The sequence below is a fragment of the Buteo buteo genome, chromosome 12 (genome assembly GCF_964188355.1).
Source record: "Buteo buteo chromosome 12, bButBut1.hap1.1, whole genome shotgun sequence".
NCBI classification, from domain to species: domain Eukaryota; kingdom Metazoa; phylum Chordata; class Aves; order Accipitriformes; family Accipitridae; genus Buteo; species Buteo buteo.
Window position 1 is genome coordinate 4121579 of NC_134182.1, and position 144179 is coordinate 4265757.

General features: G+C 42.0%; 1 protein-coding gene across 2 annotated transcripts; it reads left to right on the forward strand.

Annotated features, from left to right (window-relative positions):
* Window positions 1-28103: 28103 nt before the first annotated feature.
* FSHR (follicle stimulating hormone receptor) lies at window positions 28104-108678 on the forward strand. 2 transcript variants are annotated; one of them, XM_075042001.1, is made up of 10 exons: window positions 28104-28288; window positions 59703-59774; window positions 82669-82743; window positions 83136-83210; window positions 89348-89419; window positions 92208-92285; window positions 95739-95807; window positions 95923-95997; window positions 100868-101053; window positions 107186-108678. In XM_075042001.1, the coding sequence occupies exons 1-10, from the start codon at window positions 28104-28106 to the stop codon at window positions 108411-108413; spliced, it is 2115 nt and encodes a 704-aa protein (XP_074898102.1). In that variant the 3' UTR covers window positions 108414-108678. The 2 variants fall into 2 exon arrangements, with proteins under 2 accessions (XP_074898102.1, XP_074898103.1); XM_075042002.1 differs by lacking the exon at window positions 92208-92285 and having other exon boundaries at window positions 28137-28288.
* Window positions 108679-144179: the final 35501 nt, after the last annotated feature.

Below are 144179 nucleotides of genomic sequence, written 5' to 3' on the forward strand. Positions count from 1 at the left end.
AGGGAGAGAAAAATCAGACAGCGTGTGCTCACGCATGTTCCTCTATTGAGAATATAGAGCAGGTTGGTTGCACTTCTTTTTTTAAAATAAGCCCAAATTTCTGTTTAACACTGAATTCAAGGGTTGCTCAGAGCATTCACAGACCACAGAACAAGCACTGTGTATTTCACCCAGCTGTAAATCCTAGCGCTGGACTGAAAAGCAGCCCATGGGAACGTAGCCCTGGCTGGCAGTGCCTCTTTGGGCTGACAGTTCCTCTTCTCGGAGGGAAGGAACGAGCAACTTCCAGTGTTTCTCCTCTGGTTGTAAACTGTGGGGTTAGTTAGCATGCTGCAGCTGTGCAGATTTTCATTTCTGATAAAACTTAGCCTGAGAGGTATTTGTTGATGATTGTCAACAATCAAATGAATTATAGATGATGTTGGTAAACAAAATGCCGCCTTGATGAATGATGAGTTGGCTATACTATGACATGACTGCTAAGTCATTCAAAGTACTGATTAAACCCATTACAGTAAAATAATCACCATCCATTACCTTTAATGTCGTGAACTGACAACCTAGTTAAGGCAGCTGATGGTGTCAGCAAAATGATTTGTTGATCCTCATGTCCAATGACAATAAATCACTTCGATAAATCAATGAACAGTAGCAATAAAACAATATATTTTCATTTTTCTTGACATTCAATTACAGAGTGTGTATATGGACTTATTCTTAAACATTCAGTGATATGGCAGGATTCGGCATCCACCAGCAACTAATACATACAGTTGTTGAGATCTTGTTTTGTCCAATCATGTTTTTCCCTTAGTTTTATTTTCTGCTGCACCTGCTGTTGCGATACATCACTTGTCTTGCAGAGCCAGATTCCTTCTCAGTTATAAAAGGTAGAATTTTTATCTTCTTTTTGACTACGTCTGAAGAAGTTTCTTCTTCTAAATAAGTTTCTATAGGTGGTATATTTTTTCAAAACTTCAAGGGTAGTGGTAGCATTCCTGGTTGTTCTCCTTGCTAGCAATGCCTCTAGGCTAATAAAGTCTATAATTTGGCTTGCAGGTCAAAGAAAAAGTGACCTTAAGCATTTGTTGAATCAGAACTGAGTTCAGGCTCCTGGGCTGCTCACGAATAAGTGGTCGATGACACTGCTAAAACCCAACTCAGCTGGCAGCCATCATCAAAATCTTTTTTTTTTTTTTTAATTTTTTCTTCTTTTTGGCTAAAGAAAGAGTTTAGAGCACTGGATTCTTTCCTCTGCCGCACCCATCCACGCACACTCCACAAGACTCTTAAAATACCCTGAGGAATTCACGGGGCATAATTTTTTAACGTAGTTCAGGTAACATATTACCCAGGTGGGTATTAAGAAGACAGAGCTGGAAAACCAGATGGCTGTGGATCATCTGTACTGAGCCTTCTTACCATTCATGTGCCCCAAGTCTCTACTTGGTTGGACTTGATTTGTTTGTGTTGTAGGAAGTTTGCTGTTAGCAGGACCAGGTCTTTTCCACATATGTGCAAAGGGAAGAGGGACCTGTGGTGGTTTTTTCCCAGTATAGTCCCAGAGGTTAAAAGGAAGACCTCTGGCTGAGGAAGCAGGTAACACATATCACATCTACACAGACTAATGCTTAGCAGTACAGCTTAAGTTACTTCAACATACAGGGCCTTGCCTTTAACAGCTGTGTTAAGCAAAATAGGAAGTTCTAAAGATATATGTCAACTGTTACACTCCTAATCTTTCTTTCGCTGATAGAAGTTTGAAAATCATGGCCAGTGTGTGCTTTTCTGGACCACTAATCTGGAGAGCTCACCCAGCTGGGCACATGGGGTTGCAGGGGTTCCCAGTGTCAGCTCCTGTGCAGGACACCAGGCCTCCCCCGAAAATAAGATTCAGTTTTGGTTTGCTTCTGGACCCAGCTCAGTCCAAGGTAGTGATTTAACATGGGATCCGTTTCCTTGAGCACTTGCCTGCTGAAGACAGAAAGATCGTCACGGAGATGAAACTTTTTCGATGTGGCTGGTATCGCTTGGCATATGAAAGATTTTCTCATTTCTTTCTAAAAATGGATCTGTCACTAGAGAATGATTGGTCTCACTGGACATATGGGCAGTTAGAACTAGAAAAGCTGAATGTCACTAAGGGATGGTAGAAATGAAATGCGTGACTACAAATTATTTTTTATGTCATATTTAGATTAGAATATAGAAAATGCAAGCAGTCAATATGAGTTATGTAGCAGACACCAGAATGTGTTGAGAAATGCTCCTTTTTTTGATGAAAGTGAACTATGATAGAGACCCTGCACTGACTTTGCAGGAGGCATAAACTGTTGATACTTATTCCAAAAGCAATATCTGGAGCAAAAGCTTCTGAAATGATGACTTTCAGAGCATTGGGGGATATTTGCTGTGTAAGGGTTATTAAGAGATCGTTTGAGATAACCATCTTCAATTTGGTTCTGGAAAACCTCAGCAATTGCTCAGAAAACAGGCAGTAAAGCGAACTACTGTCCCGTATCGAATCATCTGCCTGTGAGATCTGTACAAGCAGTTAAAGTTTGTAAAAGGTAGAATTCACAGATCTTTTGCGAAAAAGTTGAGTATTCTCGGAGTTTGGATTAAAAGCAGGGGATTGTTTGTGTTATCATCAGTGAGAACAGGTTTCTTTCCTATAACACTGATTCATTTAGCTGATTATATCCCCCCCCCCCCAAACTCTGCACACGTCTGTACGTTCAACCTCACGGCCTTTTCCAGTAACTCCTGGGCACACCGGTGCCTTGCCTTGCAAAGCAGAGCGTGTGCCTTTTATCACCGGCCATGCTCTCACCTAGAAATTTGCATCTTTGGGCCCTGTTTTGGCTGGTTCATACTTCATCTGAGTTTATCAACTTCAAAAGGGGCGGAACGGGGCTGGGAGCATGGCCTGGAGACTGAGCCTCCTTCCCTGCCGGCGGTGGGGTACCTGAGCATCGTGCATCAGTTGATGCTCCCTCCTTGTGCCATGCTGCTCTTGCTCCTGCTTTTGAAACGAGAGAAGGGACCAGCCCTCTCGTCCGTTGCCTTAAACTTGGACCAAAACCTGCAGGAGAGCAGGCTCAGGCGTTCCCTCATCCCAGCCTTACCTAAAATGCAATGCCGACGGCCTCTGGCAAGGTAGTTCGTTTTCGAGTCAATTCTGCAAGTGTTGAGGTGAGCACAGCGCTTCAGAGTCCTCACCAGAGACTGACAGATGTCATTCGGTTTCCTCAGCTCCGGAGCAAAGCTAAGATGGAATTTAATTTTAATCTGAATCGGTCTGGCCATCTCTAAGTTTGGCTAGGCTACATGGTTCTTCAGTTGGTAGAGACACAGACTGTTTAATAGACAGTCTGCCTGTGGGGAACAAGAGAATCTATAGAGCATTTTTCAGGATATGCTGTTCCATACCTTGCTCAAACTGCACAGAATAATAAGAAAATGGGTGATGCACGGTAGATAAACTTTAAAAATAACATTCAGCTGATAATTCTTTATAGGCTCCTAACTCTGTCTGAGGGGTTGTGTAATGCTTTTTTTAAAAGTGAAGCAATCACTTTTTGTACTTTCAATAGCTAAATTATGGGATCGTACTATAATAGTACTTAGGTACTGTACCGTTGGAAAGCATTCATCACTATGTGCTGTGTGTGTCTGTGAACACCTACTTGAAAGGATTGCTTGAATGAGGCAAAGAGGCAAGTTGCTAGGAAATTTGCTTTCCTACTCTTCATTTTAAAACTTCTAGAGATCACACTTCAATATTCCTATTATCATCACCTTAAGATAAACAAGAATATGACACAATTTATTGATTTAAAATGTGTGGTTTTACATAGGTGTTAACATTTTAAATAGTTTTAAAGTTGTCTGTCAAAATTAGTTTCATTCAGTACATATGAGGAGACCCCATTACATGATAGTCTGTAGTCCTCCCTGACTCAGGAAAGGATGAATATATTAACCTTTTTAAAATGTCATCTATAAAATCCGTGCAGTGAAATAGTTAAGTACATAAACTCCATCCCAATCAATATTTATTTCTTGGTACAACTGGCTCTGCAGCATATCTTTGCCATCTCTATAAACATTTCTACAGCAACCTGTTTCCTTTCAAAGCTGCTGTAGAATTTTTGAAGGTGTCCTAATTTGTTAATAGCACAAATATTGGAAGTCAACCCCGAAGTCTGCTTCCCAAAGTCCTTCTAGCCTGGCTTATGGCTGCAGGAAATGAAAAATGAAAGACTGAGACCGCACAGTTCCTGTCATCCAGCTTGAAAGCTGTAACACACCCTGGCGATACCTGCAATGCATCATTCAATATTGCTGCATGTGGCTCAGAGAAAACCAGGCAGATTTGGCTCATTATGGCAAGTATAATTAGAAGGCATGCTCTAAAACGGGGGGGGGAGAAAAAAACAAAAGCACCATCAGCAGACGGACAGAGGATTTTTTTTTTTAAGTGGTGGGGCAGTGGACAGCATCTGAAATTTATTGCGGAGTGACTTGTGACACAGCAGGCAGTCAGCAGTGCCTCGGGGCTTGGGCCAGCAGGGATGCTGCCTACTGAAGCATCCTCTGCTCCTCAGAGAAAGCCCGTCTCCACGGACTAGGATGAAGATCTGTATAAGGGCAGTGAGGGGAGAAGAAGCTGGGAGAGGAAGAGTACAAGCACATCCAGTTTTTATGACTCACACAAGTACTTCTCCTTTGTCTTTGACACCTGCCCTAAAGGACATGCAGCACATTGCTAAATAACATCTTCTCACAAAGTCCAAAGCAATGCTTACACTGACTAGGTTATTTATTATTACACTTCGGTTGTTATTATTATTAACCTAATTATTACTAGGTTATTCTTACACTGACTAGCCCTTCTAGACCTGTTGTTTGTGAACAGAGAAGGACTTGCAGGTGATGTGATGGTTGGAGGCCGTCTTGGGCGTAACGATCACAAAATGATAAGAGTGTTCAATTCTCAGAGAAGTACAGAGATCGCTTAGCTGAACTGCTACCCGGGACTTCTGGAGGGCAGACTTTGGTCTGTGTAGGACCCTGGTTGACAGAGTCCCTTGGAAAGCAGTTCTGAAGGGCAAAGGAGTCCAGGAGGCCACGAGGCTCTGCTTACAACCTGCAGTTACAGAAAGCATTTCCCCAACGTTAAATTGCTGAAAGAACCAGACTGACAACTATTTTGTTGTCCCCAGGAAGGGAGCTGATTTCTCGTCTGATAAAAGGTTGTGATCGGTAGAAGGTTCTGTCAATATAAAGAAATGCATCAGTATATTATCTGTCTTTGCATTAACCAGAAAACAAAAATACTTGTTTTCTTTTTTTTCTGACATCTGATTTTTCAATGTGTTTTTTCCTAAATAATCAGCATGAATTACGGTATTTGTGTTATTATGTCATTTGTTGCATAGCCTTGTCCTGTGGAAACATTTACAAGTCTTATAAAACACAGGGGCTCTCATGCCAAATGTTTATTTATACAGGGAGCCACATTATCTGTCTCAATTCATCCAGGTTATGTTTTCTTTTTCCTCGTGGCCATTTTGTCACACCACTCCAACAGCATTGAGCAGCAGACAGTCAAAGCAAAAGGCTCACAGATCAACCACAATTCCTCTTCTAATTTATTTTTTTTCTAAGGCACCTGCCAACTATTTGCAAACAGAGTGAAGGACAAGCAGGCTTGATTAGGAAAACTAGTCATGTCCAGACTGTGACATGCTGTGGTTGTGGGTTGGGAAATGCAATGCAGATGTGGCCCAGATATCCAGCAGGTTGGTTTGATGACAAAAACCTTTAGCGCTTTTTTTTTTAATGATCATGAGTTGCATTAGCACAAAAGAAAGTTGATTGTAACCCCTTCGTTCCATCTGACCCTGTTCCTATTTCTGTAATAAGAGAAATTTTCAGATAGCCAATTAAATGCATTCATGGTAGGAAAGAAGCATAATGGTTGAGGAAAGTCACAGAGTTTGATTTTTTTGTTTTAATTGATAACATGGATTATTCTTTCCCTACTTTTCTCTAATTGTTAACGAGACATATTCAGCTCCAAGGAACAGCATGCGAGTAAATGGATTTGTCAATGACATCCTTAGTACTCACGACTCAGAAGAAGTCCATGCATTTCCATGCAGAACACCTCCACGGGTAATAGAATATAATTTGTTTTCACATATATTTGTTTCACATTGTTGTTTCATGCATATTTGAATTCTGCATTGTGCTAATGCTCAGTTATTGGGGGTTGCTATGTTCAGCTAGGAAGGATAGCTCTTGGGAACCGAATTTTAAAGATGTTTCTGTTGTAACTACTAGAAACAAGTTACTGCATGGTAATGAGAACCGCATGTTACACCATGAGGAGGAGTTCAAAGTTAGTGCGGAGTTAAAAGCAGATTTCTGCAAGACTCTCGGCTTCACGTTTCTCTGAAATCTCTCCTGTCACACAAAAGAGATGGCATGATACCCACCCAGCACCGCTTCGTTGTGATGATGTAATGATTCAGTACAGGAGTCTGCGATTTGGTAAACTTGTTAAAACAAATCTGTAGTGTGCAAACATAAAATGTGATGTAAAGCCGAAGTAAAAAGGATTTTAATTCAAACACATATATTCACAAAGAAAACTCGTGAGTATTCTGATTGAAGGTGCTTATCTGGCTACCTTGAAAGACACCTGCAAGTTTATGAACTATCCCAATAGTGAAACCAGAATGGGCTGAATACTGAATACTTCAGAAATTGCAAGATGCTGTAGCAAACTGGTGTCATTATTTATGCTTGTACTTACTAGTTTATGGTTACACATATTGTCTTTATCATTATTTTTAGGTTTTGCGTCCTCTTTAACCTAAGTAAATCAGTGAAGTACTTTCACCATCCTTCTATGCTTCCATACTAGGACCCATGTGCATTTATGATTTAATTAATGGTTCCCTTATTATTAATCATTCTGTGAAAGACCTGAAGTTTATTTGTTTCTAATGCATGTGGTCCCTGTGGTTATTAATCAACTAAGAAATAAATCTGAAAATAACTTTATAAAATTAAAAGAACAAAAAATTTCTGCAATTATAATGTAAAAGTGAGGCAGCCAAAAAGCCAATAAATTCTAGAAGACACTTCATTATGAATTGTCAATAAAGATAACAATAAAACTTCTAAATCTCTGGAATCCTACTAAGATTACATCCTCCTCCATTATAAAAGGGATTTAGTACCAGCGAAAGATACGGTGCAAAATGATGCCGCCCTCATGCAAGATGGATATGCAGTATCAGCAGTGAGCACTCCCACACTATTTAGGTGTCAAATGGTCTGTAGGCTTGTAAAACTAAAGGGGCTGTTTGCAGAGAAATCTGTTTGTAAAGGTGCCGCAATTGTAGTAAGTCAGCCTAGGAATGGCTCTGATGCCTTTCCTGGTGCCTCCAGGAAACTCTTCTGCAGCAAACAGCTGTAACATTCTCTTTACTGTGCTACACCTTTTTTCCCCACAGAATTCTTTGTAAATTTGGGGGGAGTTGTTCCCTGCCTAGTCCTTCTGCAGTGTCTTGTTGGTCCTCTGGATTCACATCCTTTTGTAGTAATTCCTATATCCAAGCTAAATTTCTCCCATGTTTTCCTGCCACTGGCGACATTCACTTAAATATTCAGCCAAGGGAGACTAGAGACCTAAAGTCTCCACTGCTGCCCAGAGTCCATAGCTGCCTCATATAGACCGGTCCCATTGTAGTTTACCTTTTGCCACTGTTTCAAGCACCTATTTGGACCAGACCTGAGCTCTGTGCACAGTGTCTCCCAGTCATTGACACCTCTGTAGCAAGCTGCTTGCTTTACACAATGCTTCTGTAAGCTAATGTAAACTCTAAACAAGATCGTATTTTATTTTGTGCAGTGCTCAGCCACAGCCTGCTCCTGCCAGCTGGCCTCAGAAGACTTATTTTCCATCACCTGCAGTTGGTCACACTTGCCCAGTCTAAGATTGCTGCTTATCATTGTTGTTTTAATGATACTGCATCTGGCACCACAATCTAGCTGGAATCAAAGCAGTCATTCATTTAATAGTATAGCCGCAAATACGGCAGCTGAATGATAGGTGACTGACTTTGGCTGTGCGTACGCTTTGAGAGTCCTTGCTTTCACTGAAATTGCGCTGCAGACATCATCCTCTGAACTAAAGCCCTCTACATCCTTGGTCTGCGTATGCACTGCGCGCTCCTTTCTTCCCAAAATAGCTGCGGCATTGGGGCTTACAGATGGCTCTATTTCATATCCTCCTTGCACCTCTCCCTCTCTCATTCTTCATGGTTGTCTTTAGCCTAAACCTATTTCTTTGTGTGGGGATTGTTTTTTGTGTTGTTTTTTTTCCCCCCCCCAAACTGTGGTTTTGCTGTTTTCTCTAATCACTTGGGTGGCCCAAGTAGGGTGGCAGTATTTGGAGGCATCTCTCTGGAGGGAAAGCGTTGCGCTCTCAGCAAACCCTCCTGTAGCTGGGATCCTAGGTTGCTAGGGAGTCATCTCCAAAACCACAGGTAAATGAGAAAGTTTTCATTTCTGCAGTTTAAAATTCTTGCTACTTATTTTCGTGTAAGTACGCGGTAGGTCTCTTCTGGCTTAATTTGTTTGGGATCACAATGCTTATTCAACACTTCTTTCGGACGTCTGGTGTTTCAGTTATTGTTTCTGGCAACGGTGTTAATCTTACTTTTCCTTTTTTCTTCCCAACGTGATGGCTAGACCTCCCCGCTCCACCTCCTGCCTTTCAGTTCTTTCTCTTTCAGCAGCCATCACTAGTTCTGTATACAGACTTTGTTTTTCCCGAATGTATGTTTGTGCCAGATTCTTTGTTAGAAATTCAGTATGGCCAATGGTCTGAGTCACTCTATGCTAATCACCTTCTCTGCCTTGCTGTGTATCTCACTAGACTGCCTCCGCCACATTTCGCATACCACATGTTGGCTCATAAAACAAGAGGGTTTCATGCTGGTAAATCTAAGTTGCTCTTTATTTAGCAGCTTACTTCAGAGGTGCTGCAAACGCAGCATAGACTCCACCTACGATATATAGGTTGGTGTCATGGTTCTTCCCTCACATTCTTTCTTCCTCCTTTTTGCATTTTGTGCGCTTCAGGTCTTAACAGGGAGAATATCTCTAGGGCAGAGATGGTAGTTTAAGCTCTATTTTCCATGAGTATTTAGTACTTTTGCAAACAGCATGCTTACTCTTTCTAGGAAAGGCTGTTCACTCCGCACCCGGACAACAGTCTGAGTCTATGCCAGACAGACAGTCATCCTGATGAATATCCCACCAGCGCGAGTGTGCTCCTAGAGTTGTATGACTGTCATGTATCATTTTTCTTTTCTGGGAAAATGTTCCCTTTCTTTTCCCACCCACTGAAGAAAAACACCCCACCTTTTTAACAGGAATAGGATTTTAAAATCAGTTCGGTGAGAGGGAGTCTGGATGCTGGACTGGGATGTAGGAAGCCTGAGTTCAGTCCCTAGAGCTGCTGCAGAACTTCAGTGACCTAGTCCAAGACAAGGACACCCACTTCTTACTTGGTCTCCTCCATAAGGTGATTCCTCGACATCATTGTCTGCCTTACCTATTGTACCTGGTTTGGATTAGGTGGTGGCATTCTTTGGCAGCTAGAGTAAAGTCTCAATACTGGCACCTCCAGCTTTGTATAAAATGTACCCAGACTGAAAAAAAGTCAGCCCAGACTGAGGAGGGAACATGTTTTTTTGGATGGGGTTGGAGCTTGCCCCATGGAGAAATTTTGCTGCACGCACAGGTTGCGTAAAAAATGATGACTGCTTGTTTGACCTTGTTTCTTTTATGCACATCAGTACTGCTCTCCTTAGCTTCAAAGGTGAATGCTGAAAGTCTAAACCAGTATTTTTAAAATGCATTTTTGATATACCAGAGAATGTAACAAAGCTTGTTAGATCCACAAGCCCAAAAATGTTCAAAGAACTTTGACTTATTGAACTTGTAAGTCACAAGTTTCAAGGAAGCAGTTAATACACAACTATAATATTTATGTTATGTATGCAACGCAATACTCGCTGATCTCAGGGCCTCAGTAAATGAGTGCCACACAAAAAAATTTTTTTTGCACTAATCCTGTAAATGAGAAGTATTTTTCTCCCCATTTTAAGGCATGAAAGTTAAGATGCACATGGTACAGGAGTTATGCAGAAGGTCTGTGACAGATTTATTATTCTGCATCTTACTCAGAAACCTAATCTAAACAGGAGGGAAAGAGAGAAACAAAAACACAGTATGATGGTGTGAGCACTGTTAAAAGAAACCAAATATTTAAGAATTTCAACCTTTTTTTTGTTAACTAAATGGTGAATTTGGTTATACCATGCGTGAGGGTTTTTTTCATTGCAGTTGTAGAGTTTATGTATATCTTAAAATGAGAACTTTAAAGAGAGTCAACAAAAATGGCAGAGTTCATGTTGGCTTTTTAACTATACTTTTGTGTGTGTATATATATATATATATAGTGTTCAGTTAAGTTGCCTGTGTTTAGTTATTTGCAACTTTTTTTTGATTGCCTGGAGAATTCTCATATCTTATTCAACATTTTACTCTGTTTTTTTTGTTTTGACTATTAAAAAAACTTTTGAAAAAACTGCTATCATAGAAATAGATGTAATATAGCAATCTACAAAAATATAAGTTGTTGTGACAAAGTAGCACAAACTGTCAGACCTGGAAACAGGTCTGACAAAAAACAGGGGGGTGGGTGTAGCCATATGTAGAGAGCTGCTTGGGATTCATCATCTTCAACAATTCAAATCATTATTCCTCATTGTGGATAATCAATGGGGGGAAAAATTAAATATGCAGTTTTATTTAACAGAAATGTTTTGAAGACGTATAGAATTCTTTGTGAATAATTCATGCTCTTTAAGATCAGAAGCGTTGAAACAAAAAAAAAGGTGGGGAATTCTACTGGGACATGCCAGTTTAGAAACAAAGCAGCACTCTTGCTACATGTAAATGCAGCTGAAACAGGATGGCTGTAACATCAGGGAAAAAAAATTCTTTGCTAAAAAGTCTGTAGCAATATAGATGATCTTTTCTTCAGAAAGTAAATTATTCATTTTGTCCTTGATTAATTCCAGTTAACACGTATTTGTGGCTCACAACTGTTTCTCTAAAACATGAAAGTGACTTGCGGAGGAAAAGAAAAGTTAGGCTTGGGGAAAAGACCATCAAGAAAACTCTGCCACATTGTAGCCTTCTCCATCTTATGCCCCTAACAGGCATCTCTGATTAAACAACCCTTTCAATGACTTTGGCACTAACAAGTTATTTAAATTTTCTTTGCCTCTCTCAGTACATTGCTCTACTTATTTTTCTACCAGATTAGACACAAAATTGAAATGAAAAGGGAAAAGAAATATTGGAATGTGCTTTCAATTTGGGGCATTTGAACAGCAGCGGGTGTACTGTGGACTGTAGGGTGAAGCCTGGGAGGGATGGGTGACAGTTCTGTCACCTCATGCAAACTTCTGTATGCTCCCTTCTGTAAGCCTGTACCAGCAGAGTAATGTAGGCATTAATTAATTTATTTTTTTTGCTATATCTGAAGATAGAGTCCTTAGTCTTGCAGTCCAAACCGAAGTCAGTGGGAATCTGCTGGTGCTTAAAAGTCAATTCTTCTTGTTTGAAGAACCATGACTTGGTGGCACCCGCAAATTGCCCCCCAGCTGCTTACTGCAGGGCATGCCGAGAAGCTTGTCAGTACTGGGGAAGCCCCATCAATGGGCAGCCTTTCGGCTTTCTTCCGTTTGTCACGTCCTAGCAATACTTTCTGTTCTCCTCATCAGAGGAAACGCATGAAGCAAAGCGTTCTCCGGAATTGATGTCCCTGTCTGTTTTTCACGGTGCTTTGGTGACTGCTGGATCATTTGTAGATCCCTTTCATCTAACATTTTTAACTTCTCTGAAAACTGGATGCAAACTACGTTCGGCATCTAGAAGCTGAAATACTTCTGTAAATGTTCCTATATACAGGCAGAGTCCTTCCTCCCGTGTGTGTGTTGGCTATTAGCGTATGTCCTCTTGTTCTCAGGGATGAACACCTTTGAACACCCAGGACAGGACACCTTTGGCTACATAGGTGACTCATAGACACAGGGTAGAATCATGATGTTACGCCCTAACATTTTTGCTACCTAGGTTATAAAATGACACATGGCTGAGAAGCCAAACGGAACAGAAATGTGTCATTCTTTTAAAATACTGCTTTACCACCTGTTTGTTACTTTTTTCCAAACATAGATAAATAAAACTATAGTTTGGTGGTGAAGTTGATTCAAATCAAACTGTCTGAACACTAAGCCATTTCTGGAACCACCGCAGCGTGCTCTGCACCACTTCTTTTCCATTTTACGTGCATACAGAGAAGGTCAAGCAGTGAATTAGCAGACAGCTTTGATGGTGCCAAAGACAACAACCTGCTTCAATACATTATCAAATAATAGACTATAAATTATGTAAGCACCGAAATGCCAAGCAGCAAACAGCATTTCCACTGCTAAATAGAATCACCGAATTCATTAGAAACTGCTAACCCTGATGATGTATTTATTTTGAGGAGTTGGAACATTAACTCTTTGCCACCTTCCTTCCTTTTCTTTCTGCCTCTCTATCAAACATGGCCATTTTTTGATCACATTCCTCTATTATGTGATTCTCCATCAAGCCCTGCCTCCAACATGCAGAATCTGTGTTTTGATTCCTGTTCAGACCAAGTCCATAAGCTGAACAGATGTCTAAGGTAGCTCTGGAGGGGCAACCACATAGGAGCAAAATGTTGACTATGCAAAGCTCAGGAGTAAAATGCTCCAGAATGGAGCTGGCAACATGGAGCTCTGATCCTTTTTGTGCTGCTTAACTCCAGATTTTCCCTAAGCAGATGACGGAGAGGTGACAAAGGCAGAGGCTGTGCATGCATCAGTGTATTCCCTCCTGACACAGAGATCCTGCAGCCTCTGGGAGGTGGGAACCCCAGCTGGCCAGGGCTTTGAGCATCTGTGGTAATAAGAAGGACTCAAAGGAGTTGGAAACAAAACAAATTGAAGAGGTAAAAGGAAGACTTTATTATAAATTAAACTATTTTTAAATAGAGAAACATCAAAGTAAATACGGTAGACAGAAATGGATAAAGTTTTATACATAGTTCTTCCATACCATATGCCCTTACAAATTGATCTGTATTTCAAGGCTTGGTTTCTGTTACTTTATAAATGGCAGCAAACTCTCCCCAGCCTCTTCTGTTTCCTGGGGGTCTTTCTGTCCTCTCCGGAGCTGGACTGGTTGCTTCCCATCTCCTGCTGCAGGTCTCCAGCCCTGGGCTGTGCTTCTTCTCTGCTGCTGCCGCCTTACCCTGCGTGGTCGCAGCCTTCGCTCCCGGAGCATACCCAGATCTTCCTCGGGGAAGACATCATCTCCCCTCCCTTCAAAAGCCTCTTCAAGTCCTGTCTCCTTACAAGATCGTAAAACATAACTGAAAACAACAAGACAGATGCTTACCAAGCAATGTACCAAGTGGTCTGGACCAGCTTTTTTGCCGATATCTCCCATCAGCAGTGATATTGCTTGTGGTATCTGGCATACTTTAATGTAAGTGAGCCAGGTTGTGGCAGTGGGCATTACAGTCCTAGGAAAAATAAGTGTAATCTTATGCAAAATGATTTAATGCAGTACCTTCAGGAGGATGTACAGCTACACTCAACTGGAACTTCTCATTCCCAATGGCAAGTTTTGAGCACCTTGGTTTCAGGAAATGAAACCACCTTGTTAGTAAAAGCTTAATGTATCCAAGTCAAGGGACTCTTCTAGAAGTTGAAACATCCTAAGAAAGGGTAGGATTTTATATGCAAACTTGTTTTCACAGGGTTTCCCAGAGACTGAGGCCAGATAGCATTCTGCTAATACATTTATTAGACACACAAGGGCAAGGAGTGCCACATATGCAAAATGCCGTCATCATTTATTGACAAAATGTCTCATAGACTCAATGGACTAAGTAAAAATTAGGCTAAAACAAAACCAAAAAAAAACCCAGGGTAAATATTAATGAACAAAAAATCCATAGTCTAGCACAGTAGTTGGTGCCTCTTTAGGCTTCGCAAATGGCATGGACATTAGGAACATAGCAGGACTCAGAGGCAATTGCAGAGCTCTATAGGGAAATGTAGTAGTTCATATACTGTCTCTATACAAACTGCTATCAGTGCATTATTTTGCAGAACGACTAAAATTCACTGAATGATTATCAAAGGATAAAAAGCATAAAGTTAAAGTACATCAGAAGTTCCAAATCGAGGCATTTGCCTCTGAACGTTTTACTTGCCAAGCTTTTTTCTTTCAGGGAACTCTGCAGTTCCGAAAAACATCTCTCTCCTTTTCATGACTACATATAGCTTTTAGGACAAACTAGTTCTGCCAAAAAAAAAAGCTTCTTTTTTTTTTTTTTTTTTTTTTGCCTTTTATCTCAATATTTCACTGAACAGAGAAATTTTATTAAAGTCTCCGAATTTACAAATTAATTCCTCTACCAGTCTGAAAAAAGAAACCATCAAACCATCAACAGTCCTATGGCACTGTGTTTCTGTGAGAGAACCTAGGGCAGGGGACACATATAATGATGTGCTTCATAGCTGAAGTTTGCTCTGATGATTTCTATGCTTGTGATAATTTGCTAGTAATATTGCTTAAGGCAGGGCTGTAGTTCTTCCACGTCTTGGTTCAGGTGGTCTTGCTTCCTTCTTCTGCAAGCAAACTTGAAGCGAATGATCAGAGAAACGTCTTTTTTCCCTTGTTTACTCCATGCGCTAAGAGACCAGATGTGGTCTTTCAGTTACAGGTGCTCAGAAGTACATCAGCTCAACAAAGGAGAAAGAAAAAGATATTACTTTGATGCATTTCTTCAAAATAGGGGAAGCCAGCCCTTGCCAGTGGAAGCCCCTAAACAAGGAATATTCTCAAGTGTCCAAGTTTAAGCATGAGTTGTCATTTTGGTATGCATGAAACAATTCAAATGCATAAAATTAGACATGTACTTGGCAAGCAATGATTTCATCTCTTAGTAATGAACCACTGTCCTTACGTGAATCTGGAGGCAGTAGGGATATATGACTCAAGAGCTAAGTACTAGAAAGTTTCTCCCATTTCTAGAATTATCAGTACCAGCATATTTCAGTGCTTTAACTTCTACACAAGACAGCGAGCATGTCAGGGAGAAAACTTAAGAGAGCAGCATAAATAAGTATTCCAATTAACGTAGTAGAAGGTCCTCAGCTATTGTAGAAAGCTAATTGTCTTTAAGTCAGGATTGGCCATTGTAGTGTCTCACTTGCCTAAAACTGGTGACAATGTTCACACCACGGATCCTCTATTCTGCCTTCAGGAGTGGTCATAAACGGACACCTAAAGAAAAGGAAGAGCAGGCAAACTTACGTGATACCTTTCCCTAATATTCTCTCAGCCTCCAACTTCGTACAGCTCTGGGGATTTCCTAAGTCTCTTGTTGCTTGTTTATTTAGCAACCCTAAATCCTCTCCCTTCCAGGTAATTATCTAATCTTTCCTTGAATCAGTGTCCACTCTTGCACCCACAATATGCTTTAAGAAGGAATCACACAGGTCTGTTATCTGTTGTGTTAAAAACCAACCTGGCTTCGTTTGATGCCCCTTAGTTCTTGGAATGAAAGAAATGGTGAAAAAGTTGATTCTCGTCCACCACTTCCATGCCGCTCCTTATTTTGTAGACTTGTACCAAATTCTTCTAAATCAGCTCTTTTTTCCAGCCTCTTCACTTTGACCTCTGTGTCCTAGCTAGTTTCTTGTCCAGGTCAGAATTGTCCTGTTTTTCCCACAGCTCTTCGGTTTCCTTAAAAGCCTTCGGTGAAGGGTTTTGTCAAAAGCCTTTTGGAAATACAAATAGACTATATCAACTAGATCCCCCTTTTCTGCAAGGATCTTTGAGGCAGGATTTCCCTTTGCAGTCCCTCACAACCCTGATATTTTTCCGTGCTCTGTAGCTGCATCCTTTATTACAGCTTCTGCTAATTTGCCCAGTGTTGCCATCATGATCACAGGCCTGCGACTCCCCAGGTGTCCCTGGGACCTTTTGTTATTGATTGACGTGACACCCACTCTTTAGATTGGAGGACAGTTTAAGTGGTTAATATGCTTATATATTGCCACTAGTAACTCAACTACCTGATTCTTAAGTTCTCTTAGACCTCCTGCGTGACTGCTATTTGGTTTTTGCAATCTGGACATCTGCACATCTGGAGCTGAGGTTAATCAGTGCAATTATATTATCTGCCCTCACTGTCTCTCTGATTCCTCCCAGCACAGAGCAGTCAATGTCACCGGCCTTGTAGGGCAGCCAGTAAGAGATGCTTCCTAAGGGATATCCTTATCGCTAGAGGGTCCATGGAAGTGGCCCAGTATGATCATTTCCCCCTCTGCCTGTTCTAATGATGTTCTGGGAGCTAATCATCCTCTACAAGCCTCTCCCCATCCTCTTCATGGGAAGAAGCACTTAAAAATAAATGGAAGAAAAGTTGAATGCTGGACCTTTGCATAGTCGGTTCCCTTTGAAGGTGGCATTTGTCTTCAGAATTAGGTTGAGCTGAGAAGCTAAGTACAATCGGGACTGTGGGATCTATTGTTTCAAGCTTTTTGCAGAATGGGGTCAATTCAGAGTTTTATATCTGGGAAATGCTTGATTTTTTTTTTTTTAATGAATCTGGTACTCTAATCTCATTGTGGGATCTGAAGACTAAGCAGGAGCAAAGAGTATTTACTCCTCTGCCTTGTCCTGCTGCCAGAAATGTGCCACGTTGCCCTCTGACAGATCAGATGGAGACAAAGAAGAAGAAAAGGGATGAAACAGAAGCTATTTACAGATGCAAGGCTTAACTTTGGTGCTGTCACCTTCATACATGGCAGAAATGTCACCTTCTCCTACACGTGTTGGAGGCTGCTCCCTACAACAGCTGTGGTCTGTCAGTGACAAAAGCCAGAGTTTGTAGTAGGATGTGGAAGTGTGAATATTGGCCATGATCTGCCTTGGGAACTTATTCCTGCTGGAGCTGGCATACTTTCTGCCCAAAATCTGGATGACTTTCTGGTGCTCTGTCAGCTGATGCTAGCTTTAGATTTGGCCAAGTATCCTATCTGAAGGGTACATTTGGGCTGGGTTTCTCTTTCCCCCAGAACTTTATAGAGGCTCATGTACCTTGACTGTTATTCGTCTGTTTTTTCTTTAGGCATAGATGTGCCTGCTGTTGGGCCAGTATGGCTGGGTGGCATAACAACCAAGCAGAGGCTAAAGATTTTAACTTCTTAAAGTGTTTTTTTTTTCCTCCAGAGAGCCTTTTTTAGTCATTTTCTTCCTCATTCAAAATTCAGTCCTCTTCCCACAGTTCAGTGTCAGTGCTAGCATTTGGTAAAATCACTCTTATAATGAATTTGAATTGAGATATATTAAGGTGACCAGTGGCTTAATGGCTCAACTGTAACTACTCCTTGAATCAGCTCCTGGGTAATAAGTGAGGTAAGAATAGCTGCTCATCTTGTGTGCTGCACTACCTGAGGTTCCTGTAGGTGCTCATTATTCCGTGCTACTTCATACACTGTTTGGCCAGATAATGCCTTGCAATTAGGCCTTAAGAGCAAACGATGGAAAGCTCTCCATAAAAGCTGATTATATTAGAGCCGAGCAGCACATCTGTACCACCCTTCTCTGAGATTTGTTGCCTTTTTGATGTCTCACTGTTGCTGCTCTGTTCCAGAGGCAAGCTGTTTATCCAGACTGCTGCAGGCCAAATCTTCAGCAGTGGTGCTCTGGAATAGCTGCGCTGAAGTCAAGGGAAATATGGCCTGGCTCCTTCTCGCTTATATCCCTTCATATGCTATAACGTTAGTTGTATCTTATTGGTACTCTTCTGTTTCTTTTATTGTCACATTCATCTTCAGCTGGTATAAATAGCGCGTCAACATTAACTCCATGGATCGTTGTTGGAATTGGGTTTGCTTCATGGTTTTTGCATAGACGGTGAAATGTTTATAGGGGCTGTGGGAGACGGCACAAAAATAGAAAACCTTGAGAGTTTGGTGAATGTCATACAGTTTGGGAATAAATCTTCACTGAGCCTTATGGTTCCATGGCCATGCGTGGAAGGGATGGACAGCTTAAATTGGTCCCAACGGTAGCCCCATATCCCGAGTAGACAGAAACTGCTTTGCTCATGCAGAGTAGCAAACAGGCATAACCGGCTCCTGAGGACAGCACTGCAAGCCCAAGTTTAAGAGATTATGCTGGAGTGGGGAATCTATAAGGAAATTTTCAGCCTTCCTGCATTCTGTAAGAGGGCAACCACGTGCGGCCAGGAGCCTTCCTTCCGCTTCCCAAAGCTGCTGTGGTTTGGGAGGGTGCAAAGCAATTTTCTTTTGCTTTGTATTTAGACAAGCAACAGTAATCTCCCTGAGGCTGGCAACGCGGTGTTCTCACTCCAAGGACACACCACAGGTTATTTTGCAAGCAAAAGCAAGGTCACTTTACCCACATACCAGGCCAATCGGGAGTACGATCGGTTAGTACTGAGTGTGAACTAATGAGTCCTAATAAGATTTCTGCTCAGTTCGGAGCATGTGCAGAACAGGCTTGTAAAATACCACGTAGATACTTTTAAGTACAAAACCTCACTTGTGAGCCCTTTGGTCTCCAGGCATTTTGAACTTCATCTGGGCTAGCAATAATTAGGCAAGGTGTGGTCTTCATCGCTTGGTTTGGCAGTATTTCATAGATTGTGCTTCGCCTTTGCAGTCCGACTTAAAAACAGCAGAGAAAGGTGATCATGAAAGGTAAAATAATCTTGCAGCCTTCCACAGGCAGTTTGGGGTTGGGTTGTTGTGCCTAAATTATTGTCAGCTTAGTCCAAAAGGTACTTGTTTTTCTCCATCTCAGACATATGTAACACAACAGGATGTCGTTTGATAAATTATATCATGCTAAATAAAACATGTCATGTGGATAAGGTCAAAAGGATAAGGAAAATTGTAGTAGAGGTAAGAAAAATGAAATATGTTGGTGGAGTATGGCCTTTTTTTCTGCTTTGAGTTTACAGCATTCAATAAATTTAAATCTTTTCTGGATGTCTAACACTTTTCTCCTCTAACCCGTCAGTGAAGCATATACCAGCATTGTCACAAGGGTGGCAGGAGCCAGAAGAGCCTTTCTGAGTGGAAGACATGTAGCCTGTCAGGGTGTGCAGGTGGGCAGACTAACACAAATCTGTTAGCGCTTTTTTTTCCTACACAGGTCAGGATATTCCGGTACGCTGGCCAGGTTTCTATTTGGGTAGCTATACATCTGTTGGGATTTCAACTGTGGCTTGTAAAATTTGTTTGAATACTTTGAATAGCAAGTAAGTCCTATAGAAGTGTCAGGTGTGATGGAGTTTTAGAGGCAATGGGAAGCTGAGGTGTTGACTGGGATGTGAGGGGGAACCTCAGTTCTGCTCTGCACCTTGCTGGATCCCCCCCCCGCTGTGGATGCACCGTTAGTTTCCCCGACGCTTAACCAGCATCATCTGTAAAATGATGCTAGAGGTCTTTCTGTGCTATAGCAGTGGGGGCGAAAATGGGCTTTAGAATTGTGAGGCGCTTTGATAACATGGTAATGAGGGCTATAAAGTACCTGAGAGAGATGGAGAAGCTTCTTTTTCATCATCTGCAGAATTTCATTAGTCTACCTGCCATTTCTTTCTCTGCCTTAAGAGCAATGGCAGGACCTTATTCCCCTCCTTTTGCAGAGAGCTATGACTGACCTGCTCCCTGCGCCCCGAGAGCACCTGCAGGCAGATCGAGAATCGGAGGCTCTTCTCTGTCACCTTCCATGCAATAACCTGCTTCCTGGCAGAAAAAGTGTCAAAAGAAAATTATTCCAAGGAGGAATATATCACTGGACAGTCTTATAGCACCAATTCAAGCTTGCTGAAGCAGCTGGAAGCTGCTCCTCTCTTGTTTTGCCAGGACTCCAGTTGCATAAAGACTTAGGCATGCCCAGCTTTCCTTTCAATGCTCGTTTTCTTACATTTAAGTGCATGTGTCATTTTTCATTATTTTATACGCTAAGGGGCAGATTCTGAATTTTTTAGTCATGTTTGGCAGAACCTTGTTCCATAAATAATCTTATTAACTTCAGTGGATGTATTTGTGGAAAATGGTACTGTGCAGCAGCAGCTGAGGAGTCCCAGCGGGAAGAGCAGGGAAGAGTGGAAGAGGAAAATGGCTGCCAGACATAGGATCAATATTTAGGTTTTAATGTAGCTCCACATCAGTCACTGAATGCAGTAAAATAATTTTTTTTTATTTGCTGTGAAAGCTTCAGCAAGAGTAGGAAAAACCTTGGATGCCCTTCTAGGGATGCTTTAAAACAAAGGTGCAATATTAATTCTCACTGTATAGTGTTAAAAAAAGACTTGGTGACTCTTTGGCTCCTAATTATCACCTCAGGCAGCTTATTTAGCCTACCTGTCATGAAGGTAAGAAGTATACAACACGCTGTAACTCTTGCAAAATAATCGAGTCACTTTTTTAGCTTTCCTCTATCAATATTAATAACATACACTAATTGCACAATGCTTTCTTTTTTTTTCTTCCTTTTTCTTCAATCTGCTACAGGGATTAGTTAGTCATTTGCATCTTCTTTAGAGGCCTTAACAAATGTTAATTTGTCATTCTTACCTCTCCTTTTTTTTTGTATTAAGTGTCAGAATGAAATGAATTTCCCGGAAGGATATTTAGTGTCTTTTATGTATCAATCAGGGCTGAGCTCTTCCTTTTCTCATGCAGAGTTGGTTTCTCCTAAGCTGTACGAGGTCAAGAAAAGAGAAGGTATAGTTTTATGCATTGCAGAGTACCTTGAAAATAAAGACATAAGAAGTAGAAAGTTAAGTGACCTATGGTATGCTGTAAAGATATTTCCATTTCAGACCTCTTTAATGTATTTCAATGCCTGAAATGCTCATCCAGTCTGAACAAATTTCAGCAAACTTAGTTGCTCTGGCCAAACAACAGGTTGTTAGCACTGTCTGTGGGCAGCTTGTAAGTACTAGAGGAGTTAAGCAAGTTTTCTTTTTACAGATATCTCTGTACTTCAATCCTTGAAATTCCTCATGCATGCTCTGTCAGGCTACTCTCTTTCTTTAATAGGAGACGATAATTACGTGACGTGTTGTGGAGGCATCATTAGGCTAAAGTTTCTTTAATTCATTTTATTTCATAATAAATTGTACTTTAAAGTATTAATGGCCTCCTGAATCTCAATGAGTAAGAGGTTTAGGTTTGCTGCTAAACTGCATAGCTTTCTGTATGGCAGGCTCATGAACTTGGAAATGGTGGACAGGAAGCGTTGCCTATTTTTTCATGCTGACAAACATTTCTCCTTTATTTATGGATTAAAGGCTAATAGCTGAGTAGTGTATTGTAACCATGCTTAAAAGCAACTGACAGTGTAGACTTGAGGAAAAGCATGAATAGTCAGTCTCTATTTTAAACATCCTAGGGAGATTTTTTTTTTTCTGAGCCATAAGTAGAATCACAAAAGAATTCAGGTGGAAAAGGGACCTCGGGAGGTCTCTGGTCCCACCTCCTGCCCAAAGTGAGGTCAGCTGTGAGGTCAGACTGGGTTGCTCAGCGGCTTATTCAGTCTGGTCTTTTAAACTTCCATTCAATGAGACAGCACAACCTTTCCAGCAACCTGTGCCACTGGTTGACTGACCTCAAGATGAAAAATTATCTCCTTGTAGCCAGTCTGAATGTCTCTTGTTTCAACGCATGCCTGTTGCCTCTTGTTCTCCCACCCCACACCTCCACAGTGAGCCTGGGTCCACCTCTTGATCACCTCCTCGTGGGCGCTGGGCACTGCTCTTAGGTCCCCATCCCTTCCCCAGGCTGAACAAGCCCTGGTCTCGCAGCGTCAGCTCACGGGGCAGGACCTTCTGCCCTGGCTATCTTGGTGGCCTTCCCTGAACTCCCCCCAGTTACATGATGTCATTCTTCTACTGGGTGTCCCAGACTGGATGCAGTACCGTTGATGTGGTCTAACGAGTGCTCAGTAAAGGGCAATAATCACTTCTCAATCTACTGGCAGAGCTGCTCCCCAGCCAAGCAGTGCCCAGGCTGTATCACTGCAGTGGGTTCATCCTCCTCAGGTTTGGGGCTTTGCATTTGTCCCTGTTGGATTTCATGAGGTTCTACTGGTGCCAGCGTGAACAATGTATGGTTATTGTTGTCCATAGGCTGGTCTACTTGATGCTGCAGTCAGGCAAGGTTTCTCTTCCCTCACATCTCTGGCCTTCAGATACACTTTGCGGGCTGGGAAAGGCGTCGGGGAAGAATATAGGATGCAAAGTGCGATTCTAGGCAGGCTTTGATGTCTCTTGTGCATCGTTTTGGTCTAGTCAAACCCACTCACGGACAGTGCAAAGAAAAAGTACTTGTATAACTGTGCTTCTACAGACATGTGATAGAAACCTAGCAGATGGGCTGCGTCTTTTATTATCGACTGGGGATGAACAGACCCAAACCTGGGGAGCAGTACTAGATGGGGTGGCAAAGACTATTCTCTGACTTCAGTGTTGTCTCTTGCATATGTCTCCAGTAGTCCAAAAATACATGAGGTGCTTATATCCTCAGATTGCCTCTGAAAAATTATATAGATGAAGGGCTGGGTGGGAGCTTGTCAGCCATCAAAGCCACAAAAGTATTGGGGCAGAGTGAAGTAAAATAAGTCATAATTCCCTTGCTCCCCCAGATCGTAACACATGCTCACTGCTGAGAAGTGTCAGCAAAAACGTTAGAAGTGTCTGAGGCCCCTCCGCACTGGGCAGTGTCCTTCCCTAGTCAAACAGATAGGCAGGGCCATTTACATCGGATGCTAATTAGGTTTTAAGGAGCGGGGGATGGATAACAGGAGGGATGCAAGAGACGCGGTGCGGTCGGTTATTGCTGCATTAAGCGCAATGCCATGTGGCGTGCTGCTCTGCGGTCTGCAGAGGTGCTGTTTAATAAGGGAACTAATCACGGCCGAGTTTTGAAGTCAAAAGCCAGACAGTCAGAGGAAATCTGCGTGAGCATAATTCCATGCAGTTTCTAATCCTTTCCTTATACTAGCATGTTTTCTCGAGTGAATGCACTCCCTCTGGTGGCTAATTTACTATCTCCAGTTCACTTTTCTTTTTTTTAGGGTTAAGGTTGCATGCCAGCAGCTGGCTAAAAGAACTGAGAGAGCAATAAGCTACTGCTTTTATTAGGCTAGTTTAATGTTTTATGTTCTCAACACTGAGGGCACAGATAAAGTCTGCCCATTCAAATGTATTTAAAAAATAATCCCCATTCATGAAAAAAGACGATGCTAAAAAAACCCAACCTGTTCACAAAGACTATTTCTGGAAAGAAGCCTAAACCACTATATTTTTATCAGGTAAATGGTCTGTTGGCCTCAGTGATCTGCTGTTTTAAAACCCAAGTTGGTCATTCATAAAAGGTAAATCAGTGATGTGTCAAACTTCCTTTTATTAATTTCCTCTTAGGCGTCTGTCTCTAACGTCTCACATTGCAAGCTTTTCTGGATAGAAAACACCTTTTTCTGATCATAGCGTGGTAGTCAGGGCAATAGATGCTATTGCTGCCTGTAAACCCATAAGGAGAACCGATGTGGTGGAAAACATAGAGTGAGAAATCTCCACTCTTTGAAGGACAAACTTCATTTAGGTGTGGTTTGTATGTCATCTGTTCATACAGGCGATTTATTTGCCTACACGCTTTTATAGAACGCTTAACGGTTAAGCAAAGCCAGTGTTACAGTGGCATTCGGTAATGAAACGCTATTCTGAGGCTGGGAAACATCAGCAGAAAGCGCATTTACTTAATTAGTTGTCATGTTGTGTTTCAAAAGAGAGAAACACAAGCAGAAACTGCTGCAAACTTGCTTGCCTGTAGGTTGATACACTTCAACACCCAGAAAGCTTCCTGCCTTATGGAAAAGAGCTGTTCCCGCACCTCTGACAGCCGGATTTAGATGCTGAGCTGACCACGTCTGCACCGTGGTGGAAGGACTTAGTTTCAGTCTATTTGGAGCAAGTTTAGCGAGGGCAAGAGGGAGAGAGCTGGGGTGGCTTATTTTTGCTTCCCGCTGTATCCTCATCGATCCAGGCGACAGCACCACATCAAAACAGGCACCACTGCTTGGTCAGAGGGTGGGATCTGCAAAACCCCTTGGTTCCTCTGGCTCAGTGCTTGCAGAGTTAGACCGATGCTAATTTTAGAGGCCAATGCTGACGTTAGAGGCCAGTCCTATCAACCAGACTCCTTTACTACTGTCTTAAAAAAAGATCCCTTGGTGACCATATAACCTTGAATTAATTGTCTATCCCAGAAGCCATCTAATTTCATAATCTATATCATCATCATTGAGTTTCTGTCATAATTCACTTAATTGCATGTCTGTTGCTACAGTGCTTCAATTTGGGGAAATTTCTGTTTCCTTACTCAGGAAAACAGTTTACACTCTCAAGACCAATTTGCCAGCTGGAGCATTGTTCTTCTGCAAATGAATGCAAAGATAAGGCTCTTATAAATATCTGAAAGCACCATCATTTCTGCATTTATACTTTCAACTGTATGTATCCGAATGACAGTGCGTTGCAGTCAGCCATCTCCATGAGATAGGTCCTTGTTCTTAGCACACGATTCTCTGAAGGTGGCAGAGTGTGTAGCTGGGGCCAGTCTATGGAGGCATGAGTTTGTCCCCTGCATTGTTTTGAACAAGGTACCAAGGAAAAAGTATGAAACCCTGTGATGGCACAAAGATGTGGGGTGTATTTATGACTACCTTTAAGTAGCTGTCCTGGATCCCCTGCAACGGGTCTTTTGGGTTTTCAGGCATGGCTGTAGCTCCAACCTAGTGCTCAGAAAGGACTCGTGAGTTCAATCTCCCCAGAAAGAGACCAGGAGGTATCTGTCTTGACGTTTTTTTCCTTTACGTGGATTTTCTTCCTGAGAGAAGGCAACTGTGCTCCTTGAACTGGTAGAGAGAGGATCATCAGCTGATTAATCCATCCAGGGGACTGTCGTGATGCAGCCGTCTGTCATTTGACAGTCATGAACAGAAATCAAGACAGAGGTGCCCAGTTCAAAAAATTAATAGACACCAGTGTCTATTCTTCAAGACCTTGGATCATATGTATAAAACAACTTGGAAATCCTTCTGAATCTTCATTTATCCTCAGATAGTTTTAGCATGGTCGTGAATTAGTGCTTGCTCTCATATGAATGAAATGTAAGTTCCATTTTGCGTACTAGTATGATTTTATTGAATTTAATGATAACTGGATATTTCCCTCAAAGTCTTGTCACCATGGTATTTCAAGAGAATCTTGGGGTTTGGGGGTTTTTTAACTATTTAATAATCACCAGCTCACTCTTAACTGTTGTAAATGAAAGTGGAGCAATGTGTACTGTACTCATAAAATGGCCTCCAGAAAAAAACGGGCAGGAGCCAACCTCCCTCCAATTTTTCTTCATTATGCTCACGTTGTGCTGCTGGACCTGACTTGATGTTTTAAAATGTCTGTGTTTTACTAGTCACGTTAAAATAAAGCACACTTGCTCTAGTTTTGAAAGTCACTAATAATTGGAAAGATCTCTTGTAGCCCTAGTGATATTTTTTCATCTCCTGACTTTTGCATATAGAATTCTTACTATTATCTGAAACAAATTTTGTGGTTTGATATATGAAACCCAAAGTTAATCAAATTGCAATGTCTTCCTATCTGTGCAAATTATTTTGACATTCAGAGAATGTTACCGCTTTTTAAACTATGTCATAAATATTATTATCCATTTCATCAGTATAACATGACCATTTATATTGATGTATTTCAGGATGAAGAGATATGGCTTACATTCATTTGTAACCAAATTCTCTTGTGCCCTATATATTTCTCAAGCTTCACCTTTTGGGTTTGGTTTTTTGGGGGGGGTGGCAAGTCAGCCTACTTTCAGTCTACAGCTGTAGAAACTAGAGACATGCTACTGAAAAGACAAAACCAGAAAACTGTCTTTGCAGCATTTGTTTAAATCCTGAAGTGTCTAGTTAGTCCAACTTGCAGTGGGTTACAGTGATTTTTTACTAAATGGGAATTTGTTTGACTGTAGGATGGACCTCTGCAGTTTTCATCTGTACTCATTTAAGAAGATCTTGTAGGTCTAAGATCTTTCAGAGGAAAGGAGATACAGACAGATTAGATAGACAGACAGATATATAGATATATGAGGAAAAAGTCACTAACGTTTTAGATTTATTTTTTTTTCTGGCAGTCACTGTCATTCTCATGAAACTGATTCAGACACCTTAGAAAAATGGACTCTGTTTTACACATACAGCTAAATGAGTACTCTTACGATTCATTACAAACCTACTGTTGTTAGAAAGACATTGTCATGATTTTTTTTTTACCCTTTTTGTGTAAATGTCACTGTTCTGATCTTGAGTAGGCTTAAATGAGTGGGGGAAAAGTAACAAATACTTGGTGATATCTGGTAAAATTAGGGTAACACTTAGGGTAACTTAAAGAATTAGTTAAATTAGTTTTAAAAATTGTAACTAGCTCCCTTCAGAAACATCTACAGTTTGAGGGTTATTTTAAAGGTGAGAATGGTGGAATCTTTCAGCCAGTACACTTCACAGAAAAGATGCTGTCTTGTGTCTCATTACATTTGCTTATGCTTTTTGATTATGGGAGAAGAAAAAAAAAATTAAAAAAACAAAGAACAGAAAAACAACCTAACAGCTACTTTTAACAAGATTAAAATCCTTTCGAGCAATGTGAAAGATTGAACATGAGTCAGGTTCAGCAGAATTACCCATAGCAATCCAGCTCCAGCACTCACTTAAAATGCACGTGAATTAAAAGCTCTGTGTGTCTGAAACAGCTACTTACAGTTTAAAAGAAAAACAAACAAACAAAAACCTCAAAAAAACAACAAAACCCCCCACCTATGTATCTCAAAATTCTCATTTTGGCTGTCTTGTAGACAAACCCTGTTTCCAGATGATACCCTGGTGCAGCATGACTCAGTGACAGGAAAGTGTTCACAAGGTACCTTCCTCAAGCATTAATATTTGTAACAAGAAAAATATTTTAGCTCAGTCAAAAAGCAAACAAAACAAATAAGGACTCAAAGATTGGATTCAGCGTCCAGGCCTTATGATGATATTCTTGAAGCTGTTTTCTTCTTGTTGTGTCACAAATAGTCATTCTGTATATTTCTGGGGTTTTTTTCCAGATGATGAAATTAGTTTACCAGTCCACAGGGACTATTGGGAATGTGGCATTTTCTCCTGTTTGGGTTCCTATAAAGGTGCCAAGGAAAAGAGGAGATGAATCAGCAAGTGCACGAAGACTAATCATAGTTGAAAATAAAGACACGTTATTTAGCTCTGGCCTTAGGACTGTATAGCTTTTAACCTATCAAATAGATTCTATACCCTACAAAAAAATAACACATTTATTTTGCCTAGGAGCAACACAAAAGCAGGGGCTCTTGGATCCATGAAGGGGAGCATAAATAGTGCCTCTCCTTCAGGGACAAAAGTGCCTGGGCTGTAGAAGGTAAAAGTGTTTTGTTGTCCCTTGGTCTTACCAAACAAGACATGCAAAACAGCGTAATGAGAAGGAAGAACTTTTTCCCAGCGCAGATACCCAGTGCATTAAAAGCACCCTGCTTAGTTCAGCTGGGGCCCGCGATTTCAACACCACTTTAAACATAAAATACTTTTGTCACGGTAAGTCAGCATTGCTCGTCTCCATCCCTACTCTAGGGCCATAAAGGGTCTGAGGCCATGAACCGAAACTTGCTGAGATGTCATCCCTCAAGAGCCACGTGGTTGGTCGCAGCTTTTGGGGCGGATCCTCCCTTCAGGGAGTTGGGCTGGGAGGTCCCTGCATTCCTTCCTTTGAGATGAAGGAGACGGGCACGGATGGGAAGGCAGAGATGTCTCCGGTCCTCACCTGTTTGCTGGTTTTCCTGGTGGGCTGCTCAGGGTGCCAGCACCATGCCTGCCGCTGCCTGGGCAGGGTCTTCATCTGTCAGGAGAGCAAGGTGGTCCAGGTGCCCCGGGACATCCCCGCCAACGCCACCGAACTGTGAGTAGGGAGAGGGAACGGTCGCGAGCAGCAGCCTTGCTGCTGGCTCTCAAAAAAACAAACGGCTGCTTGGCAAGCCAAGGGGTCGGGTCTGTAGGGAGTCACTCGGGAGACTTAACCAGCTGTTTGGAAAGCACAGCCCTTCCGCCGACACTTGCTTAATTACATCTTGAAGCTCCTCTCCGTTACTCTGATCGTGCTCGTTTTAAGATCTCTGTTAAGAAAAGATATGGTACGTCATAATGCAAAGTGCAGACTAAATTTTAAACAAGCTTCCTTGGTGCTGTGACAGCAATTTGAAGCATAAAGTTTAAGCCTTCTTTACAGCTTGCTTTAGCATTGCCGAAACGTGTAGTGCGACTTGTCTGCCCCAAACAACTTGATGGTGAGCGTTTGTGTCTGTACTGAGGGAGCTTTCCAAAGGTTTGTGCTTGTTTGCCAAGAAGTAACTTAATGTTTTCTTTTTGAAATCACAAAGGCATTACAGAAAGAACTCTGATAAACGTTCAGAGAGTGATCCTCCTCTATGAGAGGAGAAGCACAACTGCAGTTGGAGAGAGTGAACAATGTAAAGATACCGTACTGCGTTACCCCAGGAAGGGTTTTATCTATTTTAAAGCTTCTCTTTGTTTTCCATAAAGTAGCGTGAGCAATACTGTATGACAGCTGTTTTCTGTCAGTAGCACAGGCGAGCAAAAAAGCTTATGCAATGGCAAGTATGTAAATGTGCAAGCAATTGTTTTCGTTTTAATTTTTTTAAAGCAAATTGTATCACCCCTTGCCTACACCCACAGCCGTCTGACATCATTACGACCTGAAGCAAAAACAAAAGGAGTAGTCCTGGATAAACCCTTTGATTAATAAGTGGAGTGGGAAGTTTGGAGGGAGGATACAGTGAAGAATGATATGTCACTGGTTGGAAAAATATGCCCCTATCTTGATTTTACACACCACAATATATCCGTGGTTACTGTCCCACAGTTTTCCTAGGGCAGAAGTTTTGTTTCGTTCAGAAGGAAGAGTTGTTATGCTCACTGAATAACTAGACTGCGGTGAAAACTTGAGAAAAATGTCTGAATTAACCACAGAAGGTCAGTAAAAGTTTAAATCATTCTCGCAACTAGAGGGAAAAATAATCCATCTGTGATTTAGGTCATCTAAATCCTGAGTGAACTGTGCTCCAGGCATATACTGCTAATTTTGTTTAATTTTGCTTTGATTGTTTCTTTAGATTACACAGTTAAGGTCTGCCTTCTAGGGATTAAGCAAAAGCATTTTATAATTATTTCCGCAAAGAAGTAGAGTTTTATATCGCCAAAAAGCACCTGTTAGTAAAATGGGATTTGTTCACAGAAGATCCTTGTTAACTTCTCAAGGGTTTGTTGAGGATGCTAATTTGCGGGTTCCTCAGCACGAGAGTGTATTCTCTGAAACAGGCAGACTACAACATTAGTGTGACTGAAAACAGCAAACAAATCCTTTCTTCTGGCAGCGCTGTGCAAATACTGGAGTTAGAATCTCTTGGCTCTCTTCTCGCTTATACCTACTTTTGATTCCTCAGGAGGTAATTCTGGTCCCGTTCAATTGTATAGCCCTGGGACTGATTTCACCATGGCTTAAAAATTTGTCCCTGAAAACCATTTAGAGTTGCTTTGAATATACCAAATGTTACCGTTACTAAAGCCAGATACATTAGCTGAAGAGCATTAAGATAAACCTTAGATTTTTCCTTCAAGGTCAAAGGGGGACTCTAGAAAGGTGCCTTCCTATGCATCTCTCCACTGAGTGCTCAGTGGGGTGATTCAGGTGACTGAAATAGAATTTACTGCTTGAGGTGCTGTTGCAAATGCACTCTTGGTAACAGAAAAAGCTTGCTTTATGTTTCTTCAAAAAGCCTCAATGAGTCAAAAGGGTTCTAAAATCAGTGTAGCAACTTGAGTGTAGATGGCTATGGTGTCCAAGGACCCTGTATAGGATGCAAGAACAGACTTCTTGCTAAGTACAGCTCCTGCAAGGTACTTTTTTCACTTAAGAGCTCATTCTGGGAGTGCTGGATGCGGTCTATTTTTGTTTGACGTAAGGGAGGGGGGTTTCTTCAGTACACTTAGAGCTCTTCACCTTCTCTTATGTGGTCTTGATAGCTTTCCTAAGTGATCCTAGAGCCCTCCCCTAGTGCTTTTTAGATCATAGAATTATAGACTGGTTTGGGTTGGAAGGGACCTTAAAGATCATCTAGTTCCAACCCCCTGCCATGGGCAGGGACACCTTCCACTGGACTAGGTTGCTCAAAGTCCCATCCAACCTGGCCTTGAACACTGCCAGGGATGGGGCATCCACAGCCTCTCTGGGCAACCTGTTCCACCCTCACAGTAAAGAATTTCTTCTTAATATCTAATCTAAATCTACCCTTTCTCAGTTTAAAACCGTTACACTTTGTCCTGTGTTGAATAACATGCCCATGACAGCTTTGGAGAGAGAACAGGAGCCTGATAAACCTCAAGCACTTCTCCTGTTGCTGTGTGTTTCTGTTCCACTACAGCTGTTTCTTAACTCAAGACATTAGCATGTGGCAGCCAGCTCTGTTACTTGGTAAGAAAGCTCAGAATAAAGGTAAAAATATTGCCCTTGACAGCCATTATCTCTGCTCTTTGCCATGTCTGATTTTTTTTTTTTTTTTTTTTTTTTTTTTTTGTGGGTTGGCCATTATCACATGCTGCCATGATGGGTTTCTTTGTGGTTGGTTTCCCAACAGTGAGAGCTTCCACTCCACAGTGAAGGTGAGCTCTGCGGGCATGGTGCGAGAGCTGGGATTTTGCCCCTGGTTGGGCTAGCGTCTGCTTTAGCAAGGGTGTTGCAAAGGGGAAGGCTGGCAGCCTCTTACGGTGAGGGATTTTGGTTTGTACTTACCATGCAGAAACAGAGCAGGGATCAGAAACCAAGGGTTTTCATTACTCTTCTTGCTGCCACTTCTGCTTTTTCTCTTACGGGCCAAAATCTCATGAGAGGGTAGTTACAGCTTGGTTTGTATGTTGCTTCTTGAAGATTTGCAAACGCTCTGCAGCTGGCATGCTCCGAGTGTTTGCAGGGGAGACTGTGGTTATTAACTGTTTTGCTTTGTAATCTTTGCCTGGAAGAGGAGTTGGATAGAAGAATTTTTGGCATTTTTTTAATAGATACCAAAACGCCTGTGAGAAATGTAGACAACTCTGGAGGTAATCTGTGAGAAACCAGAGGCCAAAAGTTCAGATGGGAAACATAGGTTCATCCGTGTCAAACTATTAATTACCTCGCAGAGTGAGAGAGAGGGAGCAACTCAGTGGGTACCCGAGGCAGTTTACTCCTTGAAGATTTAGAGCAGTTTCAAAATTCAGTGTCAAGCCTTGTAATCCATCGTTAGTATTCACTAAGACTTCATTTAGCCTTTACAGGTCTTGCTTTGAGAAAGTAATGCAAACAAAAATAACTTGTTCTCAGAATAGAAGAGATCCTTCTTAAGATTTAGCAAACTACTTTAAGCAGAAACATATGAATATCAACTGGGAATACAACTTGAAGTGCTAGGAAAAGCTCACTTATTCTCTAACAGCACCCTTCTTTGCTTTTGGGTTTCTCATCTCAGCAGTACTTGAAATCTCTCTTAGGTATCCCAGGGAAATAGAGAGCTCTAGCCCAGCGGCTTGGTGCAACCATTTGAGCAGTAGGCTATACCTCTGATTTGACAAAGTAAAGCAACAGTACAAGGCAGCTTAAGAAGGGGGGTAAAAAAGGCTGCTCGGTCCAATTCTGCTTGCAATCCTGCAGAGTTCTGTGAGAGAAATATCAATATCAATGTTTTACCTGCATCCTGAAACTGATACTGTGATAAAAAGGTATCAGGAAATCATATTTGGTCGTGTTGTATTTGTTATAAAGAGAAACCGCCTCCAACTCAGTTATTTTCCTAATTTTCTCCTGCTCCTAAACTTTACTCCCTTGATGTTTAGCCCTTCTTAGCTGGCATACAAGTGCAGCAGCCAACTGCAGCATGTAGGTGTTGACCAGTCGGTTCCTTCTGCCTGACTGTTTCTATACCACGGAGACGATATAAGAAACATCTCTTGAGAATGGAAGTTTCTCAAAGAATGCTTGCAAACTTAGATATGTGACTCAGCTGATTAAAAGGAATTGTTTAACATGTTAGCACCCCGGAGGCTTCAGTGGGAGAGTGGTGCCAGTTTTAGAAAGAAGTGACTGAGATGACTGAAATAATTGCTGACAGAGATGGTCCATCATTTGGCACCCATCTGTCAAAGTGCTACCTAAGAGGAAACTGCAGGTAAAATAAATAAGGCCTAGGGCTTCTTTCTGTGTTGTTTTGCATTTTAAAAAACATTCTCTGGCTCAGAGCCAGTTCAGCCATCGTCAGTGCAGTTTAGAGGTATGTTATACAGAGTATTTTCTTCCAAGCATCTACAAACTATAAACAGTGGGATTTTTTACTTGCTCTCTGCATAGGTGTTTTTGTACAAGTTGCTCAAGGATATTTATTTTCACTATCAAGTCAAGGCTGAGTAGATGTCTGACCACTAAAACGGTGGCTGCCTTGAAACAGCAAGTTCTGTGTTACGTACTGAGTGAGTCAGATGTGCTTCCCTGTGACAGAAGCTGCAAATGATGTGAACAGTAGCTGCAACGCTGTTATAGACAGCTGTAATTAGGATCTTTTTTTTTTAATGCTTTCACACTTAAAGTTGAAATTACATTGAAACCTGCAAACAGTTACAGTTCTTGCTCAGGTATTTATACTGGTGGACTGACCTTAACCTAAGAAAGACAGGGTGTGGAGGGGATAAAGTAAGCTAACAAAATGAAGACCCATGAAGCTTTCAAGTCCCTGTGTTATGGTGGTTAATCATATAGTTAATCAATAAACTCACATATTATCAGAAGGGGATGAGAATATTTTCACAGTAGAGCATATTGAGAAAGTTACGTGCTATTGAAAGCTTTTTCTTTTTTTTTTTTTTTTTAATTTAAACCAGCTTTGCTTCTCTTAGGGTAGAAAAAAGTCTGCAGTTAGTGCTACATTCTTCTCTTCCTGCATTTATGATCAGTTCATACTTTGAAGCAGAAAGCTATAGAGGTTGCTGTACGATCACTGGCTGTATATCGGTGGAGTGGTCCAACACTTATGCTGGATTCTGTATTTGACATTTTCATTGGGAGGATAAAAAGAAATAGGCAGAGCATAAGAGAGAAAAAAGAACAGGAAGAAAGTGACACTAAAGGATAATAAACTCTGCGGGGCAGATCCTCAGCTAGTATAAATTACCAAGCACATATCTCTATAGAAACATCCAGTTTCCAAAGCTTCCAGAGCTTTTCAACACGAGGAGGTATGCTGCACACAGTAGGAGTTGTTTTGCAGCGCAGTACTCTCTGCCGTCTTACTCGTGATGCTATGGCAGTAAATACATAGACATGACTTTCACCTGACTGCAGCTTGATGCACCTATGAGACACGTATGATCGAGTCTGAAGATGTATAGATGTGTGCATATATATCTAACGTATCTTTGAAATGAAAGTGCTTTTACTTAAAATTTAATGGCAAATATACGACTTCTTCAATCACTAAGCTTTTTGCAGGGAAACACAGTGGAAGCCCAGACTTGATTTTGTTCGCATGGAGCATTGAGAGGGTACCAAGGTCTACACCAGCTGATGCGCTTCACTGGGGTCAGCCACAGAGATTGTCCCCATGTACAGCTTGTGGCTTTTCTGGCAGCCTCTGTCTCGCACACACATAAAACCAGAGGGCCCGTGTCCCATCCCCGCACATCTGATACCAGGCAGAATGGATCCCTGGGGCCGGTCAGCTCCGCGTCCTGAAATAAAGCCTCCCTGATAGACGTTTTAGGTATATTCTGCTTCAGTTCCTCCAAAGAATCAAAACTCGCCTATTGAATGAGATTATCATCAATGTTTTTCTAAAGTGTTTGGAAGATTAAACTAGTCATTTGTAGGTGTTACATTTTCTTGTCTCGAATATGGTGTCTTCATCTTGGGTGTTCCCCATTCAAATCTTGTTTCATATAATTATAACCTAGGAGAGTTTGACAGTAATGTTATTCATGAGATGCGAGCTGGTAAATACCAAGGTTTAGCATAGAGGCACAGCAAGAGAGAAAAGCCCTAGTAAGATCAGAAATAAGTAGTTTTAAACTGAAATGTGCTTAAAATGGAGAAGTTGGTAAGCCTAGGGGATGTTACAAAGTAGGATAGAAGTCTGTCTTTTACTTCTCCAACAAGAACACGAATCACAAAACAGATTTGAGGAATCATGCATTCACTGGTGTCATGCTGCAGTTAATTTCCCTTGCTCTGAATGGTGTGCCACGCTAAACTCTTCAACAGTATGGGTGATTTCCTAGCTTCATTTACTCCCCTTAGTACAGCTTCTCACAACTCATCAGTTTTCACCGCACAGAATTAAAATGCTGTATTTTAGACTTCATTGTCTCCTCTTTTCTAATATTAAAATTATTAACTTCATCTCTCATCCCACCCAGGGAGGCCAGGGCACTTTAGCACAGCGAACCCTATTGATACTCAAGGGTGACTGTCGTTAGCTGGGAAAGCAGAGCGTAGTCAGAGCTGTAGGGAAAAGTTTTGAAGGGTGCTTTTATGAGTTTGAAAGACATTAAAGTGCTTATGTGTTTCTGTCTCAGCTTCGCTGAGTTGCCCTCCCATCCCTTACGTAGGGAGCTCAACGTATTTACACAGAGGGGGATGCAGAAAGGTGTACGTACACCCGTGCCCTCGTGCTCTGACCCAGCAGGGTACAAGCTGCTGTACTGTAAGAGCCGCCAAGCCAGGACGGCTCATCCGTTATCTCTGTATCTGCATTTGTCCATGCAATATGCTTTCAGCCCCTCACTCAGGTTTATAAATGACAGCTTGGGAATTTGAGTTAATCGTTTTCTGGATCTGGCCCTTAGCAAAGTCATATCAGCATTGCAGTCCTGAAGAATAAAGCTTATTATCTCCCTCAAAACCCAGGCCATGCCTCTTGAAATTAAAATAAATAAATAAATAAAAATTAAAAAAATTGAAAACAGCTTCTCAAATACTTGATCTTCCCAGCAGCATTTCTGAGGTGTAACGGAGAAGAGATCTCCAGTGGAAGGTGTCTTTAAAAGCTTGAAATTCAATTCCTCTGGAATAGTATCGCACACCAAATGTGTCGCCTGATAAGGCAGCAGGAGAAAGTCTGTTGTGCAGCTCGAGGGTTTCCTTTGCAGATGCCAAGGGGGTCACTGAAAATACTGGGTATGTGGAGAGCTTAATGAGGGTGAAAGAAAAGAGTGGAATTTTGAGGAATGCCACAAGAACCGAGAGAACACTTGCACAGAGGAGAGATGCCAAGTGAATATACGTCCCAAAGGGGATAGCTGCTCTAACTGCCAGCAGTTTGTATGCGGGAGGGGCTCCTGGAAAGCCAAACCGAATTATCTACCAAAGAAAAACAAACAAACTCGTTAGACACCCAACTGAGGAGCAAAAGAAATCCATGCAAAGTTCAACATGCCTCACTCCTCTAACTTGATGGCATTTTAGTTAGTTCTGCTTAACTTTCCTGAGTGTCCTTGTGCAGGCAAGCTAAAAGATAATTGGGGTAGGTTCACAGCTAATTTAAATTGTCATAGCTTCATTAACTTCAGTGGAAAGAACGAAGTTCATTTTCACTGTCTGGCGATGGGGACCTCTGTCAGCCATGTGTTGTTCATTTTGGCAGCAGCTGATTGGTAATTACTCTGTGTGTGTGTGGTAAACAAGATGCTTTGGGCACAAAAGACAGGTATTATTTTTCATAGCAGTCTATTAGTTTTACACAGCGAGGGGCAAGCACTTTGGTAGGAAAAAGTCACTTTTCTTTGTTTAAGACCCTGACCTTTTCAGACAAAACCTGTAAATTATTTCACACTCTTTGCCTGTAGTTTGATTGGACTGCTCTTATTAGCAGTGAAATTTAAGTCATTAAAATGAAGCTTATTTCAAATTATAGGTCAGAGTCAAGCCTGGATTTCATATAAGAGTATAGAAAATAATTTCTTCTAATTGTCTTGCATACACTGTAATAAGGAGCCCAATTTCTGCCTTTAGTCAGGTAAAAGCAGAAATTTACTTCCTTGATTTTGGGGGTCTAGGGTCAGAAAAGCTTGTGATTTGTTTGCTTTTGCTTAATGTTTTCCTCCAAGTATCCTTAGGTGTTTCAGGAGCTCAGCCTGGAAGGTATGGATGCCTCTTATCTCCCATTACCTTATCAAGGCGCTCAGACGCATTTGCTCCTGGTTAGCTAGAGGAGAATTTACAGACTGCTATTACATGCAGAGGGAGCTATGTTTCTGAATGAAATGAAAACAGCCTTCAACCCAACTCAGATGAACCAGTCTTTGTTTTTCATAAGTATATTGAGCTTTCTGAGCCTCTGTCTTTGCCTGGACTAGCTAAATAATGCTATATCCTTGACTGTAACATATTCAGAACTTGGTATAGAACAAGCAGCCTCAATTTTAAACACGTGCCCTCTGGGTGAGCTGCGGGCTGAAGCTTTCACCTCTGTCTGCTCTCTTATCTACTCAAGAATGCGGTTACTAGTCAGCATTTTGGCATATTTGCCTGGAAATCCTGGTTTGTGACCGCCTGTGGAGCATTGCTCTGGTAACAGTTCCACTGACATAGAGTTTCCCCATAAGGCACATGAGGCTGTACTTTCTGATATGAATCCTTGTCCAAATACAGTCAGTTAATTGGAATTAATTTGTAAATATTTGTTTGTAAGAAATCTGTGAATCTTCAGTGGTTTTCAAAAAACACTACATGCATAAACATACAGTGGGGAAAACTTCCAAGTCTTCAATGTTTGATTCATCTTTTGTTGAGAGTGGAGCAAGGGGGGGATATACTTTCAGACACCGGTCAGTAGATTTTTGTTTAAGTTGAAAGAGTAGTGTGCAATTAAGAGCTGGATTGACTGTGTGAAGACCGGGAAAGAAGGTGGTGCTTGTTTTCTCAGGAGAGTTTCTGGTGTCCTGTATTTGTATTCTGAACATAAAACTGTGGGATGCAGTGGGATACTCCCAAAGCAACTCACCCTTACCCCAAAAACAGACCTCACCCAAAGAAGTAAAGGGAATAGCGTGCTTGTGCACAGGGTATCTGTGTGTTTAACCTCCTCCTCTATCGGTTTGACTCCGGGCAAAGAAGATGGGAAAACAGTAGCACGTGTATGTAGCTGTAACTGAGGAAATGGCCAAGGCTCAGGTGGGAGAGAGCAGCAATGAAAGGAGGGTGTATTGGATCTGTCTGTCCCTTTTTGCCAATACCAGGAGCACCGGATGGAAAGAAGTGATATGTATTTATTTGGAGTTGGTCATTTTCACTGAAACGGGTTGTCACATGGGCAGGCTAAGGATTATAATGGTTTCCTTTTACACACCTTCTGAAAGCCTTTTAACGGTTTCATATTCTGTGCTATGCCTTGTGCTTAGAAATGATCCCTGGTGTAACACTCTTGCCCACCCTTGGCTTTGAGAGGTTTAGGTTTCAGTGCTAACTTCAGGGTAAGCTTGGATTTCTTTTTTCACTTGTACCATCCCGCGATATACATATATTAGGCTATTGCCTTCAGTAGCCCGATAAGCATTGTCGAGGAAGGAGCCTTTATCGAAGGGCATCCTATTCAACGGGAAGCACTCATGTCTGTGAGATTCACGGATATGCACGGAGGTAAGAAAGCAAACCTGTCTCCAGCAGTGGAAGCACTGCCCCTGCTGCTTTCTCTGGCGTCTCCAGTCTGTCCACAGCTGCAGAAAAGGAGCACAGATCAGCCAAATCCATTTTTTCCTTCTTGTTAACTACTGGGAAGTGATCAATTCTGAAGAGGCCAGAGTCCAGTCTCCCGACAGGAATATTTATAGACAGACAGGAATTTCTGAACAAGCAAGGTGTAAGAAGAGGAGCTATAAACCCCCCTGCTATGAGAAGACAGCAGGTTGATGCTAAAACCCTGCCTTGTCCCCAAAGTTTTCTTTGGCCAACAGAGCTGCTGCTATGGAAATTTTTGCTTTTCTTTTTTTGGCAAGTGGAGAGTCATAAAAGAAGTACAGACTGTGTCAGAATATGACAGCAAAACAAGAAATGCCCCAGCAGAACAACAACTCTCTCTAGGTGGAATTACTGGTTTGGGGAAATACTCACTGTATCCGAATCCCAGGAGCTGTAATTTCCTATCTGCAGTATATTGTTGCCATGGCAGATGAAGCCCAGACCTCATTCTTCAGTCCTTTGAAATCGGCGTTAGTGGCCCCTGTGAGGGAATACCCTACAAGAAAATCTAGGGTTTGATTCTGCAGGCATTCGTACACATCCTAATTGCTTGCCCAAGCAGCTCCGCTGCCTTCCAGTGGGACAAATCGCAGGTGTGAAACTACCCATCTGTACGTATTTGCAGATTCAGGACTTTGTGCTATTGCGGTAGACAGGAAACCACTCCAGGGAAAAATAAAACGGGTGTTGAAAGCACAAATGAAATAGGAAACCAACTGTTTAAATTTATTTTAAATTATTAGGGGAGATTTTAATTGTTTTAATAGGCCATATGGAAATGATGAGATTTTTCTTAGGGCTCACAAAGTTTTCTATAAATATTAACAGATTTCACAACATTCCTGCTAAGTATGTAAACATAATTTTATCCATTACAGAAACAGCAAAGCTATAGCTTGTAAAGGACAAGCAATTTCCCGAGAGTACAGGGTAACAAATCAGTGGTTTAGCTGGGACTATAGCCCCTTCAGGACCTTATTCACCAGCCTGTACTCCTATGGCAATATATTTCCTTGTTCAAAGAAAAAAAAAAAAAATTACTCCTTGCACATTCATATTCCTTTCTAATAACTATTTCTCATCACAGGAAGGGTTTATGCTCAGCAGCATGAAATGCATGCCTGCTGCTTTGAGTCTCCTATATAAGGCAGTACAAAGTCATAGCTCTACTATTTTTTAACGTTCAAGTGATGCGTATACAGTTTCAGGGTTTTTTCCCTCAAATATATTTTTACTGACGTGGTACCTCTGCACCATCACCTTTTCCGCTTTCTTCATTTCTGTACTTTTCTTGTATCAGTTTCTGTCACTGTATTAGAAGAGCAGCATTTCACAGTAGTGTTACAGTCAGTAATTTAAAGAGAGCTGAGGTGGAGATTTTTGTCAGCATTTCAGTTACGGCTAACTGTTGGCTCTGTTATGGTCAGGAGGGCTGCGAATGGAGCACTAATTGGCAGGTTCTCACCCCTTTATGAGTTTAACTGCTATCTGTATATGTCTCCTTAGCTAGAGCCCTTCACGAATACATGAATGCTGCATCTACAGGATTTATGTGTATATATATACAGTATTCATGTAGCAAACAATATTACTTTGGCTTCCTTCATTTCCATATATATTATTGTCATCTTGTATCGGTGTGGCTGAGCGTGCTACATGGACCTACACCCCAGAAATTGGGTTGGTTTTCGAGCACTTTACCCTAGAAGTTGGAGCACGTCCATGCAGGGCTTTAGAGGAGCACTGCGTGGGCTGGACACGGAGGTGTGAGTCTCCACGAAGTGTCCATCAAGGACGGCTTGCCCTTGGACGTACTGATGCCCTGCTCTGATGGGGACAGCCTTGTAGCTTCAGGGCTGTGGACCACCAGCAGCATCTAGGGCTTTGCCATTTTGTTTGTCTGTCAGAGGCACGAACGCTGTCTGGAAGAAACTTTTCAGTGGCACTAGAAAGCAGGGAGACTGGCTCTTTGTTCAAGGCTTTGAAAGAATTTCCCCCCCCCCTCCACGTCAGGCTGCCAAGAGGTGGCCTTGGTTCTAGGTGTAGATTCATCTCTTTAGTGTCCTCCAGGCTGAATGCACGTAGTGGTAGTTATCAGCTAAAATAGGGAATGAGGCAGGGGGTGCTTCAGGAGTTCCTGCTTGTGTCTCCTTGAAGATTTTCTGCACTCCACAGAAAGCTTGTTAACCTCTGTTTTGAAGGGCTAGCAGGCTGCTATTTTTATTAGCAGTGCCTGACTTGCCAGCTAGAGAACATCTTTACAGTGTTCATCGTATGAGTGTATACATTTCTGTAAAACACCTTACACTAGTATGCTACTTTTATGGACAAAAGCTTTGGGCTTCAGCCTACGTTGCATGGAAATACTCGGGGTTTTGTTAGTCTGAACTCAACTGATTCAGGTTGGCTCTCGATCCTAGAAGCTCACAAGTCCCAGAAGCCTTAATCTTCAATATGATGTCAACTGCTTTTCTTAAAACTCTCCAAAGAAGGAAAAAGGTGCACCTAGACTATATTGAGGTCTAAATTTCACCCTTACGATCAAGTATAGCATCAGTGTAGGAGTTTCCATGGCGTTGAATTCCCGCAGTTGGAAAGTCCTTTTCCAACACCAGTATCTGTATTTCAGCAGCTGCTGTAACAGGACCCAATGACCATGCTTCCACTGCTAGCCAGCCTAACAGCATGCTTCCAAATTATGCTTAGCTTGCATGGTCATCTGAATGTTCTTCTCTCTTGTTGATCTTACTGACGAGGTGATGGCAGAAAACTTTCCGGAAAAAAAACGGTGTCAAACTGATCACTAACCATTCCCTGCTATCTCAATGCTGAAATAGCGATACTCACCGCTAGATAAAGGGATAATCAGCTGCAACATCTGTGTGTTACAGAGGATTACCCTTGAGTGAAGGAGGTAGGAAAATCAAAAAAGCATACACAAAGGCAGACAATATGTTGGTTGTGGCTTTCTATACTTTCATTGCATGGTATTTGCTCTTCTGTAACTCAATATAGGGGCCCTAAATATTGTTTTGGTGAACGATAATAACAGTAGCACTTACACAAACTGCAATGTTCGCCAAAAGCAGCATAAAATAATCTTTTAAACACTGTAGTCTTATAAACAAAGCCCTAGGAAATAAACATCCTTTACAACTGTCAAATTCAGAACAAGTGTTCATTTTCTCATTGCCAAAAGCGTGCCTTAATCTGAGAAAGTGAGGGAGAATGACCACTACCATGCCTACTCTTTGAACAATCTATTTGCAAGAATAGATATGGATGTTACATTAAAAAAAAAAAAAAGTGGTTGGCTAGCGAGATGAAGTAATCAAAAGGGCTGAAATAACAAGCCCTTCATCTAACCCAACAGATCAAGGGGTATAAATTAGTGGTGCATTTTCTCGACAAAGTAATGAACTACAAAATTCATGCATTCTCTCTTTTTTGCAAGGCCAACTCATCTTTAAAACTTAAGAGACCTTTTACTATGCAAAACAGAGAAAAAAAAAAGGAGATCCTGCAAGAAAGCTGCAATTAGAGTAATGTAAAGTAATGATGCAGACCTTTGAAATAAATCTGAGGGAAAACTTAACGATTCTGGAAGGTATGTGTGAAACTTTGCAATGACATTTCAGGTTCGGTGGTTATGCTGACTGTCATTTTTGCTGGCCCTAAAGCAAAACCAAACAAGGTTAACCAAGCCTCTCGCAGTGAATTCTATCAGCTAGATAAGACGTGCAGCACTTAACGTACAGTACATTGGCCGATTTTGGATGTCGCCAGAGAAGAATGTGAGGCCAATTCATTTTTTTGTTACAAACTCTGATCAGGATGATACCATCTCCTCATAAAGAGATTATCATTGTATCGCTGACTAGTTAACCTCTGTTCCCATTACTCAGGCTTATGCATGTAATAAAAGGTCTATCCAATACACGTTGAAAAATCAGTGGAAGAATTCTTATTGATTTCCATTAGACAGTGCCGTAATATTGGGCCTGGTCTTTCATTGCATTGCTTTAGCACTTGGTCATCAGTACTGAAGTCTCAGCTAACAAAAGCCAAGGAGCCGTGGCAACGTTTTTCTAATATGACTTATGAATAGATGTGATATAAAATGAGAGCATTAGACAAAGCCAAGTTCTTATAAAATTTATACCCCTTTAATTATCTTCTGTCACAGCAAGTTATCATTGTTTTTAATTAAGCAAATGTCGTTAGACTGGCAAGATGTGCTGCTTCATGCTTTACCCCTGCTGGAAATGTTTATTTCTGGTTTGAAATTTTAATACGAAATATCAGGGAGGTGGAAGGAGAGCAGAGGTTTCAAGCACCCTGACATCCGGTACTGTATATTATGTTTCCCTAACCCTCTCTTCAAGGTGAGCAGTCAAGATAAGCCAATGATCTGCAGCCCATCTAATTTGTTTTTCCATCATTTTCTTAAGTTGTCTTACGTGCAATAATCATTACAGTGTAAGTGACACTGCTGGGAAAATCAATTCTTGCTCTCCGAATAGAAAATAACTTACACTACACTTGAATCATAATTGGTATTTTGTTTATTTTGTCGTACTTGCAGTTAACCACTGACTACTTTGGCCAAGAAAGTTCTATGTCTTCTGGCAAAGGCGCCGCTTGCTATAAAACATTATAAAATCCACTTCCGATTGAAATGTAATAAAAACCGCTTATGGATCTACGCTGAATTTTCTGTCAGATGTTCGATATTACGTCCTTGAAGATTAAAAAGTGTCTGAATATTTATTAGCAAGATGGAAGGCTATTCCAAATAGGCTTTGAACCATGCTCATTACTGGAGCATGTGAATGACTTTCAGTAGTACATCTGTCATATATTCTATTATTATAAGATTATTACTCCCCTTTTGCTGTTTATCTATAATTCAACCACAACAATGAAAAAGACTCTTATGTGCTATATGTGGGCACAAAGCCCATGTAACTGATGCCAGCTTTTCAACCTGAGGATGAATGGGAGTTAGCAGAAGTTATCAGCACCATGCATTGTTCTCCCACCTCTAGGGTGTCAGGTGGTGTGCCAAAAACCTCTTCGGCTATGCTGTATTTGATGAAATAAGTTCAGGGCTGGTAGTTTGTGTTTGGCTTAGTTTCAATAAGAAAGTTACACTGGAGGGGGGGAAAAAAGGGTTTTTAAAGTGCTCTGGTTTCCTGTGCAGCACTTGCGCTCCAGAGCTGATGCTTGGAGTGTTTGGGATAGAACCCCCGTGATGAGAAGGGGACCTTGTGGTGACGTCCTGGTGATGAATAGTACAAGCCCTCCACGTACACACCCCGGGCTGGTGACCTGGGGTCCCGCTGCGACGTGGGAAGCTGCTTGGAGCTGCAATATGCTTTATTGGAGGAGGCGGCCACTATTAATCAAAAGCAGCTTATCTGAAGTAGGGTCATGCCCCTATTACCCTGAGTAAGGAGGCAGCCGGGATGCTCCATTTTTTCCCTACCCTTGTAGGTGGTGTGTCATGTAGCAGGAGCGTCGGCGTGTTGTGCCCTTACGTTGTCACAAGGGATCTGGAGACCAGCTCTTGCTGGGAGCAGCGCCGGTGCGGAGCTGCGTGCCCGGGCGAAGGCACCTCGTGCGGAGCCAGGACCCCGCTGCTGGCACGTTCTTTCTTGGCTCCTCGGTGACCTGGCCTTGGAGTGAGACACTGCAGCTTCCCTTGAGCCAAGTCCCTCTGGGAAAAATAAACCAAACCAGAACAAACAAACACAAAGAGGAAAACAAGGTGCCTGTGTGCAAATGCTCCCTCTTGTTGCCAAAAACCTGACCCTCGCTCCCCTCCGGTGGATAATCCTTGGCTGACTGTTTGGAGGAGAGAGAACTCCTGAATGCTCTCTGACATCCCTTCCTAACCTCATATGTGGAAAGGTACTTTTCCAGTGATTTGACCAAGAATCTCTTCACCTGAGCATTAAATCTCATATATAATGCAGGATACTTTGTACTTGTTTGGCTATTTAGTTCTGTCCTCCCTGTAAATTCCTGCGTTTATCTTCAGGACAAAGGATTTATTTCATGATTTATTTATTAATTTTTTTAAATTTTTTTTTATTTTTTTTTCTTCTGGGAAAAGGAAAAAGAAAAGGAGGCTGTGTTTGTGTTTGGATAACCAGGAGCATTTTCAGGCTCTGTATCCAACTCTGTCCAGCTGTTCTGGGAGAGATACTGAAAAGCTGCAAGTGGATTCTTGTGCCACCTTATCTCGTTCAGACAAGAGAAGACACCCCTTGGCTTATAACGATAAGCTACAGCCCTGATCGATTTGATCTGTGCTTTTGTCCTTCTTCATAATTTGAGCTATTGATTCTATTTATTAAAACTAATTTAAAAAACACAAGCCCTGAGTGCTCTGCTGTTCCAGATCAGGCTGCTCCGGGCAGTCTGATCTGAAGCTAATCCATTCACTGCTGATTTATTTTCACTCTGTTTTCAAGCAGAGTTCTGTTCTGTGTTTCATTTTTTTTTGTCCTCTGTTTCTCTCTGAGAAAAAAGACATTTAATTTCACACCTCCAGTGAGAGCAGGGGGGTCTAGATTCCTTTTTCTGACATATGAAGTGAGCTCAGTAAAGTTTACCTGGCTCGCGTTCATGCAGGTTTTGCTCAGATGGTGGCCCACAGTGTATTGTTCTCTGTTGTCTTAAATCAAAATACTACCTTTATGCTAGGAAAGAAATCTCAGTATTTGCTTAAATGCACTCATCTTGCCATACTGGAGTTAGCAGGACTCACCGTGTTCCTGAATTAAGGGCCAGCGGAGGAAATCCCTTCCCTACTTCTTTCTGGGAAGCACAGGTTTGTCTGAGGGCTGGGGGATAGTTCTCTAAAAATAAATATCTTTATTCAGACTTAGAGAAATCAAATAAAGGCCTTGCTATTAAAAACAGATTTTAAAAAAAAGCCTTAAGGAGCTAGGTACCTTTTAGCACCAAGCTGGGTTTGAGTCTCTGGCCAAGGATCAGTATTTAGTGACTTGGTGGTATTTATTTACTGATGGTGTGTTTTGGTGGCAGTACTATTGTAGCTTTCTTTCCCTTAGTTTAACACAATTGTTTAAACCTTCAGCCTTCAAATTCTTCATCTGATTAAAAGCTCTCTGGGTGTTCTGCTTGTGCAGGGACTGCGTTTTGTCTCTACTGCATCTCTCCATGTTTGCTGCTGTAACATATTCTTTCCGCAGTAAAAAACCTCATAGTCTGTTCCTAATTTATCCTGAGGTCTGCTTGGTCATCCTCATAGTCTAAAGCCTGTGATTTCTTCTGCAATATGTCATAACTATCAGCTGGAATCAATCAGACAAAACATAAGCCTAGATATTGTCATGAAGGAAACAGGCGTAGGGTAATAGCCTCCAAAGCCTTTGTCTGCTTTTAAAAACTTTATGCTTTACTTCAGAATCAATATGGACACGGAAGGATGGAGTCAGTACTACTGAATATTTCTTTGCAGGTTAGAAATGCCTTATGTAGGAAGATATCTTTGTTTTGACTTGAGAGTCATAGGTATTGATTGGATACTTGCTACAACCAACCTTTAAGCAAACATGCAACTGTTCAGATATTGGTAGGAAAGCGAAGCCCCTCAGCTTGTTTATGCCATGATCTTGCCCTAAAGCTTCACAGACATGTTGTATAGCCCAGCAAAGATCTTCTGCGAGTGGTCAGCAGCTCAAATTTGGCCCATCAGCACCAACCAAGGGCATGCTAGATCCTCTTTCCACCATCCCCTGCTTTGCCTCCAGGCAGGAGTACAGCCCTGCAGAGGCAGATGCCGATCAGTTTTTCCTCTGTAGGAAGGCAGCCCCTCCTTTGCCTGCTCTCTCCCAGCAATATAAGCCATGGCTATGGTAAGGCCGATCAAGCATCCTGCGTACAAGAGGGTTTCTTAAGAGCTGCTAAAGGTAGAGTAAGAATAGGGCAAGCGTTTTAGATGTATTACCGCAGTACTCCTCCAGCCTCCAACTAATTCCAGATCAAGGGATTGCCTGAAATTCTCGTTTGTTTAGTAACCCTAATTTATCTCTCCTCAGATTATTTGTATGTTCTACCTGTGAGCCCACATCAACTTCTTGCACCCAGGCAAGCTGCATGAAGGAGTTCTGGCAGTCCATGTGCACTGCGAGAAGAGCCAGGTCCTCTTGTTTGCTTTGAAACCCGCCGCTTCTGGCCTCACCTCTTAAGTTTTTGTAATGGACGAGCTGATAAAGCATCAGTCCTCGTCCACCCTCTCTGGGATATTTTGCAGACCTCTAGCAACGCTTTAAGCTTTCCATGCTGAAAAGTCCCAGCCAAATTGGTTTTTTCCTCTTATGGAAGCCATATCATGTCTTCCATTGCCCTCTTCTACACTTTTCCCCATACTCATATACCCTTTTTGAGATGAAAGGGATCAGAACTGCACCCTCTATTCAAAGACTATGTCAACCACTTGTTTTTTTACTGTAGAGAAGGGGGAGGAAGGTTTTAGAAAAAGAGTGGAGCAAACAAGTAACAGAAAACATTTAAGCATTTAGAGTATTACAAGCCCTGAGTCTGCTTTATAGTTCACCCCTCAAAGTGGGGGTGAGGAGGACAGTAAGGGACAACCTGAGATTTTGCAGTGGCAGTGCATTTCCCCTGATTTTACAAAGATTATCAAAATTACCTAGCAAAAGAATTTGTGGAGAGCTGAAACATTCTTTTAATATTTTTATTATTAAAGAAGGCTGAAGCGCTCTTGCCGCATTTATTTTTGGAAATGTCTTGTAGAGGTAATTCTGTGCAATGAAATAGAAGCCTGAATGTGGCACTGAAAACATTACTCCTGGTTCAGTTTTACCCTTTATTCTTCTGGCAAAGGGAGGGGGGCTAATCCTTGGATTGTTTTAACCTAAGGAGCAACCACTTCTTCTGCAATGTACAAAAACTTGAACTAGCCATAAATACTGAAGAACACTTCAGTGCTTCAATCTAGACATAGAGCACCTGTTTCAAAGAGTGCCGAAATAGGTGGTGTTTGCTTGTGCTGATCTGGGTATGTCTCCCCATTTTGGTAAAGCTGTCCCAGGCTGGCTGCAGTGCAGGTTGTTTGCTGCTCTGATGTGTGTCTCGGCAGAGATGTGTACCTCTCCAGCTTTGCCTGCCTCAGGGACACCTTGAAGAGAGTGATTTTTTGGCAGGTGGCCCTCTTCATATATTTGGCTTTCATGCATTTATCCACTTCTTCTTGAGTGCCTACCATCCACAGTGTCCTGTAGCAAGGAGTTGCATCGTTGAACTACGTGCTGTGTGAAGACTGAACTTCTGCTTTGCAAATCTTCACCCAGCTCTTATCTTACTGCCCTGGTCATCATACATGCTTGTCACCTTGCTCCTCACTCCTCTTCCACGTCACTTATGACTATGGCGTGCAGGCCCCGTGCAGGTCTCCGTGGGATGCCATTCACGACCTTCCTTCACTCAGATGAGTGTTACATCTGTCCTTGTTTCTTCCAGTCAGGTTTTATCTTATTTTACGCAAGAAGGTGCCTATCACGGTCATCTAGAGAGCTGATGACACAGTCAATTCAAGGCAGCTGATGGAATGGTGCGTAGGAAGGGGACAGAAGTCTAGATTTCATCCACTGAGGTTAGATGTTGCAAAGGATATATTTTCCCAGGCATAACCGCCCAGCTCTTTCTTAGAGATCTTCCATAACCTGCAGCTGTGCCATGAGCGGGTCAATTTTCTCCCATCTCTATGTCACTGTTCTGTCACCCTTTTTAAGAGGACCGTATATGTTTATTATTTTTCAGTGCTCCATAGAGGGTTCACATTCGAGAAGCACTCTGAAGGTGAAAACACTAAGCCCATCTTTATTCTGAACATAAGCTAGTGTTTCAGTTGCCAGTGTGGTCAAGCTGGCATCTTTCTGAAACAATAATACTCACTTTCAAATGCATTAAAGATCCATACTTGACACCAGTGCAAGCTTTGCCCTGTGTGTTACTGGGAAGAGATCTGTCAATCTTAAAGGAAATAGAACAGATAGTATTTTTAAGGCTACTGGTACACTAGCTGCTGTGCTGTATTTATTCCGGAACATTATTTTAACATGTGAAAGTAAATCCACGGCTAGTGGAAGGTAGATAAACTCAGCATTTGCAGTGGCAAGCTAATTCTCACTAAAATAACAGGAAAACATAATTATTTATTTTTTTTAGTAAAAGGAGAAGTAATAAGGACTCCTTGTTTTGTTGTTCCCTTTCTATCAAATTGGTGATGTCTATGGGGAAGAGATCTCAATAACAGAGAAAGACTGTGAGGGAAGAGAGATGCTCTCAGGAGAGCGCAGGAAGAAATTGAAAGAGTCCGTCCACCTGCAATTCATATCCCTGTGAATGTTTCCCTCAGCAATCACCAACAGATGAGCTGAGAAAAGTTCTCGGCATGGAAACTGTGCGGCTAGGAAGAGCACCAGTGACATGGGAATGAGGGGTGAGCAATGGCAGTAAATGGGAATGTTTATAGGACTTGAATAAAATGTGCAAAGTGCGTTACAGCGCAAGGACTACGAGCTCTCTTACGCACGCAGGAGCCTGTCACTCACGTTAATCTCGTGGGTGCTCCCATTCTCAGTGTGCTCTGTGGTTCATCCTCTTGCAGAGGCAGCAGCAATTCCAGGAGCTAGCTTCTGTACCCCTGGAAATAGTCAGGGGAAGCATTCAGATTAGAGGAAGGCAGGACCAGAGGGGATGAACAGGAGGGTTTGCTGCTTTGCATGGTGCTAGAGTAACAAAGGGTGGGGATTTTTCATGTTTGTCACTTTTAGCGTTATTTCAAAATGTAAGTATTTAAAATTTAAATGTGGACTTCAGCACATAAAAAGAAGATAATGCTCCACTCGCCACAGTGGGGGAGAAATGGGAGCATATGGCCTAGGCCCAGCATATTTCTGTATTTCAGTATAGTTAGGTCAACATAAATCTAGCTGGTGTCCTGAGAACAGCGGAGCACATGCCGTTTGCATCCAGGACCCCTTCTTCAGGAGATGCTGTTTTTCCAAAGACTGCCAGTTGTGTTAGCTGTGTTTGGCACTCACGCTGCTCTTTGGAAAATACAGCACGTATTAGATAGCAGAGAGAATATTTACTTTTACAAAGCTCATACTCAGATCCAGCGGAAAAAAGAGTACGATCAAGTCTCCAAGTGCTATTTCTTAAATGGTTTCTGACTGCTCTGGCATCAAGAAGTATCAGATATCTCATTACACCTTCAAACAAGCCTTTGGATATATCCAAATTAATCCAAATATTTGGTGGGGACCCTGTTCCTTATTAGGCTGTGTGTGTTAATTAAGGAACGTAACAGTGAGTATCTTTCTTTCTATTTTATTAATACTCTGTGATATTTCAGCTGTGTCCCATTAAGCAATGTAGGTATAGCACCTATGAGGATATGGATGAGAAAGCAGGTAAAAAGCACACTAGCTCTTTCTAATAAATTCCTCAAGCAAGATAAAGTGACAGAGGTAAGTTATTTGGTGTTTTGCTAAACAGCGATGGTTCAGCAAGACATTTTGCAGAAAAGCTTTCTCTTTCTCTTTTACCTTCACTAAGGCGTCCAACCCAGAACTTAAGGAATTTTGTCCCTGGACAATTTGTCTCAGTCAATAAAAATAGCATCATGCATGGAGGGCCTGACAACAGAGAAGGTCACGAGGTCTTAGAGGCAGAAACACTACACACAAAGAACACTTGTCACCTTTTTGCTACGACCTCAGCCGATGAACAAACCACTGTTCTCTCCCTGCTGTGGATTAAGATCTTTTCTGACACATTATTGGGACAGGAAAAGAGTTGAAGTGACTGGCTGTGTGTGAGCAGGATGGCTATTCTTGCTCTGAATCAAAAGAGGGGAAGAAAGTTTTGAAGACAATACCTAAAAAGCCGCCTATTTGGTTGGACTGTGGACATTTTCCATAACCCTATTTGCCTTGACAAGTTGCCCACAGGAAAGAACACAAAGTACAATGCTCTTTGTGCAGGAACAAAATACCCAGTACTTGTACAATGCTCCTTTTGTTAGGAAATTATGCAGAGATATTAATATAAATAGATGCAACACTGAGAATGTGCCCAGAGTGAATGAATTTTAATGGCTCCTCACCATAAAGATGGTTGCAGATATCAAGGTCAGATTTTAAGGAAGTTGCACATTTATCACAAGCTGTACATTTCTCAAAGGCCCATGTGAGTAAGCTGCGAGGAGCGAGGATGTGCTCTTCTAAAAGCAGTGTAATGTCTTACAGGATAATTGATACTAGTAAAAGTATAGCTATTTGTAAAAATAAAGCAATGGCTATTTTCTGGCTCTCTGTAAGCAAGACGGGATAACTTCATTCACTTGTGTTATTTATCCTACACAAAACACTTTTCACAGCATGCCCTTGACATTAATAGAAGCAATTTTAACTGTGCTTTCAAGCTTACTGCTGGCCTTTATTGTGGGTAACCCACTCCCAGCAGTTAAACTCTGCCTGGGTGCAAACATGGTAACTGTGATTCTGCTCATAGGCCTAAAGAGGACTTGTTTGTTGTTGCAATTTGTGCTCGGCAGCAAACCTTTTTTCTCTGTGTGTACATACTGTAGAGGAATCCAGAGCTCCAGCTTTGCTTTGCTGTGCTCACGCTCCCGGCAAGCTTAAAGAAAAGAGGAGATCCTTCCCGCTAAGACAGCATTGCTTTGCTGTCTGCTTTATCTGCTGCAAGGGTGCTGGATGCAAAGTTTGCCCTTTGATTTGCAGCCGCCCGGATCCACCGAAGGGACCAACGTCCTTGTGTCAGAGGTTGCTCTGCAATAAGTCTGCTTGGGGCAGATGTCGTTTGTCTTTGTTAGATATCTTGTGCGTTACTGCGACTTGCACCTAAATCTTCAACAATATTGTTTGCCAGGCGCTTTGCAAAATGAGCTAACACGCACAGGCAACTGGTCTGAATAGTCGTAACTCTGTTCCTCTCCAGCTTTATCTCAGCGTAAAGCAACCCAGCCTAAGTACAGTGGAATAATTGCACTAAGCATAGACCATTAAACATCTCAGATCAAGTAAAATTCCTGGTGTTGCATCTCTTTTTCTGATTGGGAATTTTGCAATGGTCTCTTTTTTTTTTTTTTTCTCCTTTTTTTTTTTTTTTTAATCCCCTGTCTCCAGATTCATCCCACCCTATTCAAGCAGAGGTATTTAAAAGCATCTTGGAGTTTTATTTTTAACTGCCTGCACGTGTGACCTCGGAATGAAGCTATCAGCAGCGTCAGGGGGGATGTACAGTGTTACTGAGGACAGTGTATGCTTTGTGCAGAAATGAAAAGGGTATCAGTACTGAGACTAAACATACCATGGGTTTGGAAAACTAAGGCGGGGGGGAGGGAGAGTAAGTTTTACAAGCATGTTGCTTGACCATTTTTGCCGCCTTTTAGATGCTTTTTTCTTTTTTTTCCCTCACAACAATTTTCTGTCCTTCCTTATCGCTCTTTATCAGCTGTTAGCTGCTGAGGGGCACTGTGTGCAACTTATGAGCTGACCTAAGCAAGGTCCCGGGGGTAAAACAAATCCCACAGCAACTTTGCTGTGTGCCTGTGTGAGCAGCATCGCGGTTCTGCTGGGGAAACGGGCATTTCGTTATCCATGTTATGGTATTGCGGGCACTCTACAAGTGAAATGCCAACAGGACGTCAGCTGTCTGATCTTCAAACGCTTCCCTTCAGCTTTTTGTGGCTGGGTGGCATTATCACGCCGAGCAACTATTCACTAAATTCAGAATAGGAGTGCCATCAGTACTATTCATTATCCTTTTAATCTAATTCAAAAAAGAAAAGGAAATTGATTTTTAAGGGAGGCCACTGGTAAAGATTAAGGAGTGATTTTTCACAAGCTACTGCACATATTGCCTTTTAGATTCAGATCTGCGAAGCAGACGGGCATCACTAATAACTTTATCATCACAGTTCTAATTGTATTTACTTTGTCTGTACATTGCTTTGTTTAATTGCACACAAAGCAAAGTATTTTCTTTCTCAGAGATGCCCCTGACATCACTCCCAGACCTGCAGAGATTCCCAAGTAGCACACCCGAAAGGAGGTCGTGCACCCTCCCAGATTTATCCTGCGTTTTTCAGTCAGATAGAAGACTGGTTTTCCCTTGTATCGCTGAGCATGACGTTACACGGTACGGAATATCTCCCTCGTTAGTTCGGGTCACCTGCCCGTTCGTGTCCCCCCCCCGCCAGACTATAGCCCACCTCCCGGGCAGCAAAGTGAGAGACAGAGGTGGCCTTGATGCTGTGCAAACACTGTTCAGCGAAAGCTAGAAGGTTCGTGTGTTATCAGTATGGTTTGGGTCAAAAATCTAAACCCCAGCACCCTATGAGCTGCCATGAAGAAAATTAACTCTCTCCTAGCCAGCGCCAGTACAGCCTGCAACTCAGGAAGGGATCTTTGGTTTCCGTCTTCTCCATAGAATGTATATTGCCTAAGTTTTCCTTGGAATACTCACCTTTACATGCATTTATTAGCCCATAAAAGGAATAAACCAGCTGCACGGCCGAGATAGCTTGTCCTTTCACAAGCATTTGAAGGGGATGAGCAGCTGATTTAGGCGCATTAGGTAAATGCAGTGATTAGATGCTTCAAGCCAGATTGTGTATATTAGCGAGGGATTACAGCCTCTCTCTCGTAAATCAATTTACATGTGTGTAAAGTAGGGGCTCTCAGACTCTCAAATGCTTGGATCATGTCTCAGTTGAAAAAATTAATTGCAGAATTCTTCCTCCGTTATTCAAGCGTGTCTGTGCCATCAGAGTCCCCTTTTTGAATTGAATCCATGAATGGCTATTATTGGAAAAATATTCTTTTTGGCTTTGGTTTTCCCTTAAGACGATGGGGTAGCTCTCTGAAAAGAGGAGCCAGTAAGGTGGTGGGAGCGGTGTTTTGTCACTGCCAGTGCCATTCCTCATGATCCTGTCAGCCTTACGAAGTCGCAACCTCAGCACCTCCTGGAATTGAGGCAACTAATATAAATCTTTCTCTGTTTTTAAATTAAAGCCTCATGAGTGTTGAAAATAGCTTTGCGGCATGATATGAATGCACTCTAAAGACTTTAAAACTAGAAAGCAAATAGACCTGATCTTTTTGCGTTTAGCTTGATGGTTTTTGAAGCCTGATGTTTTAGCATCCAATTTATGAGTTTTGGACTCCTCTCTGCCTGCTGTTAGGAAGGGGAAACCATAGCTATGTCTGAAAGCAGCTACAAACTCCTTAATAGGTTGCAGAGCTCTTCCACCTAGGCAGCTGATTAGGAAAAATACTGTCTTGTTCATATATATCTGTATATGCCCCTTCCTAGTGAGGTGTTTACCAGAACCCTGGTCATAGTGAAGTCGTATGGCAATGTGAACCCATTTCAGTGAGCTGGGGGCTCAGAAACCTTCCTCATAAATTTAAATTAAAACACATTTAGCTCAAAGGAATCTCATGATTCATTCCAGTGAGAATTAGGACAAATGTTTAGGGCCAAAATGACACAGCTCAATTGATTTACACCATCTGGGACACAGTCTGCAGTATCTATTTGTCTCCTATTATAGCATGAGAAGCAAAACAGTCCTTCACTGTTGCAACGACTAATCAAGCAAAACCAGAAAAAAAAGAGGGTACAGGATTTTGTTGATTTTTGCATTTAATCAGAGCACACTAAATAGGTCATGGCATCGTTTTGTCTTTTCCTGATGTAAAGCAAAGACTCATCTGTTGCTTGTGCTGGAACCTCCAGCACATCTCCAAAGCTAGACACAAAAACAAAGAAACAACCCCAAAAAATCACAGAGAGTAAATTAAATTTCACTGTAAATCTTTGTTTGACAAAATACACATTGCTGCAGAGGATTAGAAGGTGATAACATCAGTCTATTAGCTCAGAGATTAAAGTAAAATGTTCTTCAAAATCCTATCACATTTATTTCTTTGGAACCAAATTTGGTGATTTAGCATTACAGTCACCGAATCTTTTTGGCTTTTTATTTTATTTTCCTTTGGTCCTTAAATTATAAAGTTTATAGTATCTGCTTGATATAGTTCATTTTAACATCATGAATTTGCAATTTACATGAGCCAGGGAAGATAATTCTACAATGCACACACTTTCTGATTAACTGTGTGTGACTTAAATAGATCTGAGAAATGAGTTTTAAAAAGTGTTTTGAAAGACCTAAATTCAACCATGCTTTATGAAGCAGAAATTATTTTTTTTTAACTAGTCTAATTTCTGATAATCAGTGCAATCCTTTGTTGTGAAAGGTTATTGCTGGGGGGGGGGGGATGTGCTAAGGAAGGGGGCTGGGAGGAGTGGGCACCAGTGCAGTGTGGGAGTAAGTTCTGGTGGAGAATTTACGAATTTACGCCAAAGAGCATCTTCATAGTTGTTCAAGAAAAAGCTTGTCGGCCCAGGGTCTGAGAACTCATTTGATGAATATGCAAAATACATCACTTTGCACATAAATGGCTAACCTTACAAACCCACTGTATTTACATTGATTTGTTTAGTGTGCATGCTTCATGTGTTTCCTATGCACTTTTTTTTAAGAGACATTTAGCAGAAATGACCCCTCTGGGTCCACTTTGGTTTTTTTAACTTGTAATTTACCAAGTCTTTTTAATCACCCATACCTTGGGCACCAGATACTTGAATAATGACGTCCAGTCCTCCATCCCTTCGTGATGAGGTCAGTCTGATTTCTGTCACTGGATTCATGTGGGGCTAGATGGAAGAATATTAATTTTTCTGGAGGTATTTTTTTCCCTTTCTGTTTTAAGTCCTGTCTGTCTGAACTGCGTCAGCTGCAGAAGACTATTTTAGGAAAAGTTCAGTCAATCTCTTCATAACTGGAAATGTTAGAGGGTTATTCAGGAACATTTTACCAGTACCTGCTAATTTCTGTTGTTTGTATCATGTCCTCTCTAGGCTTTGAGGTTAAGTTGGCATTATGATATTTCTCTTATACTAGACACAGCCCTACAGAAATGAGATGTATTTGGGTTGTTTACTCTTCACGGTCATATAAAGCGGTGTAAGTCACCTGTGTCAGTGGCTTCACATTAACTGAGACCCCACTGTTTTAAATAACGAGGTTTGGACATCCCTGTATAAATAAACAAATCAGTAGGAGGTAGTTCTGCCTTAGTCCTGACAGGTCTAGCCTTAATTAGCAACAGGTTTTTAGTAGTTTTGTAATACAAGAATTTACTCACACCTGTTCATGAGACAAACTAAAATGATATAATAAAGTGGCATATAAAACACCTAAAAATGAAAAATGGAAAAACCTGTGGGACTTGTGCATGTTCAGTCCAGAGAAATACAGTCTGACTGTAAGCTTATCTGTTCTTCCAGATGTAAAAGGACATTACTGCTTAGCAGACAACACTCTCACTGGTAACAAAAACAGAAGTAGGTAAAAATCAGTTAAATATTAAGCAATGTTATATATTTAATTAAGTATTTCTTTTATAATTCATAACACACATATATATATATAAAAATATGTAAAGTATAAGTGTGATTATACAACTGCAGCAGACAGCTTCAGTTCCTATCAATAAACTCCCAAGAATCACTTTCAACAGATGTATTTAAATCAGAATTTAGAAACCTCTCCTGGATATCAAGGTGTGTATAGAAGCGATGGGCCAACAGGCCAGACTTAAACCTAGCTTATACTTCTGCATGTAGGGAATAACAGTAGTTAATATTGCCGTTCTTCTATTTCCAGCCGTGTATATTGCCTTCTCATGGTGCAGGATAACCATGTTACCATTTGGGGCTTTTTTCCTTTCCTGGGCTTGTTTCTGCTCTCTCATTTGTTAAGTTTCTGCTGGCTCCAACACTGGAGTCCTTGCTAGGACTTCTGGGACCTCCTGTAGCCCAAATAACATTAGCGTCACTGAACTTTGGACTTAAAAAAAGTGTCATTATCTTTTTCTAATTTGTCTCGGGGAAATCAAGTTCAACTGTAATGTCTCTAGAGAGGGTGGTAGGGTTAAGTTCCCCCTTGTCCTCTTTGGTGGCACAGGAGCCTAGCCCTGGTTGCACGATGCTTGAACCTAGGCAGGGAGAGGTCCCTTGACCGCTGGCCATCCTCCTGGGGCACGAAATACAGGAATTTACACCACTCGGGGTGAGGGGGGACTTGGTGCCAGGCCTCCCACTCCCTGAGTCTGTGCTTCGGCTGCCAGGGCTGTGTCGAGAGACCACGATGCCTTCCTCCATCCCGGCAAAGCCTGCTGCGAGCCGGGGGGGTCCCTGCGTGTGTTGAGGCCGGTGCTACACCTGCAGCTCCGACGCAGAGCTAAAAGCTCTGGGAGATGAGATTTAGTGTCTCCTGGGGGCTCGCTCTGCGTACAGATTTTTGGATCACCCAACTTTCAGCCTACCCTTTCTGGGTTTTCAATTCCACACCGCGCACCGAGTGTTCAGGCTTTTCAGTGCTTTCCTTGCTGGTGCCTAAGTGCTAACATAATTTTTTAGGACCAAATACTGCATCTCTCCAATAAGCACATGTTTTTTTAAAGGATGCTTTTGTTTACATGTCTTGACATGAAAAATGCTTGAATGAAGGTGGGCTGTATTCATTTCTTTGACCCTAAAATAATGCCAGCAACAAAACCAAGGAAATGCTTTTCAATTATTTTCTCCATGTACCTCGGAAAGAATTGGTACTGAACAGCCAGTATCTCAAGTTAAGTACAGATTGATTCTTGGAGCCTAATTGGTGAGATTTATTGACAATACAGCATTTGGCTAGTTATAATAGACTCCTATTCATTATACAGTTGATAATTCAACAGGTAGCTGACTCTAATTTTCGGTGTTCGTTATACCATTAAGGCTGACTTTATTAGCCTACTCAGAGATGTTTAAAGACAATTAACCTTAATTTTTTAAAGTGGAATGTGAGACTTTGGCTATTAAACTTCAATTCCACTTAAACTGCTCCAGGGCATTAGACACGTGGCTCCTGAATTCTGGCACCTTATTAACACAGGATGGCAGGGTATTCAACAAAGAAACTCAAGGTTTGATTTTTACTTCTATGCACTTGTGGCTTTCCTCATACAGGGAACCTCATCTATGAATGAGGTTCCCTTCTTTTAATTAGTTTCAGGATCAGGCTGTAAATTGTTGTTGTGGTGAAGCATGTCGTAGGCCAGTGTTTAATTAAAAAATTGCAAACGTCCTGATGATCTGCGCCTGCAGAGAGAGGATTCATTTTAGAATGTTGCCATAAAAAAAAAAATTATACGTGGCTTTTCAGACAGAGCCTGCTTTCTAGGTCTCCAAAATTAGGCATGCGTTTCTGTAAAGGAGAGTTTAGGAAAGGTTTCAAAGTAGATCAAAGTTAAAGAGTTTCCTGATGGTTCAGCTTTGTAGCACTAAGCCTGCTGGGTGTTCTGCAAGGATCCATTGTACCTAGCTGCACTCTGAAAGCACAGCCATAGCTTTGCGTGCTTTACACTGGCCGTGTTTTCAGTAGGTCTTTACAAATTGCCTAATCCAGGTTAGGCCTTTTCTGGAAGCTCTTTAATCCTTCTAACATTTGCATAATGATCTCATACCGTAATTCTTGCGTGACAGTGTGTTGGAGCTCTTTCTGACTTACGTTAATGATAGTACAAGAATAATGGAATACCAAATTGACTTCATCATCTTTCGGGACTGAGAATACCATAAATTTCAGTGTTTAAAAATGTGGGGGGCCAAGTTCTCTCCTGGTGTAATCACAGTGACATCTTTAGAGCCAGGTGAGGTGTGCGTTGACTTTGTCCCACTTAAGTAAATATTAACTCATATTTAGGAATCTAAATGAGGGAGTAGATTCTACTAAAGACTTACAATTAAAAAATAGGAATCTTTCACAGTGGTATTCTATCAGAATAATACTTTTTTCCCTAAGACTTTGATTAAAACATGATAATCTCCCATGAAAATTCTAAACTAATCAGCTGAAATAAAAAATAGATGAGGACTGCATGAATACTTTATGTGAACGGTAAGAAAGTAAGTCTCTAGTTTGGAGGTACTGTGTTAAAAATTGCAGGACTACACTGCAGGTAATACCAGGCTGAGTTCCCATTTCTGTTCTCCTGCAGAGGTTACAAAAAGGCAGCACAGACGTGAGCTGAAAGGCAATCTCAAGCAGCCATGCAAAACCAGTTCTGAGATGATAAAAACGAGGGATAGTCCAGGAGGCACGCTCACTGAAAAGAAGACATCCATAGTAATTCAGAAAACAATTCATTTCCATTTCCATGGGAAAATAGGCTAAGAAACTGAATCATGGGGTGATTTTCACATATGTAACATAAGTGATTTTTTTTTAAAAGAAAAATACCATTTTTTAACAACTGTCGCTCAATGCAACCAATATTATCTGATGTCTTGCTTATTTATCTGCTTGGTGTTTAATACGTGGGAGTTTGAATATGACTTTTATTCTCAGCAGAAAATCTCTACGAAACCTCTGTGGGCTTTCTCGTGTCTCAGCTATGCTTTCTTGACCCGGCATCTAGTCATAAGCATATCATGTGAAGCATGTATCTTGATGAGCAGGTCATGTTAATATATGCCATTGTTTGCGCTCACTACCTATGAATGATTAAATGCATGAAAGAAAACAACTACCCAGATAACACCTTATTTCTCCAAGGAGTAGTAGAAACCCTACCTTTCATTTGCTGAGTGCCCATCAGAAGTTTTGTAGTCCTCTTTGTTTATCGTGATAAAAGGAGAGGAGCCCAGGTTAACAAAAAGGTTCGTATGATATTTTAAATATTTTTTCTTCATAAATCATATTCTGTGACCTTCAAAAATGTTGTCTTGGTGCACGTGTGATCAAGTTGTACATTCCAAAGGCCCAGTTTTGTGGCACGTCATGAACTAATTAGAAGAGAGACTGCGAGAAGCAATAAAGGATATTAAAGTTGCCCTGATGGGAGATAGTAGCTGGCTCCTTAAATTATCTGTGCAGCAGGTTAAGGCTTATCTTGCATGAGCGTGCACGTACCACCTTACAACCTTGCGTAAGCAACTCAGCCCGGTCTGGGTCCAGAGGGCTGCTTCATCCTGTGCTTGAGCATCTCTCAAAAGACAGGTCGAGATGAGACAGACAGTCCCCTCCCAGCGCACGGTAAAGCTGCGGCGAGCGGGTCTGCATTTCTTACTGAAGCAAACAGGGAAGTTGTAACTACTGACAGTTGCTTTTTTCCCCCTGAGGAGCTCCAGAGGTACCCCAACACCTCTGTAATTTGGGGCCAGGAAGGCAGTTGGAGTCCCAAGAAGCCTTTGAACGTTACAGCTTTATCTAGTCGCCAAAGCCTTCAGCCTGGAGACTATCCTTGTACCTGTGATAAAGCCCTCTCCGGTGCTGACAAGGCTACCAAAGCAGTCCTGTGTTGTGAACAGTGAATGATCACCCCATTTTCTCTATTTTCAGGAGATTTGTGCTCACCAAGATGAGAGTCATTCCAAAAGGAGCTTTCGCAGGACTCGGTGACCTGGAGAAAATGTATGTATTATGTCAATATTTACGAGGAAACAACTATTTTGCTCCAAACAGCAGTTTCTGGTTGCAACTCCTTTTATGGCCTCTGAGCAAGCCCCTATCTCTGAGCTTCATCTACTTTCATCTTTCTGTTTAAAAAAAATAGAACCTTTTTTTTTAACACCATGTTCCAAAACATTGTTGTCATAAATACATTTTTATATCAGCAAGTGGGCAGTCCTCGGTCAAAGGGTTGGTTGAGCATGGAGTGTCATCGCACTTAATAAATACAGTGCCGTAGCAGAAGATCATGAGCAACTGATTATTTTGGGAATTTTGGAATGAAACAGTGGAAAGATTGGGGAGGAAAGCACTCCTGTTCGTAACAGGTCAGCCAATTCTCTTGTCACTAATGAATAAATAGGATTGTTCTCTGTGTGTTCAGAGTCAGCTGGCAGGATGTGTGAGAGAAGTTTCTTACGGGCGATAGATCCAAAAATCTTAGCACATAGAGGGTGCAAGCACCTAATCTCTGTGAATTTTAGTGATAAGCCTGGAGATACAATTATGAGCACCTTTGACGAACAGACATATCATATTTTCATTAGTATACTGTTGTGGATTTATTTGTAGCCCTCCACCACTAGAAGAAAAAAATCGTAGTAATATATTTCCTACCATTCTTTAGCAACAGAAAATCTATGGATTAACTGGTGCTAGTACCAGAAATGATAACTGTCACTGTCCAACCTGAACTATTTTGGGATATATACCATTTTTCTGAATTATTTCATATATGAGCAAATCACAGCATTTTGTTTAGAAACACACCCAGCGCTTGCCCCCTGACAGGAGAGGGTCACAAACGGGCTGTTGACCCAAGAGGAGTCCGAGTGGGAGTGGGGAAATGCACTTTAAAGTCAGTGCCTTTTTCAGTGCTGTGTGTGTAATGGCAAAACTGAAAAGGAATAGATTGCTGACATTTCTCTGTATCATTTCTAACCTTTTCCCTTGTACTCTTGCATAAGTAAGGGATTTAGCAAGCAGGTGAACACACCAGAAGGTATGGCAGGGAAAGGGAAAGGATTTTGAACCTAGAGAACGGTGGGTGGATGGATGGATGGACGGATGGATGAAGAACAAGCAGTGAACATGCAAGAAGGATTGAAGAGCTGCTGGTCAGTAGCAAGTGGTAAAGCTCACATGGCGCCTGGCCTTTTCTGAAGCGCAAGATCCATTTCAGGGCATCACTATAGGTTCAGGAGCCTTCTACTGGCACGTGGTACACACTAAAAAGCCTCCAGTTGCTGCACCCCACTCATGGATGCGGACCCTCATAAGCCCATCAAGCACCACTGTAAATGGTCCTTTTTCTTGAGAAAAGAAAAAGACTTATTTTTTGTGGCCGGGAGTTACCAGTTACCAAAAAAACTGGATTCCTATTCCAGTTAGGAATAAGATCGGCTTTGGGTTGACAGTCCTGCGGTGTTCCTGTTAGCCTAGTCCTTATGGAAAATCATTGAGCTCTCTGGACTATGAAGTGCATTGTAAACTGCTTCCGTTATCTTTAATTACTCAGAAACCATATGTCAGATATGTGTGAAGGTAGCTATTGCATTGACTAGGATGTCTCTAAGTGGTGATTTATTGTTAACCGAGAAAATTATATATGGAAATGAGCTCAATTTGAAAATATATCTATGTACTAGTAGTACATGGAGGAGAAATGGGGACAGACAGTTTATAGCAAAACATCCTTGAGCATAAAAGTGTGATAAATATGTAAATGAGACCAATCAACATCAACAAAGATGCGGTATTTGCAGATGATATGGCAAACAGATAAAATTTGAAATAGCTCACAAATCCTAAACCTAGCCCATAAAACATTCATCAGAAATATTCATGATAATGCAGGGACAAAAAAGTGTATAATCAAATGATAGATTTGCATATAAAAACATAGCCTTTGTATGAAAGCCTTTTTACTCTTGCAAGATCATGCACGGAAAGGAAGATTAAAGCAAACTGTAGTCTATTTAAGGAAAACAGCTATTAATAATGTGATACCTCCATATGGTAAAATGTGGATAGCCTGATGTATACAAATGAGATACTTCAATGTAGTAGATGTATGTGCCCACCTAGAACTAAATAGACTAAAAATTAAGAGAGTGACAGTATTTCCTGAGTGTGTTACTGAAGAAAAGCAGGATCTCATACAGTCCAACATACCTGTACACATGGTTTTTATCAATATTAGATCACTTCTAACTGTGTTTCTGAGACCGGGGGAGGTTTTAAAGCCCAGAAGTTGCAGGGAATGGTGGTCTTTGGAATCATCCATTGGGGATGAGCTGGTTGAATACAAGTTAAATCAGAGATGAGTCCTCTGTAAGAATCTTAACCCTGTTGTATTTACGTTCAAAGTGAATGAAGGCTTTTGAATACAATGACCAAAAATTTCTGGGTTTCAAAGAAAAATCTCTCAATAACATTTTTCAGTGTTCCTGCTTTCTATATGCATTTTAGTTTCTTCCTAAACACCTGAACAGCTGAGAGATTTGAACAGATGTATTTTGCCACAAATGTCAAACACTTCCAGATACTTCCAGTCAGGCTTCAGTCACAGTACCCAGGAAAGATGTTGTTTGTTTTCCAGTGGGACTGTCCAAGGGCTTTCCAGAATGGACACTAGTGACCATGACTCATAATGCAAAAAAGTAGTGTGACATGGAAATGTTGGCATGGAGCACCTTATCTGCCCTCCCTTGGAAGCTCCAGTTATAGTTACCAAGTCAAAATCTTTTGGTTTTCATCCGATATTTTTTTTTTTTTTTTTTTTTGGCAAAACACAAACTGGAATTTTATTTGGAAAAATTGTCACTGGAATACTTTTGTCATTTTTAAGTTTTTTGAAAGAATGAGAGCCCATTTGAACTATTTCTAGCTTGTCATTTCCTTCTCACCCATCTAAATTGTTTCAATTACCGAAAAACCATGAAATGCCCATACTGCAGACTGTCATATAGAGAAACAACCTTTCCCAAGCATGTTCTAGGAGAAAGATCTTCTTTTCTTCTTAGATAAGATGTTTAAAGTTATGAAATAAATTGACAGACTCTAATTATCTGAGATTTCTCTTACTAAAGGTGCAACTTAAATTTTCTTATAGAAAACTACTTCAGAAACCCACAGATCTGAGGAACAGCCTAACCAGCTTATTGCTAGCAGCTCACCAACTTCTGCACAGCTCTGGCTTCATGTTAATTTAGCAAATAGGTGGCCGGGGAAGCAGATTAGTTATTCTTGATACATGTTTATTCTGCTCCTAAGTCTTAGCCAACTGGAACGTGGCAGCTCATCTGGACTCCTGCTTAACCAACCTGTTTACGCTCCCAGAACTAATTAACCCTCCAGTTACTAAATTAAAAAGCAGCCCCATGCAGGCACATACCTGGCAAAATCAATTCAACATGCTCTGCAGCTGCTATGTCATCTTCAGCCTGCACTGCAAGTGCTTAATTTGGAGGAGAGACAGTCTGAAGCAATATCGAAGCCTCCCTTTTTCTCTTGCTAAGTTTCCTCCTGTTACTACAAGGTAGCAAAGTAGATTTGTGCATGTTGGTCTAATGAGGCCTGATTCAGGCATCGTATTTATAAGAAGTTTGGTCTGATTGCCTTACCCTATGCAAGACAAATAGGCTTCACATTTGTATCCTGAGGCACAATGCCCTTGAAAATTCATCATCAGTTATTTATTCTTCTGAAGGTTTAAGCTAAAACATAATGCCTTGTTTCATCATTCCCTCTCAAATCTAACCTGTGTGCAGCTCAAGGAAATTCAGCCATGTGGATGAAGTACTTCTTGAACTAGAAGATGTCACAGAGAAAAATCTTCTCTATTGGCCCTGCTTTGTAGTTTGGAGTAATGAAAGAAGGGGATTTCTTTAACAGATTTTGGCAAAGGGACATTTTAAGAACATGAACCGTGCTATGGTTAAGAGGGCTTGCCGAGCCAAATCCTTGATGAGCTCTGAAAACTCTGGAAACTGTTAAAAATTTAGAGTTGATGGAATCTGGCACTCCTGGAAACTGATGTCTTCTGTCTATGGAGGACAGCAGGAATATATACACCAGCTACCTACAGCTTCCTCATGAATTTGTAGAGAAAATAGCTCTGAATCATGTATTTATTTAACCAACTCAGTGCATTTAAGCTTTTATGTGGGTTTTTTTCTGTGACTGTTGATCCATTGATCATGTGAACAAATGCTGCTGGTCTGTGACCTAGGTACATGGGGACCAGCCTATTCCACATACAACAACTAACCTGATGTATGATGCTACAATCTCTCCTCTTTGCCCCTGTAGGTTAAAAGGCAGGTGACACTTCCCTTTGACTTAATTACATCAGACTGAGTTACCTTTAATGTCTTATTTAAACTGAGATGAGATACTTGAGCACAGCAGAGGCCATTCAATAGACTATTTTGAGGCACGTGCTAAAGTATGTTGTTGAATCAAGGCGGATCTCTCTTCCTGCGAGCGGGGAAGGAGAAAAGTTCTTAGCTAGACTGTAAAAGTCTCATCAGGATAATTTGTCACAGTGGGAAGTCTTCATTTTATTTAGCAAGTTTTAACAACTTGGCAAATTGGTGGATTCACTATCCAGACCTTCTTCGGCAATAACCATCAAAGCTGCCTGGGCTAGCAAATGGCTAAGGGATGTCCATCATCCCACGTGCTCCTGAAATCAGTTTAATTCAGCCCCAGCATGTGATTCTGTAACACTTGGCAGCATACGGCCCAGAAAGATGGAAAAGGAAGGCGGGGAGGTAGCAATCGCATCATCACCTAAGGATGAGCAGTCTGTGTCTTCTGCTACCAAGGCGGCTGGTCAGTATTCTGCAGCTTCCCCAATTTTTCTTGTGCAGTGTATCGTTTGCTGCCTCATTTGGTATGCAAAAGGCTGTGATTAAATAAGATCATTAAAGCTATTTTGAGAAAATGGTTAGGATTCAGTGTAACCAAGACATTTGGAAATTGGTTCTAGGCAGGAGTTCCTTTCTATCTTTTGTTGCATCATTTGGATAAATCTGCTATTTATGTTTTTGCAAGAAGCAAAATATGGATTTGGAGGATTTGCTGTGATATATAAGTTAAATAGTGCATGTTTACAAAAATATTTATTTACATCCCTATGGTGGAAGGAAGACACGGTGCATTCTACGTATCAAAATATGTGCTGAATCAGGTAATGATCACACTTTGGTAATAAATACTCCAGGGTATATTCTCAAGGTGTAACTCCATGGATATTAAATTCTAATTTACGTTATAGGAAGTTATGTGTAACATTCTGCATCTTAAGGGCAGGGCATGAAAATAAGTATGCTACTTAATGCATTTAAATGAGTCTAAATATGCATTTTCTCTCAGGGAACAGAGGACTAGAGTTCAAAAACATCAAGGTGAGTAACCAGTAGAAGCAAAGAAATTCAAAGTTCAGGCTGACATCCCAAAGAATAAATATTTTAATGGGGCCACTGTTACGATACGGGGCTTTCCCCTCCATCTGCCTGGTCTAATCCTGCACAAGTCAGCAGGCACCAAAGGCTGCCCAGCCACCACAGGCTGGTGGTCAGGCAGTGAGCGATCACTGGGGGCTTCCTAGCTCCTGGGGGTAGACTAGCACATCCCAGCTGCCCCCATCCCAGCGGACTGTCCCTGTTTGGTGGTGATCCACGGTTTTTGAACCGGCTCTTTTCTATACTGGAGGGGTTGCTTGCACTTCAGGTTCAGCAGCAAAATCACGTTAAGAAAGCTTATCCTCTGCTACACGCGCTGTACGCATTCCTTAGCCCAACAGCATCCAGGGTGTCAGTCTTCATTTGCCCATCGCTACACTCTGCCATTTGAGACGGGTTCCTACAAATGGGATTGGAAAGCTCTGTGAGCTTCTCCCTGGGGTTCTGTACCACGTCGTCGGTGGAGGACCCGGGCAGAACAGTGCCTTCTGCCACTGTCTCTCCGTACGGCCGCCAGCGGAGCGGCTTGGGTGCGTTTTCTTCTCGAAGGAGGGCTATTGCTTCAGATGACCCTCCTGCAGCCTTTGCAAATATCACCCCTTGGATAGCAAACTTAAGTGTTTGGTATGAATACGTAGGGAGCCTGGTGTGTTCTTAATTCCATTTATTTCCTGAAAGTAGAAGCTATGCCTTGTGTTCTAAACATAATAAGTAATGAACAAAGACTAGGTGGTTTTATTATAATCTATAAACCTTTTGCTGCATCATCACCTGGCATTCTGCTTTTCCCTGCCAAAGCTTATCTGTGGAAGAGATCTTACACTTGCAGTTATTGTTGTCATCCCTTGCACAATTACAAAACAGTGAAGTAGAATTTTATTATCCATGTCAGTAACTCACTGCTGGTGTCAAAGAGCAGAGATTTTAATTACAGCTTTGTTATATTTCTGTAAATGCATAACCTGATCTCAATCTTTTCCTAATGCTTGGGCGGAACAAAATTACAAATAAAGTAAAAAGCCTTAACAGAAGAAACTAGGAAATGTAAAATCAATTCATAGTGTCCATATCAACATTTGCTAACTTTTTTATTTAAAAAGTCCCAGAAAATCATGCTAATATTTGCATATTTTAATTGAAACATGTTAGAGTACAAGAAAGAAAGTATTCCATAATTCTTTCTGTGTGGTTTGGTATCTTGATGCTTGCTTTCTTTGATAAAAGAGATTTAAAAAGGGAAGAAAAAAAGAAAATACATTTTGTCATTATTTCCTTTTGTTAAGCAAGAAAGAATTTTGTGGTAATGAACTGTTAGCAGCATCTTTTTTTTGCTAACTACATCGGTATGAAGCCAGCATTAGAGAAAGAAGTATTTAATGGAAGAATCATCTTGGACATAATTTCTGGTCCCTGTTTTACAGCTGTCTAGACACAGAGACAGGTAAAGCAAAAAAACGGAAATCCACATGCCTGAATGTACGCTAAATGCTTTAATGCCTCTCCCCAGCGACATACTGTTCGGATTACCTGAATTTATAAAGAAAAAATGTGGGCAAATGCTTGTGTGAGTTCCCATTCTCCTTTAGGAGGAAACTTTGATTCAATGTTCTTCTGCCTTCCTCTATGCAAACAAATCAGATAAAATTAAGTGCAGGCTAAATTAAGATAGCTCTTTTGCATATCTAAATGTGCGTCTGAAGTAGCCTCATTCATTCAAAATGAGATTTGAGGGTGAAATGCACAGTTCTTAAAGAAAATTCTCAGCCCAGTGGTCAAAAAAAAGATCTCCAAATGAAAATGTTAGGAATTAAGATTTTTTTTCTCAATTATTAAGATTATTTCTCAGTAGTTTTGCCCTGCTCTTACACTGTTTTCTGGGCCTCCCCTCCAAGCTCTAGAGCAAGATACTGGGCCAGATGGACTGCAGGTTTGGCATTCTGTGGTTGCTCGTACAGAGATACTAGGTTTTTCTGAATCATTCGGTTTGGTAAGGCAGCCTCACTCTAGGTCCTTGCATCAGGGGCATGAAGCTGATTATTGCAACTGATAAATGTAGCAAGGAGCCTCAGAATTGATAGTCATCCCATGGTGCAGAACTAATACTATAATATTTCTTCTTTTGTCCTGCAGGATATGCTTTATGCATACTGAAGAGGCTGATATGTCCGCTTACTGGCCAACTTTCTGAGATTCATCTCAGGTGCTTTTGGGTGGATTTTTTTGTTTCAAGAGGGGCCAGAACTGGTGTTGTAAAATGTAAGATGGCTGCTGGCAGAGTCAAATTTTTTTCCTAAAAATGTGTCGCTTCTTCAGTTTCCACCTCTTCCTTCCAGGAGCTTCACTCTATATTGAAGTAAAGAAAGTTTCAAATTGTATTTTATTATGAGATTCTTGTACTTTCAAAGTAGAATCAGTGACAGTCTAAGTGACTTTGTAAATATAAAAATACATATTTGCAAAGAAACGTAACATAATTCTTAAGCTGGCTGAGTGATACATTTATTAAACTTACATATCTATACAAGAAAATGAAATGAGAATTCAGAATTATCATAGAATCACAGAATGGCTTGGGTTGGAAGGGACCTTAAAGATCATCATACATTAAAGTCAAGAAACATTTTTTTAAAGAGTGGTAAGAGGATTATTATAAAAGGGCTTCTTTCTACCAAAAAGAAAAAAAAAATTCTACATTCTTGTGTAAAATTGAATAACAAAGCAATTCTGAGAGAAAACACATGCATTCAGAACAGAATTACAGTGGTTGCACCTCACTTGGCTGTTCAGCTTAAACACGTGGCACCTCCATCTCCTCCACGTGACAGACGAGCTGGTCGAGAGTCCGTGGCTCCTGCTGTGCACCATGGTGCTGTGCCGGTGCAAGTCTGTGGGAATTTGGGTGACGGCATATCCCAAGGCCATCGTAATGCCATCTCCCTCCAGATATATCTAGTTTCTGGGTTTGCTTTAAAAAGTGCTGCTATTTAAAAAAAAAAAAAAGAAAAAAAAAGTATGGATTAGAAAGGAAAGTTCTTTTTACAGGAGAAAATAGATTTTTATAGGATTTTTTTCTATTAACCTTGTGTGTGTATGTAACTGTACCAGTGAGTGGGTGCAAAAGGTGTGACCTACTTGAAGTTGTGCCTGATTTGCTCTAAATGGGATTTTCTTCAATATGTATTGTTGCCGCTACTAAATATTGTTTGATAGAAAGAGGAAGGCTGGCCCAGATTGGAAATAGTAATTTGATCTCAGAAACACCTTCCCATATTAATTTTATCTAGCTTTTCTGTTTATTTTAGAAATAGCGTTAGTGGAATTGGCATGTTGCAATGAAGGATTATTTTCCATTGCTATACAAATGCTGATAGAAACCTCAGCATTTATGGAAAACAAATGTTGAGATGAAGTCAAGACACTTATTTTCTAAGCAGGACATGTTGATTCTCTGACAACATTATATTGCATGGCTTTTATTTCTATTATGCCAAATGATTGATGGGGATTTAATCATTAGTTTGATGGCTGCTTTGCTCAGTGGAGAGGCAGCTGAGCATTTTATCGTTATTAGTGAGCTGCATTTTGATTTTTCTATCAAAGACACTGCTGGCCCCAATTCATCCCAGGTGTAAAACCAGAGATTTGTTGTGCCCATTGTTTGGTTTGTGACCAAGCCAAGAACAATTTGCTCGCAAAATACTGTGAATATTTGTTTTGATTTCTTGAGCCAGAACCTGTACTTGATGAAGACTCCCATATATGTGCTTGATTCTTTAAAAATAAGTAAGAGTGGTGTACCTTTTGTGAGTAAAACACTTATCGCATGGTAGAATATATATATACATATATACTTGCATACATGCATGTGTGTATATATATATACATAAAGTAGTCTGGAAAATATTTAAATTGATAGGATTTAGAATGGTAGACAGATACTAAGCCAGAAAATATTTTGAACGCTTGGGGAGCCAACACCACAGATGGAAATTACAAATGATTGTGAGAGAAATGTAGAATGCTGAAAAACTATTGGTGTCTGTGCATTTTCCAATACAGTCAGCAGAGGATTAGGAGCAGGGGACAGGGACAGGCTGGTGGCTTTCCCAGTTCAGAACCTCGTCCCTGAGAGCTGCTGATGCCAATTGCTGAAGGAGGATGTTCAAGAGAATGTTTCTGGAATAACTATGGAATAACTTGTCCAGATGGAGAATATATTTTGCCTATCTTATAGGGTGCTTTCTGCTCTGAGAAGGAGAAATGCACCTAATAAATAATGAGCTGCTCAGTGCAAAGTCCTGGAATGGTCTCTCTATGTTGTCTTTGTGCGGTGAAGTTTCTCTACTAAAACAAGGATTAATGCGGAATTTCACATGGGGACTGAATTACACTAGTCTTTGTTTTTTGAAAGCATCATTTACTTCTGTCTGTCTTGTCTGCTCAAGAGCAGAAAGATTTACATCTCTATCTGGAAATGTTTATCCTTTCTAGTGTAATTATGAAGTGAAGGTGCTCATTAGACATGTCTAATCCTTTTGTCAATCTTATCTTTTATTTTGAATGAGATTTTATGATGATATGTTTTTCAGCTTTATTTTCCACATTTTTAAGACTTCTTGTGCTGGATTTTTAAGATTTTGGCTTTTCCCATCTGTGCTGTTAGAAGGGGCAAGCACGATATGGGGAAAAACATTTGCTTATTTATGACTTCTGTTCCCAATTAGCTAATGCTCTTTAGGAAAACAGGCAGCGGCAGAGCTCCCCGCGGGAAAGGGGGTTGGGTCCCTTTGCGAGCTAATGGGCATGTTTGGAGGGCAGCAGCTTTGAGGTACTACAAGTGGCACGAGGTTTTTAGGCCAGAGATGGATACGTGCCACCCAAAGACTGCACTGAGGAGCAGGGAGCAGCCCCGGGGGTGATGAACAGAGTTTTGCAAGAGGTCTGGGCAGAGCTTACTGGCACTTGGAATAAACCACTGAGGAACTCCAAACCTTCTCCAAAGGCGCTGGATGTCAGGGTAGAGGGGGATATAACCTCTTCTCAGTTCTCTTCCAATATCCTTTAAGGTTTTTCTGCTCTAAAGTTAATTACCTTAGTTTATATTTTAATAAAAACTGCCTTTTTTGAGCTTAAAACCCTTTCGTTCTTCTTCGGGGCATTTTGTGCAGAGGAAGGTCAAGACTTACTGCCTCAAAGCTCATGGCTTGAAGTGCCATCGTACGGCACTACCCAGACTGTCTTGTCATTACGTTTTCCTCACGTGCCACGTCTTGGCTCCTCTGTTCCCTGAGCCCTACCCTCTGTTTGGGGACCCGGCACTGCGAGCCGGGATGAGCTGAGGCTGAAGACACAACCACAGCGGAAAAGTAACCTCCGGAGGGGAACAGAGAGCGCCAAGCGGCAGCACATTTTTACAGAGGCAAGTAAATGGATGACAGTTCAACTGCGACAGCCGCGTGCCTAGGCATAATTGACAACCCATGCTGTTTATTTAAAAATAAGCTTGGTTTTGCCTGTGTTTCTTGGTAGCAGACTTAAACATGCTAACAAGTAAAGTGGCTTTTCATGAGCTTTCATCTGTCAGTACCAAGGAGCCTGTTTTGTGTTCCCAGGACCCAGAGTACCTCTGAATAGCACATTATGTTTTCATCCTACTGTGCTGCCAGGCACTGTGCTTTCAAGGGTAAGAGATAACATGTTAACAACTGAAACAGGCTGTAAAAATGAGGGGGAAATTGTGTCAGCGATGGGCAATCACTCAGGTCACTAGAGGGAGGGCTTCCTAATGGGATCTCAGCTAAGCACTGCACAGGCTTAAATCCCAGGGAGCATCTTGCTGTGAACTGGCCAGTCTCACCTTATTCCAGATTTCAGGGATCCTTCCCACACAGGGAGATTGATTTCAGATGTAGCTACATTGATAAAAATCCGTGACATATTTATTCTTGATTTTGGTGGTATGCAGTCCCAGCAATGTGACAGTAAGGCATCTTTTTATCTGCAGATCGAAGGATGCTTCTGTTCTCCGTATTTTGTGAATTTGCTGGCAGGTTAAAAGCTTTCTGCAGTCTGCTAAGTGGCAAAGCTCTCATTTGCCACGACTTCTTTTGTTCATAGGAGAGGAAGTAATAGCAGAACAGTGACCATCCTTTTGGGAAGATGGTCCAGGAGCCCGCTCCTCCTCTTCTTGCTGTTATTGACTCTCAGTAGCATTTTTAAAAATCTATAGAGCTTACTCCAGTGCTGACCTTGTCTAATCATATTGATTGTTAGTAACTGAAGGCTAATTAGGAAGCAAGTTGCTATGGTAATTCTTGAGTCATACATATAAAGAGAAAATACTGCTAAAACCACTAGTGCATGGTGACTATTAGCATAGTTAAACAAATTAAAAAATATAATTCATTCAGATTTATTCTGGAATTCAACTGAAGATACAATATGCAACAAGGAAGTTTTTCCCTTGCTACCACATTTTCTTCTTTCATAGTCATTTTGTTCTTTTATTTGTCTTTTGAGTGAGTTATTCATAATTTTAGGACTAAATGACAAAGTAGACTTTGGGTTGTTCTCCACCCCCTCCCCAGCCCATAGCCCACAAAAAACACATCACAACAAGCTTCACGTGGTAGGAGAATGACTCAGGCAGAGGGTAATAGGACTTGGAACCCCCCAAATTTCTAGGTCACTTGTTCATATGCAGTCCGCATGCGTGTGATGAATGGTTTGTTTTCCCGTGGGTAGGTTGCTGGCATATCATGAGATGGTGATCTCAGCCTGTGCCCTCCGGAGACGGTGATTCACTGCAAGCTAAGGCCGCTGCCGCTGGTTTTCAGCAGCAGACTCTTTTGGCCAGACTTTGAAACGGCTCTGCAGCAGAGCTGGGGTGTCAGTGGGTGACCGCGCTCCACCGTGGGCACTGTGGGAAGGTTGGATTGCTTTGGTTGTGCTGTGCCTTATCGGTGGATAAATGGAAGATTTTGCCAGTCACGTCTAATAGAGTCTTTTCACCTTATTTTTTGACTAAATGTGACCCAAAGGAAAACCAAGGGCGTTCTTCCCTGTTTAATGGGGGTCTTTCTTCTTCTCCTTTGGCACCTTACTAACTAGTCAGGTCACGCACAAATCGTAGCTCTCCTAACGAGTCTCCATCTGCACGTCTTTAAGGAGGAGGAGGATATGAGAGCGTGCATCCTGTTGCTACCCTTCTGGACAGTTTGAATGATGAGGCAAAATGTATCTAGGAGAGTCACAGGACTGGATGGGAGATAGGAGTGTACTGAGTTCAGGTCATACCCAAGTGACTATGAGTTTTTCTGCTCCTCTCAGTCTTCAGTGGATGAATGTCCTTAAATTGACTTTAGCAGCACATAAAGAAAAAAGTGAGCAGAAATGCAGCCACTGTATAACATGAATCTCTTTTAACAGGTCTCATACATAAATGGAGTATTCTCTCTATGGCTTCTTGGGACTTGTATGCTTGCACAGTTGCATTCATTTAACTGAAAATAAGATATAAATTTGATTACTAAGAAGTGTGTGCCACTTAAAAGCAAAAAAAAAAAAAAAAAAAAAGCCAAACCCAAAAGATAGAAGTACATTGAAATTGATTAGGATCAACTAAATCAGAGTAAAATTACTCTACAAATGAAACTGAAACATCTTGTTTGGGGCTTTGTGTGGTCTTCAAGTTAAATAGGTGCCACTGTAGAGACAAGTCCTGAGTCTGCCATTTTGACGTACCCACTTCATGTTACCAGTAATCTAGCCCCCAGGGAAAAAAAAAATAATAAAAAATTAAAAGCCCTTGTACTTAGCTGCTGCCTAATCTGTCCTCACCGAAGGCTCCCAGCAAGGCATGGGGCACAGGGGATTCGCCTGGGGAATCTCTCAACCAGAGCCATCGGGCAGAGCCATCCTCAGACTAATAGACAGAGTATAATGAAACCCTATTACCTTTGTGTAGAAGAATGAGGTGTGTGCTGGTACTGCTGGTTGCTTTCTGCTTGCTGCACCTTCTGCACTCCTGTCCAGGGATCCAGTACAAATCCCTAGGGATTTCGGTAACTTCAAGATAGAACATCTTTCAGAGGGAGGTCTGATCATGTTCCTTAATCTGTTATATTTGTTTCTTCATTTTCTTCTTAAAATAATCCAAAAATACATATTTTGTTTTCAGTCTGGTGGAAAAAACAATATAGCAGTTGCCTCTTAGTTTTTAATTTGGTATTTAACATACACAAAACATTCCTTTAAATCCGAGAACTAAATTGCTCTCACGGGATTGCCTTCAAGTTTGTGTACTTCTGTGTCCTTTTGTGTTTTGAGCTGTGTGCTTCCTAGAGACAATGCTTATTTAAAATTACAGGAAAATATGCACTCCTCTAAGATGTAGAATGTTAATGTAAATGCAGATCAAATATATTAAAACCAATGGATTTCCATGCCTTCTGCTGCAGTCTGAAATCTCCTTCAGTCTCAACTAAAGCAATGATAGTAATCAGAAATGATGGATTTCATTTTATTTTTTTATTTTTTTAAGTGTATTTCATCAACATGACTTTTCCAAATGGTAATTTTTGTGGTTTGGGATCTCTTCAGGATTTTTTTTCCCTGCCCTCATCAGTAGTATTTTTTCAAAGTGTTTTACTGGAAACAAAAAAGGTTTTGCCAGGCTTATGTGCTGTGAAAACACTGTAAGTTCCAGTTTATTTACACTGATACAGGAAACCAGACAGAAAAACATCATAAGTATATGCAATGCAGTACAGCAAAGGAATAGACACAGCAACTTCTAAGGAAAACATCTTTTTTTTTTTTATTCAAACCACGTTTCTTGTTCAGCCTCCTTCTTTAAGCACTGTGGCTGGGGAGAAAGATTCCTCCTACTTTTCCCTTGATGAGGAAGAACCACTTCAGATAAGGGTGTTTGCATCACTCTAGCTCCAACTTCTTTCTATGTCCCCAGTTAGATATGACCCAGGATAATGGGGAGGAGAAGGGCTCCCAGGGAGATCAAAGTGCTCTTACATAGCAGAAACAGGTTGTTCCCCAGTGGCCAGGAACTGCCTTTGGGTTCTCAAGGGTTTTGCTTCATTTGGACAAGGGTTGCAGACGACAGCAGAAAACCTTTGTTTGTCTGCATTTCTACGAGCCTGAGTCACACAGCGTAGTTGTGGCAGAGACCCTTCGCGGCGTACATAAGCAACTTCCTTGTAAATGGGGTTAGGTGGGCAGAAAGGCTGCTGCTGGAGGATTTGGGTGAGTAAACATCATCCTATGGCCATGGGTCTGTTATTTTTATTGCTTTTATTGGAATATTGTGTGTATATACGCACAAACATAGAAACATATTAATATATTGAATTTTGGCCTAAGTTTTATGACACGTTCCCTTCCCCCCTATTGAGACTTTCTTATCTTTGTGCAGCTTTGCAGTGTTTGCTGAGGAAGAAGGTTATTTGTGTCTGCGAAATTCAGGTGGAAGCATGTGATTTTCCAAGGTTTCATAGTGAAAGCTGTTCAGTTATTTTTCAGATAAGAAGCTAGATGTATGAATCAGGGTCTTCTGCTGCCGTCGGCAACTTGGCAAAAGGGTTAGGGGTTGTATGCAATTCCCGTGTTTGTATAATATGTCATCTCTGCATCCTCCAGTATAGAACCTGCAGATTTGGGCTTAATCATAATTTTTTCTGCTTATGATAGCGCAGTAACACAATCAGGTAAATAACCCTCATTGCACGCTTGTTTTGTAAGGCTTTTGACTGAGAAGCTTCTTGCTGGTGTTTGTGTTTTCTCTGGTAGTTTGTTACAAGGCAGAGGTTTGGATTTAACTTTGGAAGCATAAAAGAATATCTTTTTCTCAGGTAGGTTATATCTGAGGGCCCCAATCATGTAAATATATATACAGTAGGGTCTTGGCTGAGCCTGGAGCCAAAACTCAGGGATAAGACTTTGGGTAGGGTCAAGGCCTCAGTTAGACACAAACCACAAAAATAGTAAGTAGTTTTTATGGAAGGGAAGAATGAATGCAAATAGAAAAGAAGACGGAAGGAAAACTCCGTGCTGGAGAAAGGTATTTCACAGGGACACTGTAACATTCAATAAGAGAAACCTAAATCCCTTCAGGAGGACATTTGAAAGATGTACTGGATGGTGTTAGCAGCTGTAAGATAATGTCTGTATTTTTAATTGTGTTTAACATTAGGCAATGCTAATATTTTTCTCATGATGGGTCAAGTCATGGAGATTTATTTTCACTGAAGTGGGTGTAACATACTGCATGATTTGCTCTGGTGAATACTCAGAGTCCTCTCATAAGCCAGGGAAGATTTTTAATGCCAGAACTGAGGAGTAAGAAGGAATTTTTTACAATTTTCCCTCCTAGCCAAAAAGTTTAATTGTGCATATCTGAGACACTTGCTATTCTGGCTCTTCCCGTTCCTGTAATGCATTGGAGTTAGTAGTGAACTGTCCTCCAGAGGCCTCTTGTGCCTGTGTGCTTCCTTAAAGCATTTCAGAACTGTCTGTTGAAGTGTCTGGGAACATCTGTTTCAAGATGGTCTGTTTGGAAAAGCTGTCACTAGACTTTGGGTCCTGGAAGCCACACGTTCCCCCAGTCCAAGACAGTCTGCCTATTGATTTTCCCCAGCAATGATTTTCCCCTTTTCCTCATTCAGCCACTCTTCTGACTGATTATCCCAAATGTAATCTCCTCATCTGCCCAGGTCATCTTAATAAAACTATTCATCATTAACTGGCTATCAAAGCCGGGAGAGAAGTAATAAAAGATAAGTGGCAATAAATGCTGCTAGCCCATTTCCACGGAAGGACTTACGATGTGGGCACGCGGCTTGTGTCAGCATCTCTGAACGAGGAGGTCCCAGCGCAGTCTCAAGATTGCGTGGAGCCCATCATCCCTGAAAAATGCCATTGCTAGGGTGGGTGTCTTTATTTTAGAGATATTTTTTTTCTACCTTCCCTACAAGCGGTCATAATCAAAGGTGAAAAGTAGTGATGCCCAAACGCAGGAGGCAGTAGGTACGTCTGCCCCAGCAGCTGGAGGGCACCAAATTATAAACCCCATCCTTCTGGGCTGCCTGCGTGAGGCCAGTGTTTCTGTGGAAAGCTGCCGTTCCCTGCAAAGACCCAGTCCTTGCTCGTTTGACTTTACAAAGCTTCACTCATTTCCAGCTTTGCTGGCAGTAAACTAAAACCAGTATAATACATCCCCTTAGTGCTAGAGTATGAGGAGATATCTATCCCCCCAAACTGTACTGATTATAAAATCAATTCTTATAATGATGTGGCTTCTGCTGTTGGATCTGGTCGTTATCAGTTCCAATTCTGCAGACTAATCGCACGCTTTTTCAGATTAGAGAGACCAATTTAAAACTCTTACATGGACAATTAATTTGATGCAACCAAACTCTCAGCAGACTTTCATCTGGATTGCTGGCATGGTGCTAAAGCACCAATAGAAATAAAATCCCCTTTGCCTCCGTCTGCTATGTGGAAATTTGCATTTTATTTTTCCCGTGCCTGCATTGATTTATCTGAGAATATGGTGTCATGCCCTTTGGAGAAGGCAGGAAGACACAGTGTTGGTGCCTCCTGATAGTCTCCTTCAAAGATTTACGTATACACTATTTTGCTCTAAGTGTGAAATCACTATTAATACTCAGTTGCTTAAATGGGTATCCCACTTACTTAGGTCAGTACAGTGTGGATGTACATCTTCAGCAAAGTAAAGAGATTATGAGAAGAGTCAGTGCTTGAATTTATTTTTGAAATGCCAATAACTGCTAAGATATATTAGCCTGTAACTCCCTGGTGTTCAATATATCATGGTAGGGAGACAAGTTTTTCATGCTCACAAGGAAAGTGGCAGGAGCAAGTGTCAACTATTTTTAAAAGGTCAAAAGTCTCTAATACTTTTAAGAAAAATATCTTTTCTTCTGTAACCTGTTTAAATCAACATACTAGCATTTTGCTGTCACTTTAGAGGGAAGTTTTCAAAAGGAGATTTCAGACTGGCTTGGTTTTGATCAGACTGAAAGAAATAAGAGCTCCTCTATCTACGACATAGAGACAGAGGTACCTAAGTGTTTAATTTTTCAGTTCAAACACATCGCAGGCTGTTCCCGGGGGTGCTCACCCAGTGAATGCTGGGCAGGATTGCCTGTGTGACACCACACTACTGCTAATTCCTTCTTGAGCTTGACATAAATTGTGGCATCAGTCAAACTACCGAGTAAAAATGACCTGGCAAATTGCTCTAAAGAGTATTTATATTTAAAGAAAGGGAGGGAAAGATAATTTTTTTTTTTCTTCCCTTTTCCCTTAATTCAATATGAAGCTATTGATTTGTGGCAGTGCAGAGAGACCAGTGAGGCCACCTGCTCTGGGAACCAGTACCTGATACCTCCAGTATCACTGCTAATTACAGGTACCTGTAGAGTGAAAAATATTGTTCACAGGAATCCACAAGATATTTATGCCACAGAAAAACTGCCACAAAGGCTGAGGATAAAAGGCCAAAAGGCCCAATTATGATGTATCACAGGAAATATAAGCTGAACAGAGCAAGTGCATAGCCCGCATGCGTACCTGCTCTGGAAGGGAATTTAAGGAAAGCTGCAGGGAGTGGGTCGCACCCAGCACTAGAGGGGAGGGCAGAGGGGAAACCCCCCCTCACACCACGACTGCCCGAGAAACCTCGAGATACAGGGCAGCCCCCTCTGCCAATCCGCCCCAGGGAGATGAAATGCAGAAATCCGTAAATCCCACATTTACTGTGGTCGTCGTGCAGCCAAGCTCACCAGCTGGGCACCGGTTACCCTATGTCATTCCTCCAGAGCGTACATCCCTGGGTACCATGTAAGGGTCTGATGCTGTGATCCGCCTTTAAGAGGGTCTTCTGCCATGCATATGCTTTGCTTTTCCTTTGACGCAAGTTTCCGCTTACTCATCTCTGCTAAACTTCTTTATATATACACACATACATACACACTCATTTGGTTTAAATAGGCATATTTCCTAGCAGGGCAAAAATGACCCTATCCCTGGCTGTGTGCTCTGCTCTCATCCTGAAAGGAATTCTTATCATAAAAGACATATAAATGTCTGGTCTTTTATTCTTTCATTATTTTGAAATACGAGACCACTTGGCTGCAAGACCGTTAGTTTGCGAGTTTAATACAGTCTTGCTTTTGCTGTAAGACTCTGATTAGTCTAAGAGACTTTTTCTTTAGAGGACTACAAAGAAACTGCCACGAACTATAAATTCCTTGCTAATAGAATTGTTTAAAAGGCCGTTTCAATGTATCTTGATTTTTATGGGTCGCACTTTGAGTGCAGCTGGTTTGAAGAGGAATCCATCCTTCCTATGCTTCACGCTGGGCTCTGTCACAGATGTCGTGAGGATGGACCCCCAGCCCTGCCTAAGGGCAGCTTTGCAGGCAGGTTAAATTCGGCTAAGACCGTACTGCCAGGAGGCAGCACCTTCCTCTTCCTCTTCGTTTTCTGCCTCTCTCCCTACTGTCACTGGCTCCAGCTATCGCATGTGGAAACGCTACGCTGCAGTCAGTTGAATCGGTAATAACGATTGCGGTTTGCTGTGTTAGTGGCAAATTAGAGGAAATCCCTTAGTCGTGTGATGTTGCCACACCTTAAAATGTTACATTCTCTTTGGAGAAAAATTTAAAAAATTATCCTTTGTGCCTTTGTAAAACATTTTTGCTGAATAGTTTTTCCTCTTTTAGGCTGTGCTTGAGTAAACAATTCATGCTTTTGAGGACCACTGTTGATTTCAATAGAGCTGTGCATGCAGTGGAAATTAAGCTTAGGCAGATGCCTAAGCACTTTGCAGCCACTGGGTGGTTTGGGGTTTCGGAGGTTTGGGGTTTTTTAAGGAATTGCCCCTGATTGTTTCGCATACCATCTATTCAAAGGCTTGCATGCATCAGAAATGATGCTCAAATTGCCGTCTGGATTTCCTGCAATAGCTAGCAGTAGAGCTAATAGTATCATTCATTACAAACAAACAACGTAATAACAGTCCCATCTTCTCTCGTGATGACATATAATAAGATATGCATTATGAGCAATCATCTGTTTGTGTGTATTTATTTTGTAAAACAAATCCCTTGCACAAATACTAGCCAGCAATCCCCTTTCTCTGTTTGTAGCTGCTGCTGCTGCAGGTATTATTTGCTCTCCTCCTCAGAGGATCTGAGTCTGCTGAGTTGGCTGTTTGATGTGAGCAGCAGCGGTTTGTACTTTTAATGCCAGAGATACCTGTTTTCACGATAGTGTTCTTTGGGTTTTCCATGAGCAGGGCGTGCATTTTTTTTGCCAGGTACGACTAAATTGTTCAAGCAAATCATGCACCCAAACCCCAGACTAGTGTTGCCTGTTGTTCACGGTGTGTGACTGATCTCCTAAACAGAATGGGTTTTTTTCATTTATCCTTCTTACCTGAATGACAGCCTTAACAGGTATATGGGCACCCCAAAAGGACAAGAATAGCAACGGCCTTCTGTCAGAAAACAGCCCTTTAGTGCTGTAAACTGGGATTCATCTGTGAAGAATGAGGATGACTAAGGTCATCACCAACAGGGTTTCCTGGAGAGAGCGTAGCAGAGGATGCACAATTCGTTGCAGGGGACAGGGGGTCTTGTCCTTTTTCCTCACCCCCCGCAATTCCCTGAACACAAAGGACGAAGCCCAACACCAGAAGGGTTACTGCCTTCTGCCACAGACGAGTTTCCCTTTTGTTCCCTCTACTCGAGAGGCTCATAACCACAACGGCTGCAGCAGTTGTTTGCTTGAGCTGGAAGACAGCAAAAAATTATTTTAAATGGACATATTTTCTTCACCTGTCAAAAAAAAATTACTGTCACCTTTCTACATGTCAATGGGAATATTAGAATGAAAGCCAAGTCATTCCCCAAATCTCTGAAATACCCCTTTCATGTGAGTGTTATTTAATTCTTTTTAAAACTTAATCTTTAAAAAACTTAATCTTTTAAAAACAGTTTAGAGATTCTTATCTTCCTACCTCTCTTTCATTCCTTCCTTAACCATGCATTCTCCAAGCCTTCCAAAGTGTCATGGCCTGCTCGTGCCCTGCTTTAATCAGATCTGCATCTTCCATTTCTTGAACTGAAACAAAGCCCATAACCCATCCCGCTCTTAGGAAGCCAAAACACTCTCCTGATGCAGAAACATTCAATTTTAAGCATTCCATTAAAAGAGGTATATCGTCCAAGTTGTTCATAAGTTAGATAGCAGATTGGATCATAAAAAATTATTAGCCTCCACAGCCCTATCTGTCGGGTGAGGTCACTACTGTATTGTGGTTTCTTAATAAACTTTTTTTTTGCCTGTAGAAGGCCAACAAATCTGCAACATTTTTCCCTGAGCTGTTTAGTGGCATGAAATCTCTTCTGGCTAAATGGATTTGTTGGTATTAAATGTTCTGCTTTTTCTGTGATTTTTTTTTTTTTTCTAGACAACTCATTTTTAGATTGTGGGGAATGGCAAATATACTGCTGACCGCCCAAAAAGAGCCTGAGCAATACCAAACTGAATTTTAAAAGTCTGAGACATCTCCCATGTTGTTAAATCTTTTCGACTGTAGTTAAGCAAGTGAAATGTACTGTCATATAAATACAGCATAGTAGGTGATTTCTTCTACCGTATATCTTACAATGCATTATTTTTACAGAAAATAGGAAGATAATAAAAAGTCTTTGAAACGTCCCTTGCAATGGCTGTGTACCTTGCATGGTGTGAAGGAATCCCAGTCTCAGTCAAAGCATTTTGTTGCTACTGAAACCTAAATAATGAAGAGGAACATGTTCACATGTGAGCTGGTGATTCAGCCCTGCTAAACAGAGTTCTTATCGCATCCTACCAAGCACCTATTGTCAGTCCTCATGTACTTTTATTTTCTTGTTCTCCAGTCAGTATAGAGCTCCAGAGAAGAGGAGAACTGGGTTTCTTCTGTAAAAGCCTTGAGGAAACAGGAGGCAGAGCTTCTTATTAAAATAAAAAATACCAAAGCACTGAGGCATTTTTTAAAGCAGAAAAGGTCAGATGAGCAACTTATCTTCTTTCGCAAGGCTTCTGTTTGTCTTAAATGGGCCGGTAATTTGTCAGGTATGGTTCAGTTGTTAGCCAGAAGGAAGTGGAATACTTTTTATATTACTTGTAATAATTTTTATGATTATTTTTGTGATTCTGCACCTATCATTACAATCTATTGTTTTACCTCAGGCCTGTTCGAGTCTATTTGCAACCAAAAATTTTCAGAAGAATAAGATATCCAGGAACAAGTGCCATCCAGTTTGCAATCTGACCATTTATCCAAGGTTTCATTCCAAAGATGTGCACAGTTACCTTGCCATTAAAATCCAATAAGCTATCACACTATCACTGAATTAAATCTGTATCACAAATTTTACTTCCTACAGCTGACCTCAGCCTGGGAAACAGCATTTTTGCACCATTTCCAAAAATGGCAGCGGGGAGTCTTTTGGCATAGCTCAACTTTCCTGGTCACTGCCAGCATAAGGGATGTAATCAGGACAGGTTGCACTGCAGTAATTACCCCTTGATTCACCAGAAGAACTCCTGAGCTCTAAATTACACCAGAGCCTGAGCCATCTCTTTGCCATCCTGCAGATTAAGGAAGGAAAAAAAAATAAAATATTCTGGACCAGAAGGAGATGCAGTCTGGTGTGTTGATAACAGAAAACTGGCCATTTTTATTTTGCAGTTCTGTGGCTGGAAGTAGACGTTAATTGTATACAGGAAAGATCAAATAGGGTTTTCTCCAAGATATGGAAGATTTCTTCATGTCTGTGGTCTCCAGCTCCTGCTAATAAGTATGTGTCTGCTGGTGGCTTAATTTTAATCTCTGTAATTTACATCAGGTCAAGACAGCATCGTGTTCTGCTGCTGAAGTCGTGCCATATTTCTTAGGAACTTTTTAGCTGTCTTCTCTATATCAGTCGCTTTTTACCCCCTCTTTTCTTCACCGAGTTAAAAGCTTCCATTAAATCTCTGTCAGTAATTAGTGATGTCAGAGGTCCAATAGCCAATGGCGGATGGGCCCTGCCTTCTAACATCCAGGGAATGGTGACAGCAGGAGGCACAAGACTACCGTTACAGATACAAACGTCAGCCTCAGATGTCTGTTCCTTCCTGACGTTGGTTGGCTTGGCAGCAGCTCATTGGTGGGGTCTGTTTTCTTAACCGATATCCACCTTATTTTTAAAACCTATCAGTAATCTAGGAAGAAGTTTGCTGTGAATTTTTCACTTGTCCATTCTTCGCTTCACCATGGCTTGAAATATCTTGACTTTCAAATTATTTTTCAGAGAGATCTCACAGAATGATGCCTTGGAGGTCATAGAAGCAAATGTGTTTTCCAGCCTTCCCAAACTACATGAAATGTAAGTAATGAGCAATCTAAATTCAAAGGGGACAATTATAGAGATTCGTTATAGGCAAGTATCAAAGGTGTTGCAGTTTGGTTCAGGTAAGCTCTGAAGAATTCATAGCGATAAAGGAACATTTGAAATCTCCCTTTGTCTTTTCGATCTTCTTATCTAACTGTCCCTTTCTTTCCCTGGTCAGCCTGAAACTTATCCTCAAACCATTGCTGATATCAAAAGGTAGTGGGGTCTGCCGGTCTGTGGTAGGCTGCTCTTTGAAATTGTGCAGATCTTCTACTGTCAAAAAGAAAATCTCAGCGTATAGTACTACTCCATCATGAGGCAACCACAGATATTTTAAGATCAATACATTGATATATTTCCTCTGATGTTTCATTTTCTCTTTGCAGAAGAATTGAGAAGGCCAACAACCTTGTGTACATTGATCAAGATGCCTTCCAACACCTTCCGAGCCTCAGATATTTGTAAGATCTTTTGCTCTTTGCAAGTACTATAGTCGTTTTGAATGATACGGATGTGTTTCTGTCCAACCTGTGCTGAGCACTTTGGTAATAAGACAGTATAATGCCCTCTCTCCCCCTGCTTGTTGCACATTGTCAATCCAAGTTTTCATCCCCAGGCCTGCACACAGTCCTCAGAAAAGCTGAAGATAATATCCTCCACAGAGTATTCACACACATAAGATCCTTGAGCCTTTCTAAGCAACAGGTTGAAACCAAGTGATGAGAAAAGGAGCTGGGCCTTTTTTCTGTCTATAAAAACAACTTCAGTTGAAATTCTTACCGAGAGCTTTGGGACAAAATCTCTCTCATCTGTCTTTGCTATGGCTCTGCCTTCTGCTATACTTCATACACATGGTATTAAGCATTCAAATTCTCTTGTCTTTAGCAATGGCAGTGCTATAGCAATGGTTTTCAGTAACGCTTGATGTGAGATGATTAAAACCTTAGAATACAAACATATTGGTGTATGGTATAACTTTATTTCATTAGCCAGCCTCATCAAGAATGCTGCTTGCACAACTGTGGTTGCCGCATCTGCTCCCATGGGATTGCCATCAAAATTCAGTGATAATTGAATCCATCCTTAAAATAAACTGTTACCCAAAAATATTTTCACAGCTTTTAGCATGTGAGCTTACCATGACTAATAATCTCTCCTCTGCATAAAACCCCAATGAAGTCCAATGAACTCTGTTTAACAGTAATTGTTTTTAATGGCCATAACTTAATAAGCTCCCATGGTGTTCTTCGCTGAACAACAGCATATAGACCCAGCAGGATATTAGCTTAACTTTTGTATGTCCATCCACCTGAGCACGTATACCTAACCTTGTTTTCCTTACTTACACAAGAAGCCTGATCATGATTTCTACATTTGAGTACATAAGAGTAAGCGCTTAATTGTCTGGTTAGACATTTCTTCAAGATGGGATGAAATCAGGTAAGTGGTCTAATAAGCATAGCTCCCAGGAAGCTAATGAATGCTTAAGGTCTCTGAAAATCACTAGCATCTGACAGGTTCTGAGCTCAAAAATGCCAAGAGGCATTGGTTCGAATTTGAACTTTAAGACTGGAGGTTTAAGGTTTGGACTTTAAGAGATAAGGTGTATTTAGCACTACACAAACCATTATAGTTTAAGCCCTTATTGAACTGGAATACATGGTTAGAGTTGCCATAGAATTGTCATTCTCCCCAGTATTTTTACCAATACCTGCTTTATAAAATTCACCAGGCAACTTGATAAACTTTAACTTCTTTATGTCCATAACTGAAACACAGATTTTTCTCTTGGTAGTACACAAACTAAGCTTTAAATTTGCATGCTCACGAGAAGAAATCATATGCCTTTTTCCTTTGTTTTCAAGCCTGGGTGCTTCGGTGGTGACTGCTGTCTTTGAGTAATTCTGGCTACCTATGAATGAAAACACAGTATTTGTATATCCCATGTAAAATCCCCAGAGCAAGGTGCTATGGGCAGTACAGTTGTCAGGTGTACAGATGGTTAGAAAGAATGGGAGCACATTTATCTCACACAAAATTGACGAACAACAAGAAGAAATGTGAACACAGTAATGAGCACACTAATTTCAGTGATTTTTTAAATGAGGGACACACAAACTATGGGTCATGAGGAAAAAGTAAATCCCCACTTTAAATATCTGAAGTAGTGGAAGTTTTTCTCTTGACTTCGGTGGGTGCTCCCTCTTTTGAACATTTGTCTTTCCACGCTCCCATTCACATTGGCTCAAACATTCAGACACACTACCTGTATAAAAATTCAGCTGCAGCAGCTCTACTCTGACCTATAGAAGGAACAGGTTAAAAATACAGAGGATTGCTTGTCTAACTGACCATTCCCCACTCCTCTTTAGCTACTTCTACTCACTGGCTGAAATCAGAGGAAAGTATATTTTGTGTACTTTTTAAGGTATTGTCTCTTGTGGGCACACAGGACTGGAAGAGATTCCCCAGCCTACTGTATCCCATTTCTTACTGACTCCACATCATGTACCCCATTAATTAAGGGCTTTATTGAAATTTTTGATGCTCTCCACTGTTCCCTGCTGTCTCTCTTTTTTCCAGGGGAGGCCTTTCCAGAAACTCAATGATTTTCACTAGCTGTGGAACATTCATATGCTTTTTTGTCTGTCAGCTTGGGTACAAATATATTTCCCACTCACCCCTCTGCCTTTGTCTCCTGCGTCATCATTACTAGTATGGCGAAAACAATAAGGAGAGAAAAATGCTAAAAAGAATGCAGTGCTAAAAAAAAATGCAATGCTGAAATACTCTAAACCTCTAAAGAGAAATGCAACCTTAACTTTCTCACCAGTCGTTTAGAAGCAGTGAAGAGAATTGTTAATTGGTCTTCTTGGATATATGCCAAAGAGACAGATTGCTTCAAAATGGTAACTTATTGACCTTTTCATGGGTACAAGATTATTTATCTGGCTCTCATTAGGGAGAGCTGTGGCATTGTCTGTTTAATAATGTAGTGATGGCTTTTCAAACCTATTTTCTTTCCAAAATTAGTTCTCGTGTGTAATCTGTGTCCTTTGGTTCTTTTTTACAGTAGATGTGTCGACGTCCTGTATTAAGCAATCTCAGCTTAAAATAGAAAGTTTTAAATGTAACACTTCCTTCAGATCAATTTTGAGGGCATACAGCTGGATTGCTGGAGAGCAGGGGAAATCTAGGTCACAAAAGCATGCATTTTATCTGCGAAATAGTTTGCATTGTGGAGAGCAGAGCCCAGCTCCAAAGTCTTGTATCTGCTTGTACCTGCCTGATTTTATTCCGTGGAGGACCTGACACGCACGTACCTGGCATGCTTCCTAAACCCAAACCTCTATTTGCTTCAGATGCAGCGAAGCCCACAGGATCACTGACCCTTTGCATGGAGTTGGCTCTTCAATAAAAAGCAGCGATGCTCCATTCCTTCCTTTTGCATGGCAGCCTCACGGTTAAAGACTTTGCCCCAGAAGTGGGTGTTGTGGATTATAAGCTCAGCTTAGCCTGCAAGGCTGGGACACGTGAGCCAGAGGAGTCTCTTGCTGGAGTCAGGCTCACACGCAGTATAAAGTAACCAGCGTGATTAAGGGACACAAAAATAACGCTTCCTGAGTGATGTTGTATTTATCTCTGCCTACCTTGGGTTTGCAATTTAGTAAATACCCACAATAAGTTGATGAGGTAAACTGCGTCCCCAGTTTTGTCAGAGTAGCTCCTACCAATCTGGTGTAAAGAAGAGCAGGCGTGCTGCTATATCTAGATATAAGCAGCCAGAATCTTCCAGGAATTAGTTTCTGAAAGATTTTTTTTTTTTTTTTCCTCTACTGATCATGGTGCTATGTTTTCTTAAGTGCTGACTCCAGTAAGCCTTTTCAGAAAGACAATTAATGCTTTGGAAAGCAGCCATCAGCCGTCTGAAAAACAGGTTCTTACTGAGCTGTTTATGCATGGTAAGGGGGGACTCAGTTGTAACACAGATTAAAGAGGACACTTGTTTAAAGTGAGGCTGCTTAGGATGTATACGTTATATGGTAAATATATTGACAAAACTGTCCTGCAGGAAAGATATTCAGTAAATTGGATTATCTACATCCTAACAAGATTATCCACTTAAAGGCCTCTGGAGATTTGCTGGTTGAATAAAAAGAGAGGGAAGATCTAGGCTGCAGTCTAGCTAAACATTTTTTTAGTTCTTTTTCTGCAATTAATTAAAAGAACATCCTCTCCTACTCCCAATCACCGTTCTGTGCCTATGTGCAATCAGTGCTTTGGGCCACCTGTAGATTTACTTTAATATATAATGATTTGTCAAAGATGCTTTCTTCTTAATCTCATGCTGTTTGGTTGACACCACTACAAATTGAGCCCTGAACACTTTGGGATTACTGGAAAGCTCAGGGCTGTGGCATCACCAAAGGCTTTGAACACATTTTTTCTCACATGTATGGTGAAAGACCTGCTAACCAGTGTGGCATTTTGGTATGTTGGGAGTAAGTTGCCATTGGGAGCAGTGTTTGAATAGCATATGTTAGAGTACCATCGTCTTTCATTACTGCAACACGAGGATTGAGATTTTCTTGGGAAAGAAAGTACTGTAGAAAAGAAAGCTTCTCATGTCTTCTCCTCTGTCCTGCAATAACCACACACTAACTGGCAACAGTTTGCTTCTTCATTTACCTACTAAATGAAATGCATGCCATAATTCGTATATAGCAAGTGGCTCTTAAAAACAATTGCATGAATTTTTAGCATATGACTCAGTTAAAATTAAAGGCAGCTTTCAACTAAAACCCTGTGCATCTCCCATAATTTAGAGAGTGTTCTTTAAAATACTGTAAGGGGGGGGTTACACGTTCTTCTTCTATTGCTTCTAATTTTTTCGGCTAACTCCTTTTACAAAGTGGAAGTGGAGAAGTACTTTAAATAATAAGGGCCTTGTGAAATCCACCTGCTTCATTAATCATGCTTCCTATTTAACTATATGTAATGCTTTTTCAAAGGTATTTTTGTAGAGCTTTCTTGGTCACATGTGACAGCTGTTATTTTTAAGCTAATGCAATGTCAGACCACTCTGACTCCTGAGATGGAACAGTCATGACATTTCAGCAACTTTCCTAAATTGGCTTCTTGAATATTCACTATACTTCTTTGATTTTTTCCTGCGTATAATGCATTGCTTTTTGTTATGAGACAGATAACAAGTTGGCTTTTCAACATCTGAGGATATCCAGATACCACCTCAGGGAGCTCAGAGCAGTACTTACGCAAGTGAATGACTATTTTATGGACTTATGTGTCACCCTGAGTGCCCAAATGTAGGATTTGGTTGTCACATGGAGGTGTTCAGTTTCAGTTCACATTATGAAACCTGGAAGGTTGCAACTCTCCTGAAATAATCTGGGTTCATAATAAACATCAAATGAATGCTGTTACTTTTTTGCAGTCTCAACCAGTGCTTTTCATCACCACTCATTTCCAGTTTCAGGAATGAATCTGGAAAAAAAAAATTACATTCAGTAATGAAAGAATATTGTTCTGTTTAAGTGCCAGGATAAAAAATACCTTCTACGTACTAGTAAGACACTCCTTGAGGCGCCAGTATTCTCAGTGAAAGGTTACTTTCTCTACCATCTCAAGTATTAAAAATACAAAGATATAACTAAACATTCAAGAACCCAAATTTTCTCTTTGTTAGGTAGACTCAAAATGAGACATTTTGGTGACTGGGAAAAACTCCCAGCCGGTCAAAGCCCAACCTCGTCCAGGTCTTCCTCCCTCCTTCCAGCCATCAGCAGCCACCAGCCATCTCCTGCTGCATGGCAATATCATGTTTGTCCTGCCCTTGCTACTGCTCTGGATAACAAAATTTGCTTAAATTAGATGTGGGGCAGCTCTGTGGATACCTGTGACCATGTTTCCTAGCTGGCTGTGGGCACGGGGTTGTCCTTCAGAGTCAGTATTTCTGGGATGGTGTTTCATGGACAGGAACTGCAACGCAGAGGCCGGTGATGCTCAACGTGGTGGGAGGGTGGAGGTGGTTAAATATGGAAGCTCAGGCCCATTTCCAGTCACATAAACTGCTGAAACGTTTCCATGTGTTCAGCTCCTCACTATTGGAAGTGCTGGGAAATAAAGCGTCCTAATTCTCTCTTACTTTCATGAAATAATGTTCTTTCCAGTGAAATTAATGTATTCTCTGTTGAGTAGAAGGTTAAAATTGTGGTGAGTTGATACTTTTGTCTTAAAAGAGCTACTATGAAAATAATTCTCTGTCAGCTCAGTGGATTTCTTAGAATATGGTTGGGAAATTAATACCGACAGCTTTCTGAGATCATCAGGAGGGACCGTGTAACTATCCAAGGTAGGGTTTGTCCCTTGAGTTTAGTGGGGCAGAATTCAGCTCGTGCTTTAGAGAATAACCTTTTTACGTTACGATGTCAAGTTTCATAAGAGCAAACACCCTGTTTGTGGCTAAACTATGCCTTTTGTGGCTACCATTTCAAGCCCAGTGTTCTTTCTTCCTTCTTAATTATTGCTATGTACCCAGAGCAGAGCAAATAATCTTCATCTGTGCTCTCCTCCTTAGGTTAATATCAAACACTGGCCTTCGGTTTTTACCTGCTCTCCATAAGGTGCACTCTTTCCAGAAAGTTTTACTGTAAGTTTTAATGTCTGCTTTTCACTTTTTAAAAGCTCTTTTTGAATGTTCTCCTGTTCCAACAAAACCTTTCAAGACGTGATTCCCCTTGTGTTCGCTTATTAACTTCACGGTAGTGTTTTGGGTTGTAATTTTGTAGGCATTGATGATAATGTGGCACTAAAGGTCTCAGTTGTCTCTAGATCTTCCTTCTACAAAGCGTTATAACTTGCACTTTTACAGAACGCTCTTTTTTTAACTGTGCTATGATTGTGGGCCTGGATGGCCCAGAGGACTGATAACAGCCTTTTACTCCTCTTTCACCAGTTGAAATCCAAACCAGGCTGGTGGCAGGGGAAATTTCTTGCCACCTGGTGACAGTTCTCTGGCTCCATGGGAAGAGTTGCTGATCTCGGAGCTGTTTTCTGTGGAGAGGCGGTCACATCACAGAGAAAAAAAAAATTTTAAAAACCCAGAGAAATATCTCTACCATGCTCTTTTTTTCACTGGAATTAGAACTGTCCAGAGAATGAAATATTTTTTCCTATGGAAAATTCCAGTGCCTAATGGGGGAAAAAATATTTGTGTAAAATTTTGTGTGTGTCATGGTTTAACCCCAGCTGGCAACTAAGCACCACACAGCTGCTTGCTTGCTCCTCTCCACCCAGTAGGATGGGGGAGAGAATGGAAAAAAAAGTAAAACTTGTGGGTTGAGTTAAAGACAGTTTAATAGGACAGAAAAGGAAGAAAATAATGGTTAATAATAATATATAGTAATAATAAAGAATTGGAATATACAAAACAAGTGATGCTCAGTGCAATTGCTCACCACTCACAACTGATGCCCAGTTAGTTCCTGAGCAGCAATCCCTCCCAGGCCAACTCCCCCCAGTTTATATACTGGGCATGATGTCACACGGTATGGAATATCCCTTTGGCCAGTTTGGATCAGCTGTCCTGGCTGTGTCCCCTCCCAACTCCTTGTGCCCCTCCAGCCTTCTTGCTGGCTGGGCACGAGAAGCTGAAAAATCCTTGACTTGGTCTAAACACTACTTAGCAACAACTGAAAACATCAGTGTGTTATCAACATTCTTATACTAAATCCAAAACACAACACTATACCAGCTACTAGGAAGAAAATTAACTCTATCCCAGCTGAAACCAGGACAGTGTGAAAGCAAGCTTTTTGTTTTCTGTAAAAGCACCTTTTTTCTGTAAAAAAAATGCATATCACAAAAAGCTTGATTTTTTTTTTCACTGAAAAAGACCATAACATGAATTTTTCAATCAGTTCTTAGTATAATTGAAAGCAGAAAACCCAGGAAATGAGCAACTATTTCTTCTCTTCCTTTGGACAAGATATACTGTTAATGCACAGGCAAAGTTCTGCATGTTCAAATCTTTGATTAGAAGATTTCAAGCTGCAGAAACATTGATCCTGCAATTGTCTTAGTAGTGGCCATTAATATAAATAAAAATGCATAGAAAACATAGAGGGGGATGCCTGAATATAGTATACACACATATAAGATAAGAAATAAATTTCTGTAACACACTTGACATACGTAATTCTGAGAACTGCAATTCAGGGCTCCCTGAACCCATCAAGCAAATGCAACGGATACAGAGCTACAGAGCATTCCTCCCGTACAGCTTTATGTTGATCATCGGTCTTAACTAGACTTGAATTATTGTGTCCTGCTGAGCAAGAGTTAATTTTCTTTCAAGATGAAACTCCTCCCTTTCCTGTGAGAATAAGCAGGCCCTGATACTGCTTGAGTCCCAAACTAGACCTTGGTTCAAACCCTGGCCCCACTGAGGTCAGTGAGGAAATTCCCGTTGGCTTCAGTTGTGCCAATGTTTAAGTCCAAAGATAGGTCTTAATGGGTCACTGATGTTTATAAAGGGCTCGTGCAGGTCCTTAGCAGAGGGATACACTTCACTTGTGTGGGTGCTGCGCTCCCTCCCTATTCCTACCTCTACTGACCTCAGTTTGCAGAATGAGGCCTCTGTGTAAGTGTCACTTAACGCCGAGTTGCGGTCGTGCTCAACTGTCAGCATGAGATAATTTTGGAACCGCGCTTAATTTCAAGCTTTGCAGATAATTAATTTCATTCCGTGCTTTCCAACAGAAACAGCATGAAAACAACCATATACCCAGCCTAAATTATGAGTAATACTATTTAACTACTTTGCAGTCTATTTTGAGCAAGCAACAGAACGTATATCTGCCATTCCTTTTTCCGTATCAGTCGAAACTGCTGAAAGACTGAAATGCCTACTTGTCAGTTCAACAAACTGCATTGACAGGGGTCCCACGTCTTAAGTTCTTAAGCGCAGACAAAGCTTATAAGCAACCCTGTTGACATCAGCAGGGGAATGACTCGTGGGCTGGTAGGTACCCTGCTGAATCAGGCCAAAAAGGCTAATGGCTTTTCCTTCTTCTGGTTGGGAGGCTGCGAGAAGGGGTGGCCTCGCAGCCCCTCAGCTTGCAGTTTCTGGGTAGTACGTTTGCTGGAGGAACTGTTTCGTCTGCCTCAGAGTTATGAGACCTGAGCTTTTATGCATTTTAATGACTTCAGCCTATTGGGGAGGAAAGTATGGGGGTGTTGGAAATGTTTTGCTCCAGCCTTTTTTACCTTTATCCTCTGCAGACAAAATGTCTTAATAACTTAAGTCGTTACCCTCTGCTTCTAATACTTCCTCACATTGAACATAAGGAAAAATACTGCGTTTGAAATAGCGTATCGTATTGAAAGGCTCACAGAGGTACAAAAAGATGTAGTTTCTATTGTATTTTATTTTTCAGAGATATTCAAGACAATATCAATATACGTACCATTGAAAGAAATTCGTTCACGGGCCTGAGTTCTGAAAGTGTGATTCTGTGAGTAAGACATAGCAAATTTATTATTCTCCTTGTTAGTTCATTTCTTTTCCAGAATAGGGTCAAGGGAACTAGGGGATGGGCACTATTTCATACGCTTCCAAATTCAATTTGAGGTTTTAGATTTCTCCCCTACCCCTGAAATCTCTGTATTCTGTTTCCCTGCCATGAAAAATGAATGCTTTTGTGGTTTTTTGTTGTATTCTAGTCCTGCTCTTTACTTTAGAGGCACAGCACAGAGCAAATTTAGTAATTACTGATGCCAAAGTTAAACATACTCCACCTACAACAACAGTTCTACGTGATACAAATTGTGTTCAAAAGGATGGCGTGACTCATAAATATTTACATTCAGACAAATCATTCAAAGATGTTTATTACTTGGGCAAAATACATGTAGATGTTGTGGAAATGCGGTATATTTGTACACAATGTTAATGCATTGATACAGGCCGGTTCACAATGCAGTTCAAGCTGCACGGTTAGATGACTCTCCATTTGACTTGAACAGTCATGTATTTTAATGAATTACTTGGCTTCCTTGATCCTTTCTGTTGGTATATCAAAACGTACTGTTTGCTTGCTAACAAGCTGCCTTCCTTTCACCTAGCCAGTGGCCAGACTGGAAAAATTCCCCACTGTGTGTGCAGTTTACCTTGCATACTGAAGTAGACAAGCAAGATCTGATTGACTGATTGGGCTCACGTTGATTTTGGTGGGAGCAAGGTCAGACCATCAATATTTGAATAGAGGCCAGTAACAAGTCACTTAGCTGTTATCTCTCCTTTTTCCCCATCAGTTATGCGCAACCTGTATCTACAAGTTCCCTGAAGTTTTAAACACACATACAGGTTTCTCAAATATATATTCAAGTAATGATACCCCAAATGCACTGGTTTATCTTTTCTCCTGTGATGATAATATTTGTTGCTGAGGTGGGACTTTGTTTTTTCAGAGCACTGTGCAAAAGTACTGTATTGGTTTCCATAATACCACTAAGGAGTAAGATAAAAATCCCAGATTTTTACTGTGATTTGACATCTCTGTGCCACTTGAGCAGCATGAAATTGGCTTCCCCCCTCTCACCAGGACATCCCATCGCTTATATGATTACTGCCAGGGTATCAAAGGATGGTCCTCTCTGAGGACTTAAGGCTAGTGGCTTGCAAGCAAAATTGGCCTGGGGGGTGATCATGTCCTCTTCCAGCTGCTTCGCCTTCCCTCCCAAAACAGCCCCATGGCCACGGGCTTCCCCGCGCCCACCGGTGTGTGCAGGAGCAGCAAGGGCTGTGCAAGTCCTGACTCCGCTGCAGCTCTCCCTAGGGACAGAGGTCCTGCGTGTGCTCTTTGAGAGTCCTTGATGAGGCTTTCCTTGTGCTGTGATGAACTTACCTCATTTTAGACTCTCATCTGCTGGTTTTCCATACAAAACTGAAGTCACTATGCAATGTAATAGAACGTTACTGTTATAGCAACATCGTTTTGTGAAGCCAGGCATGTCAAGATGGCATTAAAAACACCCAGGACCCACTGAACCCCCACATTCTAGGGAGACACAATTTTAGCAGGTTTAGCTGTGGCAAGCTTCAAGCCAGTAATTTGGATTGCATCTGATATTATGCTATGCGTGGGCTCGGCACAGACTGGAACTGTGGATACATTTGGTAAAAAAGTGCTAGAAATTTATGGAAGAAATTCACCTTGCTTCCAGGTCTGTACGCCACTTAGAGCCTAAGATAGAGCTTTTCTGCCCTGAAATAGGGTGTAAATAGTACCCCAGGGGCAGTGGCCTCCTGCACCGGCTGAATTTTAAAGTGTGTTTTAAAAATACCACTATAGCCATGAAATGCTGAGTAAAAGCCCATATGTCCAAGCTCTGGATCTCTGCCTCCATTGTCACTTGTTGCTAATGTAAGAGTTAGTGGAGTCAGTAAGGATGCTGGTTGAAGCGAGGGAAGAATTTGTCTCAGCAGAAACTTGTCCATATGTAGTATAATGACGTCTTGGGATTTAGGTAATTTTTTTTTTTTCTTTCTCTTTTTACTACTTGAATGCAATTAGCCAGGTGACAGGAGTGATACACATCCAGTCCACACTGTATGGCAACAGTGACTCTGATTTTACGACCTTAGTATCTCATTGCGTTAGCATCCTGTTCGGTGAGAGAACGCAGTAAGTGCTAATACTGTGATTAAAAGCATCTATATCAGCCTGGCAGCTACGAATGGATAAGATCAATGTAACATAATAAATGTTTTACATGCTATAAGCAGGGACACGTCTCTCCTCTGTGCCTGCTCACTCATGTCTAATAGCGCTTGCAAGTGAAGGGGACGGTGACAGTTCTCCTGATCCGACCTGACAGACATTATAGACACGGAGCTGTGTACATCTGCCTGTCACGGTCAAAAGGGTAATCCTTTCAGCCAGACCCATAACTGATTTTCATGCTGACCTTAGCTCACCACCTCAGACCTTAGATAAGAGGGTCACTTGCATGCTCAGCTTTCAGTGTGAATTAGAAACCAAACGCCCAGGTTTGCTGACAGTTTAATTAAATCAGGCCATTTTTGCCATCAATCAGACCTGTCATTGCCTGTTGGAGAGGGCGTGAGTTGCAAAGTGACGTTTAAAGCAAGATGAAGGATTGCACCGTAAAGATGATAAATATAACTGACCCAAATGTAAATTTTTAGGACCGTGAAGGGAAGAGAGGGAAGGACGTTAAACGTTAATTAGTTAATGCGCTACAGTAAAAACTTGGCGGAAAGCCCCAGGAGCTTTGATTCCCAGGTTCACTACCTGTGTCTCCTCTTGGGGGAGGGAACCCGGGGAGGTGGGACTGGGGCAGCAGAGCAGACAGGGAACGTAATCTGTCGAGGCAGAAGATGAAGGAGGAATCCAGCTGCTTCCCGGGCGGTTTGGCACCACCGCCAACCCCCCCGGTGACGGTCAGCCTCCCTCCTCCGCCTGCCCCACAGAGGACGTGGGAGCACTGCAGACAGTGGTCTTTTTTCCTAAAAACCGGTAAAGGTTAAGCCGTGGCCCAGTGTTTCAAAAGCATCTTGAAAAAAAGTAAAACTAAGTGACACTGACAGCACCAGCAGGAAAGATCCTGGTCTCACCCCTCCTGGCATTAGCCTGGAAGAGCCTCACTGACTCCGCTGCAGCCTTGAGCAGCGCCAGCATCTTCATCAGCTCTGCCCTTGCCTCAGAAACTTACTTTAGCTATCGTCTCTGACGGCAGCGCTCGTCTGCCCTATTCATGTCTGCACTTTCCAAAGCTTTCCTCCAACTATTGGGATCTCACCAGCTAGTTTCACCGTTTGAATATCCATTTAATAATTTTATTTGTTTGAGATCCCTTTGCGCTGATTTGAATTACATACATTTCAGTTATGAAGCATGAATAAGAACACAACTCTTTTTTTTTTTTTTTTTCCTCTGTTGCAGATGGCTGAATAAAAATGGGATTCGGGAAATTGAGAACCATGCGTTTAATGGAACCTACCTGGATGAGCTGTAACTATTTCCGTTGTTTACTATTCTGAAAAGCAATCATTAGAAGGTAGTAACTGCTGCAAGCTATTTTTTTAATCTCAGATTGTTTTAGCATAAATATTGTTGTGTTTTTCAGAAATCTAAGTGATAATCACAACCTAGAAAAATTACCAAATGAGGTCTTCCAAGGAGCCAATGGGCCCGTTGTTTTGTAAGTAATACTCAGATATTATTTTTCTCATTATTAATTCCCTAGAAAAGAACAGAGAACAACACATGAATGCCAGTCTGGATTTCAACATCTCACAAATCTTGGAGTTCAGAACTGGAAGTGTAGTTCTGAATATAAAAAAAAAAAACTGGGAGCCATAACTGAATTTTCAGTCTAGATCCATGTTTTCACTTTGTCCTCAAGTTTGTGGGACTGTTTGGATCCAGGGATTTAGATCCAGATTCCTCTCCACAGTTGATTAAGCTGTGTAAGAAAGTAGTTCTGCTTTGTTTTTTCCAGAGAAAAAATGCTGTTATCTTTTTGTTTGAGCAAAATCGAGAATAGGTGAGTGGGTCCTCAGTGCTTAAATCTGAATTGCTTACCACTGAAGATCTGCCCCTGCATTTCTGAAGATAAAATCCCTGCCCTACAGGGATATGGATTGTCCCATCCCCTGTAGAGATAGGTATGAGATATAGCTCACACAGTTACAGCAGGATGTCTCTGGTGGGCGATAAGCTGGAAAGCAGGATCCCAGCAGTAGACAGACAATTCAGCAGTAAGATGCTCATGGATCTCAGTCTCCACTACCTCAAGCCACAGTTTGCCATGGGTCTGAAAATGCCTGTGAGCGTGCACAACTGCTTGCACTTCTGAGCACAAGCCACAACACATAAGAGCTGCAACAGAGACATGGGAGTCCTTTTTTTTTTTTTGTCTCACCAATTCATCAGAGCCTTTCTGTCTTCCCATCTATGCTGGATGTCTGGAGACAACTAGGAGTCACCCCGAAAGGGTGAAAAGGGGTCACTGGAGCTGTTGGAAGATTTTAACACAGAGGTCAGAATGGTTAGAAATCTAAAAAAGAGAGAGAAAAATGTCTGGTTAATCTTAAGTTCAGATCAGAGCTCTTCTGAAGGCCTTTTTTCCACGTTGTGATGGTCAGTGCACTTATGATATAGAGAGCCATCATATGGGCTACTGCATTCTGCTCCACTGCCATCAGTTCCTCAAAGCACCTTCCTTCTTTGGAAAAGACTGTCAGTGGAGCACCTTTTCAGCAGTAATATCATAGCCGTCTCTTTGGAAAAGCTTTGTTTTCTGTAGCAAAAAGTAAATGCATTTTCTCTGCAAGTTGTAGCTGATACAATCATATTCTGGAGGTTTATGAAATTGATTTGGCTGTAGTTCAGATTCATTTGATAGTTCAATTTCTAACACCAAGTTATTTGTGTAAGAAGTTTTCTGTTCCATTATCAATACATCCACTATTCTATGGATGGGAAATTACCTTTTTACCCTGACTGAGATCATGAAAGAAGAGCCTTCTTACTCATCTGTCACTGTAGTGTACACCAGGAATGCGTTTTCACTTGTGGAAATGATTGACCCATAATCATATCTTTGCTGAGACAAATAGTGTTGTTGCAATCAAATCTGTGTTGCAGACTGCCATGTTTTATTAGAATGAATGTCAGGATGTTTTAACTCTTGATGTCCCTGAACCAGTGTTCTACAATCAATTAATACCAACTTCTATTTTATAATTCATCTTATTAAAATAATGTGAAAGAAACACAAATAGTAATGTCAGAAAGCACCAGTCTCAGCCCTTTTACAGGCTACACACTTTCATGAATCAATTCCTCTCTCAGGCTTACAGCTCTTAACTGAATTAGAATATCTCTTTTGGAAAGACATCAAGTTTTGAGTTAAAGGATTTCAGCACTGACAGTAGGCAAGTAAATCAAATGGCTAATTACTCCCACACCTATACATATTCCTTCTCTACAGAAATGCACTGTATTTCCAACTTGGAGTTTCATAGCTTCAATTTTCAGCCTTGTTGTTTCATTTAATCATCTTCTGGTGCTCCAGAGAAGTCCTTAGGAGTTCTCTGGCTAAATTCTGACTCGGATGTGGTCCATCCTATCCTTGCAATTTGTCTTCAGTGGGAAACTCACATTACGGGGGCCACAGGAGAGCTCCAGTAGATCCCCAGCTCGACAGCTGAGTCCCTGAAGCACAGCCAGAGATCAGTTTAGATACAAGCACAGAAAAAAATGTTCTCACCGATCAGTCTACACCTCTCTGATCCCTGCTCCACCAGCCTTTTCATGCTATTTCTGTATGTGCCTTTCAAACCTCATCAGCTGGTCAGTGTTTTTGCTAATCCAACAGAGACTCCCAGTGGGAAAGGGAAGTGATTGGAAGAGAAGTCAGATTCATTTTGCTCCTCCTGCACTGGCTGCTGTCAAAGTTGATGACTAGCAGCCAAGTAGTAATAATACAAGAACACGTATTGCAGTCACCGAAGTTTTCTGGTTTGATTTCCTACTGCCACTTTATTGTCTTGTTCATCATGGTTATTTAATTTATCAAGCCTCTAACTAGAGATCAACATCCCAAAGAATCTCTGCACTGAGGTCTGTGTGTGGTGACTCAGTGGAGTAAGTTGCTAAAACACACGCACAATGTCTGTGTTTACTTGTCAGGGGTGTATTAATAACTATCTGTAACAGACACACCAACAAACCCCGCAGGAATACGCAAAGCACTTTCCCTAACACTCTTCTGTTTATGTACGATAATGAGCACAAAAAGAAAAAATTTTAAAAGAAGAAGAAACTATTTTAATGGAAAAATATTTCATATTTATGAAATTATTTAAAGATGCCCAGAGATCCGGTAACATTTTAGCTATTTTTAAGTCTAGGTGATATTCATATTACTTGTTATTTCCACCCAGTGTAATAACGGTTTGGACTCGGTAAAGATTTTTAGCTAACAAGCCCGAGAAAACATTTTCCATGCTCTTGTTCAGAATTATGAGCCCTTGTGAAGTTTCACAGGCTCTTAATGATGCCATGAGTGCTGCTGTCTGTGGATTTAGGCAGAAAACTGCTGTTTAGTCGTTGAGTCATGAGCACATACTCTAGGTGACAGTTTTCATTAGGCAGCGTACTAAGGGCAATAGTCTGTCCACGAAACAATCGAGGTTGCTCGTTGCAACCTAATTACCTCTCCGAGTGTCTAAGCCAGAAATCGATAGCCTAAAATTTCTCGTCAGCTGCTGCTTTTAGCTCCTGCGAGAAAAGGGTCGGGCCCCGAAGGACCTCAGGACCACAGCGTGACTTCTCTCACCCTGACCTGCAGAAGTTTCTGACTCTACTGGTCTGCCTTGCCCTCCCAGTAGCAGTCATGGCCCCAGGTCAGGGTAGAGGACTGGGGGCTGCGTTTGCTCCTCTGCTGCCACCGCTCACGGTCCGGTTGCTGACGGTGGTACATTCCTTCAGAACCTGGTTGAAAAGCCTCAGCTGGGGGGCACAGCGTGGACACAAAGAGCATCTTTACCCGCCGCCGATTTTACTAACTGCTTTATTAGCTGCCTGTGAATTTGTTAGGCTTGGCCACCCTAAGCTAAAGACCGTGAGTTCAAACAGCCAGTTCCTGGTATTAATTTTGTTTCTTAGAATGGAAAACAGAGGTGCAAATGTGCGCATGGTACATAGCAGCTGTCTAAACTTTATTACATGCTGCTAAAACCTGGTCTCCCCCTCACATGGCATCACTCTGCTGCATTAATACGATAATAAAAACAATTTGTGCATGTTAGGTAGTAGAGATCAAATAACATGTTGTCCTGACATCATACTGTTATGGATGAATTGGAAACTGTACCTTGGAGGGGGCATGGAGAAAATTACGAACGTTGTCAGTCCAATTCCTTGATTAGGGAAAATTCCTTTCTTTTGTCAGAGAATAAAGAGCAGAGCAGCCTCAGCCAGCACTGCATCCTGGATCAGTCTCAATCCATAAGAGCCCAGGGGCTAAGGGAGGACAGGGTAATTTTGTGCACTTCACTTTTACTGTTGCTCTTAAGAGAAAGGAGTGGGCTTTCCTGCTGCCAGGAGCTGAGGGACACAGTTTGTGCCCTAGTGAAGAAAATGGGGGGACATTTTGCCCGAGCTGTTACACACTAGTGCCATGGGGATGTGTTCCTGAGTGTTGCTTAGCCTGGAGATGGAGCACCCTTGGTCCTCCTTCCCTTTCCCCACCTGCATGGCACAAGTCAAGATTTAGTGTTTGCACAATGTATTTCCTTTAAAAGCCCCCGCTAATGCTTTCTTTAATACATTTATAGCTGCTGCTTCCACCTTCGCCTTCGATAGCCTGTCCCACACAGTTAATTGCCTTCCACACAAATACATCTCTCCTAACCTCCTGTAATCTTGACCCTTTCTTCGCTTCAGTCTGTGCTCTCTTTGGTTTTTAAACCTCTGGAAATGTTTTGTTAGTTTCGTTCCTCACAGTTTGAAACGCATCACCCCTGTCTGTCTTTAATCTCTTTTTCTTCCTAATGAGTACAAAACCTGATATCCCCAACCTTTCCTCACATCTGTACCCTCATGTGAGCTTCTCTCTTTGTGTTTATTCCCTTTTCCGCAGTAGCCTTCCCATGATGTAATGTTCATGTAGCAAACTTCTGTTATGAGTTCATCAGCCTTTTTTATCCTGTAACAGTATTCTGGGATGATTGTTGCATTTATCGGGTATTTACTAAACCCAGTATCATATGGCACTAATGGTTTATGTCCCTGTTAATGCTTACCCAGAGGGTTATGGGATTTTTTTTTCTTTTTTCTCAGACCGAGCTAACATCACTTGATTTTTGTTTGCAATGGATATTAGCTCAGGTTTTCTGGAGGAACACCTAATTTATCCCTGGATCCTCTTTTCAGTGTAGATTTCCAGCTGATCTCTTTTCAGACACTACTCTGAGATTGAATAGGACAGCCTAAAACACATATCCACTGTCAAGCAGAAGTAAATTTGCTTTTTACTGAGATTTCCATATGTTTTCTTAAAGGGATATTTCAAGGACAAGAATCAGCTTCCTGCCAAGTCATGGATTAGAACTCATTAAGAAGCTAAGAGCAAGGTCTACATACAATTTAAAAAAGCTTCCTGATTTAAGCAAATTTAGGTCTTTGATTGAGGCAAATTTCACCTACCCTAGCCATTGCTGTGCCTTTACAAACTGGAAAAGACAAAAGTAAGTGATTTCATTTGTTTTACTTTTTGGTGCTTCTCAGCAGTTCATAGTGAATTAAATAAACTTCCTCAAAATCTGGATAGAAAAGGTGTCTCCAGTGCAGGTAAGTAAATGGATAGAAAGAAATAAAAACACAATACATACAGGTTTATGCATGCTCTACAGTGCACTGCCTCTCTATTACAGGGGAGTAATAAATTTTGATAGCTGTGTTAGCATCAGCATTTTCCCCAGCTGCGGCTCTAGCCCCCACGTGTCAGGTCCATCTTCCACCGGGACCTGCTGTCCTGGATGAGCCTGGAGCCACGCTGAAGACATTCAATGGGAAAAGTTTGATAACTTTTCGGGAGGTAGCTGGAGGGAAAGCTGTGTTTGCAGAGAAGCTGGTCAGTACTTGGCTGTTGATTCAGGAAGGTAATGGGACTGCTGGGTGGTCTTAAATTCTTGTCTCAGAAAGCTACACTGATGTTGGAACACTGTCCAACCAAGCACCACAGGTACGTTGTCTCTCGAGTCTACATAAACAACGTTTTTGGACATGATTTCTGAAATGGTTAACCTACAGCAGACCCCTCTCGCCCAAATCAATGGGGGGGGGTGGGAGCGTGCGGTGTCTTTTTAGACTCCCAAAGTAATTTTCCATGCTTGTTTTAATTTTCCACTAGCAAGTTGCAGCAAGACTTCAGGTATCAATGATTCTCATTAAGTATTTTCAGATGCTCAGATAGACTTTAAATGTACACGGTAACTAATGAACCTCCTGTATTTGTGCCACTGGAAAACATGAGGAACTGGTACCTACGGAAACCCCTGTTATTGTTCAAAGTTCTTCCTTTACTGGATGTCCTCAAAGGCTTGGAACTTGCCATGGCAGAAAAAAAATATTTGTAGATTGTTGTTATAATTTAAGACATTGTCTTTAGAAGTTGCCTAAAACTTCAAAGAAAAGTTAAACCATGCTGAGTAAGCATAAACTAGTAGTAGCTTCTATTTTAATACTTATAAAAGTAATTTTTTTTTACTTTTAGCATTGTTACCAGGGAATGAAAGATAACTGATCTTGCTTGTGCCGATAGCTAATAAATATCACCTACATGTGTTTGCAAAACTGTCTGTATAAGGAGTGCAAGTCTGGTGGTGGAGACTGCAGTGATAAGGGAAGTATCTGACAGAATCCATCCACTATTGCCCATTTTTGATCCCAAATGCTAGACTTCTCATTAGGATGGTTTATCAGCAGGAGACATCTTCACATACTTCTGCAGGCTTATGCAGCCACAGTGCGTAGTAGCTTGCTAAGTAGAAATGCGTCCGGTCCTTCCAGCACTGGTGGCAAAGTGGTATTTGCCAATAAGTCCACTGGAAGCCTGTTTAGTCCTGAATCTGCAAAGAGACCTTGATATCACTGTGATCCATATTTTTGAATCTTGGTTGCTTGGGCCAAATTAGGACCCAAATCCGAGAATCCACACCTTAAATTAGGCAACTGGACTTTTCAAAAACAAAGTAAGAGTTACTATTGAAGAAAAGCGACAGGAGGAAATGGCCCTGACCTTGTGGTGAGCTCTCAGTATCTAGTCCCTCTCACTTGGGCTTTAAATAACGTCCACGTCATGCTTGCCCCAGGGAATTGAAGCCAACAGCACTCACTTCCCCCTTAGTATAGCCCCACTTTTGGGAGCCTCTGCCCTGGCAGGTAAGAAGCCAAGGAGGACAGAGACAACCTTTCCCACAGCCTGGGCAAGTGTAATTTTGCAAAGAAATGCCAACAAACTGTGCAGAGCTCGCGTAACCCAAGTGTGGGTGGCCAGCGAGCTGGGCTGGAGCATCACATGGCGGTGGGGCTGCTTCTGGAGCAAGACTGGTCACAACTTCACAGTCCCCTATAGTATCAGATGTCATGCAATGGTAAGAAATAGTATGCAAGTTGGAGACGCTCTCCTTTACGATATATGATATGTGATTACTTCAGTGAACGTGCATGTATCACCCTGGTCAACAGAACAAAGTTGAATGTGTTTATATATGTCTTTAATAGTTACCAGATGTATCTTTTACAAAATATTAAGCATAAATGCAAAATTATTAGAACCAATTATTTAGATCAACCCTTCCTGTTAACTGCTTTAAAAGGTAATTAAAAATGGTAATTTCTTTCATACAGTCATGTGTCTTGTACTGAAATTGGTGGGAGACTGATATCCTCTCTCCAGCTTAAAGTGAGAAAATGGATGAGGTTTTTTTCAGTTTGAATACTGAAGGTATTACCATACACTTCGGCAGAGATTAGTCACACATACAGTAGCTACACCCGCTTTCATTTCAAAGCAGTTTTCCTGACAGCTGGCACAAGCTGCGTGTGCACTGAAGAATGCTCAGGTTGTTTAAGAGTTATTAATAGTTTGCAGTGCTTGAATACACAACATGTATTATTTCTCTGGGGAGAGCTGTGCTCGGTTCAGTGCAGCGGGCATTACTTGTCGTGGCGACAACCGCGATGTGACCCGACTCGCCGTGCACCTTCACAGGAGACGGTCGTTCTCCCGTGGCCGTTTGGGTCTCAGAATATCTCCAGGTAGTCCAGGGAGGATAAAAAGGATGCCCCGTCACCCCCAGAGGTGCATTTCTAAGGATCATGGCAGCATTTGGTGTTCACGTGGGAAACCTGGGAAGGAATTAAGACAGGGATGCGTGGCCCCTTTCTGGCTGCCCCATTTATGTAAGATTTCCCCTCTTTGAGACTTTTGCAGCACTCGAGAACCTTGGATAAAATAATTTGCCATAGTGGATCATGCTCGATCACCTCTCCCAAATCTGACTGCACTAGCGAACAGGCTCTGTTGTGATAACAAAAAGCTTAAACCTGTTACAGCAGCAGTGCTTTCTAAATTTTGGAGGATGTCGCATCAAGCACAGCTCCGCCAGACAGAGACGCAAATTAAAACGCAGGCAATTTCGATTATTTTTTTTTGCCAATCCAAGAAGGATTATATGATAAATATTAATCTGTAGATTTATCATACTGGAATATTATGATGCTGGCCTAACAGAAGGTAAATCACTCTCTTAGGAAAAGCCCAGTGCAAGTATGTTGAACTCCCCTCACGTTTTTCTGTGACTGGAAAATAATATCCTTGAAGTGCGGATAGGGCAGAGGCTGGATGTTAAAATCCTCAACTTGACATAGACTATAATGAACTTCAGCAAGTTTTTGGCTTTCTTTGACATAAAGATCCCCTTCTGCCTAAAAGAATGACATTGATACGACTCTGTCCTTACACTTGATCATTATTCTTTGGAGGAGCTGTCACTTGAAATCCTACTTTAAAAAGCATGGCAGCGTCAGGAGTTGTGTTTGGGCCTCGTCTCATGAGAACGTAATATCAGTTGCTCACAACTCACTTGATGTCACTTTTCAATGAGGATGATTGGTTTGAGACAGGGCTTAATGCAGAACCTAGGTCGGGACTGTTTATTCTGCCAAGCGTGTTTCTCAGCGCACAAGATCCTGCTGTCACCGGATCCAGACAGAGTGCATAAAATAACCACTTGTACAAAGGTAGTAATTTTTGTCTATTTTTGTCGGAGCACTCTGCCAGTTTTAATGTTATTCTTTAAGTTGTTCTTTCTCTAGCTTGTTTTTCAGAGGGTTTACATGGGCAAAGCTACGTTAAGCAGTAACAGAGTGTTACAAATAGACTGAATAAATGACCTGTGTTACGATACCTACCATCTCAAAAGGAAGCAAAGACCCATCCCTTACCAAAAACTGTTTTAGCAGCTTGTTGCTCTGAATGCACTGTACAGCCCAAAGGGCAAATATCCCAGGGCAAAGAACCGGTAAGCAGTCAGTACCAGAGGACGGCTCTTCTTTCCCTCAGGAGTTTGCATCTCCCCATCTTACTGCTCACGATTCGGGTAACCAGCCGGGAGACTCCTCGCCACCCATCCTCGGAGCAAACACAGCAGCTAACACCACGGGACCTTGGTTTTATTTGGGACCGCCGGCTGCAAAATAATTCAGGAATGAATAAATTGTAATAATCAGAAATATTTAGTTAGCCTTACATAGCAGTCTTGTCAGGGGATAGATTTCGCTCCAGGCAGTACCTCCATAATTTAGGAAAAGGTTTATTTTTAACTCATAGCTGAGAAATGATTGGATAAAAACATTTCCCTCAGTTCATTTACAAAGAAGCACCAACTGAAGTAGCTTTCAGTGCCCTCAAGTGCCTGTTGCACTAAAAACTGAGGGACTTTCTTTCCCGTTATTGCTCCTTGGAAGCATATAATCCCTTTCACTAGAGAACTGTTGATATATGGATCAATACACTGGACCCCTCACTCATCCTTATGCGAGTAGAACACAGGGGAGCAAAATGTAATGCCTTGTTATTGCTGTTGTGACCTCCATAGTGCATATTTGACCTCACAGAAAATCAGTTTTCTGCCTCAGTTGACAGGCAAGATAAAAAATATTGATAATAGTAAAGGATGTTCAGAACCTCATAGGAAATGTCCCTCACCTTCTGGTACTCGGCCTTCATTAGTTTTCCTTTCTTGCAGACCTTTTAAACTCCATTTTTGGAAAATGTAGTGAGTGCACAAAGTCAAAGGGTAAAATTAGGTTACAAAAAAGAATTCTCCCTTTTAAGCTGCTACCAATTGTTTTAAAATTTCAACCTAACTTGCCTAGAAAGCTCTTCTTTCAACTGTACTGCAAGTCAGGGTAGAAGATAAGCTGGCACCCTATCCTAGAAATTATACACCTAAATTTCTGTCTAGGCTGTAGACGAAAGTAAGCAGAGCTGAACTGTGTTGGTTTTGCAACACATTTTCCACTGGTTTATTCGCTAATCCAGATTAGGTCCGGATCCATTTTATGCAAAACTGTGGATGCAAGTTTCTGGGGTAGCAAACTTCAAAGGTGGCCTAGGAGAAGCAATTGTTAAAGTCTGACCCTTTATTTCGTGTTGATACGCCTTGATATTTCTTAGCTTGATGGAGGTGATCATCTTTTTATCATCTCAGCCAAAACTTTTGTTTCTTCCATTGGTCTAGGCAGGGAGAAGACAGGCATGGAGTTAATACTTTAGGAAATAAAGCCAAACACAAAACTGTCAAAAAATACTATTTTTACCTTCAAAGTCATTTTTTCTTGAAACTCTTTTCCTTTATTTACCTTTTATCTTGAAAATTCTCAAAATGTTTAAAAAAGACTTTCTGGCAGAAACAAAAGCAACTACTGTTTCTATAGAAATGTTGGTTTGGTGCGGTGGGTTTTGGTTTAGTTTGGTTTGATTTGGTATGGTACAGTTTGGTTTGGTGTGGCTTGGCTTGGCTTCACTTCGCTTGCTTTTTAAACCATTTTCTTTGAAAAAGCAGTTTTTAATCAAAATGTTATACCATGTCTTGTGGTTATATCTGTGTTGGTACCTGGCTTCTAGAGATTATCTGGAAGCCTGCATGAACTTATTTATGCTATTTATTTGTGTTAATGGCTGGATACCATTATGATACAGGATACTCAAAAGGAATGGCACAAACTGGAGTTGTTCTGTGCCCTGAAGGATTTTCCAGACTGAATATGGCACACTGACTGCCAAAACCTTCAGGAAAAAGGGAATTCAAGAGTAATACTAATGGATCTAATGGATACTAATACTAAATCACAGTAGTGTTACTGTGATTATACAGAATCCTTATGGGCACAGCTGAATTGACCCATTCTTCAAAGTTCAGCCTTATGTAGGAATTTGTCACCACGTGTTTCCCCAGTGCAAGAATTAGCTTATCAATGACAGGTTATGATGTGAGAAATTGGGTTGAAATAAGGGTGGCTTCTTACAGAATGAGCCTGTCCAGGTGGATAATTGTGTCATAAGTGTTAGTAAAGCAAACATCAGGCTTTCTCTTCCGTTATATTTTATGATGTTTCCAAATAATTTTCACTTTCATGTAATATTTTATAAATAGGGATCAGTCAGCCTATTAATTTCAACCTCTGGGGTAGTCTGTATATCAGCTAACCAGAAAAACCGAGCTCTTAGTGGAAACTCAATGATTTCCTGATTGTTGTATGCCTCATGCTGTGTCTCCTGGTTTCCAACTCTACTCTTTTTATGATTTCAGCACCGAATTACATCCGATATGTAGCATATCTCAGGTGAAGCAAGACCTTGATGAGCAGCCTGGCGATAAGATATATAGACGATCTGCAGCTGAAGATTATATTTCCAACTACGGCATAGGATTTGACCCAGCAGAGAATGAATTTGACTATGGTTTATGCAATGAAGTAGTTAATGTAGCATGCTCACCTAAACCCGATGCTTTCAATCCATGTGAAGATATCATGGGATACAACATTCTGAGAGTCCTGATATGGTTTATCAACATTTTAGCTATCACTGGGAACATTGTTGTCCTCGTTATTTTAATAAGCAGTCAATACAAATTCACCGTACCTCGCTTTCTAATGTGCAATCTTGCATTTGCAGACCTCTGCATAGGTATCTACCTGTTGTTTATTGCATCTGTAGATATCCAGACCAAAAGCCAGTATTACAACTACGCCATAGACTGGCAGACTGGGGCAGGATGCAATGCTGCAGGATTTTTTACAGTGTTTGCAAGTGAGCTCTCAGTCTACACGCTGACTGCGATAACTCTGGAAAGGTGGCACACCATCACCTATGCCATGCAACTGGACCGCAAGGTTCGATTCCGTCACGCTGTGATTATAATGATTTTTGGCTGGGTGTTTGCTTTCACAGTGGCACTTCTTCCCATATTTGGAGTCAGCAGCTACATGAAGGTCAGCATCTGTTTGCCCATGGATATAGAAACACCGTTTTCTCAGGCTTATGTTATATTTCTTTTAGTGTTGAATGTACTTGCATTTGTGATCATATGTGCCTGCTACATCTGCATCTACTTTACTGTGAGAAACCCTAATGTCATCTCTTCAAACAGTGACACCAAGATCGCCAAGCGCATGGCCATACTGATCTTCACGGACTTCCTCTGCATGGCACCAATATCTTTTTTTGCAATATCAGCCTCACTCAAGGTTCCTCTCATCACAGTGTCCAAATCTAAGATCCTTCTGGTTTTGTTCTACCCCATCAATTCCTGTGCTAACCCTTTCCTCTATGCCATTTTCACCAAGACTTTCCGCAGGGATTTCTTCATTCTGTTGAGCAAGTTTGGTTGCTGTGAAATGCAAGCCCAGATTTACAGAACAGAGACCTCCTCGTCTGCTCATAATTTCCACACGCGAAACGGCCATTGCCCTTCTGCTTCAAAAAACAGTGATGGGACTATTTATTCATTGGTTCCTATGAATCACTTGAACTGAAATGCTTGCATGAATTTGTGTCTGAGGCAGTGTGATAATCACTTTCAACTGTGAATTTGAATAATGACTTCAGCATAGCATGTAAACTTATTTTTTATGGGAAAAAAAAAAATTATTTCCACTTTGCTATTTTTGTTCAATGAACAACTGTCAGAGATGACACATCATCTTCATCAGTTCTTGAAGGACAAAGAACAAAACTTCAGTATATGCTACAGTGTCCTTGTAGAATTGTCTCAAGAAATAAATGAGATTATAAACTGGTATCTCCCACCATACAGGCAGAGATTCTCTTCATTCTAGCAAGATGTTAGCTGCTTACTGAGAATCAAGTAGTGGTTATATACAGTTGAAAGAAAAAAATATGTAGCGTTAATTTTTTTATCTGTGAAGCATGTTATAACAATGACAGATAATTAGTTCTTTTCATTAATCATATCTCCTGCATTTATAGAAGACAGAAGGCCAACTTACAGTCCTCCTTCAGCATAGACTTACTAGGAATGAGAATATCTTGTGTTGTTTCCATTTCTGCTCCCCACAGCAGAGGGGCAGGAGGTATCTCCAGCTACGCTGATGTTTGCTGTTCCACACTGCATGGACCTGCCTTACTCGGCACAAAAGTGTCACTTTGGGTAGAATACTTGTTGATTTAGACTGGCAGGCTCAGGGAAACAGATTTCATTTGAGTTTGGATCGAGGAGTTCGGTTTGTTTTGGGGTTTGTTTTCAAGGTGAGAAAGAGCAAGAACAAGAGCAGGAGAAACCCTTCATAACAAGGAGGATGTTTTCTCGTGTTGGTCTCACAAAGTTGGATTGAAATCATTTATGTGTGGCTGGTGCTCTTGGGTATGGCAAGATAGGACAACAGGCTGCTCCAACACAATACCTGAGGCAGGTTTGTCATTAGGGCAGTATTAGTCCGTTGTATTGTCTGGGCTATGTAAGGGCTGGTAGATCCAGATATGGCTTTTGAAAACCTGTACAAAAGTTTTTGTGAAATCCTAAAAGTTCTCTTTCCCTTTCTCTTCAAAAAAAAAAAAAATCCTTCATGTGCACATTATCAGATGATGGTCTAGATTGAAAGACCTGAAAGAAACCATATGCTGCATATTTTGAAATAACAAAAAAGACAAAGGTCTTAATCAAGTTTTCCTGATTTTACAGAGTTTTTGAATAATATCTCAAAGAACATACAGACTTTTTACATTATTTGAATACCAAACTTTTGAGGGTTAATCATTCCCAATCACACCAAAGATTTAGGGTTCGGTAGGGTTTTCTCATGCTGGTTTTGTGTCTCTGTGTGGGTATGTGGACATAAAGAAAACACCAGGATAGGAGTCCAGGCTTCATTCCCACCTCACAGACACTTCACAGTTTTGCCCCATGAGATTATAAATCTTTGGAGTCTTCATGGTTAAATGTGATGATCTTTGAATATTTCCTGCCTACAACTCCTAAAATTTCAGTAGCAATTCTTGATGCTTCTATCCATAATTTCCCCTGTCATCAGCTTCACATTTCAGCATCTGAACCTGATGTGAATAACTACAGGAGATGATTATTCATTCAGTCCTAGCCAGAGAAGGAAGTATCAGCTGCCTGGTACATAAAACAGGGGTGATCAAAGATAGTGTCATTTTGGCAGGGGAAATTTCATTACTTAACACAAGTCACACTCCCTCCAAGATCCAGAAAAAAGAATCAAAGAGCAAAACAGGAGAAACAGCCCATCTCTGGGAAGCTCTTCTGACTACTCAGAGGAATTATTTCTTCACAAATGCTTTATGTCATACACAGTATACGAGTGCGCAGCCATTAAAATCCATCCTGATGGAAGTGTCTGAATGATGATGTTCCAAAATGACAAATATTCTACTTGCATTGAAGAAAGGCCCCTGAATCCATTCTTGGGCCAAAAATGAGGGGTGTTCTTTGGCAAACACTAGCCCATTTTTCTTGCTAAATAAGGCAAATCCTTGTAGTGTGTCACACTTTCTTGCCTAGGTCCCGACCATTTGCAGAGGCAATAGGCTGAGACCTGGCAGTCCAAGAAAGCAGAGGCACAGTCTGGAAGCCGGTCTTGTAAATCCTCTCACAGCTACGTCAGGCACGTGAGCTTGGTACAACTCATCTACTTCATGCGAAACCGTTGCCCAGACGTTTTCAGAATCAGGACGCAGTTAAATATGCTTTACAAATAAACACCCCTGAAGAGAGACCTTGCGGGGTCGTGTGTTGTAGCCAGTGTCCGACCAGGGGCCAAGGGATGAAGCCATCTAGCCCGTGGCTGTTCCTCCAGAGGAGACAAGGGATGGATGATACTTGAAGAGCAAATAGAACCTGCACAACCGGCACCTTGCCTCGTCCCTAGCAGGAGGACAGCAGAGAAATGCTTGAGGCACGTGTCATCCTGCCCACGCTGGTGCGCAGGAGCTCCGGTAGCTGTTCAGGCTGTGGCAGCAGCTCCAAAGCTGGGAGGCTGACCGTGTGGTTGCCAGGACAAAGACCTCCTCCTTGTAGTCCTCAGATCTCCTTGGCTTTCACTATTCCTTAGTTTTTAATTTTAAGCATCTTCCAAATTGTGAGGGGCATTATAGGACCTGTATCTTTCCCTTTGTTGGACATTGGTCCTTTTATAGCAATTTTTTAAAGCAGTATTTTTTTCTTTGAAGAAAGCAATATCAGAAAAAAAATGCAAGATACATTTTATTCATGCTTGTAATGTAAAAAAAAAGGCCTCTGGTGTTTGGTGTGGATTTTCTCAGCACTGAACAACATGTTTATGTGTGTAATCTTTAAACTATTTTACATTTTCCTTTCTGAAATCTATTTTAATAAAACCAATATCAAAACAAAGTACCTTGAGAACAAGTGTATGGCCAGAGATATGCTGACAAAGTATGCAATAAATGTTATTGCTTATCTGGAGAGCTCCATTTATGCGGCACAGCCTCCACAGTCGGGTCACTGTGACCTACGGATGAAACTCAGCTGATGAGAGACTCTGCAAAGAAAACCCTCCTGTAGCCTCCTGGAGAGCTAACAAAGCACAGAAAGGTATGTTTGAAACCTCTTAAACCGATAACTTAGTAGCACTGACCTGTTTTTGTTTTAACCAATCTCTTCTATTAATTCCTATTTCTTATGAAACAAGATATAAACCATTGACAGAACTTTGACAGGTGTTTTTCCTCCTTTTTAATACATATAAAAGGCCCTTCTTATGTGATGCACTCTAATTTTCTTTCCCTCTTTTTTATAGCCAGGGCTTGGAGCTCTGCTTTCTTGAGTCTTCTGTTCAGACAAGTAAGTGTGTGTCTGTGTGTGCACACGTGTGCACACGAGAGACAAGCCACACACAGGTAACAAGGAAACCGAGTCAAAGCCTAGCTCTGACTCACAGGAAAAACCTTAGAGTTGTTCTAACTTGGAGCCCATCATTGCTAGCTCACTCCAAAAACCACCTGACAGTCAACAATGTTGTAATACCTTCTGGTTTTCCTCCCTACCCTTATGTGGTTGTTGTGGTTTAACCCCAGCCGGCACCTCAGCACCACGTGGCCGCTCACCCACTCCTCCCCATCCCACTGGGGTGGGGATGAAAATCGGAAGAAAAAGGTAAAAACTTGTGGGTTGATATAAGGACAGCTTAATAGGACAACACAAGGAGAGAAGAAATAATAATAACAATAATACTAATAAAAGAATATATAAAGCAAGTGATGCACAATGCAATTGCTCACCACCAGGAACCCGATGCTCAGCCTGTTCCCGAGCCGCAATCCCTCCTTCCCCCCTGGCCAGCTCTCCCAGTCTATGTACTGAGCATGACATCATATGGTATTGAATATCCCCTTGGCTAGTTTGGGTCAGCTTCTTGTGAAAATTAACTCTGTCCCAGCTGAACCCAGGACAGTGTCCCTTTTCAGTCTCCACCAAGCCCCAGAAAATGCCCAGTTAAAGAGTTATGACTGTCTTTGCCCTTATGGTGACATAAAGAGACTGTGCTGGCAGTGAGGACACAATAAAAAACTTCTTTGTCTGCCTGATAGAAGCATCATTCCTTCAGGCACATACCTTGTGCGGAACCTATACCCGACCTCCCCGAGAAACACGTATCTGGTCTTGTGGTGGTAAGTGAGAAATGGGGCCACTTTGGCTTGGCAGACTAAAGGCTGCAGCACAAAAATTGCCACCACAGGTAAAGGTAATGGGAGCGGCTGGTCAAAAGCATCAATAAAAGCAAAAAAGCCCGACTCAGTAGAGAAAATGAGCCATAAGCCATTTTCTTTACAGCATTGCTCTGGGGTGGCACAGATATGCCAAGCAGGGTTTGCTCATTAGAAGGCAGGTCTGTGTTTGAGCTTGTTAAGAATGCAAGATGAGGCTTTGCATCCCATTTAGCAAGTCTTCAAATCATTTGACCACATTTTTTTCCTGTAGATTCCCTCCTAATCATTCCACCGAGGACACAGCAGATAATCTTACAGTTAATTTATGCAGCTTTATTGTTAAGAAGAGTTAATAATGCAAAATGATTTATCCTCAAGGAATAATTTAACCATCCCTCCCCCTCCCTGAATGAAAAAACAGAAAAGAAAGGTGGGTCTGGTTCAAACGGTCAAGTAAGCACATACAAACCTCCTCACAGATTTGCATCTTTAATATGGGCATGTGTAATCTCTCATTGTGTATGCAAATGTGAAGTGCACGTACACAGTCTTCTTCAGAGTGAGTTTTTGGTCTAAGTACTTGGTTACAAGCACATATTTGAAAATCTGGGCCTTGTTGCTTTAAAATATTCAAGCACAGGAGTAGGATTTTATAGCTGTCATCTGGATAATTAAAGTCTTCATTAACAGTTGTTCTCAAACCAGTAGGTGACCTTTAATTAGGGATGAAAGTACTCAGGAATGGATTTCAAGCATTAAGGAACTGCAGAGGACCCTTTGCCCTCCACCTCCCCAAGTTCATTCAAAACCTTTTGTAAAGCACTGGTTTTCCAGGAGAAATGATGCTGGGCGAGACAAAAATAAGTTTCCAGGTCCAACACATCTGATGAATGCTTCACTTTTAACTTTGTTGTAACTAAAATATTGTATTTTCTTGTTCCTGTCTCATGCAGGCTATGCCATGTGTTACCTGGATCTTTGTTACCCAAACCTGGACAACTGCACCACGTTGTACCCGCACCAAAAAAGAACAGGAAAAATTAGCAAGATCACAATGAGAGCAGTGCACAGATGGGAATGCGCTGTATTTATGAGTGGGTGGAAGATTGCAGGGCAGGATTGAGTAATATGGGCTTTTCTGTTGAGTCATCCGAATATCCAGTGCTAAAATTCTGCAGTAAAGGGGCTATTTTGGCTGCAGTATAGTTCCCAGGGAACAAGCGATAGAAATTTGCATGGGAAAATCCTGTGGAGAAATAAACTTAAAACGAAGTTCAAGTTCACAAGTTTTTATTTCATTGTTAAAGAACTGTGTTAAAGAAAAAAAGCAGAAGATTGATATAAATAGCATGTATATGCTGTCTCCGGAAAAAGGGATAGCAGCTCTCTTAAGGGGCCATCCAGGCTCCACACTGCACCATCACCAGTCACCTTTGCGTTGCAATTCTGTGTATTGCTTGTGAGCTACAAATGCCTAATTAGCTTTAAATGCTCCCAGTTTTTTCATCTTTTTCTGCCTATGCTGTATTGACAGGCATGTGCCCCTTGGATGTCCATACTCTTGCCTCTTCATTGCTTCAGCTTTAGCCCATCTTGGTCCTTTGCATGATGATGGTTCGTGCTGCCTGTGCTTAGAAGTGCCCTGCTTTTTTCGTGTATGAACAGAATCCATGTCCCTTAGAAATATTTCTTCAGAAATCAGCAGTTGGAAGATCAGAAGTCTGCTTGTTGCTCTCCATGTACTGGGATGCACGTTGCCTCCTAGTTTCTATCCCCCATTTTGGTTATTTGTTTGAGTGACTGTTGTGAGGATAACTGGCCCTTTCCCAAGCTTAAAACATTCTGCTTCAAAACAGTCACTGTTTGAGCCAGCCGACTTCAATAAATCAGGGTGAAATGCACAGATCCCTCTCCCTGCCTTCTGCACATTCCCTGGACCTTGTTGGGGAAAAAAAATCTTATTTTTACATAGATGATTCAGAGTTTTCCTTACCCACATTGCCAGCTGCCTCTTCACCTTGTCCCACAGATGCCGCGGTGGCATAAGGCATCCCTAAGTGCCCTCAGGGAAGGCTGGGGCAGGAGGAGGGAAGGAAACACAGTCTGGATAAAGCGGGGACATCAGAAGTTAGAAAAACACAGCCAAATTAGGGAAGCTTTTAAATGACCCCCACATGCTCCAAGAACTGCCTGAATGCACATCAAGGAAAAGCCCAAAGCCTTTCTTTTTGTTTCATTCCTGCCCCAAGGTCTGCACTAAGACAAGATTCAGTCTACCGGGGGGGTCTCTGTGTATGTCTATCATTCTGGCATAAGGCCGTGCCAGAATACCGAGTTAGCAAGAGCACTGGAAACAGTGTTTTGCTCAATGCTGTACCCACGGTAATATACTCTGTTTCTCAGCAGAGCTAACTTTTCTGGACTAGGCAAAAGTTGAGTTGAACTAGACTTCTTTCTAGAGGTGGCATATCTATGGAAGTGCATTTTCAACCATGTTAAATTAACCAAGTTGGGGGGGGCGGTCCAGCAACTTCAGCTTCTTCTGCTACCCAACACTACCTTTCTCCTGGACTACTTGTTCCCTCTTCCTTCAATGACCACCGCTGCCCACGCCACCGCTTTTAGTATCGGTTTTCCTTCGTCCCGTGGACGGTGGCATCTTTTCGCGTGATTCCTCCAGAGTCGCAACTGAAACGCTTTAGTCACTGAAAAAGCTTTCGAGGCGTCGGTATTCTATTTTTTCACATAAAGGTGTTGTTTACCTCATGGTAACACTCTGCCTACAGAATATTTTTCCACGCATTTAACACCGTTGTAACGAGTGCTCAGCTTTAGTGCCTGTCCTACAGCTTGCCATTAATGAAGGCACCAACTCGGTAGTGCCTGTGGTCTCGGTTTTGCTGTCCCTCGTGCGCCCGTGTTAATCAGGTCATTCTCACATCTCGGAAGAGACCTCCCATTTTGACTGCCCTGATTGTAGGTGCTAGTCCTGTTTTGATGTTCACCAGTGCCAGCAGATCTGCTTTTGGCCATGAGGAGGGCCGTCTGTGAAGTCATGTGAAATTGGGGAAGAAACAGGCGACCTGTGTTCAGAACAGCCTCGTCGTTGCTCAAAGACCTCAAAGAGCACTTGAAGGGCAGCCAAATCACAACATACGTAATTACAATTTGGTCTCTCTCCTCGTTGCATTAGGTAAACCTCTGTGCATCACATATAGTATTGCGGGGCAGGATCACCATCGCTAAGCCATGTCCCAGAACTCAGGGTGTCAGAGCTGCAGTCTGTAAAGCACCATGGGACCTCTTCTGTGAAAATGCATGTATGCGTTTGTCATCACAAACTAAAAAAGGCCACTAACAGTTAACTTGTTAGGTAATCAGGCAACTAATTATGCAACTAATTAGGTCTGACCTAATTTCTGAAAAATAACCGTCCAGGAATCCTTTAGTTTCTTTCCTCTTCACGAATAATTCATTAACAAATACATTTATTTTCTTTCTGCACAGGGTCCCAAGTGAATCGTAGCCCAAGTGGCTTCTGGCTACTTCTTTCATAATTAAAGATCCCGTGTTACTTTTTCAAAAGGTGAGAGACAACACCAGTGCTCTGTCTGGCGTCCTCTTGCCTAGCAGACACAGATGGCGATGCCTAAGGCTGTGAGCGAGCTGAGCCTGTTTGCATAAAGCACGCTTCCTTTGCTCGTGGAGTTATTGCAATATCTCCACACTTTCCTCGCTCTTGCAAAGCTCCGGTTGACAGTTGCGTGTAGACAGTAGTGAAGAACGTAGGCAGAGATCTTTAGAGGGACCTAAGGAATTAGGTAGCCAGGATTCATTGACATTCACGGGGAGACCTCCTTTGAAGACCTGAGGCTTTAGCATCCCTTTAGTCTCAGAAAACTGTTTAGAGGAAGGGGTTATAGTTTTGCATGAGGCAAGATGATCATCTGCCCTATTTTAATTCATACTTGCTTATGCAAAGGCTAGTCCCCAGCGGTGCCCATCTTACCCTCATGGTTTTCTCCCCCTCCCAAAAGACCACAAGAATAAAAAGGCTTTTGAGGGGTAAGCCTGGAGAAGCACTCACTGCTACCAGAGTGAGGAGAATCACAAATGAGGAAGGGAGGAAGGGAGAGAGGGAGGAATAGCATCCAGGAAAACAAGATGCACTTAACAGGAGCTTTTGCCATATGTCAGAAGTAGAACGATTTTCTTAAGGCTGCACCCAGAAACCAGATGGTATCGGGGCAAAATCTTCCACGTCCTGTGCTCTTCAGCCAGCAAGGAGGTGGCTGAGGAGAGAGTCCTCGTGAGGCTTTCAAAGGCTTTATCCCTTTTTTAATGTTGGCAAACTCTGAAGAAACAGTGTTGAGGAGGGAGGGAGGGGGAAGACAGGGAGAATTAAGTTCCTCTTACTTAAAATAAGACTATACAAATAATTCTTATGAGAGGAGTGAAAAGATTTGCACTGAGGAGGCTCATAAAAAAAAACAATGTTTAATTTTTCAAAGCTGGGCCTCTTGCAAGCAATGCCCTGCACCAAGACTAATGTTCAACCCTGTTCAGAGAACCAGCACAAGGACTGTTTCCACAATAAATGTCCTTTAAAGTGGGGCTGACATGATGTGTAAGTTTTGTGCTGGCCCTCTGCACTGCAGCGAATTGCATGTTGAGGAGGGAATGCTTATCTTTCACCTATGAAAAATTGCCCAAGCCTGCCCCATCGCCCCCAGCCACTCCTAACACACATTTGTTTATGTGTCCTTTTGGCTCTGAGACTCTGCATCACGAAATAGCACCAGAGCAACATGTTATTTAAAAAAAAAAAAAAGCATGGTGAAATTCTTCTCTGAAAGATAGGCAACTCCTGCCTATTACCTGGGATCCACACAGTCTTTTTTGAGTTGAAAGTCCCAGAAAGGAGGCAAATAAGTTAGAGGAGCACCTGAGCTCCTGTCTGCTCTAGCTGCATGGAAAAAAACAGAAGGAAGAAAGCCTGGGCAAAGGGAAAGTGTGTCGAAGTTGGGTGTCTCAGCTCCCAGCCTCTCCAAGCAAACACCCTCTCCTCTGCAGAGGGTGGTCGAAGGGCTGGAAGGTGGCGAGAGGGCAGGAGAGAGTCTACAAAACCTTCTGTCCTCTCAAGAGCCAAGCAGTTGGGCTGGCCGTTGCTTCTGGCAGGGATTTTTATGTATTCTTACACACACACACACACAAAAAAAATAAAAATCCTGCCTTGTTTCATCACCAAGTACTGCTTTTACCATTGCTGAATGCAAGTCTCACTGCCTCATCACCTCCAGGCTTTATCTCCAACTTTTCCTCCAGTTTTCACTGAACCAACCCATGTCTAACCAAGTCCTCCCTACCACCAGAAAGCCTGTCTGCAATGAGCATCCCACTTGCCACTTTCACGGTCTTCCCGTGCCTGCGCAGGATCCCAACATCTCCACTAGCGGCAGACTAAACTCTCTTCCCACCTTGTGGCTGCATGATGACAGGCATGCCGGGACCCCATCTTTCGCTGCTCCCTGGGCGATAATGTCAAAATCAACGATCACGGCAGTGTCTGTGGACTGACTCGAGCCTCTTCTTCACGCCTCGGAGGTCATGGGAGCTGCACGGCCTGACAAACACATGTATATGCAAGGCGTGCTTTCCCCAGGCAGCGTGTTAGGCACTGCAAACCGAGAGCAAGCCCTCAGTGCTTTTGCAGAATTGCCTTTGATCATGCGCCGCATCGGAGTAACTTGCAGAGAAAAGCATGTAAAAATAATTGAGCCTATATTGTCCCACCTACTGCGTGGGCGTTAAAGCAAAACAGATAGTGGGGGCTGCATGGAGAGCAGACAGCGGGCTGGGGAGTCCCTGCCCTCCTCTCCATTTCACGCAGGTCCTTCCTTCTAATGCAAAATTTTTTTTGTGCAACTGTGTATGATAAGCAAGGGCGGAGCTGGGGAAATAAACACGTTGTACTTTGCTACTGCATTGCCCTTGCTACCTGTTAAGAGCCAGGACACAAAAACAAGACGGTGCTTGAACACCATTAATGACTCAACAGGGTGATCTGTGGGCTCTGCAGGAGCAAGTTGAGCCTGACAGGTACCCAGAGCTCACCCTGGCTTTCTGGGGAGTGGGAGAGCTAGACCCTCTGCTTTCCCCCCGCCCCAAGCCTACCTATTCTCTACGTGCAGCATTTTAAAAGCTAAAGCATCCACTTGTTCAGAGCAGGAGAAAGCACCCAGTCCACCCAGTTACAAGGATCAGGCGGCACTTGCAGTGCCTACTGCTCTGCTATCGTTACAGCTCCTTCTTGTCGTGCCTCCTTCCTTACTCACCAACTTGCACCACATTTCTCTTTTGCAATCCACTTCTGTGTTTTTCTTCACCACCTCCCAGGGCATACATGTTGCCTTTCTCTCTTTCTGCTTAAGTGCTTTTCTGTTTCTGCCCTTTCTCTCCCTGTTACATTTCTTTGAACCAACCTAGATGTTTCGCTTCTGATGGGAATATTCTGCACCCCTCAAGCACACAAACAGCTTAGAGAGGAGATTTGAGGGGCTCAAGGCAGGAAGCCTGAGCTTGGTCAAGAGGCTGACGGGTGGGACAATTTTTCTGAGAGATTTTGAAAAAAAAATGGAAGGAGAAGCCTTGGCCAAGCTCAAAAGATTCCTGAGTGCATTTGTGTCCTGATTTGGGGTGGACTTTTGCAGCCAAAGACCAAACCCTTCAGAAGAGCTAGGTTTAGGTAGACTGAGATGGACAGGTAGAGATGCTCGCAATTATGAAAACTGATTGGCACATTATTTACAGGACACTGGCTGTCATTTGCCAGTTAATATGAGCAAAAGCAGAGTAAAGAAAGCTGCTGTGCTTTAGTAGCCCTGCCAGATAAAAAAGCACTGCTAAGCAGCCTCCGGCCACAAAAATCAGGCTGGCGGGATGCATTCACCCCACGCTCCACAGGCGGCCCAGCCAAGTTCCTAGCACCAAGCAGCCGCTCCAGAAAGCAGAAATACCAATTGTTGGGCAATTACTGTGAACGTGCATTTTTTTTCCCCTTTTCACATTCCCTAGCTCTTTGCACATATTTTTTCTCTCCACCTGGTAAGCCCTGCAGGCAGAGAGGAAGGGCACAGCATCCGCAGATGGGGACCTGGCCGTGGGCCGTCCCCGCTGCTCGCCGGCTCTTCCCAGCTGGGTTTGGTGGGGCCGGAGAACAGGGCAAGCTTGTGCAACGCACCCGCGCTCTCCCTGCACCAGGGTTTTGTGACCACCTGCTATTTTTGTGCTTGTGATGCTTTATCACGGTTTCCTAGCCATTCCCTTTAATGGGATTAGCACGCAGTTGCATAGAATATCCAGTCTCAACCTATCCATATTAATAATTCAGAAGCTTCTCTTGCCTCTTAAAGTAGAAAGCAGCTGTCCTGGATTTCTACAGCATCCAGTGCTTAGCATATGAATGGGATGGCTTTAGCTACCACTGCTGCTCAATAGCTGTTTCTGTCATATCTTTCAACATTATTTATAACCTGATTGCTCTGCTTTCTAGACTCGACCCATGCATCTGCCAGGAATGGACTTCAGGCTTTCTTCTCGGAGCAGTGAGTATTGCTTTCTCCTTTTTCATGCCTGCAGCCTCACCAAGTTTTTTTCTGGACAGCTCGGTTAACCCTTTCTCTTGCCACGACTGAGGGTGAAGAAACTGTTGTCCTCTTCCTCCAAACTTCCTCCCTTAGACCAAAATTATTCCTCCCATAGCTTGTTCTGGTTTATCTAGTAGAAGAATGTGAGATTTTAGCATAGCATAACAAAAATGTGCACATAGTACTAAAAAAAACCAAACCAAAACAAAAAAAACACAGTACTGACTTGTTACTTTCAGTTTAGAGAGCAATAGTCTTCACATTGCAACATACACGCTATAAGTTCGGTCAAGCTTCTCTTGACCTGTGAGCCATTTTGGACAAAAGGTATAAATTTTTTGGCAGAGGCTTAAGGTCCTGACACATTAGAAATTGTTGTGAAGTAAAACCTAGTTGGTTACGCAGCTGCTCAGGCCAGAGATCCTTTTCGACCTCTGATTTATTTTTCCTTTTTGGAAAGTAAAGTAGCATGAACCTTCAGGGAGGTTTTTGTTTACTAACCAGTTCAACTGGAAAAAATACTATGGATTAGCAAATCCCATGCTTTCACACATCAGGAAAATGTGCTTACTATGCCAGAGAACTTCTGACCTTGCAAAGCTTTTAGGTACAGCATTTTAAAAAAAAAAAAAAAAAAAAAAAAAAAAAACACAACAAAAAAAACCTTTTCCATAGTAACGCCTCTGTGTGTGTACTGGCTACTGTCAGGACACTGCTGGGCACCTCTTGTTCTCCTCCACATCAGTCCTCAGGGATGCCGGCACTCCCGGCACACGTGCACCAGCTGGAAGCGCTCGCTCACCGCTCTGCTTCCCTAACATCTTTGATCAGGTTCGGGCCATCGTTTCCCAGAGGAATTTATCGTGATGGGCTTTCACAGCAGTCACTTTGTGCTAGCAAAATAATAAAAATACTAATAAATTCTGGTCTTGCTTTGTGACAATACAATAGGCTTTTATGCTGGCGGCTCGGACTCGGAGAAGGACATGAAAACCAGGGCTGAGCAGCAGGAGCTGACAGAAGTTTCTGAGTGACTGAAAACTTTTGAATGGTCTCAAAAATCAGACGTTTTTTCCTATGGGAATACAGCAGAGCTTGTGGCCAGGAAAGCTGACGTACAAATGACGGACATGCCCCGCGGCAATGTCAGGCTCTTGGGGCAATCCGTGCATAAAGGGCAGAGGTGCACAGTCCCAAAGAGGTGGGTGAGCGGCACCCCGAAGGGCATGTCCAACATGGTTGGAAACATCAGGGTGCATGGGCAGCTCACCCATGCCCTGCCGTATGGAAAACGTGCCACTGACGCTAATGAGAGTGTTTCAAGCTGATGAACATCCAGGGAAATTTTGCCTTATCGGAGATGCCCATTACCCAGAGAGATGCTGTTTCCAGCCCATGTCTCGTGCACCTCAGGCTTGCAAGGTAGTGGAAAGAGGCACCTTCCACCATGATGCAACCCCCTTCGTTACCGGGAAATGTCCAAAACGCCCCGCAGAGGGCACAAACTGCAGGTGTCAGCACCTCCCTCCTGCTGCAGCTTCTGGCCAAGGCGAGAGGAATGAGCCGCATGCGACAGGGCCATCGCAGGGAGCCAGGGCCACGATGCTCGGCTCTGCCACCGTTCACAATATGCTTTTGGTGGGAGGGGAGGTTTTGCCTGACTCTGCCATCGCTCCCAGATGGCAAACAGCGGGCAGAGCAGCCTCCGGCACGGCGCTGCCTCTTGGCTGCTTCCCCCATCCAAGGTCAGTCCTGTGCCAGGGAGTCTCCTCCTCAGCTCCGCTGCGCCTGAAAAATGAGATACTCCGAGACTGACATTGCAACAGGCTCCCACACACAGCTGCAGAGTGAGTTATTTAACTGCATAGATATTATTAAAGTACAGACTGTAATGCCTGTTTTCTTTCCGAAGTGGAAAAAAGGAGCATTACATCATGCCTATACTGAGAAGTAACTCCTTCCTTAAGGACAACAGCAGAAAACTTATCTGCAAGGGTGCTGGCAGGTGGGGATGGGAGAAGGCGGCTCCTTCCACCCCAGTGCCTGTAACTTTGTCCATGTTGTTCCTCTGCTCCCTACCCATGGGACATAGCTCGTTCAAGAGAGGATGGGGTGCGCGAGCGAAGTTTTGCGGTGCCTCCACCTCCTCTGCTGCCAGGGCAGCAATCACACCTTGTAGCACAGAAATTTGCACAACTGCCAGGAACTCAGCATGATGGAGACGCCGTGTCCCATCTGCATAAAAGCATCAAGGTGCCCAGCATCTCCAGGAGGTCTGAGGAGAGCAAAGGACTGGGAGGCTCCCCACAGGGCACATTCAAGTTTGACATGGGAGGGTGAGAGGGGACCTCAGGGGATGCTCACGTGGCTGGCCGTGACCCACAGCCAGCCCTGCTGGACCATCGGATGGACCTCAACACAGGCAGGTGATACCAAAGTTATCCCATGTACAAGCACAGTGATCAGCATTTGCTCCTTTCTGCATGTCAACAGCATCTGAAAGGTGCATAGAGGAAAAAAAAAGCCATAACCGGGCTAAGTCAGATCACTGACCGTGACTGGGGCTGTAGTTTCTCCTGTGCTATGTAAAAAAATCTCCAGATTTCATTTCTACTGTCCGTGCTGTTGAAGCTGACAGGAGTTAGCATGCATTTAATACCAGGTGAGAAGTTGGAGACAGTGCTGCGCACAGCAGTGAATGCTTACAGGATTCTGACAGAAGAGAATCACTCACAGCAAAAAGGCAGACATTTGTCTTGATATATCTTTTGTCACCTACTGCTGCAAATATGTCATTTTGTTGCTCTTTCCCCTCCCTCTCAAATAAGCATTTCACCTAGAAGGAAAAACAGATTAGTTTATTTATTTCCAGCCCTATAATAGATGCACATTCACTTCTCTCTCTGTGCATTGGTAAAGATTTCCAGTAAACTTTCGAGGGGTTTGTTATGAGTTTCCAGATTTTTTCATTTATAAGCCAAAGGACTAAGTATATCAATAAAAAGACAATGATGTACACTGGGAAGTCAAGTCTGATATACTGGGACAACAACTCCTGTATAGGGGCTGGCTCTCTGAGGCTCTCAGTGTCTCTAACAAAATTCTCCACAGCTTAACTTCCTCCTCATGAGGAAGAAGATCTTAGAGTTGCCTTGGGACGACCAGGGAAATAAGTATTTTCCGTATGTCCTTGGACAAAAGTCGATGCCCAGGTTACGAGTTTTGCGTACAGACACTTTAAAAGGGCTGCAGTGGTGGTGCCCACTGAAGATTTACCCTTGACTGATTTAATGATATCAGGCACTGTATGGTGACTACACTGAGAAAATGGTATTAATTCTTCTTTAATAAGAAAACAAGTTCATATTTCAAAAAAGTATTAATCAAAGGAATAGCATTTCTGAATTGCTAGCTATACCACCGTTATATCTAGTGAAACACCAAGAATTTAAAAGTGTCATATATTAACCTAGCATGGTCACACTTTATTTATGAATGATAATGATATGAAGAGACGCTTTCTTTGAAAAATTTGAGAAAAGTCTGAAAATTAAACCAGCAGCAGCAAAACCCCCACAAAATGAAACTTTAAACACCACCATGTTCCTGGAGCTATTCTTGGAAAGGTTGTCATATTTGTGTGAAATCTCAGGGAGGGAATGTATGCAAGCATTCTGCTCAGCATGAACCCCAAACACCCACCACACTGCTAGTTTAAATGTAATAACGTGTTCCAAAAGGGAGATATACACTGCAAAGTAAATTACACAACCCTTCACTGCATTTTTGACACCCAGAAGGGAAAGGTGCCAGGGGAATAGTTCTCTTCTGCCAAACACACCAGATCTACAACAATGAACCACGAGGCTCCAAGAAAAATGTGCTGCCAGATTGCCAGCAGCAGCAAAATATGACCGCAGAAGGGAGAAGTCAGTCTCTGGGGAAGAAGGGGCTCTCCACGGGCTGGTTGCTCCCATCAGAGTTGTAGCTATCGTCTACAGAACTGTGAGCAGAGGCTCTGCCCTGCAAAATATTTATTTCTTCTTTAAAGCACTGTTAATTGAGCATGCATGTTTGTTGAAGAATGAACTTGTGTGTGTAATAGGAAAATCTGGATGCAAAATGGAATTACTGCCGTTTGCTCCATTTCCTACAGTGGACTGGAGACTCCTTCCAATGGGAGTGCCTGAATTTTGTTAAATAATAAGAAAAGGAATATCTGCAACATAAAGTGTGCTTTGTTCATGTGCTCTTAACAAATGTGATTTTATTCCTTAATATTTCCTTCCCGTCACTGACCTTGTAAGAGTAATGAAGTCTTGAAAATAAAGGACATCCTACCTCACATCGTCTATCATTGAAGCTTTCGTGATATATATTATTTATCATACCAACATACAGAGTATGACATTAGCAACATGATCAGAGTAGGGGGTTAATCTTAACCCCACAAAGGAACAAAACTATGCAACTCATCGCCTAAATCACAGTGTAAATCAGGACAAAACAATCCAGTTTTCTATTAGGTATGCACATAGTGCTTTCCAGGTTGCTAGAGGACTATATTCTTCTCAGGGCTAGCTCAAGGCTACTCAGTTGTTTTGTTGCCTCAAGGATGAGGACAAAAATAACTAATGCAGGCACAAAGCAGTATTGCAGCGAGAGCCATTGAGTTCCACCCAGCACTGTTCCCCCCAGGTAAACTGAGCCCGGTCGATTTTGAAAAAACTTTCTTCTTTATCATCTGTTTAATTGGAGGGTCACAGGAAAAACTAGTCTGTTTTGAAATATTGCTACACATTACATTATCGCTTTTCTGAAGTGACTGGCCTGTCTTTATTGGAACAGATGCTCTATGGCCTTGAATCTTGTATTAATTAATTGTATCCCTACAATTAATCAGTGTGTTCATTCCTGTAGGCAGGTTGGGGAAACTGTAGTTTACAGACCTGGGCAGCCTTCTACATTCAGCTCACTGCGGGTCTAAAAACCCCAAGGAAATAAAGAATCTGGTACATAACAAATATCTAACAGGGACTGGCATCGAGACTATTTCTACCAACTCCTGCATGTGAGCTCAGACAAATGAAGGCCCAGAATACTTGCCATGTGGCTTTTATTAATGATCTTGAAACAAATCAATGAGATCCTGACACCAGAAATTTGTGCTGCTCTGGAGGCAGCTAAATTATTCTATTTGCAATTTTTGCTGAAGATTTGCAGTCTCTAATAGATCTCAAAGAAAATCCTGCTGGAGCTGGTCAGGAACCAGAATCCAGTTGAGTTTCACATGCCTTTGAGTCTGATGGAAAGTCTTTCTCACTGCTGGGTAGAAGGGAGGTACTGAATTTAATTATTTCAAGCCACAATTATAAAAAGAAAAGAAATTTTGATGTATTTGTCTTTGCTTCACAACACAGGAAGAGAGAAAGAAAAAAAAAAAAGAAAGAAAACGGCTTAAATCGGAAATGTTGTCAAACTGTGCTAAAAAGGTTCATTAACGTCGCTAACTGAGTCTAAGAGGAATGCTTTAAATGTGTGAATATATTCAGCACATCTGCGTATGAGACCTGGTTGTTTATGGTGACTGCCCTGCAAGGACAGATACTCACCCAAGCTGGAGTTGCATTAAGCTGCAAACCCTTCTTTCCCCGAGTGTGCATATCTCATAGTCTCAAGCAGAGATGCTCTGCCAGCTCAGAGGAAAAAGCAGACAGGATTCAAATCTAGGATTCAAAGCCGCACTCCAGTGATGTAGTGTAACCACAGGAGGCTTGTGCTGAATATCGAGGTTATGCAAGGATTTTTCTGCTAAAAGTAATCCCGCTCTCAGTTTATTTTGCTTGTTTTCAGTGTTTTCTTGGATAGCTTGGGAAAGAATGGATTTTATTTTATTTTTTCCCTTCTCAATTAAGTGATTGATCTGAAAACTTAAAAGCAATTTGTTTCAGGTCAGATAAGAATATTTACACTTTTACCTGAAAAATTATAAACTCTAGAAAATATATATTCTGGATGAAGTAAAAAAAGTCATATTTGACCTAAAAATGAAATGCTTTGGATATAGTTTTCTGTTATATAATCAGGTCTTCTATTTTAAAACAAAATCTGTAGTAATTTTAAATGAAAAATAACATATTGTGGAAATTTTAAAAAATAATATAAAATACCAAAACAAAACCTTTCATTTCAAAAACAGTTAATAAATTCAAACCAAACATTTAATTGATTTTACTTCTTCAAAACCATAGTTTTTCAGTAAATTCATTGCCAGGCTTTTTTTTTTTTTTTTTTCCCCCTTCCTTTGCTCAGTTGGTTACTAATTAACAGCAATGGGAAATTTCTGGTGCCACAGAAAGGAAGAGGTCAGAAAAATTGCTGTGCTCACTGTTGTAAGCACACAGCACAAGTCACCGATAATTCTAGCAATCATCTCAAGAAAAAACACGCGTTAGCCCTGTCTTACAGATGGCCAACGTGGGGCACAGATCCTCAAAATCCCTTGCCGTGGTCATCTAAGGCTTATCATGGAGCACAGCCCAGGAGGAGTGGAGCTGGAGGGAGGGATATCTGAAGACCAGAGGGCCACAATACACCCACGTGGACAGCCCTTGCTTTTTATTTATTTCTAGTTTGGTTGCGTAGAGCTGAACCCACATTCACAGACAGATTAAGTTAGGTCCATGTCTCTGGTTTGATCTGAAAAGGCCATGAGGTCTAAGAATACTCCACAGTGGGAACCAAAAGTAGAGTAAGGAGGGTTGGTGGGGAAACTCATTTCAAAACTCACTCTGGTTCTGCTCAAAAATGCTAATGCAGATACTACATTGTGTGTACTAAGAGAGTCCAGGTCTCTGAAATGGTAATTTTGGCCCCATTTATATCTTCTCACTTGTAACTTGAAAGAGATCTATTGTGAGGTGGCTTGAGTGTTTCAGCAGTACTAGCCAAAAAAATGTAAGTTCCAGAACTAGTCGCAGTTGCAGTCAGTCATCGGTTACTGCTCATTGCCAGAAGATGTGGGCTGTCCCAATTCTATTTTTTGAACATAGAGTTTTCTTGGTGACATCACCATTATCATGACTATTTATAAATGGATTTGAAACTGCATACCAAGGACAGAATAACTGCTTAAGTTAAGAATAATACTGATACAAAATCAAAGAGATACAAGTGAACCACGGACAAATTTAGACTGGAAATGGGAAAACTGGTTCTGATTAACCAAAAAATGAAACTGTGAAACAGCCTACATACAAGATAGTGGGAGCTTGGACCTCCCGTTGGTTTTTATTTAGGATGACAAATTTATGGAAGGGATTGTATAAAGAAGGGATTAAAAGATAGGATTGCTGTACCAGTCCTGAGACCTCCAATTTGTCAATATCTGCAGGGCAGGGAGTTGATCGGAGCTTGCTTGTTAATAGTGCTTGCTCACACTTTATTTATTCTGCACTTAGGCGTGCCTCAAATCTCTGAGAGTACTAGGACAGGCAATGGGGGGGGGTTCGTTTGCTTTTTTCTTCCTCCTTATACATACATAACATGGCTTCTGAAGGGCTGGGCTTTTTCCGCCTTCTTCTGAAGCAGAAGAGCTTGGCCACAGGAGATAGTGTAGTGTGCATTCAGTGATATTAAACCATCCCAAGTGCCCGGCTGGTGTGTTTCCCTCATTTGTTTTCTCCAACTAAAACCTCACTTTTACAAGTCCTGGGACACTGGAAATGCCCTCAGCTGTCCTGTGGCATGCTGTATTTGGAGGTTTTGGTCTTTTACCACATTTCTTCAGTTTGTTTTGTAGCTGGTGAGGAAAGGAACAGTGCATGCAAGAGTTTTTCAGTGGTTATTTATAATAAAGTGCCTAAAACATGGTGGTCCGTGATGGGGAGGGACCGGTTGTGAAGACAAAGCTGGTTCCTTGCAGTCCCACCTTCGTGTATGGCAGCATTGACTCACTACGTGCTATTTCAGGCTAAAAGTAAGCAATAAATGTGAGAGCTGAAGGAGACATAAGAGCTAAAGGATATGTAAGAGGCGGAGGAGATGCTGGGACAACCACTCATAGTTTCCACTTTGACTCTGTGTCCGTGGTGAGTGGACATGAGACCCAAGATCCAAACAGTACTGAACTCTGGCCAAACCCAGAGCCTGACAGAGAGCTTTGTGATAAAGTACAGGGTTTTTAATTTCTAGTTACACCCGCAGTTTTTTCTTCGTGCACCACTGCATGACACAGTTCACCTGAAAGATACTTGTACAATTTGAAGGGAAAGCCAATGAGGAGTACTGACTGTGACTAATGTTATGGGGTTATACTACCAGAGCGAAAGGGACCTTCTCTTTACCTTTCTTGCGGATTCTGCCGGTGGTGGATAATGTCAAAGTATCACCGAGCACTTTGTGCACATGCATTATTCAAGACATGCACTTCTTTGTGATAACTTTTACATGGAGGAAGCAGGGACTGGTAAGATGTACTATGTAAACAATATGCGGAGAAATTATCAGTATGTACACAGTGATATTAGGCAATAAAGGTGCTACCAAAATTGATTGATATGCCTTAATAATGCCTTTCCACTTTCCTAAGGGAGAAAGAACAAAATGGAACTGAGACTTTTCTGTGTTGGAGATGATATTTTGTAAGTTCATATTTCTTTTCAATCACTTTCTAGGAAAGGATTTTGCACCAAGAGTGTAATCTTCTCTTAAAGAACTCTCCTAGTGTGCTTCCCTTTATGAACTGACATTAACTGTTATTAAAATACATATTTATTTACATGGAATTGAAAACACTCTTGTTTCATTTGGCTTCTACAAGTATATGGTAATAGTAAATGTATCGGGTCACTGCACTCCTTGCATGATATTATCTCCTTTTAGATTCTGCTTGCAAATATAGGAATAGATTAAAGCAAAATATATTTTAATACACAGCAAAACACAAAGTACTTCAAAATAAAATCATTCTTTTCCAACTGCCTTTTTTTTTTTTTTATGAGTTTTGCCTAAGGGTTTGATTTCATAAAAGCTAGACGGGTGTTCTGCAGTTTTTGCCATCCAGAGACTTTTATTGCAGGGATGGAGATTGTAAAGGTGGTTTGAGATTTCCAAGCTGAGCACTTGTGTTCATAAGAAAGAACCACCTTCCCATAATGGCAAAGTTAAATCTGTACAGGTTCATTAAAATTCTGGAGAAGGAAAAAAACAATTAATGTGATTCTGTCAGTGTAAGCAGCAGTACAAATGAACTGCTTTGTCAGAAGAGCCCAGCCCTTCACTGTACAGACACCCTAAACTGCCCTTAAACCCAAACCTTCCAGCAGATTCCCACTATTTTCCCAACTGAGCTTACTAACCTCTTCAGGCCGAAGCCCCTGCTCATTTAAACCCGTGAGACATTCCTCGCTTCTAAGATTTTAAGGCCAGGAAGGCAATTCTGAGAGTGGTGTCTGCATGGCACAGACAACCTCCCTCAGCATCATCTGAGTATGCTACAACATACAGCTTTGTTGCACTTGCAGTGAATCCCCTGGAAACATAACTGAGTGTGGTTAAAAGTCTAAGCGGCGTAGTGACCCCAACATAAAATGCCTGCATGGGTGATTATTTCTCTATTTTTTTAAAAAAAAAGGAAAGAAAATCATGCATTTATGTATTTATGTCCATCCTGAATATCTCTCCCAGCTCTGTTTTTACTCTTTTTTTCCTGTTGCATTACAGGGCTGGCTTTTACCAGCATCTTCTCTTCTAGATAGACATATACAATGAACAATTTGCCTCTTTACCTTGGATAAACTAGACACAGCCCAGTAAAAAAACCTGTAAACTCTCTTTTTAAAAAAGTTTAATATGGCAGTTAAAGCTGTCTGCACAGTGAATGATTGGGCCCTTCTGGTTGGAAGCTCACTTGCACTGCAGGTTTACTATCTTCAGGGCACGTTTTCAGACTTGCACATAATCTAGTCACTCTTCTCTGAACCCTCGCCAACTTCTCAGTGCTTCACAGTCGGGAGGTGAGGAGCGGGTGCAGTGCGGCGTTAACCACATCGCTGCTGCTCCACAGAGAGCTGCTGCCATATCCCCGTCCGCTCCTGACAGCCTCGACCCTCTACATCTAAGCACTGCATCCACCTCCTCTGCCTCAACAGCCCGGCTAACACACACGTTCGACGCGCCTTCCACTACAAGCCCTGAGCAGATCTCTGCGTTACGGCATTGGAAGATACAACGCAGTTAATGAGACGCCCGTCACGCTTCCTCCCTAGACACATCGCCTCGCATGCCTGCTGGCCTTCCCTCCAATATTATTGGCCGTTCCACCAGTTTCACCACTACTGCAAGCTCTACAGATGTTGATTATTCCAAATCATTCATAAAATTGCTGAACAGTACTAGATTGGTAGTTGCTAAAGTGCTAAAGCAGTACTGGAATGAGTTCTTGTGGAGAGCCAACAGACATATCCGCCTTTGGATAACAGTTTTCCATTCACAGTTACATTTTACAATTTAGCAGATTAATTGGCATATGATCCACCAAGTAAGGGCCCACCATGATATTTGCAGATTGCCAACATTTTCATCAAGATGGCAGATTTCAATTATTTTGCAGAAATCAAAATATACTGTGTTGACATCATTAAGCTGAGCAAACTGGTGTTTCATAAACCTACAGCAATATTTCTGCTATTATTTTTAATTCATTACTTATGGATCCTCTTCTATTTTTACATGATGCCTGCTCCAGAGAGTTGCTAGATTAATTGGTCTATAATTTGCTAGGTCATTCAATTTACCCTTTTAAATTGTGGCATAATATTAGCTCTGGCATCCCTCAGCCCTCATGCTCCAAGACTTGCTAGAAATCAGTGCAAGCAGTTCATAAATCTCCTCAGGCAATCCTTTCAATGCTTCTGGATACAAGCACTGTAGTCCTGAGATTTTAAAATGTTTAACTTCAATAGTTGCCTTCAATCCTCCCTAATTAAGAACAGAAGACAAAGTGTTTGTAACCACGCTAAGACACAAAACCATCATTCTGCTTCTTTCTGACCACAGAACAAACAACTATTGAACAATTCTGAGGCAAAGCTTTGGGGAGAGGTAGTATCTTTATTAGACTAATGGGTAGTTTTGATCACACTGATAGCAAGTCTAATAAAAGATGTTATCACTTCCTGAAGAATTCACTTTACCTAAATCTTTAAACTATCATGGCTCCAACGGCACCATTATGAGAAAAATTCTAGTTTTTTGTATCAAGACTGATAATTTTATCATCCTTTTCTATGACTCTCCAAGTTCCAATGCTAAGGTTTCATCTGTTCCTCATACATTTAAGGAATCCCTTTAAAATGAAGAGGTTTAGGCTGTTCAGCACTGTCTTTAGCCTCTTTTATCAGTTTTCTGAATTTTTTTTGTTAAATTTAAGAGCTTCACATTCCAATTTACTATATGGGAACGTGCATGAACGTGTATAAATGTATTTGGTTTCACATATAATCGATACTCTCACTTCTAATCTGCAGCAGGATGTAGCCTGTTTTTATTCCCCCATTGCTGAATTGCAGGGGCTTGAAGTTTAATAAACCTTTCTTGAAGAGTTTTCTATTATCGTTTGTACTCTGGTGTTTCTATTTTTCTCATTATGATTTTGTCTTTTGAGAATTATCCCTTTTTAGAGCAGAGAGGAAGCAAGGTAGAGAGATGATTGCTGGATACATCTGTCTTCCAGTTAGGATCAGCAAATGCAATTGGGTTTGATCACTCACATTTCAACAAAGCTTTTTCCTTTCTTCTGAAGTAACCAAGTCGCCTTATCCAGCAGAATAATATCTAATACAGGGTTTTCTTAATGATACGTAAAAAGGGTTTTTCTTTTGTTCTCAGAAAACTACCTACCATTTTTAGAACTCTAAGGTTATGGTGTGAGTGAAAGAATGTACATGTGCTCCAAAATTTGACCTCCTCTGCTTAGTCCCTCTGCTTACCTCTCTTAGATTATAAGGGGATGCTCTCGGTGACCTACAAAGGTCTTTCGCCCTCACTCTTTCTCCTCCATTCAGCCACCACCTCCCAGCCCTTCCATATGTAGCCCAGTGACCATCAGCATGTAAGAGCTCTTAGCCTTTTAGAAATAAATCGCCCTGGGGTCCAAATGGCATCTTTGATGCAGAGGACACCTCCTCGCAGCCTACCACAAGCACCCAAAATACAAATACAGCCCTGCAGCCCAATTTAATGTTCCTGCAGAGGCTCTGGCCAGTATTTGGGCACTCCAGCTACCTTGGTCTGCGAAGCAGCTCTCACTACTCCTGATGATATCCAATTTCTTTCCACAAATGGGAATGTGTAATTCCTCTTGTTTATTGCCTGAGCTTCTTGTGTTGGTAGAAAGGCTGTTAAAGAATTACTTTTCTTTAAGTAAGTACCTCGGTGCTTTGGTTCTTTACGTTGCTGTAACCTTGAGGTTAAGTAATATGACTAGAGCAAATGTGCAGTGTTAGTGTCTCTTAATTCACTCTCATCTGTATGCTGGTTTAAAATCTTTGGGGTCACTTTAGTCAGGTAACTCCTTCCAGCCCTCTCGCTCCGTGCGCTCCCCTGTCACCCCCTCGGGTGTGCTGTCACCCTCAGCTCCGCCGTGCCAACACACGCAGGTATAAAATGCTCCCTCTCTCTCTTAAGAGACTCTTAAAAGTAACGGTGCGGAGAATGATGCCCAAAATCCTTCTTAAATGTACTTCCTCCTGTATCTTCCTGACTCCAGTCTACGTTCGGTGATGCTTAAGCCCAGAGGTCCCCTCCTCCTCCCAAATACATTCACTGCAGAAAGTTCTTCGGTACGTCCATACAGCATGGTGACATACACACCCATTACACGGAAATTATTAACCATGCTGGTTTTGCTGACTACCATTTCTGCAATTCACTGCTGTAGCATGTAAGAAGTGCTTCCAGCCCCATTAATCACCTCATTTCCCTAGGATATTAGGCATTATGACCACCAGGATACAACCTGCCGCTCCTCTCATACCTTCAGGTTATGGGCCAGCCACCTTATCACGATGCGCACTTGCAGCATCAACAGAGGCCTGAAAGACTAAATATTCATTCTCTAATATACGAACCCACACGGAGAGCTCTACCCTCCCCCAAGCACTGCTCCTCTGGGTCTCGCTGCTGTTATAAATAAACTGCGTGCTGGCTATTTTGCTTTCACAGACTGGTGTTCCTCAGGCGGTTCTGCGCAGCCTTGGGATGAGCTGTAGAGATTAGCTCTGGGTGTGCAGCCCTCAGGAATGTATTGTTGTCAACTTTTCTCATTTTTTTCTGCAAGGGAGAGGAAATTTGACAAGTGCATCTAGTCCTGATAACAAAGCCATTGTGGGAAATCAAGTGAGAGTGGTGCCAGTTGCTGTGTTGTGTCTCCCTCTGTTCCCTTGGCACTTAAGAGTCTATTTAAATTCTTTTTTCTGCCCGCAGACCAAGTGTGGGACACGTCATACTTGCAAAAAACAGTCTCCTCTTCACATGGTAAAACATGAGCAAGTCGCTGCAGAATATGAGCTGGGCTAGAGAGCCTGGCTCTCTGACTGAGGGGAATGGCATCTTGCAGGTTTTAGCAGAGCCACCTAGAAAAGGTATTTGCATTTTAAGGCAGCAGCAGGATAAATCTTCCCCTGGCTCTCTACAGTAAACAAACATTATCTTCAGCAGGACAGATTTGCAGATAATCAGTTCAGTGTGAGTTCTTAGTACAGCGCTGTGGCCCTGGACAAATGTAGTCATTAGGTGCATAATTAAAGGGTATTGATGGAAGTAGGGAGTTCAGATTTTCTCTGCATATGAGACTTTCCCATCTGTGATGGAAATGCTGCATCTGTCACTCAAAAAAACCCCTGAAAACTTAGAAAAGATTCCAAGAAATTTCCTGAGAATGATTGGGGGATTTGAAAGCACATTTAAGAACAACCAATTCCAGGGGCTCAAGCTATTTATCCCATCAGGTCTGAGGGGTTACTTGGATAGGTCCTAAAAATTCCTACCTGGGGAAAAAGAACTTGAGCAGATCTCAGTCCGTGACCTAGCAGTCAAACACATCAAAGATCAAATGGCTGGAACCTGAAGCAAGAAAAAATGAGCCTCAAAACCCAGTGCAGTTTTTAAACAATGTTTCTACTTAATCACTGGGCCAATTTACCAAGGGTATATTGAATTCTCCATCACAGGAAAGTGTTGCATTAAAAAGGGAGGGTTTGCTTTGGAACTAATAATTCAAATAAGAATTAACTCAGGGCAGGCTTGTGTCCGGGATGGTTGCTTTTTGCTTTCCAGTCTGTCGCTTTTGCGTTCCTGACCTGCAGAAGAGGCGGATAGCTGTCCTGCCTTCTGCCACTCAGCCCTCCCGCCGTGGCCAGCTCGGGTCCCTCCACGCGCAATCTCAGCAGGCAGAGAAAGGGACCGCAGCCACAGCATCCCCTCCTCCTGCCACTGCAGGCAGGGGAGCCACTCCGGATCATCACATACAAGTCTATTCATGCCTTCCTTCCCTTTTATTTGATTTCCTCCAACACACAGTGCTCAGCCACTTCTGAACTTACATCCCTGTGGGGTTCAGCTCCTTCTACGCCTACCTCACGCTGGCATATTTTTTTCTTGGAGTGGGTACTACAGACCTTTTGTCACTCAGCATCCCTGCCTATAGCAACAGTCTCAAGCTTATGCCTGCAGCAAGAAAACCAGGCAACGTAACGAGAAAAAGTGCCTTTTCGTTCCCACATGACTGTTCCTGGGGTAACCCTAGGTGTCAGGACCAGACAGCCATCCACCCCCTCCTGTTTGCCTCGGGAGGGCAGAAGCCCCTTTTTTGGGGCCTGTTTACAGACAGACATGCTCAAGAAGATCAAGGCAAACCTGCTGCAGGCAGGAGGCGATGCACATAATTCAAAGCACATTCAATCTGCAAGAAGATGCTAAGATGGCTTCAGGGTCCTAACACATAGGCTTTGCAAGATTTAGCTGGCGTGACAGAGGACACTGCCTTTTCCACCTGCCTGTCCTCCCTGCTTATTCCTATTACCAAAGCAAGAGCGCAGGAGATGGGGAAGGTCTAATTCCTAGTGCCACAGTTCATCACCTCGAGAGTTAATCCAAACTGCAATTGATTGTGCAAGCAATTAGTAAGACAGAGTGATAACTGCAGCACTGCGGAGGATGAAGGCAGGCCAAGTTATGACCCTGCTGGAAGAAGTCTCCAGCTAGAGGAAGGAACAGACTGCTAATCGGTTAAATCTTCCCAACATGAATCACCTGAGGTTGTGCAGCATAGGCTTTAATTCACTATAATTTAATTCTCCAAGGCATAAACTACAGAGATCTACAGCCACTTAAAACTCCTGAGTGAGAGCATCCAGGCATGCTATGAATTTTCCTGTGTCTTCACACCTTCAGTTCAATTTCTACCTCTCATGCAGATGTGGACCAAGAGCCATATCACTGCTTTTCAGGCTCAGCCTCATGCAAACTCCCAAGGAGAGGCCTGAGCACACAGTGCCTCAATGCCTTGACCAGAAATGGGGTTTTTGAAAAGCTGTATCTGCGACTCCTGCCCTGCTTCACTGTTTTCACATCGTTTACCAGTCCTGCTGTGAGAGGGGCATTTTCCACTAAACACTGTTCTTGTGATTAGGGGTGAGGTGCTTACCGGTCTCATTTGGACTTGATATTGTCTTCTGCAGAGATTTTTTTACTTAGTGTAGGTATAGAACAGAGTTCCAGTTCCAGCTGACATTAAAAACTCCAGCTCCTTGCATCTGAGCAGGGTGTAAACTTTGAATGCACAAGGTCTTAAAAACGGAGTGTCCTTAATGAGATATGGGTCATAAGGACTTCTGCTGTTTCTCCATATCACTAAAAACTACTGTGAAGATTAAGGCAGCGAGGTTCAGAAATGTATTTTAATCATTATGGGTAGTTCACGTAAGAATTGTTATTTTAGATGCACGCTGCTGAAAACATACCTAAAACCTAGCTGGGTTTTAGGAATAGCATGTCTTTTGATTTGTCTTTTATTCAAAGCCAATTAATATTTATATTTTTATAGAAAGCTAAAACTAGGCTCTAAGATCAATGAAATCTTTTATATTTAAAGCTATAACTGCTAAAATTTTCTTTATCTTGTCCCAGAATGTTGCTTCTTTTAAACTGTAAGGATGGTGCTTCCCTCTACACTCACTAATAGAGAGACGATAAGGAAATGTTTAAATCCAGTAGCATTTCTTCAAGCTTATGAATGTTACTAGGCTTTTATATTTACTTCAGAGATTTGGGTTCGGTATTGGGCTGTTTATTTTCAAGAAAATAATTTTTTTTCATACATCACAAGTATACCACTCCGAGTTTGTAGAAATTACCACAGCTCAAAATTGGCTGATCTGTACCAGTCGGGAATTTACACTCATATATGTAAATCACCTCCTGCATTAATGCAATGAGCAATTCTGTCTGTTCTTATTTGGTTCTTTATAGAAGAGGAAGTGTTGAAAGTGAACCAGGAATATCACATTAGAAATGTCAGATGCAATTGGAAGGCAGTCAGCAGGCCAGGTTAATCAACTATTTCCAAATTCCCTCAACTGACACCTTTTCTGCAAAAATGTAGTGGTGGCCTCCAAGAAGAGAAAAAACAATTTGGCCCGTAATCCCCACAACAGCTGATGACCCTAGATGCTCCAACACTTTATATGAGCTTTTTTGGCCCATCAGCTTCCACCTCTTCCATAGCAAACCTGCAACACAGCCGCCCAAACCACTGCTAGAGAGCGGGTCGGTACCGCATCAGCACCTCCGCAGCACCCACCTCCGTCCACGCTTTCGCCACTTGCTTCTCTACAGCTGAGGCCCCACTACCTCGTATTTTCTGGTGGGTGGGAGCACAGGCGTAGCAGTTACTAAGTGCGAGCTAGAGCAGCGCAGGCTCGCCCTGCTTCTCCTTGCATTTATCTAGTCCTGCTGTTAATAAGCCTTCGTAGCTCAAGAAACAAACATCTTTGGAAACAAAGACTTAGGCTTTGTCCTGATTTCACTGCAGCTCCCTGCTGACAGATACTGTGAACAAGCTCTTACAACTTGTCTCACTTTTCTGATTAAAAGCATTATCTTTATGTGAGGCTAGAATTTAAGGCATCAGATTGGACTCCAGCCGTAGCTAAGTGACAGTGTTTGCTAGATAAGTATCCTGAAAGCTTTGCGGAGGGTTTGCTCTTCTGAAACAAACTGTAATGATACCATAAATAAAGAGTGGCACACAGGAGGGCTCAAATTGGATTTCAGCCATAGTCAAGTGATAAAAGGGCAGCACCTTTTAACTAGGATACAAAAACCCTTTCTGTAAGGGGTCCTCCAGAAATGAAATCCAATAAACACACACAATTAAAAGGGAGAGAGAAAAGCAAAGAGCCATGCAAGGACAGTCAGCTTTCCCAGTAAAGTGGAGACAATAAAAGAATATGCAAAGTACCCAGTCATAAGAAAACACATATGAGCACATCGATCACTTTAAACCATAATCCTCAAGCAAACACTAGTCTTTTTCTTACCTCTAAAAATAGAACTGGATCTTTAACCGTGTCAGAGGAGTAGATAATAACCATCAGGAACCCACAGAGACTTGACTACCAGCATGAATATTTTCCTCTGTATGAGAAACAGCACAATTTTAGCTTTCCAAACATAAATGGGAAATGGCATAGGGGAAATCATAGTCTGCTGAGGGGAATATTTTTTCTGGGTGGGATAATAATAGTTTTTTCAGCCTGTGTCACACACATAATTGGTTCTCTTTTTTCATTAACGAATTTCTATCTCTGGCTTTACACTGAACTAGACCTCATGAACAAAGGTGATCTAACAAAAAATAATATACTTTACATTAGTAAAATCATCCATTTGAACGGATGTGTGGGAGAGGAGAAGCAGACCTGTAGAAGAAAGAGCTCCTCTCCCATATATCCATATAAATGAATGATTTTACTAATGTAAAGAGAGGTCTACCACTGTTAAGCCTTGTCAATGAGATCAGAGACAGAACCCTGCTGTCTGCTCCTTAAAGTATATTATTTTTTGTTAGATCACCTTTGTTCATAACATGGCCATTGAAAATTTAATGTCCTTACATATATCACTGTCAGACTTTATTGCACATTCATGAACGAAAGTAATTTCATCAAGTGATAGACTATGAAGGATACTAAATATAGATTTATTGGAAATTCCTGTTGAGGGTAAGTGAATCCTTTCTGCCAGCTGGAATAGAGCTACAGTCAAGCTATTTTCTTACCTGTCTATCATTCTCAGTGTAGAGAAAATGATGACTGCTGAATTCTAAAATCAGATTATCGCTGCGGTGCCTATAAGCTTATTTTTCAGTACCCAGTGTTTGTCTTACCTCTGGAAGTAAACCAGTTCTAGTCTCTAGACTAAACACTTGGCCAGAATCTATGGATTAAAAGAAGTAATTAGAAAAAAAAATGCCTTTTGCAATGAAGTCCAGTTCCTACATCTTCTATTCCGCACATAGTTCCCAAGCCCAAACTCAGGTGCTGGTAATCAGCAAGGTAATGGAGGGCATGTGAAGATGACCATAGCTCTGCACAATCAGAGGACAGGCAAGAAAACCTCCCCACCAGTGGAGGCACCTCAAAATAAAGTCTGGACAGCTGTGGGAAAAATTGGATGGCCCATGGACCCATGGTGCCATTCCTCAAAAGGAAGACATGCACCGACTGACCAGAAGAAGACTGTCAATGAATGAGCCAACTGGGGTGTCACAAGCTGCTTTTGTCTCTATGTCTCATTGCAAACCAGAAAGATCGGAGGGGGCCACGTGGAGGTTGCAGCAGGCAGTGGCCAGCCAAAGCAGACCTGACGGCGGGAGCCAGCAGTCAGAAGAAGGGTTGCTGTCACAGCCTGCTTGCCGCATTACTCCTGGTACCTGATTTTTTGCCAAAAAGGGATGGGTCTATAGTGGTATCCTTCTTGGGGATCAAGGAGCCTGCCGCTGGCTGTGTGGCTGTCTCTTTTGCGGATAGTTCAACATTCACCGAAGGTTGCTTTGGGCAGCATTTAAAATGCGGTCAGGATGGGCTTTAGTAGCTTAGAACCAAAATTTGGTAAATTTAATATTTTCCTTCTAATATACCATGGGTTTCCTTTAAAATAATAGCCAGCATATCTAATTTCCTAATTTTTCTGCTGCTGCTTTCTTGTTACATGCACTGGTTCATCAGCTGATACCGTACAGCCTCACATGTTTGCATCCATGACCTGCAGCTTCACTGTCCGTGCACCCTCCTGTAACAAGACACAGTTATACATGCCGCACCATAACCAGCGACACATCTGTGACGCCCAGGGCCAGGAGAAGCCGACGTGAATGAAGAAGCCAAGTATTTCATAGTGCTCCGACAAGACTTAAGTAACCCAAAAGCGCAGCACCGCATGCATCTTCGTCTGTCTCTGATCACCGAGCTGAACGCGGCGTTGCTGTCGCCTGCCCGTCGCTGCTGGGGCTGATCAGCCCTGAGCAAAGTGACTTAGCACATCTGAGCCCAGGACTAGGGCTGCTGATGGGGAAAGTGTCTTGCAAGTGATCGGCAAGCACAAGCAGAGAGAGATTGAGTTTGGAATCACATTATAGGATTGTGCTATTCGCTTTGCTTTTTCCTTTTCTATTATTTCTTTGCGGGCAGGCAGAATCGTCCCTCTAGTCTGACAAGAGCTGCAAGACTCAGCCATCCACACAGAACTTTGCCTGTATGTCTGCGGCCGAAATGCTTGTGCAAATCCCCAGGTGGTCAGAATTTGACACCTTCTGCCACTGAGGAAGAAGTGACATGATTCCTGAAAGCTCGAGACCCCTCCAGTGGAGGACGGTGCCCTCGCCTGAGCACTCTTGACAGCACAGCTCCATCGCCAGCTCGCAGGCAGCCCCGAGGCTGGCCTTGCTAGGACCGACCAAAGGGCCATCCAGCTCATTACCTCTGACAGCGGCCAAGAGCAGATGCTTACAGGAGAATATAGAAAGAGAGAGAAACAGACAGCACTGCTTCCCAGTCTCCAGGGATGGCCCGAGGAGAGCTTTCTGAGCTGGCGTCCTCCTGGTCACTCTGCCTGCCCATCTCCATCCCACCGGAGTAGCTGGTTGACTGACCAGCAAGCAAAGGAGGATCCCACGTTCCTTTGTATGCCCCTATTTCATCTAACATGTCTCCTGGAGACCTTCACGCAGAGGGAGATGGTGGGTGATGTCCATTACTGTCCTGTGGACAAAAAAAAGAGAAGGTGGAGCATCACAAGGGAAGAGATGTGCAGTGGAAAGGCACAGGTGACCTGGAAGTGAGCTACAGGGCACAAAGGTAGTGAAATGGTATGTGTGACAACCAAAGGAGAACTGTAAATCAAGAAAAAGGAGAAGAGCGAAGAAAATAATGAAGAACAAGGAATGAGGCATGAGGGGAGAAGGAGGTAAAGAGAAGAAAAATGGTACGGATGCAAAAGAACAGGATAAAATAATAAAAACTTGAGCCACAGGTGAAGAGAGAAGGCAGTGAAAGAAGAAGTGGGAACTGCTTTATTTTAACAGACAAAATTGCTATCCTTAAACCATCTGCTAAAGTGACACTCCCAAGCAATTTCACCCAGTGCACACTCATTGGGTGCTGGCTTTAATTTCAGTGTTTTCTCATATGTGTAAGAAGCACACAAAATAATGGGGAGCAGCAGGCATCCAACCCTGAAAGTCGGGCTCTGCCCTGAAACACAGCCCACAGTTACTAATTTCCTCCCACTGAGTTCAGAGGGAGCTGAAGGTCCTTCTCTTCCTCAAAACCAGCCAATGCGACAACACGGTGATATTGCTTAATCCGGAGCTGAACGCTCCAGCCAGCTGTAGAAGAAAGTACCTCACTGTCAGCAACATCACACTCAGACTTTGGTCTGAAAGTTATGTTCAATCATCCACCCTTTTATTCATAATTACACAGATCAAGATTGTGAAAATGAGATTATAAACTGATAAGGATAAATAGGGAATTCATTTTAGAGTATTTTAAGTTTGCTCAGGAATATGATTCTTTGTCTCCCCTATCTTGCACCTGAGTTATGCACAGCCCTTGCACAGTAATAAGTTTGATAAAGAAACTTTTTACTTTTTTGTGTCCTGGTTTAAGCTCAGCCGGTAACAAAGCACCACAAAGCCACTCACTCACTGCTCCCCCCAGCCCCGGTGAGATGGGAAGGAGAAAGTATAAAGAAACACTCGTGGGTTGAGACAAGGACAGGTAGGGATCACTCACCAGTTATGGTCACAGGCAAAAAACCGACTCACCTTGGGGAGTTTAATTTACTACCAATCAAATCAAAACAAAGATAATGAGCAGTAAAACCAAATCCTAAGCCCCCTTCCCCCACCCCTCCCTCCTTCCCAGCTCAACTCCACTCCCAGTTCTCTCCACCTCCTCCCCCACTGGTACAGGAGGATGGGGAATGGGGGTTGGGGTCAGTTCATCGCCCTTCCTCTTCAGGGGGAGGACTCCTCACACTCTTCCTCTGCTCCAACGTGGGGTTCCCTCCCACGGGAGACAGTCTTCCATGAACTTCTCCAACGTGGGTCCTTCCCACGGGCTGCAGTCCTTCAGGCACAGACTGCTCCAGCGTGGGCTTTCCCATGGAGTCCCGGCCATCTTGGGGGGCATCCACCTGCTCCGGCGTGGGCTCCTCTATGGGCTGCAGGTGGGCATCTGCTTCCCTGCTCCCCTCCATGGGCTGGGGGGGGACAGCCTGCCGCCTCACCGCGGGCTGCTGGGGCGTCTGCTCCTCTGGCGCACCTCCTCCCCTTCCTTCTTCACCAACCTTGCTGTCTGCACAGGGGGTTTGCTCACATTCCCATTAAATATGTTATCCCAGAGGTGCTACCACCGTCGCTGATGGGCTCAGCCTTGGCCAGAGGTGGGTCAGACTCGGAGCCGGGGAAGCTTCTAGCAGCTTCTCACAGGAGCCACCCCTGCTACCAAAATCCCACCACACAAACCCAAACCATTTTGACATGCAGAGAAGGAGGTTTTGGCCTGTTATTTGGGGTTTTATTGATGACATTCATCATCAGGTCTGCTGTCCCATAGCTCTTATTATCTGCTATTATCTAGTTTGAAAAAGCTATAAAGTAGGATTTATTTTGCTTAACTTCTAAGAGGTAAAATAATTAAGTTTTTTATTTCATTCCATTTTCCTCAACAGTCAGGAATACTGAGTGCATCTACCTCAGATTTTATTGCTTGAGTTAATTGGCTTAATTTGAACTAACTTAACAGGTTGGGAAAGGCCTGGGCATAGTCTCTAAATATTCTTTCCAGACCAGTAAAGCTGGTGGTTTATCCTAAGGCTGTGCCTTGGGCAACAGATGTTCCCACTCAAGCACCCCACTTAAAGAACGAACTCCGTTGACATTGGCTCCAGATACCCTCTGATGCGTCAGTGTTATCTGCCCATTTTACTCCACTGATTTTAACTTCATCACAAGCTTTTGCCTTTCCATGGGGATGGTAAATCCACCCCAAAGTCAGCACCTTCATTTGAACCACAGCCACTACAGCGAAAGGATCTCCAGAAGCTCACAAGTCCTAACACAGCTCACCAACTAAGCCTAACTGGTACCACTATGGCAAAATACCAGTTACAAGAGATAGGCAAGATGCATCAACCAAGTTAAGGGGGACAATCTCTTCTGTTTAAAAGTCAGTATTCAGAGTGCTCAGGTGTTCATTTAGTTTACCTGTGGGCTGTACGAGGAAGGGTTTGAGCACCATGTGGAGATGTTAGAGCATAGCTGAAAGCAGCGACAGGTTGACAGACCGCCACACTGTCCTGCTCATACCGACCCATCTCAAACAGGTTGTGATAATGTCCAAAGTGGTCTGGTAGCTCAGTGGTACAGAGCCACCCTTTAATTGCAGCTTTCTTGAGCAGGCCGAAGAATAACATTTAAGCATGCAAGAACAGACAGACACAGATGGTTTAGATATCATATAGCTTTCACAGGTAGATTAGGATAAGAATAAATATCAGTTTAGCATACAGTAACACAGCAGTCAGGCTGTGTCAGTGTAGCATGAGACAGACTAATTGGAGTTTGGATGCCCAGGAAATGCTAGAAAATCCAGAAATGAGCTGGGGTTTTTAGGCCAGCAAATGCGAAAAACACTGACTGTCTTTTGGACAGTAGCCAACAGAAATCATTTTTGCTTTATTTAGAATTATTTAAAATGGTAAAATTGTATCTGATTACTTTAAGATTAAGATATCTTTATAGTAGTAATTGAGAAACTTAAGGAAAGGCCAGGGAACTGCATTCATCTACCCTTGGGCCACTATTTTCCCAGAGGTTTCTATGTGAAGATGCCCGAATTCTTCTCAAGACATAATTGCTGTCTTTGTTAAGATTTCCACCCTGCCAGGTGAATATTAGTGTTCTTCGGGATAATCTTTCCTAAGGATTTCCAGTATCTATTCCCCATCCCTTCACATTTATTCCCCTTCTCATTTAGTATCGTCAGCGTCACTCGCTGCAGATGCTCGTCGTCGCAGCGGCACGGGACGGTGCCGCGCTGTGCAGTACGGCACCGCTCATTCCTTACCCCGTGCGCTGCATGATTAGGCGGTCAGACATCATCCTTTCCATCTGTTACCATGACAGCCCCGTCATCTCGGGGAGGCTTCCTTGAACTCTTGCACTTCCCACACAATGGGATCAAACAACAATTACTTCGGTTAACGGCATCTCCGCTACACCTGAAGACAGCACCATTCCCAGCAGCATCCAGTGAAGAGTTAAGCTCCGCACAGAGATAAAGATAGAACCTAATGCTCATAGACCAAAAAAATTGC

Excerpts from the sequence above, each read along its gene's own strand:
- FSHR (XM_075042001.1), top strand. The coding sequence starts at position 28,104 with ATGAAGGAGACGGGCACGGATGGGAAGGCAGAGATGTCTCCGGTCCTC. Across the intron at positions 59,775-82,668 it reads CTCGGTGACCTGGAGAAAAT|AGAGATCTCACAGAATGATG; the intron begins GTATGTATTATG and ends ATTATTTTTCAG. Across the intron at positions 101,054-107,185 it reads ACAAACTGGAAAAGACAAAA|CACCGAATTACATCCGATAT; the intron begins GTAAGTGATTTC and ends TTATGATTTCAG.